Raw genomic sequence first — 129,304 nt, 5'->3', positions numbered from 1 at the left:
CATATTCAGGGAGGAGAGTGGGACTCAAGGAAATGCATGATTTTAGCAGTCCTCGCTAGGAGGAGTAAAAGGCGAAGCGGAGTTGGGAAGGGATGGGAAGCGTTCCCCCTCCCCCCGCGGGGTTCGGGGCCGCTGCCACCTCCGGCGCGGTCAGAGGGGGACAAGGAGGGAGTTTTGGGGCACGCGTGCGCGGATTCGGGGCTAAGCGAGGAGAGCGACTCTCACCCATCGAGGGGAAAAAAAAAAAATGCTGGAGCTGGAATTTAATAATTCCAGAGAAAACCGGGAGATGTTGGGAAAAGGGGGCGGCTCGGGGAGGAAAATAAGAATAAAGTGCAGGGAAAGAGCAAACCGCATTTATTTTCTACAGGCGGGTGTGCACGCCGGGCTCCCGGCCGCCCTCAAACACCAGCTCTGGGTGCTGAGCACTCGGAGGAGGAAGAGTAAATCTACTTAAAAAAAAAAAAAAAAAAAAAAAAATCAAACAAAACGCGGACCGGAGTTTCTAAAAACCCCTGCACTGGATCGGGAGCCAACCGTCTAATTTCCTACTGAATCCCACCAGATTTGGGACCCGTCGGGTGGGCTCAAAGAGTAACCGTGTTACACTGCGAACCCCACTCGCAAGAGTTAAAAAATAAAAAAAAAAAATAGGGGAAAAAAAAAAAAGGCTTTTAAAGCTGCAAAAAAAGAAAGACCTCAACTCTGGGCCTGGATTTTCCCACTGAAGATTTTCCCACAAAACTATTCTTGTGTTTCAAGTACTTGGGAAGCGGCAATGTGGGGAGCTGGAACCAGCAGCTCCCAGCGAGCTGTCCCTGCCTTTCTCCCACCCTCGGCTGCTCTTTTCAGTGGAGTATAAAAAAAAAAAAAAAAGAAACCACCCAAAACATGCCCTCCCGTGAAATTCTGCCCTCCTAAAGTGTATTTTTAGAGAAGTTTGAGTTCAAGCGTCACGACTGGAGCGGGGAGGGGGTTGCTGCGGGAGAGGCAGGAGTCGAAAAAGGAGGTTTTTTTCCCCCTTTTTTTTTTCATCCAGCACTGCCATTTTCCCCAGGCAGGGAGGGAGGGAGGGAGGGAGGGAGGGAGGGAGGAGAGCGGAGCGACGGGCAGCGCTCGCAAGGAAGTTTCTCACGGCAACTGCGGTCTGGATCGGGAACGGAGCCTTTTGTTCCCGACAAGTTCAGGGGGAGAGGAGGGAGAGTTGGAATCTGCCGAAGAGAGGGGGGGAAAAACCCAAACAGCGGAGGAATAAAATGGAGGGAAGTAGGAAGAGAGGAGGGAGAGAGAGAGAGAGCGTGCTGAGCTGAGATTAACCGCCGAAGCGGCGAGCTCGGGTGTTCTCCGCAGCACGGACTTTATTTCATTTATTTAGGAAGTTGGTGTGGGAGCCGCAAGCAGAAATTCCCTCGTTAAGGGCATGGGAATGAGGGAGAGACCCGAGGACAGGCGTTGCTGGGCAGGAAGTGGAATTTTCCGAGGGGTTCACATCCTTCGGTGCTCTTTTTGCCAAGATTTTTATCTCCCTGCTCGATGAAGGGTGCCTCCTAGAGACATCGGGAAAAAGGCCTTAAAGACAAGGCATACTCTAGCGCTGTTTAAACTAAATAATTAAAGGTAGGGGACAGATTCCCTTCAAAATTACAGCAAGGTCTGAAGACCAGATGCAACTTTGTGTACTCCCCTCTGCTTTCCTTTCTCTCCAAAAACGTGCTGAAACACTGCGCGTTATGACCATGATCTCTGATTCAGGTGAAGACAACTAAAAAGAAGGCCCCCATCCCCCAGATTTAATATATATATATTAATATATATATTAATTATATATAATAATTATATATTATATATATTAATATATATTTATACCCATATCCAATATATTCTATATTCACATAAACAACTGGTTTTGCCTCCTGGTACACACTGCTAATTCTTCACACCAAAACCACACGTGCTCTTTGCCTGTATACAGACCCAGAACACCAAACGCTATAAACTTGGTTGAATTAACCCTCAAATCGCTGTCAAAAATCACTTAAAAACAGTCATTCACGGAAGGTGGAGTAGAACTTTAATCCTCTCTTTAATTGTACACTTGGGGGTGGATTCCAAAAGCAAGAGCTTGCTGGTGATGAGAGCAAGCTTTTTCGCACAAGTTTGGCGTTTAGTTCTGTGTCCTGAAAATACCGCTTGATTAAAAAAAAAAAATGCTAATCACTTTCTGGGTGCTGAGGAGAGGCAGGAGGGAAGCGCCTTCGCCCTCTGCCAAGGCAGTGCGCGGTGTGGCTGTGACAGCAGCTCAACGGGACACCACGTGGGAAATCCCAGTGCAGGATTTAAACGTGCTTTTTCCACTCCGGCCATGAGGGACTGAGAGTGTGTGTGGGGGGAAATAATAAAATAAATAAATAAAACCTTTTTCGAGCTGCTCAGAAGCGACCTCTGTGGCTGCTCGGGGAGTGGAGTTCAGCAGCCCCGAGCAGGGAGACGCGGCGGGGTCCCGCCGGCTCCGGGAAAATCAAACATCAAGAAAAATAATAGATGGGAAGGGAAAAGAGGGGGGGGACGGGACACCCCTCAGGGAAGCGCAATTGGCTGAAAAGCGTTATTCTGGGCTTTGTAATGAAGAGTCACACCCCAGCGATCGGAACTGGCTCTGAAGCGTCTGTTTTAACGTGTGGCCAAACACAATGATCCTCGGCGGGGTACGCAATTAGAGAGTCATCTGCGCGGTCCCCAGGTGCTGGGGACATCTAGCGCCAGATTTTCAAAGGCTCCCGGGTGCCCAAAAGCTCTGAAAATATCCCAGGACCGGCGGGGGTTGGCAGGAGGATCCTCCCCCGCCCTCCCTCCCTCCCCCGCCACCGGGCTTCACCGACCTGACCAGCGGCTTCGGGCTGGTGGCATCGGGGCGGGATGGCTGGCGAGGAGGGAGCATCAGTAGTCAACGGCTGGGTCGCCACAATTGCACCTTCATGACTTTCTGCTGGAGTATTTAATAAAATCGCCTCACCATCGGGGAGCTCTAAAAGGCCTGTAAAAGTTTAATAGGGAAATGGCATAAGGCACGGCACAGGACTTTCGGTTCATCACATTTTTTTTATGGTGGCATTAACTTTTACATATTTGTGAGTAATTAATGGCGTGGCTGTTAAAAATAAGATTTAAAGACAATCCCCTCTCCCTCCTTTCTCTCCTTTTCTAAAATGGTGCAAATCCGGTTTACCCCTGACACGACACCCACCAGGACAGAGGTGAGGCGAAAAGTACAAACACCATGGTGTGCCCATGTATGCAGGAAAACACATTAAAACCTACATATTAATGAACATGGCCATTAAAATAAATAAAAATAAATATTATTTTGCTGTGGTTATTTTTGGTTGTTCTATCCTCCCCCCCCCAACTTTGTTTTACTAAAGCAGGGAAACATATACAGAAACCTTGCCTGCAGTAGATGCTTTTTTTTTTTTTTTTTTTTTTTTTTAAACGGAGCCCAGATGCTGCTCAGGATTAAGGTTACACCAAACACATTCTACATTGCCATTTTCCAAACAGAAAGAAGCAGATGGAAAAGCTGGAAGAGGACACGGCAGGAACGGAGCACCGCGGAAAACTGCAAGCCCTGCACTAAGGCTGGAGAGGAGCGAGCTCGGATGCCAGCAGAGACAGAGAGAAACCAGGCGTATCGACTCTGCGTATCGCATTCCTCACATCTAAATTAAGTATTTTTACTTAAACAGCTGTCAGGAGTCGTGCTTTAAACCTCATATTTAAAATGGGAAACAAAAATTCAGCTGCAGCCATTCACTGTAGTCTCCTTAGGGCTCAGACCTAGAAGATGCAAAAGCCACTGGCCTCAGGCCATCAGAGTACTTAAGTATATGCGTAATTTTAAACATCAGCAGTCCCGGTGATTTTAAGCATATACTCCCTTAAAGTTAACCATGTACTCAGCACTTTGCAGGGTCCACCCAGAATACTCATACCAGCTCCTAGCTCAAAAAAAAAAAAAAAAAAAAAAAAGAGTATCTGTACCTCTGATAAAACAAAGAAAATCTTCTTTTGGAAAGGGCCAAAGGATTTTTTGATTTTTAAAAGACACCGGTTCACCAGGATTGGGAACTCAGACCGCACTGAAATAAAATCTCTAGGGGAAGTTAGCTGACTCCATGCTTATTTCTAAAATACCACCACCATTTGGCAAATTCATTCTAGTATTTTAGGTGAAATTCTACAATAGCTCAGTTTACTCAGCACTGTGACTCAATCATACGATACGCTTTGAAAATCTCTTGCAAAAATTGATTTTAAGGGATTCTCTTGATATTATATAGGCACACACACAATACAGAGAAAGAACACACAAACTATTAAATATTCATGCTATGGGGAGAACACTTAGTAATGTCCCTTCATTTCAGATGTACAAAGGCAGGCACAAATAACTGCTAGAAAATTTAACAAAAGAAAACAATTGCAATATTCCACATAAACCATAAACAAGGTGTTGACCAGCTTTGAAACATTTGACCATGAAAGGGTTGGACAGAAATTCTGAGTATTCACCTTTCAACAGTCACCCATAAATGTGTATTTCAAAATCTTAATTCTGTAATCTAACCCACATGGGGAGCTTTAGGACTTTACATGCGCACAGAAGTCTGCGTGCGGGGATGTGACCGATTTTCTGCATTTAAGGCCTCCATCCTGTAATCTTGCTCAAATGTCCATGGCCTAAAAGTAAGATTCTTAACAAGTATGTGCCTCAGTGACATTTACTTGCATTAGAAACAAAAAATTTAAGCGCATTCAGACCAGCTTCGCTGGAACTTTTAGAATTCAGTACTGGAACTGTGAAACAAGGTCATTTTTATCTAACAGTTATCTCTGGCCTTAAAGAGGCCCACAGTCACACCTCAGCAGTATTACTTCTGTATAAAGACCGATACTATCACACGCACTTTCAGTAAAACAAAGGCATTGGTCAGAATTGTTCACTTTCTCTGTAAAACCGAATCCTGAGCTCCAGACATACTGAAGAATCACCAAAAGACATAGTTTTCAAATATTTATGAAAATACTGAGTATCTCTGACAAAAGAACCCCAAAACAAAAACAAAAAACACTCCTCCCAAACATTTAATGGTTGTTGCTTACATTCCTATCTTTATAAGTAGGTACCTGAGTGAAATGTGCTCAGAAAGATTCATATTCATTGTATGTATTGGTAAAGGGCGTAACTACACACATCATGAAACAAAGTATTTAAAAACATTATTTTTTCCTACCTTCGGGAAACATAGTTAATGACCTAGGTTTTCCAGTGGCACAAGTTCACGCAATCGCTGAGAGAGAGTACTGCAGCCTTCCCCATGCAGATGCACGACCTTCCTATTGTATTGGTTTACTTATTTTGTCTATTCTTAGACTGTATTTTCTTAAGGACCACCTTATACATATGTGCAGAGTAGGCAGCACACTTCACTTTCTGTTTAAACACAGGAATGATAACAATAAATAACGCCAAAGCACAAGGAACAGAACTTTTAGGTATCAGTGACAGAAGTTGCCAAGGGCTATAATGATCCACTGGTAGTTATCAACAGGATTATGGAGTCCTGCATTCAGCCATCATTAGTTAAGAAGCTTCTCATTATTATTTTTCTTAAAGGACTTTGCAATACTTCAAAATTCATTACTTTTCCCTGTATCAATAGCCATGACATAGCATCTTACTTTAAAAATACAAAAAAAACCCCCACCAAAACCAACCAACCAAACACCAAAAGAAACCACCAACAAACAAAAAATAAAGCACTGAAGTTGAGTGGTGATACAAATGAATGAATTTTTTTTCTACCAACTCTAGGGGTACAAAATAATCTAGAATTTACATCCTACTATGGGGAGAAAGAAAAAAAAAAAAACAAAACAAACCCCAAAATCAAGCCAAAGGCTTGGCAAGTAATGTCCAGACAGCCAGAGGCTAATTAGCCTGACTTCAGTGAGATGTAAAACTTAAGTTATTTGTCCCTCGGAGAGAGAAAAGATGTGGAGGAAAATAAACAGATAAAATGCAACATAGGTTTAACAAAGGCAATCATGCCAGACAGATCTGATCTCTTTCTTTGATAAGAAAGCAGATTTTTCTTGGTAAAGGAAAACACGGTTGATCTCACCCACATAAAATTCAGTAAAGCATTTGATCTGGTGCCACATATGAAAATACAAGTTCAACTGGAAAATATGAAGATTAGTGCAAGAAAAGTTTTGTGGGTAAAAAATGACTAAACACCCTGTGCTGAGTTGTGTTAAAATGGGAACTTTGAGGCTAGAAAGTGAGTGCTTCAAAAGCTCCTGCAGCATTTGTCTCAGAACTGGTGCTATTTATTGCTTGTAAGTGACATTAGCACAAGGAATTGAAAGAGTGCTAATTTAACTAGTTACTGACAAAATTAAAAGGCATCAATACAGTAGACCGGAATATCCTAAATGAAGAACTGGATGAGGTTCTGAAACAGCACAGGAATCCCGAGGAATGGACTGGTGGAATGCTGTAATAAGATTAATGCAAAGCACAAGGCGGTTCACACAGGGACTACCAGCCAAAATTCTTGTAAATTGGGAATTCATCACAGTTAACAGAGAAGGATAAAGACTCAGAAGCATTATTTAGTCACAGAAATGATGAAACATCACAAAAACAAAGATGACAAATGTGATCTAAAGATCAAGTAAGGCAAATCCAGATGTTACGGCAACAGCTCTCTTGCAGAATTGGGGGTATGGTTTATATTCAAGAATGATATGTGAAAACTACAATAGTGATAGAAAAGGCTTCCCAAGGTGGTTATAAGAGCAAAGAATCTACCATGAGAAAAGACTGAAGTTTTATTTCAGCTAACTTCATCAAAAAAAGGCTGAGATAAGATAGGATAGGGATAGTTCGTATACACAGATTACGGCTCGAACACAGGTATATAAACTACCAGGTCACGTTGGCACCAAATATATATAAAGGCCTGATTACATTCAAGATGATAGCTGGAATAGAATGTCTTATTATTAGAAAAATTAGATTTAAAAACATCCTTCTAGTGGGGCTAACAGACTCAAAGGGACTAACTGTTTTTATGCTGGAGCTTGATGTTCGTAGGGCCAAAATGAGACACGATAGCCCCAAAAGCCCAGTGTAAGGCAGGTAAGGGAGGCTCCCAGTGCCCCAAAGAGGCTAACCAGCACCAGCAGCCCCCTTCGAAAGCTCACCTGCATCCTGGTGGGTGATTTATGGAGAAGGTACTTACAATTAGTTTACCGGGGCAAGTTGGAAACTTGTTTATTGTCACTCTGGAACGTACAGTGGAGAACTTTGCTAGCTTTGCCAATAATTTCCCTGCTTTGCATCAGTGAAATGAGCGGAAAATCTCTTTGCAATATCATGAAGGTATATTTATGGTGGTTAAAAAGTATTCAGATACTATAGCGAAAAGCATAACGAAAATCCATTACAATTATTAATTCTGTATTTACCGCAGCACTTGAATTATATGCAATAAATAAAATATGTAAGCAAACATCAAATAACAAGGATAAAAGAAAAATCTGAAAAAAACATTCACTGAATGAGACAGGAGTTTGAGGAGGCAGGTTGTATGATTTGATTTATAATTAGAGACTGCATCACAGTGAGCAAAGAACTGGATTAAGACGGGCAAAAGTGTAAGAACCGCACACAGGAAAACTGAACGCTCTGCTCAGTTCCCTGTTAAATTCATCCGGGTCACAGGAGCGTAAAGAGGCATGAAATACAGTGAGTGAATAATATGTAGGCTGACCCAGCCCTGGAGTACGCACAAGCTCAGCAAATTCTCCGTGTCAGACAGTGCTTGGAGAACCGAGCGGTGATCCTTGTTGTAGTGGAGCCTCCACACACGCTGTCACCTCAGCAGTGCCACTGTCCTCCAGTTCTGCAGAGAACTGTTGGCAGAACGAGCTTTTCTAAGGGCAAAGTCTTCCAAAAAGCCAGAGCATTGCACCTTCCCAGAAGACTATAAAAGGTTCACGCCGCATTTCTAGTTTTTGCTAATGGCTTTTTGTTTCCATCACAAATAACACCACCAGTATCACCTATTTCTTTCCATTTAGGGTCTATCAATCTCTCCAGACAAAACATATCTGCTTTAGCAATACTTCTCTTTAGCAAACAAACCATGGCTGCCTTTCTTGGGATCTTCTGTTCTTAACTGTGTTGACCACTGGAGATGTTTTCCATAATTTCAAAGGCACAGTGTTCCATGCTGTCAAAGACTCCTTCCTTCTATCAGCCACCTCTTCATGTTTCTATAAACAGGAATAGGCAGGGGCATGGAGCCGAAATGCATCTCCAGTTCTGGGTTTGTTGTTTTTTTTTTTTTTTCTTTTTTCAGTGTTTTGACCAGATAACTGCATGAAAGAGCAAGAAGACACCTCACATCCATAAATTGTATCTTCATGTCATCAATGTTTTGGACAAAACCAGAATGCCATAACTTTTCTGTTGTTGTTTTCCTCTTTTTTTCAAACGCCTTTCAGATTTAATGTTGTGTTGGTTCGTTGCAACTCTAGCAACTATGTCTATGATTTTTTAAGATGTACATTAACAAAGTTATTCTGCTCATCTTGTGAAGGAAGCAGGAAAGTGAAAAAGCTTAGCAAGAAAATGACATTTGCAAGCAATCATTCCTATTCCACCTCATACTAGAGCTTTTACGAAATTAACACTTTCTGAGTAATAATAAGACAAAACATATTATAATTTCCATCCAATATGGAAAATTAACATTATCTCACAATTCCTCTTTCATTGGCAGGCTGACCCTCTTGGAGTTCACAAGAATAGTGCATAAGAAAAACCTCCTCAGATTTTTTTATCCTCCTTATTTTCAGGCATGACACTTTAGTAGAGTCTTTTGTAGCCAAGGATCCAGACATGAGCATGCACAAGGAGGGGAGTAACTGGCTGGGCAGCAGTACTGCACTAACGATGGCAGTGGTTATAATGGATCACAAACCGAATTTGCGTCAACACAATAAAGATAATACATCACAGAAATATTTAATAAGGCTGCTTTATGTAGGACGCCCATGACAATTATCTTGCTTAAGTCAGTATTGGTGAAATCTCAGCTGGAATATTGTATCCATTTTCAGGTACCACATAAAAAAAAATAAAACCAGATATAAACCAACTGGAAAGAGCATAAAGAGAGCAACAAGAATGCTGGAAGGCTGAAGAAATCTAACCCCCGAAAACAAATTGAAATACTCTATTTGCTTAATCAAAAAAAAAAAAAAAAAGAAAAGAAAAAGGAGAGCGCTTATGTCAGAACCGAGAGGGCACAAAACACCAATATTCCATCCTGTTACAGTAAAGGTCAGCAATCAAATGTTCATGTCCACTGAAGGTAGAATAGGAAATAGAGTTAATACACAGTATTATCTGGTAAAGTAACAAAAGTGACGTGTAAACAATAAAAACACTAGTCTGGGAAGTTGTAGAATGCCCTGCATTTCACATTTTTTAAGGACAGGATACACCAACATCTGTATGGGATACAGATAAGCATCTCTCATCTCAGAGTCGGGATGGGACCTAAGGACCTCCTGATGCCCCTATGATAGCTATATTTATTATTACAGCAAATACAGGAAGAAAAATACTGGTGAGAAAGGAATATTTCAATTAGAAGACACAGAAGATCAGCACCTTCTCCAGATATATACACTAAAAAAAAAATAATAATCCCATGACAATATTCCTGATGGAAAACTGGTTAGTTTTCAGTTGGAAGTCATCAGAAATTATGCCCTTCCACAGATGGCAATGGCCTTCTACATGTCATGGAAAGTCTTTGTTTTGTATTCTGCCTCTGCAGCAGCGATCTGCACAGGTTTCTAGGACTGCAATTTTGTCATCCTGATGTTTGGCTGCCACTACTGGCCACCCCAGTTCTGCACCAGTACCCTGTGCTATCAGTCACCGCTAGCTGTCTACACCCAGAAACAGCACACCATTAAGCAAACCGCTCCAGATAAATCCTGTACAGAAGTAACAGGTTGATTACACCTTACTGCTGCTCTTTGCGCACTTCTTCCATTACCAAAGTAGCAAAAGCTCCATAAAGAACTAAACCCTTCCACCTGTGCAACCTCACAGGAATACACATTGTAATGGATTTACCAGTTTCTTCTTCATGCAACCTTGCAGCATTTTGAAAAAGAAGTGGCATAGGCAAAAATCAAAGCATGCCAAGAGAAAAGGAAGAGTAATTTGTCAGGTTGACCCAAAGAATTTTCACAAATTCCTGAGAATTCCCTGTCAGTGCGCTGTGAAAGAAAACCATACAGCTGAGTAGCAGAACAGCACTCCATGGGATAACTGCCCAGAATATTTCGAGATGTAAATTAATACAAGAAAGAACCATGCACCCCATTAACAGTGAAAATACCTTAAATCAGCATAACAAAATGGGGTGAGTGTTACTTGTGCTCAGTATAGTTAAATAGCTGTAATTAGATCAAACAAAGTAGATTGATGTATCATCCCTTTGTAGACATGCCCTCCGAAGGTAGGTCAGGAGCTAAGTTCAGTAAAACAGTTTCACTACTGCAGCTTTTATCTAACAAGGCACAGCCACACACTCGCTCAAAAGTAAATACTACGTAGAAGAATTGCTGAATTCCAAAGAAAAAGAGTTTATAGAGAAGATGGCATTCTTAAATAATAGCCTTATTTTTTTTAAGTAATAAAACTCTCCTAGTTGATTTGATAATACACCTTTTGCATAAACAAAGTACAAAATTTTGGTTACAAATTCATTTGTGTCAAGGCGTTTGAAGGTCTTTTTTGAGTTGTTCCCTCATCAGTTAAGGTGTCTACACAGAAAGGGTGAATTCTAATTTGCTTTATTCTTTCAGAACCTTTTAATTAAATGTTAAGAAAATAACGTAGAACAACGTTGCATGAAATATGGTTACTAAATTTCAGAGATGAGCAAAACATAAGGTAGCAGATGGTATGAAGAGGATATACGTGAAGAAATGTAAATAGTAGGGAAGCTCACGAAATCAAAAACGTAAGGCAGAACTGAAAGCGCATGCAAGGCCCCTGGGAGAGCAGAGGAGATGAAGCAACAACTGAGCTGAAAGATATCAGACTTCCCTGACAGGAAGCTCTAATCTTGCAGAAGGAAAGACCCATCGTAACGAGGGGAGTCGAGATTGTCGTGAAGGGTCCTTAAAGTCAAGATGGAAGGAGTGGAGGAAACAAGGACAGAGTTTGCAGGTGCCAGCAAATACATTCATCAAACGCTCTTTGAATCAAAAAGAACCTCCTTAGCCCCCAACTATTCCAGAATTGTAATCAATAAGTAACCAAGGTATTATGAAAGAGCTAATAGTAGAAAATAACCTTGTATTGAAAAAAGACAAGACGAATTGTTTAAATTAGGCAGAAGACCAAACAAAGAGCAGCTTGGTAACTAATCAGAAGAGTTCTAATCATCAGGAGCAGTCACAGCGTTATTAAGGGGTTAGGAAGAGACAGCCTGCACATTGGCATCGCTTGGTACAGAACCTGCACTCCACATGAATTATTGTGGCTACAGACCACTGTCTGGTAGCCCTGTCTGTTACGATATAGCCTGACTAATTAGCGAGTAGATGATGACATATCTGCATATCATAGCAGAGTCTGGGTGAAGATCAGGAAGATCTTTCTAATCTTTGAATAAAAAAGTTATCAGTAACAGCCCAATACTGTTAAATGGAAGCTACTAAATACTGCTTTAAGGTAGAGGATATTTAAGGGTGAAGGGAGGCACGCTTGAGAAATGGGGCTTAGTTGACAACTGTAATTCAGTTGAACAGTCGGGAAATGGTAACTATCCTAAACATTTATATTTCAAAAAGTTGTTAGAAACTAGGGAAAAAAAGCAGTTGCTTCCTCTTTTGCTACAGGACTTTTTCTAGCCAGTCACAGGCCTGTGAAATACATCACTAATTTATGAATTTGTTAGAATTAATCACAGTGAATATTCTACCAAATATGGGAGGCAGGGGAAGGAGAAACTAGTGACCCGGTGTTACAAAAGCACCTAGAACCTATGTTCAGAAGTTGAAGAGCATTTTCTTTCTTTCTTTGGACCAAAAATATTTCCATCTTAAAGATGCCTTTACATGTCTCCATCTCCAACAGAAAAGCCAGAAACTGCACTAAGATGAGAGAGATACCGAAATATAGACAGGCCATGGTACAGAGTTTGGTTGATAAGTCTCAGGAACTGCAAAAAGGAATGGCTGGGCCACAGATTTTCTTAACGTCTCTGCTTACTAATCACCAAAGGTTAAACTCAGTTAATAAAACCTGGGAAGCTGAAGAGCTGCTGATTTCTAAAGCGGCCCTTCCATGCAGCTGCAGAGAACACTGCGTTGGTGTCAGGAAGTGACATACCTTGTCCTATGAAGCGAGAGAGAGCACCAAGAAGACACCAAACTCCCCAACAACCTGTCTGCAGCTAGTGAAAAATATAATTGTGTTCTGAGCATCAGAAAAGCAAAACAGAGAGAAAACGGCAGCAATGTATGCAAACGACAGCATCAAAGAACTATGGGACCACTATCTAAATACACTACATGACTCTGAGCCCACTGAAGTCACCTGATGGTGCTCCCTCCATCATGAAGATGCATTTGGTGACAGGTGGCTCTTTCTGTTTGTCTCATGCCAAGCACATCCTCATAGCAGAACGCCACAGAGCTCGTTCATTGAGTCTGAATCACAACTCTTCTCATTTTCTGTCTTCTTCTGCCCCAAGTTCAATTTGTCTAGGTGATTTACGAGGCGAACTCTGGCTACGCAAAGCTTCTCTCCTTCTGAATGGAGGAACGATTCAGATAAGAAAAAAATCTCTTGAGTTAATAGACGAAACTGGAATTAACCACATTTACGAAGGTATTTATTATACATATAGGCCAGATGATGCTTAGCACATTTAGTATACATATAAAACTGCAGATAGCTGCTAGGAAGAGCAGAAAACAAACAAAACTGATTCACAAGTTTCTTAATAATTTAAATTAAGCCACTAAAGTAACAGAAAAAGAAGAGTTGCTGGGAATAGCAACAGATATCCATCAATTGCAGCTTGCTGCTTATAGCAACACACACGAATTTAAAAGCAGTTGGATCCACATCTCCTTAGATACCCTCAGGCTGAAGGACTGCTAAATTGTAATCAATGTGACTACATAACCCCCCAACAGGCACTGCACTACTTTCATGGCTGTTGATTTCATAAATTGTCTCGAGGTTCTTTGTCATGAAAGACATTGTATAGAATTACAGAAAAAAAGAAGACTGCAACTTACGGGCCTGGACCTGTGAAAGATGCATGCTCTTTGATGACTCAGCAGTACACGGGGGACCATCGGCACTTTCTAGATGGGAACCCAATGCTAAGAGATAATTTGCAAGGAATAAATCTCTACTGTATAACTTCAGCTTATCAGTTTGGAAAAGACCATGTGCAGAATTCTTAAGATGCAATGAAATCACAGAATTAAAAATTTTAAGCATAAAACCCATTATTAAGTCATCCAAGTCCATTTACAGTTATTGATGGTAAATCCATCTACTCCAGATGGGAAGAGGTCACTCTCTCCTTTTTCCAGGGCAAGTCTATGAATAATTTGAGTGATTAAAGCTCAAAGCAGGTGTGAAAATGAAAAAGACCAGGAAAGCACAGGGGAAAGAAGCCACACTCACATGAAGGTACTTAGCTTTCATTCTGGAATCAAAAAAGGTACCCTCCATTCCCCCCAGTCCATACAGGCACAAAATACAGATGAGTTTTTTCCAAAAGAGTTGTCACTTTTAAAGGCACGTTGAAATCTTATTTTCACTTTGTAAGTCTTCCTTCCTCCATCGGAGATGACCTAAATTTTGAGCTGAAGCATTCACAGCATCCTTGCTTGGAATATAAAACAACAGCAAAAACATCAGGCTGCAAAAGAGGCAAAATAATAGGAGGGAAAATTACAGTGAAGACCTCCCTGAATAACAGGAGGTCACAAACGCTGCAGAAATAGATGCTGAAGTAGTACTACCCAGAGAGAGTGGACACAAAGTGATTGCATTTACAGAAACCTAGCAGAAGACAGGTGGGCAGGATGTGAATCTAAGCAAACGGCCACAGTTCTGGGAATACCCAACAGTTCTCAAAATTTCCCCTCACGTATCGCTGTATTCTTGGTGCAAAAAAATGTCAGACACCAAAATCCAAGAGCCTCCTGTTACAAAAAAAGTAAAACTTGAAAGCTTACTAGTAAAGTATTCAAATGGAATTAAACAGCTACAGAAAGGGGTAGAGGCTATATTTTATACGCTGAAGAGAAAAATGTATGGAAAACACATATAGGACCAGGTAATCAGTAGTATAGATGACTGAACGTTCATGCAGCTCATTATTTAAAAAAAAAACCAACAAACTGTACTTGCAGATCCATTTATTTTGTTTTATTTTGTCATCTTAAATAGTCAACAAAAACTAAGGTTATAATCTGTGCCTTTTTAAAATTCCATTCAACAGATGTTCATAAACAGACTTGAGCCAAATTTCAGTTCCCCAAAAGGATATTCAGCCAGAGAACTTTTACAAATGGATGATAAACTCCCGCTTTTCCCCTTGTAATGATTGCTTTTCTGAGACATCAAATCCTCTCTTAGCCTCATTACAAGCTCCCACCAGCATAAAACGTATTTTTCATTTCCATTTCCTATAGTATTGTTTTCCAAAAATGGCACTGACGTTCCCAGCACAAGACAACTCTCCTTCACTCCTTTTTTATGTCATCTCCTCAATACAGTATGAAGTGATTGTCTCAGTGACAAGGCTCTGTTCTTTTAAAAAGATGAAAAAAATCCAACTGGTACTAATAAATATTTACTTAATGTAAGGAAAAAGGAATTCAACAATTAAGTACGAAAATTACAGAAAAAAATATACACGTTTGGAAAGGCAAAGCTGTAAGAAGTTCAGTCCTTTTTACGAGAATGACTGCTCAATAGCTCCTTTTGGGACACAGTGAGATGACTTCTTTAAAAATATGGTCTAGAAATACCCCCAAATCATAGAAATTGTGTCACTTGAGGATTTAAGATGCAATACAAAATTAAGAAATATCAAGACACACAATGAAAATGGTGGAATGAAAACAGTGTTGCACTTACTTGTCTATGTTAAAAGGGGAAGGGGGGGCTGAAGTGAAAGGTTTTATTTTTACTTAATTACTCTCAGTGTTCACTGGGGACTCCTTCCAAAGTGTATTTTATATTTGGACCTAAATGCAAGCAGGATTCAGCCTTGATCTTATTCCTTATGACAATACGTTTCTTAAATTAGAAGTCCCACAACTAGAATGTTGGCACCACCATGAATGTTCCTCCAGCACCAGAGAGCCTCTTATGCGTTACCAATCTATTAATCCAGGAAGCAGTTAGCATAGGGGGAAAAAAAAAAAGGAGAGATTGTTTAAAATAAAAAAACAATCCAGAAAATAATACTTTGCAGGCTTCCAGCATCTTTCATCCAAGGATCTCAACATACTTTGAAATATGAAGCCTCAAAATACTTGAAAAAAAACCCCAAACCCAAACCTGCTCAACTTTAAGGTATTTTTAAAATTATATTAATTGAGTGAGCATCCACCTGCGATGCAATTACAAGAGTCTCCTACTGCAGCATTTCACACATATTCAATCCACCTTCTGGTTACAGCTTACAAGTTTGTGGTACGTAGAAGGAACAGCAGAGCTGGTTAAAGATTTTCTCTTGCTTCACATACTCTGCAAGCTTCTCATTAACTCATACATGACTTTAATCAGTGCTGAAGCACACACTTCTTCGAGCATGCATCAGGACTGATCTGGAAAAAAAACCTCATTCAATAAAATATTATAACTATGAATTAATAAAGAAAAAGGCAACCTTTTTCTAAAGTGACTGCTGATTTTCACATATAAAGGGTTAAACCGACCTTCACTGATCCAGAAGAGGAAATAAAATAGAACTTTAAGGACAAAAATGGAGCACTTCAAGAGATTATTACCAAGAGCTACATTCAAGATAGAAGACAAAACCTTAAAGCACAGATGCTTCTAAAACAAGAGATCACACGTTTTAAAAAAGCACACTACCAGCCCCTTATAATGAATAAGCAAAACGAGGGGAATCAGTTTTTTTTTTTTTTCCCTTGCAGGGCTGTGGAGCTCAGAGGAAAGGGGCATTCAGTCGATGTGCTAGCAGAGCCAGATGCATGCTTTGCACTTATGCAGGGCTGTGGAGCTGGTATTGGTTGGGGGGGTGGGGGGGAGAGAGAAAACAGAGTAAGCCTGAGAAAAACCCATCAGAGCTCCTGTCCTCCCCTTTCAGCGTTAATGGGAGGGATACGAGTCTATGGGAGCTGCAGTGGGGGATGGGGCTGGCAGAGGGGGTGGGGAGAAGCACAGCAAGGCCTTACAATCATCAGCAGCTCTTGTTCTCCTCTCCTTTCAGCGTTAGCAGGAGGATGTGAAGCTCATGTAGCTGGGAACGGGATGGGGGAAGCAGAACAGGATCATAGTTTAGCTTTTGTCCTCTCTCCACAGGGTTAATGGGAGGACATGAAGCCTGTGTAACTGGGATAGGGGGAGGGGATGGGGGGGGCGGTTTAGGGCCTTAGATCACCGTTTCTTGCCCTGCTCTCCCTCCAGGGTTAACAGGAGGATGCGAACTCTCGTCTAGGGGCGGCTTTAGGGTTTGTGGGGTCCTGTGTAAAATCAAACACCCGAGGGGGTGTGGAACGACACACATGGGGGGGACCAAGGACAAACTTCCCTAAACGTGGCGCTGCCTCTCGGCGACTCGCAGGCCCGCTCGGCCAGAAAAACGAGCCATTAAGTTGCCGGTGGCCGTCGGCGGGGTGGGGTGAGCCCAGCTCCTTATCTGTGGGGCGCAGGGAGCGCGGCCCCCCCGGGGGCCGACGGTAAGGGCCAGGTGTGCTGACAGAAACATGGGCCCTCAAGGAGGGGGGGGGGCGGGGAGGAAGCACCGACCACGGGTTAGGGGGGGAGACGGGGCAGCCCCGCGGGGCCCGTGTGGAAACTGCTCCGAGGGCGCTCACCTGCCAGGAGGAAACCGCGTCGCCTGAGGCGGGCAGGCCGAGGCGCGACCCTCAGACCCTCGCCTTTGAACCTGAAGGGGAAAAGTTTCCCCGAACTTTGCCCGCTCGCCCCACTGAGGGTAGCGGGGAGGGGGGGGTGGTCTGCCGGCCCGGCCGCCCCCTCAGCACCACCCCCGCCGCCGGGGGAGGGAGCGCTGTTCCCGGCTCCGCGCCGCGTTTTCCCGCTCACCCCCCGCCCTCGCGCACAGCTCCCCGTGTCTCCTCACTCCTCCGCGCCTCCGGACCCCTCCGCCGGAGCCGGCGCTTGGTTTTTTTCACCTCCCCTCCCCCTCCCCACACCGCTTCCTCCTGGTTTATTCTGGCCAAGGCCGCGGGGTGAGGGCGCGGGGTGAGAAACCCTTCTCTCCCCGTTCCTGTAACGGTAACCCGCTGAGGGACGGAGCCTTTTGCCGGGTTGAGAGAGGCGAGGCGGTTGGGACTACTTGGCGTTCCTGCCACGGCCTCGGCGGAAGGAGCTCGCTGTGCGAGAGGCTGCGCGGTGCTGCGGCTCTCCTCAGCGCTTCCTGGAAACTCCCGCTTAGGAGCGAAGGGGGGGGGGGCGAGCGGGAGGGAAGGAGTCCCAGGTCGGGAAGGGGGGGGGAACGGCACAGCCTCCTCCCCGCCGCCGCACCGGGGACCGGCAGGGGCAGCCTGGCCATCCCCTGAGCCCGCTGATACCCCTCGAACCGACCTCCCCCACCCGCCTTTCCTGTGCACATGGAGGACGGGGAAGTGAAGGATAAACTCCCTCATAACCGTCGTGGGGGGTGGGCACCCCGTTTTTCCCCCCGTTTTTTCCCTCTTTTTTTTTCCCCCTTCATAACCCGAAGGAGAGGGGTGGGGAACGGGAGAACGTGACTTGAGTGGCCGGGGGACGAAGAGCTCTTCATCCCGGCCTTGGCAGGGAGGGGGCGCGGGGAGAAGCAGCCTGGTTTGAGGGGGTAATAGGGGGCAGCTACCCTCCAAATCGGTTCCCTGTTGCCCCGTGTTTCCCCGCCCGGGGTGGCTCCGGCTCCCCGCCGTGGGCCTCGGTGGGAGCGGGGCTGCGGGGGCCGGGAGTTAATGGGAGCGCCCGGCGGGGGAGGGGAGGCCCGAGTTTGTAAATGGAAACACTGGTACATAAGCATTTAGCACAATCGGGCTGGAAAGCTCCAACTGCAAAGGGCTGAGAACAAAAAAAAAAAAAGAAAAAAAAAGAAAAAAAAAGTGAAAAGCCTCCCTTTGCTGCCCTCTGCCTGCCGCTGCGCTCGGCGAGGCGGCCGGGCCCTCCTGCGCAGGGCTGCTGGCTTCAGAGAGCTGAAAGAAAACTCGCCTTTTTTTGGGGGGGGGTGAAAAAATGGAGGAAATGGGGCCAGCTCTTGTACCTGTGTTGCCTTTCTTGCTCTGAATACGATCGGTTATCCTTTTTGCCTGGGTTTTCATGCACCACTCTTCTCCTCGCTTCCAAACAACAGGATTTCTTACGGGGCTAAAACTCGTTAGACTCAGCTAAAGGATATTCTCAAGTTGGGAGGGCTTTGGGGTCTACACATTAGTACTTGCTTAACGAGACAAAAGCGCATAGTGTATGCAAGCCACAAAAAAAAAAAAAAATGAAGTGGGGGGGAAAAAAACAGGAGGGAAAAGCAAGGCCACTGATAAATGCCCGTGATACACAAACAAGGACACGCGGCATCAGTAAATAGCGTATGGTTCATTAGATATGGGCTTTAGTGATTCTGCCTAACCGTCGAACTTGCTCCCACTGCCTTCTCCCGCTTGTGGCCTTTTACAAGCTGCTCTCTCCAGCTCTTTCAGGTCCCAGAGTTTGTTGCACTTTAAACGTGGTGGTGTTGATCCTCTCTGCTGTTGCAATGCAACTCTTTGACACAAAAAAACCCCTCTTCCTCCGCTGAATCCGTGAGTTTCGGGGATGCTGGGACCACTCAGGAAAAGCAGGCAACATGTAATGAAATTATGTGGAAGAGAAAGATCCATTATAGCAAGTAGATACCCGTAAATCCTGTTAGCGGCCAAGCATTTCCATAGAAATTTCCTCATCCTAGATGCCCAGCACCGCTCACACGCTTCCATTTCCTTAACACTGTTCCCTAAATCTCTTCGTGGCTTCATTTACAAACCTAAAATCCAAATGTAAATTGAGGGTGAAGGTTGTCCTCGACCTCCTGATCTCTTTGAAGTCGCCGTCTCCTTCATTGGTTTTAGCTCTAAATTACGGAGTTCAGGATCTACTGGAAAGTGCAGCCTCCAGCTCTTGAGGACAAAGAGAGAAACATCTATCGGCTTTACGCTCCTCCAGCACCAGTCAATTAAAGACGATCTGTGCTCTGTTTTAGGCCTCAGCTCCCTTTTAGTATCTTTTAGTTAGTTCCTCTCTTTGTTGCACTTTTATTATTTTGGTCTTTGTACTCCAATCAGTACAGAACGTCTTGTAAATATATGTATTTATTCTGTCAGTCTTGCGCTGCTTCCCTTCTACCATCAAAATATTAAAACACAAAAGCTCGCTGATTACTCATCAGCAGATCTGCGAATTTACACCCAGACAGCTTTCTTTGGAGCAAGTCAGCAAATTAAAAACAACGCCTCCGAAAAACTTTGGCTGAGAATCGATTGTTTCCAGATCCTTTTTTTTTTTTTTTTTTTTTCCCCCTCAATAAAAAAGGCAGGTCCCGGGGAAAGCCAATAAACAGCCGCTATTGAAAAGCCGATGGCGCACCACATTCTGATGCTGGTTGTTTCGGAGTAATTGCAATCTTGTGTTTAGATAGCAGGAGATAGGAAAATGTCACTTTGTCTACAAGTCCCATAAGAATAAATCATCCTGGATACTTCAAGGGGATAAAGTGTCTACCGACAAAGAGCTGGTTCAATAGTCTGGACTGAAAAGCTTTACGTTGCCTGGTAGATAGTTTAAATTATCATGGAAGGATTATCAAAAGCCTGGGGAAAAAAAAAAAAAAAAGAAAAACACCACATTAAAACACAGAACTCAAATTCTTCTTGTCCAACTGCAGGAAATTCGAGTGTTGGAGAGAAAAAAAGCCCACAGCTCCCTGATTTCATGAACTCTTAATTGAGGAAAAGCGGTTTATTCCTAAATGTCCTTTTAGTGTGCTCCAGTCTGAGTAAGTTATTGTTTGTCCTCTTGTTTTTATGGCAACCACTCCAGTATCGACCACTTTAATATTAACCACTTGAGCGTTTTCAGTGATTCCTGAGAGCTGTGCGAGTGATAATGTGCCTCCCGCGCCCGCAGCCCGACACGGGGATCCTCAGCACGACGGGCTAAGATGCAAAGATGCACCTTGAAAAGTTCCAGGTTCTGTAATTAAGTATAAATCAATTATTCTGGCTGAATTTTGTTCAATTAACGATGCTAATTGCCTGGCCGGCAGACAGTTTAGAATTTGAAACCGTTTCATAACTGATAGGTAAAGATTTTGCAGTTGGAAGTGATTTAACGGTATTGTTGATAATAGATCCAATGCAAATCCCTCTCCTGCTGTTACGGTGGCTCCCCAGCGCCGGGTAGAAGGGCAGTCCTGCTTGCTTAGGGGAAAAAAAAAAGATAATCTGGTTGAGAATTGTGCTTTCTTTTAAATAATTACCAGATCCAGTATAGTATTTACACCTGTATTTTTAATGTTCCAGCTGATGTTTTTTATTTTTAAAGTTACTCCAGCGAGCAGAGATCGCTCTGAATCCGGACTAGCAGAATGTAGTAAAAAAAAAAAAAAAAAGGTGTTAGTTTTATTTAGCTGCTGTTCTATCACTAAGTGCATATTAAAGAGGGAAAGCTGTGGTTATCAGACCGGAGTACTTGATACTCGGTACTCCCACATGGTACGTCTGAAGTGATGTTACTGAAATATACTGCAAGAGATTCCGCTCTTTATCTTTCGAGCCTCTTGCTAGGCCTCTGGCGGAGGATGAGGGAAGTTTACAGGAGACTCCCAAATGGGGGGAAAAAAAAAAAAAAGTCAGCTAAATGATGTATTTGTGAATCAGCAGCTGAAGAAACATTGTCATGTGAAGGGAATCCCACTATTAATGAAAGAAATGTTTTCACGCCTGCAGGTTTCAGTGAAAGCCTGTGCGCCGCCGCCGTCCAGTCACAGCCCCTAAACCAGGCAAACTCACACCGTTTCCCTGCTCCAAGCGCAGGCGGCACAAACACGGGGAGCAGAGAGAGGAGTCACCGCTTGTTTGAATGAGTGGCTGTTGGGGGTACCTGTGTTCACCTTCACGCTGGAGCCAGCGCTGCGGGTCACAGGAACTACAGTCACGAGGACAAAGAGAGGTGGAGATTAGCGAGCCAAAGCAAACACGTTAGAGAAGTCAGGCGAGTCTTTTTGGAGGAGGAAGTTTCAAGCACGCTTTTCAACCCGTCGCACGACCTGTTTGCGATCGGGCAAGGCTGCGTTAGTCCGAAGGCCGAAGAAGTAAAATGCAGGTAGAAGGTAGAGGTGTCTCCTCTCTGTGGCTGCCAAGGAGAAGTAGTGAGAAGACAGCACAAGACAGAACAAAAATTGCCAAGACAGCATGCTCATTTTTCAGAAAACACCCATTAGTGGAATTGTTTTCTTTTCTCAAATTTGACAAATCAGTTCAAGCCCACACACATCCTGCGGGATACGTTACAGGCGAGTATCTAGCCTCTCTCATTTCCCAAACAGCTCTGTCACCCTACTAGCAATCATCTGTCAAAGGCACCTCATTGCAGGTTGTAGTCCCTCAAGACAAAATAATTCAAAATATTTATACCCTTTTTTTTAATGAATGGAAGATGCTCCTATGTATAAGCTGAAGACACAGTAAACATCAACAGACGCAGCTAACTTTCACATTTTCTGGTGATGACAGGTTGCCCCCTTACAAATCTTTTTGCTGTTCTTCTGGCCTCAACAGATCTAGAAGGATAGTTCAAAGACCACTGATTATGCCATTCAGTAACTGGAAAGAGAAAAAAAGCCGTGGATGAAGTTAAGAAGAGAGAGAAAAGCAGGCTGTGCCCCAACCCCCAAATTTTCGTAATGCACATGGGCCGGTTGTGTGAACTCGACAGAGAGCTACGGGGATGTTACACTGCAGTCCTACAACTCTAATTCTTGCAGATTTAAGGCTGTATCTGATTATGCATTTCTGTATTTTCTGAGTATGTAATTGCCTAGCACGGTACGTGCGGGTTATGGAGTAAACCCAGTTGGGAGTGGTGCAGCGAGAAGGGGAGAAAAGGTCTGCATGTGGGTGGGTGGATTTGTCTGTGTTGGCGATTGCAACAATCGGCAAGTGCAGTGCGGAGAAAAGTCTTGCCTGGGAAGAAACGGAGATAAAAATCACAGCTTTGTGCTGCGAGCAGTTATTGCCTCCCTGTAGACTACAGAGCACCTGCTCAGGCATAATCCCAAACAGGTTACAGTCAAGGAAATAAAAGTTTCAGGCTCCTCAGAGTTGAGGAGTTCAAGAAATCTAAGTGTCCTTGCTGTAAATGCAAGGTAAATTATTCATTCGCTCTCCCCCCACCCTTTCCCTCCCTCCAGTTCAGTTTTTCTTTTCATGCTTTAATCGTTTTGACACCAAGCTGTACAAAAGTAATTTAAAATTAACATGACTGACACTTGGTAGATAGCGGGACCTAGCGCAGGGCTCCACCTTCTACTCGGGACTGCGGAGAGGGGCTCGGGATTGGCTGCGGGTCCTCAGGCAGCTGATGGGGACCAAGGAAAAACATGGCAAACAATTAATTTGCTAATTTAGTTTTCTGTTTAATTCGAAACCGGAAAATTGTCAGGCGCTCATCAGCCCACGAGCAAGGCTAAGTGGACTCAGGGCAGCGCTGCGCAGCAAGGAGGGGACACATTTGATCAGCCAGCAAAGCGATTTCTTCTGCTGGTGCCAATGGTATTTAATAGGCTCAATAAAGCGCTTTAGCACTGAAGTTCTGCAGCACAGGGTTTTGCGCCACCTCTCCTCGATCCGGTGCATTTTGTGCCTGCGATAACAGCCTCTTTCACTGGGAAAGGGGTAGCATGCACACGCGTGTTACAAAACAGCCGTGAAAAGTTCCCACCTTAAGCGCAGAACACGCCATAGCCCGTCATTAACCTGATACCTCCAAACGATGCCTCGGTCAACCCAGATTCTTACAGGGGTAACTCCTGCGCACGATAAACGATGGCGAGGAGCAACAAGCCTGTATCAGGACTAATGTCCTTTGATGGAAAAATAAATGCTCTAATTTGATTTCCTCCCTTCAGCTGTGAAGGAGAGCCTGTAATTTCAGATCGGCGTGGAGTGCGCCCTTTACGCTCAGTTTTGGACCTATTTTTGATTTAGTAAATTGAATTGTATCATATTTATTTCACGCGTCCAATTCAGGATTCCACTGGTGGCTCGTCAGAGCAAAATTTACTGGCACTGGGAAACCACCACAGCTCTAAATTTCGTCTGGTACGTTTGCAAGGATTTGCTGTTGTGCGTGTGAGTGGGTGTGCGAGAAGTTGCGGAGGCATTAAATCAATTAGTTGGTTACCAGCAGAGGGAGCGTGGGTCAGGGCTGGGTTCAGCGGGGAGGCAGTAGGCTAAAAATGGGACTGTCTCCTGAGGAAGCGGCACAGCACAGCGCTCTCAAAGACAGTCAGTTGTGGCATCGGCACGATTTGTTTCCTAAATCCAAATGAACCGAGAGAGAGGATCTCATTTGCAAACGTGGGACCTTGCTCGGCCTCACTCATTCACAGATTTCCTCTTCCCCTTCTAAATGATGCTCTCTGTAAGTCCAAGTCACTAGATGGTACTGTTGCTGTTTAATATTGACGCCTCTGTGGGCCAGCTATTTGGGAAACTCACATTTCTGCTGAGAGCTGAAGAAGGGCCGTGTAATTTGTCAGGGAGACGCCAGCAAGGAGCCAGGGAGAAGAAGTAGGTCAGATCTGGTTCCTGGGATTCAGTTGTCGGCGGGGGGAGCGGAGGGATGGCAAAGATCTCATCTGAGCTGGTTTGCTTCCAGGTCTGCTGCCCGAAGGGGACACAGGATCAGGCCCTCATGGAAACCTCGTGAAACCCAGGTCTTGGTCAACCTCGCTCACGGTTAAGCGCCGCTACGTGGACTCAGCCTCCTGGCAGGGAGAACTGCCAGCTTGGGCAGCAAATATCGAGCTCTACAGCACGCTAAAAGGCAACCCGAGGTGAGCCGCTGGTTGCCCAAATCCCTTAACCGCTCAGAAACACCCCCAAGCTTTCAAATGACATCATTGCCCGCGTCCCATCCCCGTTAGGAGGTCCCCGGCCTCTCCGTGGTGCATGGTAACAAACAGGTTATTGTGCTCTGCTCTGCAAACAAGCCCCAGCCCTCCCAACCGCGGGAGAGACGGGCTCCTTCCCCAGTCAGGCAGCCCACGGAGAGCTGCCTGCCCTGCCGTCGCTTGGGTTTCTATTAGAGGGGAAAGTGAGGCCAATTAAATCAGGCAGCATTGAATCTCTAATTGACATAAATGAGACAGACAGACAGCTGGGAAGACTGGGGTGGGGGGGAGGGAAAGGGGAGCAGGTGCCCTGGATGAGAAAGAGATGGAAATCCAACCTAATAGTACTGCAGCTTTTCTTTTCTGTATGTTTATATTAGCTAGCAACATCTTGAAAAGTGGCTGAGCTCCTGCTGGAGACAAATTAGAGACATAAATACAAGTTACAACCATTATGTAGTTGATTAGGAAGTTCCCCAAAACCTCCAAACAAACCCAAAGCAAAAAAACCACAAAACCAACAAACAAACCCTCAAAATGACTTTTTCACTTGTGTTGTTAAATAAAAAAAAAAAAAAATCTGTTTTTTCCCCATGCAGTCTGAACAGCTCGACAATTACAAAATAATTTAAAATCACATTCATTTAATTTTCCACTTCTGAGCAGCGCATGACTAGGTATTTCCCCCTCTCTTTTTAACCAGGGAGTGCTCTTTTTCCTCAAACAGCCCCTTCAAATATTAATTTGCACAGAAATAAGTTATTTAAATTCATATGTTTCAGAAGAACGAGGCATAAAGGGGAGGAACTTACCAAAGGCCCCGGCACCGGCACCGCAGCTGGAACCAGAATTACCAGCCCTTGGGCAGGTGCCTCCCCAGGGGAGCGAGCTGCCTCTCCCGGGGTGGTGCCTTTACGGAAACACAAACTCTTGGCAGTTTTCTCCCAACACCACCCTTCTGCTGGGCAGGTGAGCGGAGGGAACCTTGTAGGGTACAAGAGCAAGGGTGAAGCAGCAGCGGATGCAGGCAACAAGGCAGGGGAATATCAGTTTTGCTGTGCTGGTAAATCCCCCGGCGGCACAAAAAGCAGCAACTCTGGATTAGCTCTTGCAAACCAGAAGGAAAACAACCTGTATCTTATTTTTAAAACAGTGAAGATTTGCACATTGAGGTGCAAGAACACCAGAAATGTTTCTCACTTACATTTCCAGAAACTTTTGAAGTCCCTTCCCGAATATTTCAATGCATTTTCCTTCACCATTTTCCCAGCTGGGATCATTTTTTTGCCAGTACAGACAATTCTTCTTGGTATCCATGGGAATTGCCTCCATAATTAGACGTGCACCCAGTGCACAGATCAGAGCCTTCAAACCCAGCAGCTGGAACTAGGAGGCGGGTCTGATTAAATCTGCTCTGCCACAAGGAGAAAAGCCAGCTTTAATGAAACATCAGAAGCGCTCCCTACCCCTTCTTTAAACAGCGCAGGAAAAGGGACTCCAGTTTTACTTGGCGGGTCGCTGCTCATCGCGAGCTCGCAACTCGCTGAACAGAGCGCAGGCGTAGCAGCAACTCATCTGGGGCCTTGAAATTAGGGATCTGTCTCATTAAAAAGGCTCTAATTGCCAGCAATGGCATTTATTAAAGGGGACTCACAATATGCCTTCAGAATTGCAGTAAAGACTGGAAATGTTAGCAGTTGCAGACCTCGGTCGTTTAGGATAACCCTTCCTCGGTCGTTTAGGATAACCCTTCCTCGACCTTTTAGGATAACTCTTCCTTGACCTCTTAGGATAACTCTTCCTCAAGCCAGTGGATCGGGGTCAGCTCATACGTGGCTCGTAGAGAAGAACTTCTCACCTGGGTTTCCTGCCCTGACCAGAAGCGATCATTTGCATCCATCCACCAAAACAACTCTTTTTTTTTTTTTTTTTTTTCTTTCCACGGGAAGGAAACGATTTCTATTACTGCACACCCAGTCTGCGTTTAACAACCTGCTGAACAGAAAAGGGAGCTGGTGAAAGAGGCAGATGGTTGGATAGAAATTATTAATCCCATACAAGCTTTTTTACCTTTATTTGCTGCTTCCAGTTGGCGTCACAAACCCCAGCAAAACTGGGGGCTTCCCCCGGGCTGACAGTGAGCTGAGCGAGGCGGCACAGCACAAAAACCACGCTGTAAGCCCGCGTTTCTCTACCTTTTTCAAAAAATAGAGCTGGGAGTCGGAGCGGAGAAGACACGTTAAAATTACAAGTAATTTGGCGAGTGGGAAAAAAAGCGACTTTTAACAAATAATGATTTTTCCTGCAGAGGACGTGGCGGGATCAAACACGGCTCTGGTCTAGACAGAGCTGGAGTCCCCGCCTGCCTTAGAAGTTCCTACAGCACGGGCTGAGGAGAATTTAGCATATCGTTTCCCTAATATGATTAAAATGCAGCTCCCTGTCCTGGGGTACTGACAAATCCTCAAATCTGGAGGGATTCAAAACCACGTCACCGTTTCTGCTGCTGAAGGAGTCACTCGCTCGGGAGAACGCGGGCGCAGGGACAAGCGACGCTGGCAGATCCCGGCTAACGGAGGTTTCCCTACGTGAAGTTTGAACTCAGCCCTTCTCGTAATCCTGTAATTTGAATATCATTTTCACAAACCTTGCAAGATGCAGATGAATGAGAGATTCCTGGCTTCGAGTCAAACGCTGCGGTAATTAAATGTTTATAAAACACTTTAAGCATGTGAAGTGCTATTATCCCAGACAAGAAACCAACAGACTACGGCAGATTGGAGCCGGATTTTGAGGTACAGCAGCAAACACAGCTCATTTCTCCTGCTGCATCTCTCTTTTAGAGTTGCTAGCAGAGGATTATGGAGAACATTACCAGGTTCCTTTTATTATAACCAGGATACGTCAACCCAGAATTGCTTGCTTTCATGGGAACATGTGTGATTCAGAAGTTTTTCCCTCTGTAATAAATACCCAAGTAGAGGGCCAGCTTGCTGCTCATCTCGTGAAGGAACTACCCCTAGGGAAACAAGAAATTGCTGCTACTCCTGATCTCTCGCATAAAACTGAAGAGGTTCCACCTGCTACAGGTTTCTAACACCATCTGCTGTTTAAAAATAAGACAGCATTTGAGCAAGGCAGCACACGAGAGTTCGTACTCGCTTGATAAAGCAGAAGTGACACCAGCTCATCTAGAAGGTTTGTGCAATTGGCACGTTCCACTTCTGTTCTTTCAAGCCCTGAACATGTTTCGACTTGATCTTAATTATGAAGTGAACGATTTCTTCGCTGGAAGACCCCGAAACCCAGTGACAGCAGCTGAAAGCCAGGGCCGCCCCACAACACTTAAATCTTTGTCCGCAGCCACAGGACCCCAACCTCTTAGTCCTGAAGCAAATTTCAAAGCGGCGTCACTCCAATCCAAAGCCTGCCCCCCCCCCAAAGAAAAAACAACCTTCTAAAAAAGTTTAAAACTTCCTTAGGAGAGAGCCATAACCTCCACAGGGTATGAGGAACTCAAAGAAAGTTGTTCTTTCCATTAAAAATAAAAATATTTACCTTTTACTGCCGCACACTGCTGCCTGGATGACAGAATAAATACTCCAACCAAGGATTCTTTTGCTGCTTCCTAATTGGAAGTGATTCAGACTTTTGTCCCAGGAAAAACAACAGAGCCCCAGAGGTCATTACACACCTAAATCAAAGGTCTCGCCACCGATGCTTTTAGTTTTTGTTGCGTTAAAAAGCAAAGAAGTATTCTTAATAACAACACTTTTTTTTTTTTTTTTTAAAAAAAAAGTGTTTTCTCCAAACGGGTCCCTGTGGAGCCCAGCCATTCCCCCTGAGACGAGGCAGCGATTTTATTGCTGCAGGTTTAGACAAAAATGACCCCAAATTTTAAGAGTCTAATAGCAAAGAGAGGACGCGGCCACGCAATCCTTCTCCAGTCGCATCACGGCAGCCCATCTACAGCATCACCCGCCGTATTTCCCATTTAGAACCCCCTCCACACACCCAGCATTTGAAGAGTCGGGGGCTCCTTTTGTAAGCGATCAGCTTCTCACCCCGGCACTTTACACGCGCTTCTCGACAAAAGGGACCTTTTACATGTCAATTTATTTTCAGACAAGCATATCTGAAAGGGAGTTGCTCTCCAGAGCAGAATTAGTATTAATGGCAGGTGTTCCAGTGGAACACAAAGGGAGGAAGGCAGCAAGTTAGCTCGGCTTAAGTAGTAAGACAGCTTGATGTTTTAATAACCAGAGGCAAGAAAATGGAGCGGCAGCGGACCTCCAGCTTTCATAGCATGAATGAAGGTTTTATTCAGAGCCCCCTATGTACTTGCAAAAGAAGACCTTGAAATATTTTAACTGTTTTCTTCGCATTAAAAGAGGGATTAAATTGTTGAATATTACATGAAAGCGCAGCAGCCGCCCCGCATACCGTCGAACACGCTTGCGGTCACCGAGTATTTCCGAAGCCTCCCCCGTTCTCGGGAAGGCGGCACCGCGAGGAGGTGGTGGCACCCAGGAGGCCGCCGGCTGCGCAATTCACTGTCCAAAAATGCCTAAAGACGCCAGAAAAAGAATTAGCGTGACCTAACTTGAGGGTGGGGATTTGAAGAGGGCGTTGGCATTAGTTGGATGGGAAGTTCAAATGCAGATCAGTTGCTCGGTGACGTTTCACTAAGGAAAAAAAAAAAAAAAGATGATTGCTGAGAAAGTTACCAGCCTTCAGTTTTAAAGGCAGCCTAAATAGTCATGATGGGAATATTTACCAGGCCAAAATACATTTATTTACGCTCCGGTTAATTTGACAGAGGTCAGTACCACGTCGTTAAGAGGAAGGCACGACTCCTTCACACAGTGGGAAGAAGGAAAACGGCCTCTCAGCGGGGTCAACCTCTTTTACAACAGAAAAGTTGCTCTTTTACGCCCCGAAAGAGGAAAGTTTAACCTTTCTTATACAGAAGCTGTATTATATAGAGCGGTTCAACATTATTTTCAGGCTCCTTGTCTACGGATTAACATGCTATTTCCACACAGGTTAATTCCAGGTAGACTCAGCTATTTGAGGCTGGATTCCGGGATTTCTGCTCCCTTGAGCTTTCGTATAGACGTACAGGACAAGAATCTCAGAGGTCCAGTCAACTGTTAAACACCTGAAATAACACAAGCAGTTTTCCTTGTAAGGATTTCCTTATGTATGAACGTTAAATACATTTTTGTCCCTTTTCAAATCAAGACAAAGGTAAGCTGTATATCCTTTGTCCCAAATTAAAGCTGAATGACCTCAAACTCTGGTGAGGGCAGATCATTTTGGTCTTCTCTAAGACACCCAGTGGCTCCCCCCAACAGGCATTAGACACCCAACCTGCCACAGGTTTCACCTCAGAAAATGCAATTTCAGTTAATTTGACAGCGGTTGGTCCCAACTGTATTTTGGCAAAGGTTTAATACTGTCGGGACAAAACCAGAAAGGGAACGAGGGGGCCCACCTGACCCGTTACAAACACCTACAGTTCTCGTACACAGAAAGATCAACAAGTCCATTTTTATTGAGCACTGGAATTAAAAAAGTAACAGCACTTGCTTGATCTGGAACTAGAAATCAAGACTTATTATTACTTATGGAAAGATCACGCAAAACAACTTGGTTAAAAGCACCCCAGAAAGCAAGGTGCAGCCCTTCTTGTTCACTCTGTTCTCCAAAGTCATGGAGGTCCCAGAAGCTACAGCTGCACCAAACACAAAGTTCCTCTGATGGAAGACCCCAGTGAGGCAGGGGGGTTTCATGCTCCGGCTATTGGGGTTTGACGCTCCGGGTATCGGGGTTCGACGTTCCGCGTATCGTCTCACGGCCAGGCAGAGCCTGCAGCAACCGTGGGCTGCTCTCCCTGTGCCCACCGAGCTCTGCCCCTGGTTGGCCTGTGCACCTTGGAGTTGTCACTAGTTGGCTTCACACCAGCACCACTGGAGGATTAAGCAAAGGTTGTCGTGTTTTTCCTGACTGATACTTGAGAACATTTACAATTCCGTACAAACAAGCCGGCTGCCATCCAAGCGGGATGAACGTTTGGTTTAAGACCCATCCCGTACCGTTGTGAGGCTCCCAGCGAGTGGTGATCACCACCAACGCGTCCAACCCCATCCACCGTTTCAGACCCCACCCTTGAAGCACAACAGAGGAAATATTCTGAAAAACTGGCATAGTGTCTGCGTCAATCCCAACAGGATTGACTCCAGCTCCAGAAAGAAGCTGTTTATAATTATTGTATTTGTTTCAGGTACCTAAAATCCACACACCTTCTCACCGGCACGAGAGTTTCTGCACAGCTGTAGGAAACATAAGGCAGGTCCACTGGCACCAACGCAAACCTCGTGCCAGAGGAGAAAGCAAGTATTTTTAAAGAAGGCATTTTGCGTGGTGGAGTGTCCCCTCCCCAGCTATCAGCAAAACAGTAAATCCAGCTCTGCTGGGGGGCGGTGGCAAAACCAGTGAGAAGATCCCGTGTGCACGGGCACTGGCTGCCTCCTCGCAGCGGCACGGGACACTAGGGCAGTACTTGGAATAAATATAGAAAAAAATCGTGCCTATTTCAGCTTCTCACTGGCTGCTCCAGGGACTAAACCAGGACCTGCCTGGATGAGGGTAGAGGAGGAGAGAGCTGTATATCTCTGAGAAATGGTTTTTTATGGAATTCTCCACTTTAGAGTCAACTGGGACTAAGCAAAAGGGAAAAGGAAAAAAGAAATCTTCCCCTCTCCTTACATGATCAGCCACAATAGCAGAAATTCACGGGAGAACCTTTGCTGGCTTCAGTCGCATCCTTGAGCACGTGAGCGTTTGCAGTCGCCGTAGCTCTCCCGCTCCTCCCGAGAAACAGCCACCGCCGAACCGGGGAGCTCCAGCAATTCCCTGCGAGTCAGAATGGGTCGGGAATTCATTTCTAGCACAATTTGCCTCCAAGTGTTGGTTGGTTTCTATTAGCATTAAAATGTCCTGAGAGCAAGAAGTTCCCCTCCGCAGCCCGCATCCTGCCACCGTTCCTGTTGGTGACGGCCTTATTCCAGAACTGGTTCTTATTACTTCCCGCTGCAAAGTGAGGTATTGCACCTGAGAGAAGGTGGCATAATATGCAGCCCTACTGCAGTACTGCTGGTTTTCCCATCACAGGGCCAAAGGAAAAAGCTTTGCACATCTCCCCAAAAGGCAGGCAAGAATCATTATCCCCGTCCGACGTAGGGGAATGACCAGGGTCGCTAATTCTGCGGCTAAAAGTCAGCGAGTAAAAAAACCCATCAACTGAATGACACGTTTATTGTACAATTCAGAAAGAAACCCTGAGTTACCAGCTGTAGAACAAAGTTAAATTAAAAAAAAAGAGGATGGTTTGTTTCAGAGGTTCCTGCTGAAGCAAAGGAAACCCAAAAATAGTAAAAGCAGCAGCCAGAGCCAGCTTTGCCAAGGAGAAAGTTCCTTTGTCATCCCTGCCTGCGCGGGTGACAAACTCCCCAGGGAGTGATGGGGAGAACATGAAGATGGGAGGGCAGAGGGCAGGAGTGAGCCAATCCCAGCAGGTATTCTGGAGAGCTGAGCATCGCTGGGGGCGTTTGGAAAACCCGTGGTTTATTTTGTTCAGAGAACTGTCGTCTGGGCTGGGGGAGGGCAGGAGAGAGGAAGAAATGGAGTCTGAAAAATCGACCTTACGCTCTGAACTCACACGCACAAGAAGTGAAGGGGAGGGAAGTCCTTTACAAACATGACTGCTGCTGGCTAGGAGGCTGCGGGGTCGACTTTGGGAAGAGCATCCCATTTGGGAAGAGCATTGAAAGGTTCAAGGGAGGAAAAACCCTAAAGCCTAAAACCCAACTCTTCCAGCTGCAATGGCGTTGGAGAGGATCAGTTCCAAGAAATGATGTAGCTACAACAAATACCTGGCCCTACACAGGAAAGGGTGAACCAGAGCTGCTTTTTAGTGCCACTTGACATCAGTTATACATTCTAGTTCCCATATACACAGATGGATGTCTTTAAAAATTGACAATTTACACTTCAAAAAAGTTTTACAGTGAAGTTCTCTCGGCAAAGATGAGTCCACACAAGGAGGAGCCAGTCTTTCAGAAACAGAAAGGCACTTGGCCTTTTGAGAAGAAGTCCTCAAGGGAGCTCCTATGCAGGCATTGACCGCCCCATCTCCTGCCCCCCCGTCTTCAGTAGGTGTTCAAAGTCTGGTGTGCCTGCAGCGCGCCGAGCGGCCACAGACCATCCCAGCTTCACAGTGTGGTGGAAGGGAGTTTCTTCACCCGCCTCTGTGCCAGAATGGAGGATTCGATGGGCTTCAGCTGGGGGCTTGGCTTGGAGCTGTTCAGTGCAGAGTATGTGGCAGCCATCGCCCCCTTGGAGAGAAGGCATGAGAAGTCATTTACATGTAGAAGCATTTCAGACTCATGGCTTTTCAAGATGAGGGACCAGAGTAGTCAGACCCACAAACAAAGCCAGAAGCGTCTTTCTTTTTTCTTTAAATCTCCCTCCCATACCGACGTGCTGTTAAAGAACCTCCCTAGGTTTTCCTGCCAAAAAAATTGCTTGTCTTGTATTGCCTCCCCTGGCCCACAGTCTCCAACCTTCCATCCTGCTTTGCCCACACCACCGTCACCCCACCTGGACCGCTGCTTTCCAAAGAGCCCAAGGTCCATGAGGAACCAGCCCAGACTTTGTACCTTTACAAGCTGAACGTCCTGGTGGTTCAGCTGGCTCTGGGGTAAGCTGTCCTTCTGGGTTATCCATGGATGCTGCAGGACCTGCTTGGCTGTTAGACGCTGGTGAGGATCTACGTGAAGCATCTTTGATACCAGATCCTAAGGGCATCATTTGGAAAGTTAGACTTTAGAAGATTTTATACTTTAAATGCAAAAATACCACCTGTTGGCCCCCTCTGAATTTAAATTCAGAAGCCAAGTTTAAAGCCCTCAGACATCAGTCTCCTTTTGTACAAACTATGTTTTCAGTAGGCTTGGGAGGTGTAACACAGCAGCAAACCCCGCACACGTCAAGCATGAGGTTGGTGTTGCACACAAATATTCACGGCCAGAGCTAAAACAAAGCAGGGAGAAGGAAGCTGCTATGGAGGAGACGTGCATGGGGTAGAAGCTACACTGCTGGTTTTCTCTGCTCTCTTCTGCCCTTCCTCCCCAACCTGCTTTAAACTTGCCTCACAGCAACTGGCCGTGCGTCACCTCAACCCTTTAATGTAACAGAGATGAATATCAAACCCTACCTTGGCCATGTCAGAAATAGTGTCCCAATTGCCTCCACTGACGGAGAACTTCCCCCTGCCTATCCGGGTCAGGATCTCTTCCGGAGTGTCACTGGGACCATTTGCAAACGGAGTGGAGCTGAGGACAGAAGAGAGAGCATTTGATTTACTGTCCTGGGTTACAACCCAGCCAGGGAGCGCCTCCAGGTAGCAGCAGCCGACAAGGAGAGGTCCAACTGCCACCACGGAGCGTGTCTGAGAGCAAGGTGGTCAGTGGTCACAGTCCCAGCTGCTGCCTTCCAGCGATGCAGAAGCACTTACCCTGCGAGCATGGTGTACAGGAGAACTCCCAGGCTCCAGATGTCACAGCCCTCATCGTAGCCTTGGCGTTTTAGTACCTGAACAGAATAAGCAAAGGAAAAAAATATAAATGCTTGGTTCTTGTCATTGAGCTCTCTTCAGCTCTTGAAGAGCGTGCAGTCTGTATGTGAAGCTCCTAGAGCCCTACTGACGGCGAAGTCTTGGACTAAAGATCAGGATTCAAATCAAATTTTGGTTTCGTGGAACAGAGGAACCCCCCAGGCACATCAAAATGACAAGTGAGAAAGGAGCCATGTTCCAGTGCGGTGACACTGCACGTATGCTCCATCGCGTGCCTGCTCTCTTCCTTTCTTACAAACCAACACAGCTGAGTGGAAAATCATCCCACCTCTTTTACCAGGTCTGTTAATCAGGAAGAGAAGCAACCTAGAAAATCACTGGGATTTTAAAGTCTCAGTACCCTAAGCAGAGCCTCCCATCAGGGCAGCACAAGTTGGAGAACTGCACGTGAGATCCCCTATGTGTTCATTACTACAAGTGGTATTTCTGTAATTAACTATTCCAGGACAGAATACGCCAGAGCAGGCTGGAGTTCGGAATGGGGCAGACCTGCCTGTGCCGAGTGAGAGCACAGGCTGGGGGAGGGACGCGAGAGCTACCGAAGGGACTCAGGTCAGTGAGGTGCTTACCTCAGGTGCCACAAAGTTTGCCGTGTAACAGGGAGTCATGAGAAGGCCGTTCTCAGCCCTCAGCTGCTTGGCAAAGCCAAAGTCACAAATGCGAATGCTTTCGGGATTTCCTGACTCATCCACGTAGAGAATATTGCTGGGTTTCAAGTCCCTGTGAACCACCTGTGGAGCAAAGAAAGTGCCATTCTCATACCCCCAGAAGACAAAGGTCCGAAGCTGCATCAGGACAGTCAATCCCTGCCTTGGCCCCGCATCTGGCTCACCCAGACAGCAACACCAGCAAGAAATAATAGTCCTGACAGGCACAGTTACTCCCTGGAGGAGAGGGAGCACAGTGCAACGCCAGGCGGCTTCCCAGGAAAACAGGAAACTCACCCCTTGGGAATGCAGATACTCCACTGTTTTACAGATCGTGTGCAGGACTGAACTGGCTTCCCTCTCCGAGAAAAATTTCTGTTTGAGGATTTTATCCAGCAGCTCCCCTCCCCTCATCAGCTCAGTCACCAGATACACGTACTTCCCATCATCGTACACCTACCAAAGCAAACATGGAGGGGTTAACCGGAAAGTGCTTCCACAGCTTCCCTTCTGTACCTCTACCACCAAGAAGCAGACAGAGATCAGCAATGCCGAGGCCGGGGGGGGGATGCTTCCCCACCCCAGAGCCATACACGGAGCAGGGGCACTGGGTTGCCCATGCTGGAGCTGCATTGCTCCCCCCACAGACCATCTGCCCTTCCTAAACCAAACTACGGGAGAAGTCATTCCAGTCACACTCACATCTTTCAAGGTGATGATGTTTGGATGCTGCCCGTATCGCAGGAGGATTTCTATTTCCTCAGAAGGGTCTCGCTTGCTCTTGTCAATAACCTGCAAGAGCACGGACCAGCATTAGCCACAAAGGGAAGAGGGAGCAGGACAATGCAAAAAGGTGAGTGTTTGGAGCCCTGCAGAGTTCCTGCACCGTATCCATTCCCTGTCCCCTGGTCTCTTTAGCAATAAGCTCCTAGTTGTTTCATCAGTTCTGTGTCCCCAAACCCCAATGTTTTATGTCTGGCTTATTTGTTAAGAGCTGACATAGCCACAGCAAGCCTTGCAAAGAAAGGCGAGATACTGTCCTCCCTCTGAGAGGGGAACGCTGCTTCCCTGCTATTCCCAGATAAGAAAGCTTGTGCAGTTACACGCACAGCAGCACAGAAATTGTCCACTTAGGCCCTACTCAAGCAGGGAAAGCGATTTCATTCCTGGATGTTATTTTGGTCACTGTGGGGATGAACAGAAATCTACCAGGGGAGTTCAGTTCAGATGGCAAATCTCAGACCTTGACTGCGTATTCCATGTTGGTTGCTTTATGAATGCAGCGTTTGCACACTGAGTAGGAGCCGACGCCAATTGTCTCCTTCACCACGTAGCCGTCGTTGAACTGGACATTCTTGCCATGCAGCTGCTGCAAGAGGAGAGCAGAGAGTTGATGAGCTGGGAGGGTTCAGGGAAGGGTTTGTGCAACGCGATGAGTGATAACAGCAACAGAGAGGGAGCTGACAGACGGCTGTCTGCTCCATCCCACAGCTTCTCCTCCCGGCTGGGGAGAGGCAGAAGAGAACAAGGCAGATATAGGTCAGTGGGCTAACGCTATCTGCGGCTAGCGTGGTGCATTTTGGTGGCACCTACCAACCCACGGACCTCCCGCCAGCACGGGCCCACCTGGGGAGGGGAAAGCAAAGAGACTCGCGTTGCCCTGCCGGCCTTTGCACGCGACAGTCAATAGAAATTAAAGAACAACAGGAAGCAAGAATTCAAAACAGAACGACGCGGCCTCAGGCTTCCCGTGAGCTCTGCTCCAGATGGTCCCGCAGACCCACGCTGGAGCGTTACTGCAGCTTCGAACAGTTGTTCCTCTGTCCCCGCTTTTTACCTGTACCACCGAATGCAGAGGCGACTGGGCGGGTTTCACTTTGCCATCCTCCATCAATCCGGTCGCCACAAAACTGAAGCCTCGGAAGAGCTGATGGGCCCCAGCGCTTGGGGGGATGCCTGGGGAATCTGCAACAGGAGTTGAGGGATGACTTGAAGAGGGCGAGCCCTGCAGAACCAGGCACCTTCCCCGTGCTCCCCAGCAGCTGTGGCTCCTCTTTAGGTTATTCAGGACAAAAGCCACACCGCATAGCACCGAGCTTACACAGAACGCTCCACTTATCTATGGCTGGGTCACCTCCTCAGCGCTGCAAGCCTCTGGATCTGGCAGCAGGAGGCAAACCTTGCCCTCCTGGCACCGGCAAATCACCGTTTAAGCCGTACAGTGTCATTTCACACAGGAAACTTTGGCTTTGCGTGAATTCACACAAACCTTTTGGTGTGCGCGACGTAAATTCTGTGTCAAAGTAAAAGGTGTCATCTGGCTGGCCTACTGCAGGCTTGAAGGGCGGTTTGATTTCCCGGCGGTACAGCTTCTGCAAAACAAAGACAGCTCGAAAGCGCTCCGACAGGTCAGCGCTCCCGTACGCACTCAGAAGGGCGCAAAGGCTTGCTAGGAACGAGAGGCCAAGAAAAGATTTTGTGAACCTAGAAACAGCTCTGTGGCTTAGCACTGAACTGCAGCTCAGTAGTCTGAGGGAAGGCTTCTTGGCCAGTGGGGTGCTTTTGAGTCAGTTTGCGGAGAAATTCTACAAGTTCTACCTTATAATAAATCAAAGAAAAAAAAAAGTGTTCTATACGTAGCTTAGCCCCACTCCAAAAGCAGTATCCATAAAGTATTTACCTCGCCAGGCTCTTCCACCTCCTCCTAACTGCCATTAGGGCTTTGCTGACACGTATCCCCCCAGGGACAGCCAGAGGAGATGCCCTAGGAGGACATTCATCTCCCAGCACACCCACAAGCAGCCTCTCCAAATTGCTTCTTGAAGCAAAAATTTGAAATAAGCTTTACTAGCGTTGCCGGAGGTTCAGTCTGGCAGCTTGCTGGGCGCCTTGAAAGCTCTGAAAGGCTGATCTTCAAAATCCCTTACCAAGTAAGGGAAAACAGGGAAGGGACAAAATTATGTGGTAAAGTAGGGAGTTGGTCAGAAGCAATTGGGAAATGCCGGTTGAGTTATCGCCCTGCTTCTCTCTACAAAATGAGGTACTTCCTTGCCAGAAATGTTTCCCTGAGTCCTTCCCGCTTTGTGCAAGACAATCCGTGTTGTGCCAAACCCCAATTAAAACCTGCACCTTACTGCTGAGAGATGAGTAAATTCGAACCAGGGTGAGATTAGAGGCAAACTCAGGGATGAAACAGTTATTCACAGAACAAAGAGAATTTTAGTTTCGGGAAGGATTATTGGAAGAGATGGAAACCTGGACTGGTAGCTCTCCCATAGCTGCTCAAGCATCACGACTCTGCTGTTACTGCAATCAGCAGAACTGCGTTACTGGTGCTGAGTGGGGTAGAAGTTTACTTTTATATTTCTGATACTCACATTCCAGTCAATGGTGGAGTAGAAAGGATGGCGCTTGATTTCTTCTGCCCCGTCTGGTCCAGAACCTGAAAGATGCACCCGTGGAGTGCGTCGCATTAAATCAGGACCACCGACAAAGCAAAGGCTACCACCACGTACACGCAAGACAGCCAGGTATTACGGGGAACCTGGCTGTAATGAAACGAGCCCATTAACTGTGCACAAGCGTGAACATGCTGCTGACCCACGAGGATGTGAGAGGCCCCGAGACAGCGTCAGGTGTACTCAGAAACCAAAAAAAATAAATAAAAAATAATTGTCTTACCTAATCGGTTGGCTGGATTCCTTTTGAAAAGGGCTCGCAGGAGGCTCTGTGCTTCAGAGCTCAGGAACTGCGGCATGCCCAGCTTTGCTCTGGAGAGGAAGTTAAGCAATCCGTTGCAGGTTTAAAGAAGTCAACCCACAAGCCGACTGCAGCATCTCCACCCCCGAAAGTACAATCATCTGATTGGCATTTACATTGCACCCTTCAAACTAACTGTTGATCCAAAACCGCTTGCCAAATAATGCCATTAAGTTGCGAGAACCCCCAAATTGCAACACGCTCAGAGAACAAGCAGAAGTTCACCTCCTGTACATAGACGAAAGAGAAACTCCTCTTACTTGAGGATGAGGGTCATCGTCTCCTTGCGATCCTTCCCCTGGAAGGGCAGCGAGCCGGTGAGCATTTCAAACTGGGAGGGAAAGAGAAGAAGGGGAGGTCACGTCCGAGCAAGTCTGAGGGTTGCACAGATCCCACTGCACCTTCACCTGGCAGCTCGCCAAAGCTAGCGACAAGCTTGCGAGGGATCAAAAGCCTAGCTCTAAAAAAGATCGCAGACATCCTGTTTTCTCAGGAGCTTGGTTCACGAGGTTTGCAGTGGGAACATATTCAAGCCAGCACCTGCCCCTGCCCCTGTGGGAGCCCTGGGATTCAGCAACCGCCAGATGGTGGCACCAGATCTGCACAGACACCAGATCTGCACAGACACCAGCGCCCCAGCGCTGGGGTGGACGCAGACACCCCCAAGTCAGATGCCCCACGCTGCGCACCCCGCACTCACTGGGACCACAGCCTCAGGAGCTCTGTCTCCCCCAAGAAACCAGGCTGGATGCCTGGACAGCCTGTGACAGAGCCCTTCTGGGGGAGCCTGGAGAACTTCCCCAGGCCGGCACATCTGCTAGACATGCAGAGTCACGTCAAGGTGTTTCAGAGCTACCGCTGGAGCAGCTGCTGAGCCAGGTCCCCAAACCCACTGGCTGGGTACGCACCATTAACACCCCGTACGACCACCAGTCAGCACTGTGGGAATGGCCCTGGCGATTCACGACTTCTGGTGCCATATACTCCACTGTCCCGCAGAAGGAATAGGCTTTCTTCTCGTGGTCTATAGCCTCCTTGCTCAAGCCAAAATCTACACAAGAGAAAAGCGGTCAGCATGCGCCCGCGTGCTCTGAGCAATCACACAGAGCAGAGAGGCCTAAAAGCAATTCTGCATTTCAAGAACCAAGCTTGCTGGAGCACGAGGCTTTTATGGAGTCCCTTACCTGTGAGCTTGATGTGCCCTTCTTCATCCAGGAGGATGCTACAGCATGAATGAAAAAAACAAGTTGTTACTGTCTGCAATAAGGGCTGGTGAGAAGAAGCACACACAGCAGAGGCTGGTCTGAGATGCTCCCAGAATCCAGAGGAGAAAGTTATGTGTCCCTTCCCCCAGTGCTTTAAGCTCTATCACCAAGACAGGAGTGGGAGAAAGAGCAGTTCCCCTCTCTCTACACCCTCAACTTCTCATTGAACGAATGACCCACACAGGTGACACCACCTTTGATCCCCCACATCCCCCAGGTAAGAATACCCAACTCATGCAGCTGGTACGTGTCTCTGCAGAGGCCCAGCCCAGAGCCTTTTCCCTCCGAAGGCTCTCAACTGCATAAAGATGGAGCCCGGAGACTAGCCAAGGATTACTGCTCAGACATGTGGCGCACACATGCTGCCTCCGCAGTGCTTTTGGCCGTCACTGCTGATCCGAGGAGCAGGAGCCTTGTCGCTTGGCACTGCTGCCTTCCATCTGGCTGGCCTCGGGGCACCACTCAGCTTTGCCTCGGTGGAAGAAGGCTGCACCGTTTGCTGACTACAGGCTCGGGACTGAAGGACTCAGTTCCCTGCCTCAGCTGTGCCGCACGTACTTCTCTGGTTTGAGATCCCTGTATATGATTCCCAGGCTGTGCAAATGGTCGAGCCCCAGAGCCAGCTCTGCCAGGTAGAACTTCACGTCCTCCTCGGTGAACATGACCTGTGGGAAGGGAGCAGAAGCGGACAGGCGCTGGGGTTACAACGCTGGCAGTGGGACCACCTCCGCTGCAGCCATGCAAGACCTTTCACATCCGTGTTGCTCCCTCCTGCCTTTCCATACCCAAGTTCCCCAGGCTTCCCCCACCATCCTAAAGTATCAATTAAGCGGCAACACCAAAAAACCAAATGGGGTTGCTAAGCAGCAGACAGGTTTTTAAAAAATTCTTCATTTGCGTTCACCAGGTTATGTTCCTGGATGTCTTCACCTGGCACAACTTCTCGTCACCCCTCCCATTCCCTGCCCTCACCCCGTCCCAGCGAGGCGACACAATCAGCCGACACCGCAGCAGAACACGGTTCTCGCATGTCTTCGTTCTTGATGTGATGGTCAGCAGAGGTGAGACCTGCCTCCTATGCTGCTGCTTTTCTGCCAGAGGACAGGGCTCCCGAGACATCCTCTCCAGGTGCCAGCTCTGGGCTAGCAGCAGGTTGGAGGTTTTTTCCACCCCTCTCAAAGACTTTGCAAGGGTCAATCGCTTCTCCAGGCAATTAAGCCCAGATGAACCGAGAGCCTCAGCAACCCACCAAGATGCCAGAGCATACCCACCTCTTTGGAAAGCCGAGTGAAAAGGTCACCTCCTCTGAGGAAATCCAAGATGAGATACAGCTTCCCTTCTGTCTGGAATGCTGAAACACAAGCCGGAGCAGGAATCAGGCCCCTCTGCTGAGGGAAGGCTCCACGGTGTTACATTAATCACTTAAATCCTAATGGCTCCAGTTGTGCAGATGCCCTGCGTGGTTACTAGGTTAAACACAGGTAGGGCTAATTATCTGGGCTAAATGAGATAGCCTGTCCGTGATGTTGAAATGGGAGCTCACCAGCAGCACTCTGGCGCTACAGAAAATCCTCATTTTATGGGGTGTTGGTTCCCTTTCAGCCAGTGAGGCCCTGCTGAAAGCGCCGTTTTCCTGAGAGAGGCACTGGTCACTTTACAGGGAAAGAAGCTGTCCTCGCCTTCCTCAGTCAGAGCATTAATCCTGCCAAACTCTGGCTTGACTAGTTAACTCTGCTTTCTCAGTTTCTCCTGATTTAATGTTTTAATCCCAAGGATTTGATGTTTAAACCTCTTCTCCCGGTCTATGCTCTGTTCCCCATTCAACAAGCTAGAGTGGGCATGGGACCAAAGACCTTTCCAGGAAAGGATTTGTGTTAAGGGGATTGTGAAGGCTCCAGAGCAGCACAGCCATCGGGGACACAGACTGATCCGGGCCTCTTCTCCATTTCAGGTATCTCCCGAAGCCTCTTAGGAACCACGAGAGGCTCTCAGCATCCTCCAAGCAGCTCATCTACCTGCTCATGGCAGGCGTGCCTACAGTACCATCTTTCCATATTGTGCTTTAAGGCAGTCAGCGTCTGTTTAAGCCTGCAGCCCCTCTCCCAGCATCCCAACCCGCTCCACACTCACCGTAGTGGAGTTTCACCACAAAGGGATGGTTTACATCAGCCAGAATGTCCCTCTCTATCTTTGTCCTTACTCGATCGCGCACTGTGGGAAGAGAGAGGAACAGCTCAGACACTGAAGAAGGCACACAGTGCCCCGGCGTCAGCCTTGCCCCCGGCCTTAAGCTCCTTAGCACCAGGCAGCTCGAGCCAGATCTTTTCCCACCTCCATCACTGCAAAAAGGGTTTTTTATAGATAAAAAGAAAAGGAGGTTGTTTGGCTGAGATAAAGATACTTCTCTTTCACCCAGACCACCCTGGGGCCAGCAGTGACTGCTGTGACATTGCCCCAGTGCTCTTTAGGACACATCGCAGCAGGAGTCTCCTACCTTTCAATGTCGCCTTCTTGAGCACTTTCATGGCATAGAGGTGGTTGCTGTCTGGCGGCGTTATTTTTCTCACCAAGAAAACCTGAGGCAGAAGCGCACCACATTAGCCAAGCACTGAACATTAGCAGCAGGAGCTGGATGCCTCCCAAAGTGGCAAACCTCACGGTAACCCTGAGAAGCAGCTGGCCATGGGACTGGTAAGTTGTACCTCAAGCTCCCCATGGGAAACCCCATGAGGTTTTCAGGAAAGTGCTGTGTGGAGACTCCTCTCATCCCCTATCTCCAGCCATTGCGGTACTTGTGCTTTTTTAATCTTTCACTTTCCTCCTCTCCCATCTCCCACACCTCTTGCTCGCTCCTGCAGCTCTGCGGGGCTGTGCCGGACGCCTGGGAGCTGTGACTTGAAGCACTGATGCTTCAATGGACCACGAAGCCTCCTGGTGGCTTGCTGGCTTGACAGCCAGATCGACTTCTTACCATTCAGGTCCTGCATCCTCTCTGGATTCTTACCTCCTTCCCTCCCCTGATGTCCCAGGCTACCTGGTTTTAGGCAGCTTCAAAAAGGCACCACCTTTCTCGTGCACAAAGCCACTGCTGCATTTGCCCAGGCAACAGCACACAGTCCCGTACAAGCCCCCGCTGTTAGCGCTGGTAACTGATTGACGTGAAGTTGATTTAATGGGCGAGCAGATGGTCTGTAAGAGACCTGGATTATTTACGTGTTGAAACAGATAAGAGTTACAGGCTACTTCCTTCCCCCTTCACAGAAGGGAAACTGGACCGTAAGCAGGGGCCAAAACCAGATGCACACAGCATCGTTTCTGAGAAGAAAGGAACATGCCCGAGTCCTCAATTCAACTGACAGCCTGGCAGCCAGCGAGAGCTACAGAAGGTCCCTCTGCATTCACAAGCAGGATCCTTTCCTCCTGACCGTCTGAAAAAAGAATTACAGGGGAGCTTTGGACATACAGGCTGGCCCTTAGGAGAAGGCATCGCTACAAGTTGCCTTTCAAGTCAGAAGCAACCATTTGCTAAGTGGGCTCATCAGGGAGATTCTCATGATCTGACGGGAATCAGGGAAGTGGTTTCATTGGGGACGGTCCCTTTTGTCATCAAAACCATTTATCTGGCATGACACATAGGAAGAAGTGATCTCACCTTGCCGAAAGAGCCCTGTCCCAGCACCTTCAGGAGCTCAAATTGCGAAGGATCGGCTTTCTCGGAGCCTTCCTTCACATGGTGCGTGATGTTGATTTCTTTCACAACACCTTCACCCTGAAAAAGAGGGGACACGGTTGACTGGGAATATACTCCCGAACAAGGGAAAGCGAACCGTATTGCATTAAGGAACAAGGATGGCAGCTACAGACTGACAGGAACCACATCTGAGAGCGCCATGAAAGTTGGTGTTTGTCACAGGTACCTCCTGGCTTCAACATCTGGAATAAACAAGCGATCAGTAGGCTTGCACCAAGCAGCCGTGTTAAACATCCAGCGCTCTCCCCAAAGGCTCCGCTCCTCGCACCGCAGGCGTTGCGTTGCTTTGAACTGCATTTCAGAAGACTGCGTGAAAAGCACCTTCTTTTTTAAGGCACTGGTGGCAAAAACAGGAGTGTTTATGCCACTAAAAATCCCACAACACAAAAATACGGCTCTGTTGTCAAAACACGGCCAGGGCTGGCAAAAATCAGACATGTTGGAGCCCATCTGCTCAGCAATCTGAGCAACTCTGCAACATAAGTCTTAGTGCATCTTCAGCACATACAGATGATGCTTTAACAGACTCAAGCCTTCAAGAAGATTGAGGGGAAGCCAAGGTCTCTGGCACATGTTTTGTTTAAAACACATTCTTTTATTTAAAAAAAAAAAAATCACGAAGAAAAAAGAGCTTTGATCAGCAGTATCTAGAATAAACTCGCCAACGAAGCACAGGAGAACAGCCACAGACCCCGAGGTGATGCTGAAACACCTCCTCTCCCCAGCAATCCTTGTCCGTACCTCCGGTGCGTAAAGCCCGGAGTTCAGCTCAACAGAAACACCTTGTGCTGCTTTCTGTTTGTATCCCAAATTGAAAGAGACGTTTTATTCAGCTGTGCCTTTCCCTCTACTTCTCTTGATCACACCTCGTCAGTATATCTGTACTTAGGTTTCCTCTGAACTTGACCTGTTCCAGCCCCTCTTCCAGCCCCTCTGGCCAGGGGCAGAGACCACAGAGGCTGGACTCAACGTCCCGCTTCCACAGACATGAATCTTACGCCGGGCAGAAATCCCTTGTAGCTGTACGTCTTGTAAGGGCAAGTCCAGGCTTCTTAGCACTTCGGTCCCACATTATCCAGTGTTAGACATGGTCTGGTTGCTATTTGGACCTGAATTTGGACCTGAAGGCTGGCAACTATGTTCCAAAGGGCATTAAACTCGGTTGCTTTCTGACTCTAGGGCAGGTGTGGCCATCAGAGGCTGCCAGAAAGCCATTTAGTATTTCCCCTTGCAGAGTTTTTGAGGGAAAAAAGTTACGCTTTGTTTTTTTAAAACTGTTCAGACACTTGTTCTGCAACCCACTTAATCAAAGCAGCTTTTGAAAACAACAGGAACCAAGTTTCAGGCCCTGCCTCTCCCCTGTGCCCCAGCCCCACTCCCCACCCTCCCGGCACCTTCTCGGGGAGCGTGGCCTTGCCAAGCGCCCACGGATGTGGTTGCTACCTGCACCCAGCACCCTTCCCTTCCCGCTCTCACGCTTGGCTTTTCTCTAGATTAGGACGTGGCTTTGTTTCCACGTTGGTAGCTTTGCTCTCTCAAATTCCTGCATTATTCAGGATATTCAGACACTAAGAGCTAGCAGAGAAGCCCATGCTCACAGCACGTACAGCCTGAGAGGGCAAGGGGACAGCAGCTCCCTCCGTGTTTATCCTGCCTTTTGCTGGTCTCAGTGATCACAGACAAGAAAGATCTTATAATCCCTTTAACAACAAGTTTCCGTGTTCCATATGATCTCCCAGCTTAAAGCAGCCACCTCACGCTTCTGGTTTCGTTCGGAGGCTTTGGCCAACAGCTGTTGGCGTGGAACAGCTTCCCACTTCTGGCCAAGAGCCTGAGCGAGAGTCATCCAAGAGGTCTCCTCCTGCCAGTCCTTCCACGTCATTCAGCTCCCCAGGGAGAGACCCCACAGCAGGGAGAGACCCGGGGACTGGACCAGTGGAAGTTGTAGGCTCTTTCCCTCCCCCTCATCTTCATGAAAACACTAGAAACCAGGTCTACCGAGCATCAGCACTTGTTACAATCGTCCATGTTTCACCCTGTAGCATCGCACACCTAAGCAGAGAGGAACACTGAAACCAAACTCCCGTATCCACCTCCGAGGCATCTCGACCCATCCTCCTACCACAGCTCTTCAGGAGCTGCGGAGCGACGTATTTTCACAGCTGTGGGAATCCACCGCCTTGGCCAGTAGCAAGGCCCAGTGTGTTTAACTGCAAGTGGTTTCAGCAGCCCAAGCTGGCTCTCAAGGCGGGCAGGGATTTGCACGCGCCGCCTGCCAGCCAGACCACATCAGCAAACGCACACACACGCCAACTAGACCAAAAGTGGCATCAGCGGAGACACTGCTGATGGCTTTCTGAGAAAAGCCTTGAGATGTCATTTGGCATCTTGCTGACACACAAGGGAGGTTTCTTCCCATGGACTCATCCAATAACTTCCAGTTCAACAGTTAGGACTTTTGAAAACCAGGTCCTACAGCCTGTTTAGCAGCACACCAGTCTCCAGTACAAAAGCTCCTGGGTGCCACCGACCTGCAGCACAAACAGGCTTCGCTCGCACCGAGATAAGTTTCTTCCAACGGCGCCATTAAGCAAACTATCAAGCAGAAAATGAAAAGCAAACCAGACTGCTCCAAACATCCATCTGGAAGCGTCAGGATGAGCAACCAGGGACAGCAAGCGAAGCAAAGCAAGCTAGCGGCAGTACTGACCGGGCTGGCGAGCTGGCTGGGGGCAGGCAGCTGCAGGCTGCAGGGCTTGGCTCGGTGTTTCCTCTGCAGCCAGAGCGTGAGGAAGGCGCAGATGCGAGGAAGTTTAGGGTCCCTCTCCATCCTCCCATCCCCATCACCATCGCGCAGCCCCAGTAACCACCGCCCTCGCGAGCTCCCGGGGAAGCAGGGCCGGCTCCCGGGGATTGCAGGAGGCTCCCGGGGATGCGGGAGGCTCCGGCGGCGCCGCAGGGACGCCCTGCGCTTGAGGTTGCCGGATGGAGGAGATACAGGTGGTTAAAGCCCAGCTGGCAGATGCGCAATGGAGACAAGCAACTCGGTCGCACGGAGGCAGGTTCACGCTCCCACTCCCCAGCAACAGCGCTTGTGGTTGGGGCTTTTTTTTTTCTTTTTTTTTTTCTGGTTTTACTTTTTAAAAAAACCAACCAACCAAACTCGGCTTGTTCACATTTGGGCTCCTTGGTTCAGATGAGACGCTGACAGAAAACATACACGGTCTAGTTAAAGTGACTTCCACCTCGTGCCACGCGAATCTCATGTCAGGCTGTAATATTTGCGGGTATTTCCATAAGAGGGGAATATTCTGAGAAGCCGCTTACTCTTTAAAAAGGAAGAGAAAAACCTCCTGAAAGCTCACACAGAAGTCTGACACCACCTTGGAAAGCTGCACATCTCTTTGCTCTCACCCTGGCACAGGGATGATGGGTCACCCATGATGGGATTCAGGGTGCATCGATCCCATGAGCAAATCCTCTGGCATCACTAGGATTTGCATCTAGTGCTTCATTTGCTTTACGCTGCACAAGAGTCCTTGCGGTGGATGCTGGAATTATCTAAAAGCCATGCTGGGAAGTTCCACGCGAGGTGTTTTTAAGAGCATTTCTGATGCAGACAGCTGCTGAACCCACAGCTGCTCGGATTTACTGGCAGGACAGAGGAGAGGTTTTTAGATCCCATGGTTTTCCTCCTTCCCCCTCCAAGCCTGTTCCTCCTTGACCTTTCCATTGGGTCAGGACAGACAGATGTTCTCTGCAGCAAGCCCCCAGAGAGTGCAGGTAAGAAAGAAACCCCTTGAAATGAGTAAAAAGACACCCACACACCTTTGCAATTAGAAATAACCCTGTGTCAGCGTTGACTTCTGAATTTCTCCAGAGAGTGCAGAGTACGAAAAGAGGATCTTGGTTTGTACCCAGAGAAACTACTTATGACTGTCTTGCCTCCTCCGCCCCCATAACATACTCTTTTGGAACCGATAACGAAAGAAAAAAATGACTTAATACCAGCAAGGCAACTGGTCCCAGCTCCACAGAGGGAACCTCGGTAGCCGGTGAGGTCCAAAGCAAGGGAGCTGGGTGTCAGTGCAGCACAACAGCCCCGTGCAGCTGCTGAGCACGAGTCTCCAGGAGACTTGGGTCGTCCTGACACGTCCTTCACTCTGCCACGGTCCCAGTGAAGCAGAAACCGTGTCCGCGGTGTGCAGTCCAAAGATGAGCATCACCGCTTCCAAGGAAGCTTCACGCTGCTCAGCGAAGCCGTGCAGGTGCTGCAGCCAGCCACCTCGCTGCGCGTGGGCCCAGCGAGATCTGATAAATCTTGTCCCGACCGAGACAGTTTTGCATGTTGTGTCACCAGGCACTCAGCGCGGGGAGAGCAGCTTCAGAAAAGCAATCAAAAAAACCCACTGTACGTCCAATGCCACTAAAACGCTGGAGCACCCGCCCCAGCGAGCTGACAAGATCAGAAAGCCACAGGAGACATAAATGACAGCACGGAAAGGGGTTTGGTGTGGGGAGGAAGGAGGAGGAGGATGAAGTCAAGTCCAGGATGTCACATGAGCAAGTGAGTAATAGCTGTTTTCTGTATTAGCAGTCCCACCTAGCTGAGACGGGCTGGTAGGGGCGTGCTGCAGGGACGGGTTTGGTTTTCAGAAAGGTCCTTGCGAGCTCTGCTTACGCCCTCGCATACGTGGGACGACGCGCCATGGGACAAAGTGCGAATTAAATGCACGAATCTCCTCGAGGTGCACATCTGCAGCGGGCTCTTACCTTGTCTGCTGAGTCCACGAGGTCTTTCTCTATCCAAGTGATGTCCGATTTTGCCTGCGGGACAATAAAGCAGCGTCAGCACAAGAGGGGTTGTGATACTCTGCTAAAGTTTCCCCAAGAAACTTGTTTAGCAAGACCAGGCTGTTTGCAGCCAGCAGTGGTGTCCCACCACACATTGCTCCTCAGGATGCGATTCTGAGCTGCGTTGGTGGCTCCAGGAGAGCAGTAGGAGCCAGCTCCTGTTAAAGGCTTTGATAAACTCTGACGGGTGGTGGAGAAGGACACGGTGCCGGCACTTGGTTACACATGTTCCCCAAGAATCAGAGTATCAGCAGCAAGGAGAGAGAATTAATTTCTGGCAGGTTGATTAACATCTAGATCACATTTTCCTCTCAGCTACAGCTGGACAAACTCCAGAAGCATCTGTTCTGGTGGTGGCGTCCTGGGTCTGCAGGGAAGTTTGGCACCCCCATGGCAAAGAGAGGGCTTCGCTTCTCTCCAGGGGCACGCGCGGCATTTCTAAAGCAGCCAGCAGGAACACATTCAAATACCAAAACTCACCACATCCCTCGAGGGCAGGGCAGGGCCGGGCCAGCTGCTCTGACAGGTCCCTGAGCAGCCTTAGAAATGTCAGTTTACGCTGCCTCTGGGGCCAGATGCAATTCTGTCAACCCTTATGGGGAGGGATGCAGAAGCATTTCAAAGGAGCTCAGAAAAGAACTGCTTCTCTGCTGGGGTACGGCTCCCTCTCCCCCAAAAACTCAAGGGAAGAGGGAAGTTTTTGCAAGGTCAGTCCCCAAGCCTGCTGTATTTTAATGAACATACACAGATCTGTTATCACATCTAGGTGCTCTTTCACCTTTTTTTGAGAGAATGAGTTAAGTTTGATTAGAAAAATCAGCCCCCCCCACCCTGCCCCCAAATCAAATCGGATTTTTAACATTTCCTCCGAGAGGTTCAAGTCTTTGGCTGCGGATGAGAGCAAACTCATGTGACTGCAGACAGAAGGGATCTAGGAGAGACTCAAGCTGTGACTTCTCTTGTGTCTTTTCGAGCCGTTTGTCAGCACGAGGGAGCCCGCGGCGCTGGCAGGGCTCTTCGGCGCCAGCAACGTCAACCGGGTGGGCACGGCGCGAGGCAGAGCGACCTGAAAGTAGAGCAGGAGCTACAGAGAGGTGAGAGGAGAAAAAGCAAGCCTTGAGGGAAGGGAGGAGCTGCGTGAAAACAGCGAGATTAGAGTTAAGAGGTAACTGATTTTCAGCTCCGGAAGGACTGAATCAGATCGAAGGGGGCCCCTGCAGTCACCCTTTCCCTTCCTCCCCTCCATCGCTCTGCCCTTGATGTGGGAGCAGCAAAGATCTCTCTCGGTCTGGGAGAAGGTGGGTGTCCCGCTGCCGCCATGGGAAGCGGATGCCCAGGGCAGCCAGTTGACACATCCACCGAAGCCACAACTAAACCCTTTCCCCAGCGCCCAAAAGCAATCACAAAACCCTCAGCAGTCCCTCCGCAGGGATTGCACACACGGGGAAAACGGCTCCTTCACTGCTCCAGCGGGCACCAAACCCTGCCTTGGATGGGGAGGGGTTGATTTCTCTCCCACAAGCATGGATCTCCCTGCAGCACCACCCTACAAGACACTGCCCCTGCGAGCTACCAAGCCATCTTCTGACACCCACAGCCCCGGGGGAGGCCATTTTACACAGGTTCCTGCGCCACTGGGAAATGATATTTGCTGCTCCTGGAAAATAAAAGGTCGCCCCTGGCCACCAGCCAGGTCTGAGCCCAGGAAGACGCTCAAGTCAGAGCAGGAGACGACTTCTTCTGAACTTCCCACTGCCGCCGTCGAACTGCACAGATGGCTTAGTCACCCTAGACCAGGGGCTGGGGACGTACATACGGGTTGGTTGGGTTTTTTTTTTCCCAACACCAAGTTCAAAATACAAGTCCTCTTTCCTACTTTCCCCTTTTTTGAGGAAGGATTTTACAAGCCAGAAGCCAAGAGACAGGTTTGTTTTTGCTCGCGTTTTGTCACTTCGCTGGTTGAGACAGTCACATCTAAATGCAAGAAAAAAAAAAAAACACAACCCTGCAAGAGCTAGAAACAGATTACGCTTTTGGCATTTCCCTTCCTATTCATCAACAACTAACCAGAAGCTGTTTTAATTTCTGTTTCTTCAACACATGCTCTGGTCCCCAAACACTCCCAAATTCTGGCAGCACCTAGGAAAGACACTTCTTAGAAAGCAGTGTTACCATCGGAAATGCCTTTTCCAAAAGAGAAGTCATTAATTAAAACTGGATAAGGTCTGGCTCTCTAAGGTCAGGCGAGTCAGCAACGTCTCGTGTCCTGCAGAAGAGAGAGAGCACAGCACTGCACGCAGAGCAGATATTTTACCAGCTAGACACTTGCCTCCTGGATCCTTGGCTTGCTGCGAAAGAGGAGCCTCAGCATCTCCAAAGCTTTAGGCTGCTATTCTCCCATACTTTGCAAGCTGGCTTCTGAACTTAAGAGTGCTCTGCAGCACCCAGACCAGCACGAGAACCCCGAGTGTAGTAGTTACGTCACTGGGATGTATTTTGGGAGTTTTCGCTGAAAGGAAACTGTGGTTTCGTATGGGGAAACTGCATTGTGTGGCGATGGCTGCACAACGCCAGCAGCCAGATGAAAACACTGGACGGCTTTACGGGTGCTTAGGCATGGCGCTTTCCATCAGCAAATCTCGGCAGGATTTTCAAGAGGTTCAGTATAAAGTCTCCCATGTCACAGACAGGAAAACAGGCACAGAAAGAGCAATTTCAGTCCCTACGTGAGGCAGCAACGAGCAACTGAGAGTCTGTGTAGTTTTCTTCCCCAAAGTTACACTGTCCCTGCTCCGAGCAGCACAAATGCTGATTGCAGCACAAACGCTCTCCCTGGGGGATCAGCTCAACCGCGGGTCTCCAGGGAAGGGGACAGGAGGTGGCAGCTCCCACAGCCGTCCCTGGTTTGTCCCTGCCCCGTGTCGGAGTTGCTGCTTCATAGGTCGTCGGGACGCTGCTGCGAGGCCACTCGTGAGGTTTGCACGCTGGCATCTTTTATGGGAGGGTTGCACAATCCTGCCCACTTGCTCAGGGGTCCTGCACCGTGACACTGCTCTGCGCCCCGCTCGTACGCATCCAGGGATGCCCCAACAGGGCCGGAGCGGGAAGGAGACGGGAACCGGCCAAGTTGGGCAGCACCGACATGGGGAGCAGAGAGGGAAGAGGGGCTTCAGCCCTATGGCTCCGAATCAGTCCTCCCCCAAGTTCTATGTTTGCAAGGAAAAGAGTGAGCCACGTGCTGACCCCCGGTTCCCGTCAAGAGACCATCTGCATTTCATCTATGCAAAAGAGATGCCCTAGATGGTTTCAAAAGTTACCCAGCTGTTTCACCAGTGTCACTGCGAGGTCCTTTGCTGTTTTACAGAATCCCTTTAGCTGTCCCCACTCTGTACCTTAAAGCAGTTGCAGTTCCTGCCAAACTTCTTTCCGCATCCATGCAACTTTTGCAGCTCTTTAGCTGCTTAGTGCTGCCCTGGACTGCTGCGTTCAGGTTTTCCAGGGGAGATCACTCCCTCCACAGTGGCAGGAGGCACAAGAGATCTCAAAATAATTCTGCAGCAGAGAAACACAGAAGCTGGAGCTTACGTTTGGGCAGGTACAGGTTGTGCAAGGAATCAAAGCAGCTGCGGAAGGCAGGCTTGCTTCAGTGCGAGATGGGACAATGCAGTACCCTGGGTCGTGGCCTGGCCTCTCTTCTGACCGTTTTTCTGACCTGTGTGTTAATACAGACACAAAGAATTGCATCCGCGCCCCGTCCTGCCTTGCCAGAGGCCTGGCTCAGCCTGCCTGCCTGCCCCTTTTCTCACCTAGAAACAGCGCTTCGAATTCCTGAAGTTTTTCACAAGGAAGAGTCCCATCCCGAAGCCCCTCTGCTAAACCTAGAGACCATAAACCAGTCTTGGTCAGAAGCAGAAACCATTAGCTCTGTGCTTCGGGTGCAGTTCACAGCCACGGAGGGACCGGCTGCTGCTAGAGTGCAAACCGCCATTGCTTCGCTCTCTCTGCTCCCAGGAGAAGGGACCAGAACCAACCAAACACGTAACAATCCCAATATAATGTGATCAATCTAAAGCAAGAAGCATAAACCCAGGGAAGCTGTGGTGCAGGCAGCTGTATGCGAACAGGCAGGTTGTGGGTCTAAGGGCAAGAGACACGTGGGCTGGGCCAAGAGCCTTCCTCCATCACACTTCCAAATGACCTTACACATCCCGGCTGAGTTTGACACTCTTAGGGCAGAATTAAGTCGCTCCTAGGCCTTATTCCGTATTTTCTGAAGAGGGAAAAGCCGGTGACAGAAGTGGGTTTACCGGTTCTGTTCGTTCTGTTCCTATACCCATGGATGCTGGGAGACATGAGATGCTGCCGAGCGGCGGGCGGCCAGACGCTGGTACCGAAGTGCCAAGACCCCGCTGTAAACTCTGCGTGAACCCGCTGTCATTGGCATACCAGTTCTAGGAAAGACGACCCCCAAATCCAGCGGTGCCAGGTACAAATGGTTCCCAGCACACGGTTTCGAGACGCTGTAATCCAACTCTGTGTCAGCAGACAAGACCGTAGGGCTGAGCTCCAGCAAGTCCCAACATCGGCTCCATAAAACAGGACACTCGCTAGCCCTATAGATTTAAATCAGAATAACCAGGGAACTGCCTTCGCCTCCTGCCAGGACGCAGTTGCACCCCACCGAGCACTGGGAACAGCGTCGGGGAGGGAAGGAGCAGGGTTTCATAAACAGGAAGGCGATGGTGTGAAGAACCGCTGCGAGACAGCTGCTGTCACATCAATACGTTTCAGAGGTGGGACTGGTGGCCCTGTGCGAGACCAAAGGGATGTCTCAGCAGAGGTCTCAGCTGTTGGCCAGGAAGCACTGGATGAAGAAGACATGGCTCATGGAGAACCCTCCGGCGCACACCGCTCCTGGGTGCCGGCCCCAGGAGTGGGAGCTTCACACTCCTGAACTTTTAAGGACGTTAAGTTATTTTATGCAATCTACTCCAGAGCAATAACCTCCCTGCAGGGCAGCAATCCCTGCACTGGAGGGAGCTTGAAATAAATGGGAAGCAAGAGATGCTGCAGCTTTGCAGAGGAAGCGAGTCTGTTTTTTGCTGTTGTGAAGAGCAGAGAGGCAAAGGCTGCTCTGTCTGGAGCTTTTTTTTTTTTTTTTAAGTGGTGGTTCTCAAAAAGGGGAACAAAGAAAGCAAAGCAACCTCCCCAGCCACTGCCTGCCCTCCTGCAAAGGCCTTATTTGGGCAAGGCTGACGGTTGGTCTCATTTGCAACCAAAGAACTGGCCAGAACCCTGTACTTTTGTCTGTACTTCTTTGGTGGATCCCCCCGCCCAGTGCTCCTGGGAGCCCCCCAGACTAAGAAATCCTGTGGGATGCTTGTCCCTGAGCAGCACCGGTCTTCCTTGAGCAGAGACACCCTCGCAAAGCGAAGGGCTTCAGCTTGTGGTACCTGCGTCGGAACGGTCCCACCAGCCAGCACAGAGGATGGACTGGACCCGTTTGGAGAGACGGGATGGGGAGAAGGGAGCTGTGCCTCGAGGCAGAGCCATTTTGACACGAGAGGAAACGCTGCCCACAGCGACGAGATGGTCGTATCAGCAGCTGCAGATTTTAACTCGCTTTGTTGCCATCCACCGACTTCCAGGAAAGCAGGGCAGGCAATGCTCACTACCCCCACAGGAAACCTGCCCTCCGACTGATGCCTCTCGAGATGCCTGCAACTGCTCCGGCACCTCTCGGGAGCTGAGAAATGTCACCCTGTACCTGTGGGACACGCACGTCCTGCACATCGGCAGGGTCACCACGTCAGCCCACCGCCGCTGCTGGGGCTTTGCTGGGAGGAGAGAGCAAGAGCTGGGTCAGAGTAAGCAGATGCTGCTGCCCCGTGTTTATCAGGAAAGGAGACGTTTCCTGGCCTGCCACTCACTACGGCTTACAAGAGAAGTTGAAAACAGAAGTCCAGCCAAGCAGAACATTCTGTGAGATCGTACCGATTTCATTCGATTGCTGAAGTTAAAAAAAAAAACAACAACAAAACAACACCTGGGAGAATTCAAGAGTTTCACTCTATCTAATTAAGCGGGCATTGCAGTATCATGGTTGTATTCAAAGATTAAACACCAAAGCCATCTCTCGCCCGCTTACACATACCACACATGCAATTAAAGAAAAAAAAAAATAGTAATTTGAAACCTCAAGCAGATTTTAAAACCTCTCTGCCCAAGAGGAGACTCTGTCCTGTTCTCCCGCACATGTTCCAACGGGTTTAATCCCAGCCCACGCTCCCTCGGCCCCACAGCTGCCCTCCCTTCCAGGTATGAAACCTTCTGGGCTCTGTTTTTCCCACTCCAGCATCATCCCCAACATCACGACCCAGCGCCGCTGCAGGGCTGCCTGCTCAAAGTGAAGGTCCGAGCACCGTTTTATTGCATTTTATAAAGACAGGGCGACTTTTGCTTCGTACATGCATCCCCACATCTGCAAAAAGGTCGGGGAGAAAAGACACGAGACCTCTCACTTGAGCTCCTCAGCCACTTCCAACCACGCTCGGAGCAGGAAAAGCTGCAGAAGAATTCAGTCCTGGAGGTTTTATAAAAGCAGGCAGCAGATGGAGGGAAGAGTGTGCCCATGCCCCTGTGAGACGTCAGAGAATCAGCAACAGCTTTTGCAGGACGAGGGAGAAACAGGAGAGTGTAAATGCTTGGGGTCATGGAAAAGCTTAAAAGAAGAGGGAGATTCTTAGAGCAATGCAAGAGGATCTGCAAGGAAAGAGACGGCTTCGTTAGTCCTTTAAACTAAACTCACACTGAACAAGGGCATTTGCTGTTTTGACAGACAAAAGCCTCGGGAGGCAGCCGGAGCCGGGGGGAGGCAGGGCCCACCGCAGGGTGGCTTTGAACATGTAAGTCTTGGACAAAGTCACTTCTACAAACACAGCTAAGGAGCAACGGAGACTTCGGCAACTGGAACTTCCCGATAAGTGGATAAGGATGGGGGCGGATTCCTGGCAGGAGCTTTGCTGCTAGAGGTTTGCAGGAAGGGCTACTGAGAGGGAACAGCGATGCGGGGGGAAACAGGCACGTTTCACCCTACACCATCTCCGAGGACTGTTTTATTGGTCTTCCGAAAAACAAAACAAACGAAAAAAACAGGGAGGGAGAAGGGAAGAAACCCAGGACACGCAGTCAGACCCCTGCACAGCGAGGCACACCGCTGTCTTCCTCGGGGCAATTCCTCTCTGCTCAGACAGGCAGCCAAACGCTCAGTGTAAAATTAATTTGGTCACCCTTGGGAAGGGGTTTGCTGCCACTCCGAGCAGCAATCTTGGCTCCCCGCAATGGGGGTTACAAGCAAATCCCTAAAAAGGGAAAACTCAGAGCAAGGCAGCACGCTTTTACCCTGTTTGGTGTTTAGATGGAGCAGTTCCACCCTTTTTTGTTGGCCCCTTCTCTCACCAGCAAGTTCACTTCTCTCGTATGTCAGAAAGTGACCCCCACCACCTTCCGTGGAGGTGGACAGAGCTGTCACAGGGAGGAAATACTGTGAAATCCTGGAGGCCACAAGCAGATGCCATCACGCTCTGGCAACGGGCAGGACAGCAGCACTAACAGGGCATGGAACTTGCCGGCAGAGCATGGTGGGACAGCGGTGACAGGTACCGGCATCTGCAGCCACAGGGCAAGGCTGTGTCACCCCCAAAGAGGCTGAGAGCCCCAGGGAACCCTGCCAGGCTGGCTGCCCGGCCACCGCTCCCCCTTGAGCACGCTCCAGCAGGTGGCACTCGGAGCATTTTTAATGTCCAAACCACGTTTCTGTTCTGAAAGAGGAGGGTGAGAGCCAAAAGGACCCACTTCATCAACACCCATTTCATAAACACCTCAGTGGGAAGATTCAGCACCCCTAAAAGAGGGGGGATCCAGGAACTGATTAAGGGATGAGATGTTTTCTCCAGCAAAGCCTGAGGCTGGAGAAGGGAGAAGGCAGAAGGTGGCCTCACGCAGCAGAGCTGCCACGGCAAGGCAAATCCGTCTGCTTCATAACATCTTTTTTGCTCTGTTGTTACCCGACTCATTTGACCAGGAGCACCAAAGTATCTGCTTTACGCCAGAGAGGGGATGGAGAGAGCAGGGAGGCTCAGGCACAGGCATCCCCCTTGCGCTCCCTGGTCTCCTCCCTTCTCCTGGCTCTCTCCAGGGGCATTCTGGCACCAGATCCTACAAAGTTTCTTTAAAAATAATAATAATAATAAAAATATCTCCACCCTTTCCAGGCACTACAAGCCACAGCTGGCCAGGATCAGCTGACAATGAGCAGTTTGGGCTCAAGATACAAGCTCGGGCAAAAGATCTTCCCAAACCCCACCGAGACTTTCCGAGAGCTCTCCGATGCCAGCGCAGCCTGCCGTGGAGCTGCGGGAGAAGCACTCACAGCCGGCAGGACTTTGCTCCCAGTGAAATGAGATGCCGGAAAGGAAAACACCTTTAATTGCCAGGAGATAAGGAACTACTTAATTATGCATCTTCTACAGAACAAATTAGTCTCCATTTAGAGAGTGCAAGGGATACTGCCTCCCCTTCCCGCAGCCCTACGCACATTTCCCAGCAAGGAGGAAGGGTCCGCTCTCAGCAAATTCAGCTTCGATGGTGGTAAAACCAGGATACTGCAGCCCAGGCTTTTCTAAATAAAGAATATCACTCTTAGGAACCAGCATCAAAACACAACCCCCCCCATCTAGGAACGACACAGGTTTGCTACTTCCAGTACAGAAGATAAAAACTCCTTATAACTGAAGGATAAAACGTAACACTGGTTTCACAACGAGAACTGAGAAGTGTTTGCTGCCCCTGGAGTTATCGTGGGATGTGGAAACTATTCTCTATCACAGGAATGCAGGAATTCCATACTCCTCCCACAGCACACATGCTGCCGGCGGTTTTCTTGTTGCAAGACACACAAAAAGCGGTCTTAGGACTCGGTAAAGCCTTTGCTTGGTATCTACCAGGTTTCCATATGTGGAATAACCCAGCTCTCTCCCACCCTCCGGGAACAACACGTGTGCGAGACACACCGAGAGAAAAGCAATCGTCACATTTCCATGGTGTCTCTGAACTTTATCAGTGCTAAAAGAAAAAAAACCAAAACATGTCGAAAACACACCCTGAGCCGTGTGTTCCCAACGCCGTGCGTGTACAGGGCGAGCACCTACTGTAGCAAAGCACGATTTTTCATTTAACGCTTGTAAAAAATACACTGGCAGCCGCCCCCTCTGTGGCTCAGCCACGACCCAGGCACATGCCTGCCCTGCATGCCGGGGACGGGGCCGTAACGCAAAGATCACCGGCCCCCCCCTTCCCAAACATCACAGCACGGGGATTAGTCACCCTGAACACTGGGAATAACATGTTTTGTCCTGTTCCCCTTAGATATGAAAAATGCTATTTTAAGGGGCTTTCTTCACCCCCGCTCTGTCCATGCGGAGACCCTGGGGCTCCCCTCCCACTGCACAAATGGAGTGTGACCCCCCCCCAAACGCCACCGCTGCCCCCAGCCCCGGTGAGGGTGCAGAGCCATCGCCTCCCCTGCTCTGTAAGCAGACACCGCGTATTCCCAATCTGTAACCAGGCCAGCCCGCGCCGTCCGGTTAAATACACCTCTCCGACGGCGAGGAAATCAATACCGCCATGTCTGAGAGTGCTTACGGGAGCACAAAAAAATTGTGTTCGCAGTCCGTTCGGTGTCCCCAGAGCCACGTCAGAAGCTTTGCTGAGACCAAGGTTTCAAGTACAAAGGAGGGATAAATGCCCTCGTTTTCCGTAAGGGTGACATTTCCCGGCTGTGCGTTCCAGGGCTGGCGAGAGAAGGACCCAGATTTCATGCTGCAGTTGGGAAACTCTGTTTGCCTTAGAGCATCGTTGCAATGAGATCAGCTGGAGTTCTTGGGAGGATGCCTCTGCCCTCCTCGCCATGGAGGCAGCCCCAGTGAGTGGCTTTTCCTAAAGTGAAGGAGAAATGCTCCAGGGCAGGCAGGATTCCTTACAGGATAGCTGGACTGTCATCCTCCCTGGACGGTCCCCAGCCCCGTGGCAGCCCCTGGCAGGCAGCACAGTGCAATCGAGGGGGGGGGGAATGTTATCACAGCTTCCCCTGGAGCTAGAGAAGGAATTTACTGCTCATGTCAAAACTAGGCTTCGGCTTCCAAATAAAGCTGAGACTTGTAAAGCTCCAGGAGATTCAGGGAGACGGTTTGTATGTGGAGGGAGAGTCCTGACTTGGGATCTGAGCCAGCCATGGAGCCAGTGACCCCCCAACAAACCCAGTCAAGGGGACTCAAAGCTCCCAGATGCCAGGGTGGCATCCTCCAGAGACACAAGCCCACTCTGACCCCTTCAAAAATCAAATGGGAATAAGTTCTTCAGTTCGAGCTCTTGAGAGTCCTCTTTGGTGCCAGCTCTCTGCTGCTGTCCCTGGCACAGAGGGAGCTGCCACCACCTCGGCCGGTCTCCATCTACCTTTCCCCTGGTCAGAGAGGAGCCCGTGGCTCCTCCATCCCTCTGGGGAAGAGCCAGCAGAGCTCTGGCCTTGCCCACCCTCCTCCTGGGTCCCCAAAGAACGTGACTTCAGCAATTCCCTGCCCTCTGTTCCCAGACAGCCGGGGGAAGCCTGGCTGAGGAGGGCTGGCAGGAGGGTCCCTCAGTTTGCTGTGGGATCAAGAACTCCTTTAACTCTGATGGAGAGATAGATTACACATGTTTCCTCCAGGTACAGCACACAGTAAAAGATTATAACTATTATTACCCCCCCCCCCCAGTAATAGAGGCTTTCTGGAGACAGAGCTTGAGGCAGTTTCTATTAACCCAGGAGGGGGGTGGAAATGGAAGAGAAGAACCCGGAGCAGTTTTGATGGGTCGGCGTGCCGTGCGCGAGGGCTGCTGGAGCGCTGCTCGCCAGCGCTGCAGACTCTGCTGCATTCCTCATGTGCAAGTCCTGTAAACTGACCCCTCTTCAATTATTCATTAGAGTCTGCAGCTCATCAGAGACTCTGCTCCTCAAACAGGCATTTATTTGTGTTTTTTTTTTTTTTTTTTAAGAGCTCAGAAGCTTGCTGTTAACCATAGCCCGGCCTTGCCAAGGACGAAGAGCAAACACTCTGGCAGGAACCAGCCAGGCAGATGTCAGGTATTACATTAAAAACAAACCCACTTGATTACTTCAAGTGACAAGACGGAGCAGCCAGTTTAAACTAAGAGCTTTACCCCAACAGGCTGAAAAAGCCAAACGTTGAGAGAGTGGCAATAGCTGCAGCCCGGTCCCTGAGGTGCAGAGGGGAAGGTGGATTTCCAGGCAGCACCACGCCATGCTGGAGGTGTTCTGCTCCCACCAGGTTATCCCAGCTCCTGGGGGACCAGACCGGCCGGAGCACTCTTGGCCGAGCAGCTGGAAGCAACAGAAGAGGGGCATTGGGCAGAGAAGGGATGTGCTGAGGTACCTGGCTCTTCCCATGTTCGATAGCTTTCCAGTTCTTGGAGAAAACAGCAGCAGCAGCTGTGCAAACACGCCAGGCCTGTTTCAAAGCAGAGCGTTTCACTTGTTTGTTTTAAAACCTTTCATGTTAAGAGGCCGCGATTAGAGCAGTGTCCAGTAGTGATGAGGATTGCACCACTGGACGTGTCTTCTGTCAACACGGTCTGCACCCAGCCTGGAGCAACGCTGGCAGCCTACGCAACGAGAGCCTTCCATCACCCGGACACTAGGTGGGCACACAGGACTTGCCCTTTGGTGGCCAGCAGGTCTCAGATGACTCTTTCTTCCTCTCCCACTGCGAAGAGAAGGCGCTTCAAGTTTCCCCTCTGCTCACCCACTCGGTGATGCAGCTCCAGAGAAGACAGGACAACTGGCAATGGATGCTCTGCCCGTCAGCGAAGCCCACAGCAAGGGGCAGAGCCCAAAGTCTGGGTGAAGGGGAGAGATGTACTGATGGAAAGCAGGGCTGTGAGCAAGCACTGATGCAGTGTGCCACAATGGAGCAGCACAAAGCCTTCCTCTCTTACAGCTCACTGGAGGAGCACGAAGAATTCCCAGTTCATGACTAGAGGTCCGAGCAGGATTCCTCACCAGCCGTGAAGTCCAGCCTGCAGGAAAGCTGCTCCATCCATCCAGTTTGCAGGCAGGAGTGGAGAGCTGGGCTCAAGTACCTCGGCAGGTGCAGGAGGAGCGTACCAAAACCAAGAACCAGCCATAAGAAATGTTATAAATACTAGAAATAATTCTAACAGCAGGTGACTGCTATTGAACCACACCGAGGACCGGCACAGAGCTATTGCAGGTAGATGGCTACAACCCTGTTTCCTCCAACTCGTCCCAAAGAATTACACTTCAGAGCTGCAACTGCCACTGCACGTTGTCACCGCTTGAGCATTATAGCAGGGCGTTTCACCCAGAACAACAAAAAACTGATGTTAACGCTGGCGATGCAGGTATTTCTCTGGCCAGAAGTGTCCAGACCCAGGGTTCCTGTCTATAACTTCCCTTGCTGAAGGTGCTGCAGGGGAGGACCTTTCTGGTCAGGACACAAGGATAAATCAGTAGGAGCTGTATGGATCTGTGAAAGAGCCATGTCTTCCCCTTTGCTGCATTCCCACTACAGTTTTTGCTGCCCAACAGGCTCAGCCTGCACAGGTGGGGCACCTCACGCCTGGTGCATGCAGCAGAGCAAAGCCCTCGCTCTGGTCTCAAAGGTCTCCTTGATGGTGCAAAGCAGAGCTGGAAGAGGTTACTCATTCACTTCCCCGGTTTTCATTGCGCACTGTGATTATCACCCAAGAACAAGCTGATCAGCACTCCCAGCCTGCGCCAGCGTTACCTCCAGAGAGAGAGTGGGTACACTCAGCACTGCAAATCCACTCCTCTGCTCTTCATTATGAAGTGATTTCGCTAATTGGTTGTTGTACTTTCATGCATAATTCCTCACACTTGGCACCTTCAGGGAGCACAAGCTCACCCCTCAGCCAAGCTGGCTGCAGAGCAGGCTGTAAAACCCCAATTATGAGAGGTTCCATTTTCCCACTGAATTCAAGCTCTCCGTTGCCGTTCCCCAGCTGAACAAGGACCAATCTTCAGCCTACCTGACAATTAAAATCTAAAGAACGTAGGACAGAACAAGGTTCAGTACCTAGGGACCAATGCTCGGCGCTGCTGATTAGCCCCTGGGGCAGAGCAGCTTTTGAGAGCAGGGCGAGACACCTCCTGTTTTGCTCCCAACCTGCACGGAGACGCAGCTGAGGTTAATCCAAGGCTGTTGCATGAGATGCTTCTCTTGGTGTCAGCCCAGGCTGAGTCAAAGGAAACAGAACAGGAATAAAGCAAGCCCTGAGCCCTGAAACGCAAAGGATATGAGGATAGCAGTCCTGCTCCGTTACCATCGCTCCTGCCCCTCTACCACCAATACGAACGTGGAAGAGCAGCTCTCCTCTTCAGCAGCCCACAGACGTCGCACTGAAACCTTGCACAAGCCACGCTGCTGCTATCCGAAAGCCAACATCAAATTTAAACAGGGCCAAACGCCACCACCAAAGAGGAGAGGAAAACAAAAAAGCCATCCTCGTACCTATCTTTGCCAAAGGCTCCCGTTCAATGCAGCGTCGGATGGGCAGCTTGGTTTTAGGGATGTGGCCAGGATTGCCTGGCAGATTGCAAACTCTTACAGTAGGGACACACTGGGAACATGCAGATAAGCAAGGACTCAGGCACGAGCAATCTAGGATTGTGCTCGCTGTCAGGAGAGGGTTTGGCTTGGAATTCCTTATGCTTACAGAGCTGGAATGATGTTGGGATGGCCCTGACAGCAGACCCAGGCCCCTTTCCCTGTGACCATGCAAAGGGAGGCAGACGCTCCAAGACAGCTCTCTGCCCAACCTGTAGGATCTTGCAGGCATTTCCAAGATACTCAGATAAACACACCGAGGTACGATGCTTGCAGGGACTTGCGTATCACAATTGTTCTTGAAAGGTGGGAATCCACACAGGAATAAAAGCCACAAGAAGTTGTGAAATGCACCAGCTGTCCTTGGTAGGAAGCTGAGTTGAAGCTACAAATGCAACCAGAAAATACCAGATCACAGCCAGCCTGGCCCAAAATATCCCCTCGCTACCTCTGCAGTGACCATTTCATTGTTTTTTATGCCCAAAATCCCTAATGTGCAACAACAGCAGGTGAGATGATGACAGAGGCATTAGACTGCATCAGTCTCACGCTACCAGCTGCGAAGTTCCCAACTCTTTTGAGGAACTCTTGGATTTCCTCCTTTGCAAAGTGTCTTCGGTTATTGCCCAGGCAAATAACGATTGTACTTCTGGCAGCATCCTACTTACGGGGACAGGGGGAGGGACGGCACTTCTGCGTGGGTGTTGAGTAATCGCCACTGTCACAGCTTCGGGCTATTTTTAGAAGAGATCACAGAATTAGCCGCAAAAGGATAGCAAGTACAAACCTAGAATAAAGGTGCCTCTTCCCCTTACAGCTCTCCACACGCAGCTAGAACAGAAGGGCATGGGAGGGATCCTGAGCAACCTTCAACTTGAGAATAGCAGATGTTTACTGCCGCCTACTTCTCCTTCCTCAGTCCTTGTTGTAGGTAGAGCCAGTGCCAGAAGCTGCTGCTGACATCTACCCCCAAAAAGAACAGAAAAATACATAGGTATCTTGATTCTATGAATCTATGATAATCAGCGCGCTGCCTGCTTCCCCCGTCTGCAGCACCGCAGCTGGTGCAGAGCGCCAGAGAGTTTGCCCTGAAGTTGAAGGTATGTGTTTATAGGAGGGATTTCATTTGTCTGTGCTGGTAGCAAACGTACCTTGTACAAACTTGGAAAACGCCACCGAGGTTATTTCAGGAGCACGTAGCAGGGCTTCATGTGTTCAAAAGTTACCGAAAATGGGATTGTCTGACACCGCTCACAGGCATTTTGGCCACGGCGCCTCGGAAAAGTGCAAAGCAGGACACCTGCACGCAGCACAGGGCTCTTGTGGTTTTCCTGCTGCGGGATGCGGGACAACTTGCCCGCTGCTCTGCGCCTGCTCCCCAGCTGCAATGGGGACTTCACCTCCCTGTCCCACAGCGGGACAGACACACAGCAGCAAGGAGAACCCCAAGTGCTTTTTGGCCTCTATCGCCTCATATTTCTGTGGGGCTGCATCTACAGATGGAATCAGCCAGGGTTTGTCCCAGTGATGTCCTTCAGACAGAAAAAAAATCTTCAATTATTTTTAAAGCAACATCCTTCAGCTGCTTTTATGGGAGGGCAGTTTAGCCAAGTGTTTGAAGATGAAAGAGGCAAAGTCTCAAGTCTTAGAAGCCCAGCTGGAAACCAACCAGAAGAGACAGATTTATTTTTTTTTCCCATGCCAGAGATGCAGGCACAGTGAAGAACCGTAAAACCACTATTCTCAGGGGAGGGAAGTGCACAGTCTCATTGACCTGAGTTCATCTGACCCACGCCAGATTTCTGTGCAGGCCGCTGGAAAAGTGCCAGTCCAGCAACTGGGACAGAAATGCAGAACACGTAGGTGAGATGCAACAGCAATGCTAGAAGTCTCGCATAAGTTCCTGGCAAAGAACTACCTGAAAAGCAGCCGATTGGTTTTTAGATTTAAATTTCTTTTACTAAAAATGCGACAGTAACCAACTGGAAAAACAATACAATAAACCCCCATGGCCTTTAGCACAGATGGTAATTCAGAGTGAAACTGCTACAGGGTACTCGTTGAGGGTAAGGTGCAGGACAAGCTCTTTACAACCCGTTCAGCAAGGTCTCCCAAGCCAAATCAAACACGTTGTGTCACTCTTCACGGTTATAGCATGTACGTATCAGAAAAGGAAATCCTGAAAGGATTTCAAGGTACTGATATGGCTCTTATACGCTGCACAGTGTCTTGCAGGACAGAGAAGTATGGGCACAATTAGGAAATACCCACACTAACAACATCAGCCCTCAGTCTTATACTTGGAGAGGGCTCCCATCAGGGAAATCAAGACCTTCAACGTCACGCTGCTCACGTGTGGAACAGGGAGAGCTTTAGGTGTCTGAAGAAGGTCTAGCAGATTAAGACCCTTGCCCGAAACATGCAAAACAGCAGCTCAGTTCCCTCTACCATTCCCTGCCGATGTAACCGCGGACGCAGAGGGCAACCTGACAGAAGTGGCGCCTCTCCCAGCCCCACCAAGCTGAGAGAACAAACAGATACCAAGCACTCAGCAAGGGCAGCTGTGCCAAAACCATCAAATACTCTTGCATTTCTCATCCCGTCTGGCAAGATCACAACATAGAGAAAGGTGTAAACACAGCGCTGAAACACCCCAGGGACTCTCGCTTCTAGCCTTCTGCTGCGGCCTCCAGTCCATCTCCTGGGTGACGGACTGAGGAGGCCCTTTGGGAAACTTTCCAGATATATTTGGGTGACCAAAGGGACAGGAAGAAAGAGGGTTTATCTTTTCTCTTCCCCTACTCCAGCCCCTTACACTCCCACATGCACTCATCCAGATTACAAAGCAGCAGCTTACAGGATTTAAAAATAGCCGTCCCCAACCCATTCCCCAAGTCAGCTCACACCCCCTACGCAGTTCAGAGGGATGATTTAAGGACGTAACCCCGGAGCATTTTTACCTTGGATGGAGGATTTCCGCCTTCTTCTGGAGCAACCTGCCCATTCTGCAAAGGAAGAGAACTGACATTAGCACACGCCAGGCATGGGACCGTTCCTTACACCCCCTTAGAAAGGCTGTTGGCCTTGAGAGCCCTTCATGCAGGATAAAAGGGGAGGATGACACTTTCAGACATGGTTGGACACTCCCCATACACCGAGGGGACGCTTTCTGCCAAGGAAAAAACACTTGTCCAGAGTTTCTTGTCCAGAGAGTTTCTCCACATTTCCCCCAAATGAAATTAGGGCTGTTTTTATACCGCCCATTGCTCGTGGGGCGAAGCGCACCTCTGCACTCCTCAGGCGTGGGTCCCCGAGGCGGGGGGTACAGGACCCCCACCCTCAACAGCACAGACGGCAGGAACTGCCCGAGAGACACAGCCCCGCGGTCGCAGCGTCCCACCTCCCACACCCTCGCTGAGGATACCCCCCTCCACCGCTTCTCCGGGACGGCCGGGAGGAGCAAGGAGGGGAGATCAGGTGAAGTCGGGAAAGCAGCGCTAGAGTGCAACTGACAGCCATTTTGCCGTGACTTTGGCTTTAATACAAACATTTATCAGTTATTTATTACCCTATCGCAGCTGATAGGGCCGCAGGAAATCCGCACCACTTGCTTGGCTCTAGGCCTGAAAGTCCAGCTCCTGCTGCTGGAGCCACGCACAAAGTCACAGCCGGTGACCTGAACCGCCTGGAGTGGCATCGAGCCGGTCACACTCGGCGCTGGCCCAAAGGCGTATCAGGTTCAGCACAGCACCGTGCCTGGAGAAGCCAGCGGGAGCAGATTTGGGTAGGATTTACTCAGACAGAGACACTCAGAGCAGGATAAGCACGTACAAAAAGTTTTCTGCAGACTACGCTAAAAAACAAGGGCAGGAAGATTTTGCTGTGACATCTATTTGCACTACAGTCTCAGGCTCCAAAAATTCGTGGAAGTCCTCTCTACCCTTGAAAGAACAAGGCAAATGTATACACTTCTCTTTCAATGTTACAGTCCAAGAGAAAAGGTGTGCAACTGTATTTCAACCTCAGATTCTTAGTGAATGGGTTTTAGAGCCTTTCAGGAATCGAACAGAAACAAAGCTAGCTCCTTCCCTGGAGAAGCAAGAGGACACGAACCTGACATCCATTTTAGGACTACACTATCCCCTTCTCCCCCTTGGGCCGCATTTAACTCACTTCCTTTTAATACAAAGCAAAACTTGCAGTTGTTGATCTTGAGAGCTTTGGGGCCACCAAGAAAACCTCCCTCTAACGCTGCGCTCGCTTTCTACAACATTCAGTGGGTGCTTCCAGCTTCACACTCTTCTGCTTTATAGGAGGTCATCGCTGCTGTTTTCAACCTGCTTGGGTACCTGCTTGCTCACAAGAACAGGTGTAACACTAAAGAACTGAATTTAAGCACAAGTTTAGTTTTCAGATACTTCAAATCCACAGACAATAGTCCAGAGTCTCCAGATATCTTCATAGACAGCACCTCACAGAACAGCTTGGTCCTACCACAGCGTGGAGTACCACCACATCAGCTGGGGAGCAGACCACCAGCCGCTTGGCCCTGCAATATTTACATTTATACGGATCCACTCTGAGCTCCGTAACTCACCTTAGCACCGACTTAACCTAGGTTATGTTCCTAAGTATTTTCCAGCCGATGACTGAAAAAAGCAACAGCACTGCCACGCAAGCCAAGTTCTTCCAGAAGAACGTTGCTCTGATGTTTACACGGAGCTCTTGGTGCCATTAGCACAAATAGCTAAGAAGTGAAGTAAGATTTTGTGTTTATGTGTAGCCTCCCCAAAGAGAGGGGAAGACACCGTGCTCAAGATAACCAGGCTTGGAAACACACTTATGTTTACTGGCTCTGCTGTCACTGATCAACAAATCATAACTCGCTGCTAATCCAAACCATAGCTCGGGGAGGGCTGTTTATGTCTAAAACAGCTTAAGAAGTGGAATTTCCGTGTCGGACAGAGGGAAGTAGTGCCTGGCTCATGGTCTGGAGAACAGATCTATAAGACACGCATCAGGAGAGAGGCGAGTTGATGCATGGGACAAGGTCTTTTATTCCCTTGGGAAGACCAGCACGTGGCAAGCAAGCACAGGGTCTGTCCAACACTTTGCCTTCAAGGATAAGCTAGGAGACGCGGGTGCTACCTCCGGACCTTTTGAGTGCTGCATTTCATCAGCTCCCTACCCTGAGGAACGCTTGTCCTATACCCTGCTGTTGAAAGAAATCCATCCTACATGGGGATGGAAGGGATGTGGAAAGAAACAGAGCAGCATCCATCCCTGGGAGATCTCCTGGGCATGTAGGTCCATGGCATGAAGCTCCTGAGAAACAGTCACTTTTCTCAAGCTGACATAAGGCAGATGCGTAAGGAGAGAATCGCAGTATTTAGAGCCAAGTGCTTTCCTTCCTACCCCAGAGCAAAACCAGTCCTTATTGCCTCATATGGAATTCAAGAGCCATTTGTAAGCATCCAAGATGGAAACGCACTCAGTTACAGACTCATCACCTCCCAAGATAAAATACAGCCATTCACCACGTCGTAAGAAGAGCTGAAATAGTTTGTGGGTCTCTTGGTTTGACGTTTGTCCCTTTAAAATGCTTTATTTCTGCACTCCCCCTGCATACCACGCGCAGCGCGTTAGCGAGTGCCTCCGTGCCAGATACCCCCTCACAGCACATTGTTCTCGGGGCTGGAAAGGAGCCTCGTGAACGTCCTACTCTGAAAGCCCCCCCGAAGATCTCCCAGCAGGCAGTAACCAGGCAGGAGGGAGGCACAGCTCCTTCCCTTGGGTGCCCAGGGCAGTAAGGAGATGATCTGATAGTGACAGAGCAGGGCTTGGGCTACCAAGAAGGCAGTAGCACGAGCCTCACCGGGGCCAGCAGCCTATCCCTGCAACTTTCCATCCATCCCTGCTCTGGGGCGAGCGTAAAGGGGGATTACAGAGCTAATCTGATGGGCACATGGAGCGGCAGCCTGGCAGCGAGGGCACCTCTGGGCGAGCGACAGCTAAAACTGCCCGAGAGGTAACGCAAAAGCCCTTCTGCACACACGCCGCTCTAATAAGTTTTCTTAATAGCACGCAGAAAAGTATACTGGAAAACCAAGTGCATTCGGTTACACAACTGCTAGCCTGGCTGAACTTGGGAGATATTTATCTTAGGACATCTTGCATTTTAAATCCTTTTAATTCCACATAATCCGCAGCACAGGGAGCAATTTACAGAACAGGCCAGTGCTGCTCTGATCTGAAAGCAGGATAAGTGGCACCCCTGGCAGGACCGTGAGAGAGCGTGTCCACTCCTGCTGCCATCAAGGGCTGCGCTCTATAGTTAGCACCATCAGCACAAGTCATCCCAGATTATCAACAGCTCTGCTTCGAAAAGCAGCCTCCTGTTATTTCTGGACCTCTAGGTTTTGACTAGTCACTTTTGAGGTGCCCATACACAATACAACAAGGGTACCAGGTACCCAGAGATGCTCTTTCACCCAACTTTGATGAACCGTGAAGCATTCAAGCAGGTATGAGTGGGGGAAGAAAAAACCCTTCACCCCAGAGCTTCTGCCAGTTTGACACAAGAATAAGCCATTTTATTATTACGTGGAATTTATGGATCTTGCCTATTGCAATTCAGAGAAAGGAAACGATTCTGCAAAAATAAAGATCTCCAAAAGAACTCACGTAGCCTAAACAGACCGAGGAGTCTATGCACAAGGCATATCGGAGACGACAGTCGCTCGGCTTCCTCCTCTATCTTTTGATCATTGTTTTATGCATTGTTCAGCTAAGATGCTTGAAAAGGATAGTTATTCATGAATAGCTCCTGCTCAATAAAGGATGATACACATACACAGGGAAAAATAATTAGCTTGAAGTGGTTGGGTTTGGCGTAATCCCACGTCAGTTGTGTTGCTGTGTGTTTGTGTAACAAGACAAGAGTTTAAAGAAAAGCATAGCCCTGATGACAGCATCCATCGCTATGGTGATGAAGTCATTCAACTCCACTCTCTATCGCTTGTACTCTGCCCCAGCCAGGTTTTTCTACTACGTAAGCAATATTCTGAATAACATAAGCAGCAGAGAGAACAGGGGGAAAGAGGAAAAAAAGGAAAAAGTATTACGAAGCCAGCTCAGTCCCCAGGACAGAGGGACTTCTCTCCTGCAAGGGATCAATTCAAGCTCCCACTGCCACCCACTCCCATGCGTTTTCCTGGCACAGCTCCAGGCTGAGCTCCAGTGGGCCGGGACACGGGGGACCTGCCAGGACCCGACCCCAGCAGCAGACAACCAACACTCCTGGAACGCAGTGGAAAAACCCCAAATCTCTTAACAATAGGACTGATGCCTGCACCAGCGCGGTGACAGCACCTCTGCTCCATGACTCAGAAAGCAAAGGTTGGAGGAAGCCAGTTTCTAACCTGGATGGCAGCGATCCCAGGGCAATTTACGTAACTGGCGTTCCAGAAAAGTCTCCTCAGTTTCTCAGTGGTGCCACCTTGCCCAGGAGTGGTGAAAACTTTCCCTTTGGGCCCCTGCCCTTGGTGATTTTAACCTCAAGGTGCAAAACTCCCCCCCGAGCCCAGGTCCCCCTCCACTGTTCGCAGACACGCTGCTGGCTCTAAGGGAACCCTCTGAAGTCTGGCCCAGGTGATGGCAGCCCGGTTTAGAGGTGAAGAACAACCGTATTGGAGTCAACTGCATGTACCTGCTCGCCTTAACACACAGGGAGGTAAATAGCCAATGTCCCACTTGTGATCCCGAGATGTAAAAAGACAGCTCTGCAGAAATACCACCTGCACGCGGCTCCAGACCCTGACCTAGAGCTCTGGCCAAGGTGAGATGGGGGAAGGGGACAGCTCGAAGCTGAAGCCGTAGGCAGGCCCTCCAGTTTCAGTTTACAGTTAACACACCCGTTACTAATGCAATGGGGAAAACAGTCCTCGTTGCTGCCATGATCTTCACAGCTGAAAAACAGACCGGACTCCCCCGGCCGTTTCCTCTCAGGAGAGATCCCCTGATGCTGACACAGCGCCTGCCTGGCACCTGTGAGACCTGGGATTAAGGAGTAAACGAATCTCGCCCATGGCACTCACCACCCTGGGCACCGGCATTAGTTTCCTCCCATTATGAGCCTACTTGTGTTTTCACCTTTTCAGGCTATCTTCCTACTTAAAAGGGAGAAACCACAAATAAAAAGCCCCGTCTCCCAGCAGTAACCTACACCCCAGCTCTGGGCGCATGATGTGGTTTCAGGAATCATGATCAAGTCGCCGCAGGACTTCCCTCCTCTCCCACCTGGGAGCACAAGCCCATCCTCATGGCTCAAGCGATGCTGCAGAGCAGACGCGCTCAGCCCACTGCAGGGTCTCCCCACACCTTTGCAGCCCCAGCAGGGGCAGACCCTCGGCAGAGCACCCACCCGCACAGGGGGGTCTCTAGGAGAAGCCCTGCCATACGGGGCCGCTGAAAATTAAGTAACCTCACCTCCGATCGCCAGCAGCAGCGGTGAAACGCTGCCTCCACTCAAAGCAGAGCTCTCTTAAGAGGCAATTTTAAACAGGAACGAGCAAAAACCATTCTATGATTCTAAATCAGACCAATTCACCATCGTGACATCTGACATCCGTAAGAGTGACAGAAGAGCGCGACAACACAGAATCCAGCCAAAATGATGGGAATGCACCAAGGTCTGCGCAGACACCTGGGATAAACCCCCCCACCATCCCACTGGTTTCTCCAGGAAAGCTGCTAGTTCCAATTCGGATGAGAAGATGTTTAACTAAAGAGTGCCAGAACACAGTGCCTCAGCTGGCTGCTCTGCGACGGGTGAAAACTGCTACGAGCTGTCCCTTTCTTCTGAAATGGCTGTGATGTGAGCCTGCAGATGGGGACAGATGCTGTGCACCGTCCTCCACATCTGGCTCAGAGGTTTTTATTAGAAGGAAAAGAGCAAAGCAGGAGGGAAGAGCGGATACCCAGCAAAGTGACACAGGACCGTGACCAGAGTTTGAAACACAGGCCCGGCGAGAGCAGATGGGGAGGCAGACAGCGAGGAAGCCTGGTGGAGAAATACCCAAAATCTGAGATATTTATTCCCTGAGCCTTCAGCGGGGACAGTTTTCCTCTCTATCTGGGAGGAGATTTAGGAGCACGCTGCTCACGCTCCCCGAATAATCAAAGCCCGGAGGGGCAGCAGCGGAGCCAAGCAGCCCCCGCTGCCCCAGCCCCGCCGTGCACACCCCGACCCCCGGCGCAACCGGCGGTAGCCGCCCCCCCCCCCCCCCCCCGCCTCCGGCCGGCTGCGACCCCCCCCGGTGCCGCCAAACCCCCCTTTCCTCCCCGGGGAAGCGCAGGGGACGGGGCGGGGGGGGGCGACCGCAGCCGGGAGGGTCCCGCCGGACCGGGAGCTCCTTTGTTCGGCGGAGACCCCCGGGGCGGGGGTGGGGGGAGCGCGGCAGGGCCGGGGGAGGGGGGGCGCTCCGCGCCACCGGGAAGGGCCGTTGCCCCGCTCACCTCCGTGTCCAGATGCACCAGCTCCATGTTGGGCCAGGGTTCGGCCAGCTGGGCGAGCGGCATGCTGCCGGTGGGGGGGAGCGGCGGCGGCGCGGGGGGGTTTGCCCCGCGGGGCTCGGAGCTGCTCGGGAACGGCGGCCCGGCGCTGGGCACCGGTTACCCGGGCCGGGCCGGGAGCGGCGGGGCGGGGCGGGGCGGAGCGGGGCGGCTCCGCCCGCCGCAGGGACGGGGGGGCCCGGGGGAAGCCGGGGCGGTGCTGGAGGAGGGGGGGATACCTCCAGCCAACAGCCATCACCCCCCCCCCGCGGCGGGCTGGGGAAGGGACAAAGATGAGGAGCCGCGCATGGATGGCACATGGGAGCGGCGAGGGTGGCGAGGGGTGACCCGATCCCCACCAGCCTCACCGTTCCCCGGTCAATTTGGGATGAAAACGGAGCTTAAAGCTGCGGGGAGGGTCCCGCTCGCTCCTCGCAAGGTGAGGGGGGCACTCACTGCCTGCCCATGTCTAGCAAGGGAATGCTCAAGGCACCAAGAACACCTGAACACCAAATATCTACTGAAAAATACACAGCGCCGAGGGTCCCCCGCTGTTCTGTGCCCTGGAAAGATTATTTTTTCTCCTCTAGGAGCGTCCAGCTGGCTCTCTGTACGCACAATGGTGCACAGCATCAGCAGAAGAAGAGGTGGCGAGGATAAACTCAGTGACACAATTCAGATCGCTGCTTAAAGCAGGAAACTGCTCTGGGAAATCCGGATTCCAAGTTTGAGATGCGCAATGAGTCACCGCTCACCGCCGCCTGCAGTGTCCCCCCCCCCCCCGCCACGTTCCCTACAACAAAACATGGGTAAAACACACATCCACCTCTCTGTGGTGCTTGGAGATACTCAGAGTAAAGGTACCTTAAGCACAAGTGTTCATAAGTCATGGCTGTTCTCACCTGCTAGGTTTCTCAAATAGGAAAAAGTTTTCTTCTACTCACATTTCGCCAAACCCCAAAGCACCATGTTTCATTATAAAATTGTTTAAAAAAAATGAAATATCTTTTTAAAAGGGTGCATTGCTAAGGGTTGACTTCATCAAGGTGTGGCTGGAAATATTTAATGAGCGTAAGTGAAAGCACATACAGCCGGGGTTTTGCATTCTGAGGGCAGCGGTCCCAGGAAGCTGGGGCTGTACAGCCCTTAACCTGTTCAGGGAGCACCGCGAACTCTGAAAAAAACGAATTAAGACACAGCCCAGGGCTTAGAAAAATTCCAGTTAATCTTCACAGCCCTTGAAACTAATCTGTAAATCATCACCAGGACCTGCTTGCAATTTAAGGCTAGAGCCGTCATCTTTTTTGCACGTGGGGGAATCGAGTGTAGAAAATTCCCACGGTGACAGTACATGTTTGAGCCAAGGCTGGGAACTGCCGTCTCCTGGTCCTGTGCTCGCAGCCCCCCTCTGTGCCATAAGTGTTGGAGCCTCAGATGAAGGCATTAAATAACACAAATCCACCCGACTGGTACTAAGTGAGGTCCTGTTATAGCCAATTAAACTCATGTCACTTACGGTTGGAGCAAGCTGAAGCAGATCTTGTGGTGAGTTATTCATTCAGCTCCAAAGCTGTCCATAATTTCCCCTTATTGCCTGGTACACGGCGTGCCGTCTGGTTACAGCCGTCCTCCAGCTGCTGCAACCTGCTTTAAATGGCATCAGTAACACAATGATGTCAATACCGGCATCCCATTTACCTTCTCCATTTGTTTACAAAACCCACCTCCCTTTCCTGCTGCTCCATGTGCACATCAGACATGTCCGGGGTCAGAAAGCAGAGGGAAGGCGAGTGTAGGACAGTGTTCTCTGCATCCTTTCTGCAAGGAGGAAAAAAAATGAGACACTGCTCCATGACCTGCCGTGCTTTAATGCCAGACCCCATGAATTTGACCTTTGGATGTCACATCCCGGTGCACTTGGTGCTTCCCACCTGGGTGACATGCCCACAGGAGGTATTTAAGCCATAATGCCATGCATTTCCCATCAGGCGACCCACCGAATCCCTCCCAACTTCCAAGGAGGGTTCTCCATGGAAGTCCGGTAGGATCAGGTGCTGAGCAGTTATCTGCAGAAGCTGAGGGGGTAATCCCAGCCCAGCTGGTCAATATTAACTCCTGGGAAATTTCTCACTCCAAGGTCATGATTGTTATTATAAACAGTAAAAAAAAAAAAAAAATGTTCAAAATAAAATAAATGGCTTTTGAAGTGTTGAACAGTTACAGGGTACAGTAACCAGTAGAAAAGCAAGCCTTCGTTTTCAAGGTCATGGTGAAAAGTTAATGGGCAATATCCAGAGGAGCCAAGGCCTATTGCAATTCGGAGAGAGAAGGGAGACAGGAACCCGCTGCTGCTTCCCCCCCCCCGGTAGGTCTATTGAGATGCAGAAAGTCCATCATATTTCACAGCAGAAAGACAGGCAGTCTGACCGTCAACTTGACAAAAGACAGGAATCACAAAGCTTTATGGAGCAATGACTTCTTTAGGCTGGAAGAAAAAGATGGCTCTAAACCCATGGGTACCACTGCACCTAAATAAAACTACCAAATTATCCTGCCCAGTTCTTTTAATAAAACAGCAAATTAAAGATGGGGAGACTACGAACGATTTGTGCATGATTATTCCCTCCATCTCTGCAGCTACTTTTGTTAAAGGCTAGGAGAGGATTTTGCTGAGGTAGCTCTACAGCATCCTCAAAATTATACTAACACCCCCCCAAAAAAAGGCTAGGTAATACCACAGCAATTCAGCAGCAGTGCTGGGCAGACAAGCTAAGGTCTCTCAACCCCCACCTGCAGGACTCAAAGAGAAGCAATCTATCTGCTGATGGAAGCTACCTGTTATCAGCCTGACCTTCTCCCGATTCCCACACCAGATAATGCTGAATCGTAGTTGATGAACAGAACATGAAACGTGCCACGGCAGATTGCTGGTTAGCCCAGGGCAGGATGTCGGGGTAAGAGAAATGAGGTACTGGTCTCCTCCGGGGTTTATTTCCTCATCAAAGAACAGCTATAAAAAGCGGTCCCTATCCTGAAAGCAGGGTACAAAAAGGGTTCTTTGGAGTCGAACAGCAGAGCCTGCTGTTTGGGTGAGTGTCACGGCTAAATACAGTGATTAAAACATATATACTGGCATTTTTCTGAGACAGCTGCAGGCTGGGGAGAGCTGCTGCTATGGTAAACAGAGACTCCAGATCAGCTGGATGACCCTTCTGTCAGTATTGCTTTTGCTGAAAATTCAAAATGCTGCGGTTTTAGGTCGATTTTAATCAAATCCTCCTCAAATACAATTGTAGATATTATTGCCTCTGCAGCTGGCTGGCTTTTGGTTTGTAACATTTTCCTTTTCAGGGAGGTTGACAACATTTGTTAAGCCAGTTATCCCCAAAGAAGCACTTCCAAAGCAGACGTATCAAGACTGGTCCTTATCCACATTACCAGATCCAATTTTTCCTCCTTATTCCAAAAGCTGTCCAAGTGATTTTCCACCTAACCATAGAGTAACCCAGTGCTTCCATGGCTCACCATATCCATTCTTTTTACGGAAGCCAGGGAGCATCTCTTGTTAACTGCCTGCTTCATGCTACGCTGCTTTTACACATATAAGGAAATGCGAAAGGCTTGCGGGCAGGAGAACTTGCACGGCTGAGTCCCAAATGCCTGCTACAATTTATAGACTCGTGTAATCTGCTTTGTGTTTACACTAAGAGAGTAGTTTAATTAGAGCGCACAGCAACCCTCTTTGTATTTTTAAGATTGACTAATTAGTTCCATAGTTCATTGTCACCCCCACTGTACTAATAGGGAAACTGAGTCACGTTTTCAATAGGTTGTCAGGGTAGAATGCGAACTCCGCATCCTGTCTTCTAAGCCCTAGCTCTCAATTCACAATCTCATTTCCTCGCCTCTTCTGCTTTGTTTTTGCACTATGAAAGAAGAGGTGATAGATCACCTTGTTTTGATCCCAGGGACACATTTTTCCTTAGCGTGGTACAAACATCACATTGAAGATATAAAGCAGGGGCCCCGTAAATGAGAAAACTTTGGCTGTGTTTAACAGCAGAATAACTTTTTGCTTTTCTGACAGATTTCTTTACGTTCCTTAGCACCATGCACGACTGCAGCTGCCTCAAATGCCAGCGTTTTCCAAGGCAGGTCCAGGCAGCGGTCGGAATGCAGGAACTACACCACAGTGGGATGAAGAGCTCCTCGGGGAGCACAGCCCAGGCAGCTCTCATCCCCCTGGATGGGGTTTGCGCAGGCTGAAGAGCAAAACACCTTTAACCTCTGCTGATACTTCCCGCAAAGGTGAGCATAGTGCTACCTTGCTCAGCTCACGTGCATTTCAGAAGGTGTCTAGCATATCTGAAACCCTTTCTTTTGCAGAATATATTGCATTTTGCCTGCTGGTTCTGCAAACCGACTATCAGTCTGCTAAGCCCATCCTGCTTCTAAGTGGTATTGCTGTAAACCATGTCGTTCCTCCATGGACCAGGTCTCCTGAAGCATCTCCCGGGGTGCCCCTGGCTGAAGCACATGCAGCTCAAGCCAGGGAAGAGTTTTGCTAGTGGAATTGATTAAGCCGTTGGCTTAATTTGTGAATTTTGCACCTATCTCTCAGGAACCACTGAACTGCAGCCAAGAGGTGCCTTGAGGAGAGGGACCTGTCGGAGCCGGGATGTGCCCTAGGAAGGCAGGGGAGGCGATGGGGAATGAGCTGCGAGGCAGCGAGGCCATATCTGCTGGTTGTCATGGATACAATCGCTGCCGGTCTCCTGTATCAGTTACCTTCCCTTTCCTGGATGCAAATAACCAAGTGGTGGTTTGCTCCTCTTCCTATGCTGGCCACAACCCTCTACACCCAAACAAAAGGAGAAAATAATCTGTTTCAAACCTAGACATCCCTTCTTAACATCATCTGAGGGGAGAGTGGGAGGTGACTTGCTTTTTCGGTATTCCAGCTATGTGAGTCTGATAATGCTCTGCCCAATTCCATGTGGTTCTGTCCTAACCTTTGGTTATTTCCGAGGACCTCAGAGGAGCTGTTTTCACAGTCCATTCAGCCTTCACTCTCGCTCAGCCTTTTGGATTCATGACAAGCTGTAGGGACTTGGGCTCTGCTGGCTGCACGCGCGTGCTGCTGCCTTTGCGCGCACACACACACACACACCCAGGCACAATTCTGCAGGCTCCAGTGACTTCAGCTCCCTGTTCCAAAGGAAAAACGAGAGGTCAAGTGTGGCTCTAACTACACCTAAAACCAGCTTTTACAAAACCCCATATAAAACACAAGCAATTGCTTGCTTTATTTTTTTTTTTTAATTTTTAAAGCAGGTTTGCAGCCCAGGTGGTAAGTTATTTAGAGCGAGTTATCCAGCAAATTTTGTTTTTAATTAGCATACAGATACGCTTGTAGTTTATTTCAGTGTAGCACTATGCAAGGGAGTGATAACATGAAAGAGAAAACTATTAGAAACTGTAAACAGAAGTAAAACTGCCAGGCCTGTTTTCACTGTCCCCTAGCCAGGGAGAAAGCTGAGTAAACAACAGTGCTCTAAGTACAGTCAGTTTTTACGGTTCTTTTAGGTTTAAGAACTTGTAAACAACTGATGAGGCTTTTAAGGAGATACAAATAGATGCCCTCAGTTTTTTGCTACTTACAGAGCATACAGGTCCCAGTTTCTCCAGACAGGGCAGGGGAAAACAAAAGCACATTTCAACAGAAACCGGGCTCCAGCGAGAGGAAAATGTCATTCCAGTGTTTGCGGTCTCAAGCCTACATCATGCAACTGAACAAGTCTCATCCTGCTTAACAGAGGGCACACACAAATACCCATTCCTAATTACCCCATTCCACAGTTTGGGACGCCATCACGCAAAGTAAAAAACAAAACAAAACAAAAAACCACAGTGAATTTCAGAAATCCTGATGAGAAGCCTAAAGATCCCAGTAAACTATTTTCCTTAGAGAGAAAAAACAAACTTTATTTCTGATTTGTTCAAGACTGATACACTCACGACTGGCAGCATTTTACTTCTCAGTCCTCTTACAAAACAGAGACTGTTGCACACATCCAGCCTTGAAAAGCCACATCCCCCAAAAAACCAGAGAAATAAACTTCCAAAATATGAGAAATTATCCTGACTGGGAATATTTTGGCCTAATGACCAATTGTATTACACAGGAAGACACAACACAAGCAAGATTTTCTAGAGGTGTGGGAAAGAGGTGCCTCCACCGTTCAAGGAGAGAGAAGCAGGTCTCCAATTTTTCTTCTAGTAACACTTGTTTTCTGTATTTTAAAAACTGATTAAGAGAGCGCAGCAGCACCGCTATGACTCAGCTGGCTTGGTCAGGTAGCAGATACATCTACACGCTGCTCAATGGTTTCCTTGTTGGGGAGTGAACAAAAGGCACAACAGGTTCAGGGATGTCAGAAACTTGGCAAAAGAAAATCTATCCATCCCTCATCAGCATTACAAAAAAAAAAAAAAAAAAAAAGATTCTGGAGTTAGTGAGGCTCTTAGATATTTCACAGCGTTGCATGTCCATGTCTCACAGCACACCGTAAAATGGTGCAGAAATACAAGGCTGGTACTTTGCTGCTCGGCTATTTCAGAATATTCCCTCTTTGCTCCCCCGGGGACATGATCAATACCTGACAGCAGAAGAGAATTTGCTAACGATGGGGGAACTTTTTGTTTCTGCTTTTTAAATTGCTCTTTTCCTCCTCTCACCTTCATGATGAGTAAAGGAAGGGAGCCTGGAGACTGCTCCTTTCCAAAAAGCGGCGCTTGTGGTTTATATTAGCAATGTAAGCACTGCCCAGCTGGGCCTTTTCTGGCTCTCAGAGGAGAGACTTGGTGCATTTCTGGGTGAGTTTACCTACAGTACTTACATCTCTGCTGATGAGGGAGGAACCACTTGATCCTTAACTAGAAAAATCCCCTTTCAGAATTATTCTCTAGGGACTATACAGGCATTCAAAGTTCAGCCCAAAGGGTTTTCTGTTAGCAGGCTAAAAATCCCCCTGCCTGATTCTTGTGTGCTGGTCGCATTTCATTGTCATACTCCCAAATTGCTCAGAAAAGATAATTTCTGTGATCAAAAGCAAGAAGCTTACTTTTATCTTTCGTCTGCTAAACTTTGTGGGCACCCACGTGATCAAAAGCCACCTCCTTGTTACGCTGCGGCTGTGTCTGTCACTGTAAAGAGGGGAGGGTAGTGTTGCTCAGACAGTAAAGTTTTACCACTGGGGACTAAATATCTTTTATAGAGAAATGCCTCGCAACAGTCATATTCAAGAATTCATAAAATAAGCACATAAAAACCCCCCAAATAATCAAAGACTGCTCAGTGCACAGAAAAGCCTCCAGCACCCAGAGTGCTCAAGGGACACGTCACCGTTGGTGGGACCTGCCGTCTCACTCGCCCCTGCTTTGCTCAAACCTGCGTCTCCAGCCACTGAGCAGCTTCAGAGACAGGTATTTTGTCACCCAATGGACAGATAAAAGCTTCAGCGGCCACTGCGTCGTATCAATAAAGGTTTTGCCAGCGGCAGTGAGGATTTTAAAAGGTTCCAACTGTGGAACATGGTTTAAGTTTTGCCACTGACTTCAGAGACAGCAAAAACGAGACTTGCATGGTAGGTAACGACTCCTTTCACCCTTTTGCTGTGGGAAATCAGATGTTCACTCACAGCCTGGTTTCAGAAAGTCCTGGCCAGACCTGCTGCCTTATTTGTCTATTTAAAGTCCGCACAGAATCGTTTTCCCCTTAACCCAAGAAGCCACTAACATAATGTTGGAGATAAATGTCCTGTGTCCTGTGGCAGCAGCCCAGCATAAGATACGATTGAAACAGGGTCAGTGCGTTGGAAATGGATAATAAATAACATCTAATGTAACGTCATTTAAACCAAAATCTTCTCTCAAATATAAGGGGTATGCTACAGTCCTTAAAATAGTAGAAGAAACACAGTGCTATTAGCTGCTAACACTCAGTAACACCGTATACTTGTTGAAAGGTAATATTGATCAGAGATGGAAAACAGTTTTTTGGCAGCTGTTTGCCAGCTCCATGGAAATTAATATGGGAGTCAATTACCAACGGACAAATGTCCCTTCTACAAGATCACCAGCTCACTTCTGGCACAAGCTCGCCTGCTGCCAGAAGCGTTTTGGAAGAGGAAGATACAGACAGAAACAGATGGTTTTAAATATCCCTATGGCCTTAGAAATTAATTGTTCAGTAAAGTGAAAGGGTTATGTCAGAAAGCAAACCAGTCTGGATGAAGAACAGGGTAAAGTATCGGTTAGTTGCCCCTTATGGTCCTGCAGTTCTTAGCACCAGTCACGGGGAAAATTGAGCTATTTGCCTCCCAGTATAAGATGGGGACTGTGTCTGAAATGCAAAAAATCTGCAGAAGCCGAGTGTGGGTGAGGTGGCGATGCTGGAAGAATCCCTCTTGCGAGGAAAGCCGGGTATTGCACGGAGATTTACATGACAACTGTGCATGGGAACCGCTGCTGGGTGAGCTGCACACAAGTGCAAAGAAGCCACAGTTCTGTCTTCACCTACATCAGGTTGTGCAGCAAGCGATCTGCTCAGACGTTATTTCTTCACACCGGGCAGGAACCCAACGCCTTTGAGTTCAAAAAATAAATCATTGCACTTCTCACCGCTCTGGTGCACAAAGGCAGCGAGCGCACAAACCCAGTGCTGAGCACACAGCATGCGAGAAGGACCTTGGGATGACATTGGGGTCTTTTATCTTAAACAATCTGTTTACTCATGTGTGCAAGCCAGGCACTGCATAGAATATAACCGAGCTGGGGCCACTGCACTGCAGCCCACACTTCAGTGTGCTCGCTCGGGCGGCTGTGGGGCTGCCAGCCCCACCAGCTCCGTGAATGACAGGAGGAAAGAGTCTACCAGCATCCCCAATGCCAGGCTGTTTTCCTCCCCCGAAAAAACCCCTGAACTCAACTTAAGGCTGGCTCATCCTTGCTTTGCTGATAGAAATTTTTCGTTTACCGAGTTAATCAATAAACCAAACTCCCAAAGCATTGCCATGCAAACGGATAAGAACCCGGGTCTGCTCATTTTGCTAATCGCTGAACAATCACTGTAGGTTTGTTATCTAGAAATTAGCGGGGCATGGTGACAGGGCCTGTTTAATGGAGATGTGTGAATAAAATCTACGCCGTATTTTTCAGTAGAGTGCACACTGAGATGTCCCTGAAACATTTAGTTTCAATGTTTGGTACAACTTCATGCCACAGCATTTATACTTGTCAGTGACTGGAAATCTCTGCCTTTTCCCTAGAATTCTGGGCGGTGTTTTTCCCGCTTCACCCAATAAATGCATAAATTCCCGCCCCAAGCAGGCACTGCAAACTGAAGAACAGGAATGAGTTTGGCTTACCAGGAGCTCATCTTTCAGTTTTGCACCCACTTCAAGGAAGTATCATGAAGGTGTCAAGTGCTCCACATGCAATCTTGCCAACTCTGGGAAGCAGCCACTTCCTTTCCAGCTTCACAGGCTGCTCCTTGGCAAAGGTAAACATGGAAAGCATGTGTTAGGAGGAGATAACCCAATGACTAAGGTATTTCATAATGTAAAAGGTGAAGGAAAAACAACTCTCTGCAATTGACAGCATTGCTTCAGCCCCATCCACCTTATAGGACGGCATTCTGTGAGAATTAACACCGGTAAAAGCTGCTGGCTAGCAAACTGAGCACAGAGTTTTACAGCATCAGAAAAGTCATGCTACTTAGACTTTAAGGAGCATAGTGAATTAGCACAAATATCACAATTCGATTTCCTAGATTTAGCTCGTAGAGAAAAAGCACACACACTCAAAACACGGGCACACAAAACCAAAAGGAGACACAACAAAAAATGCAGGAAGCTTTTCCATAAAGTATTATTTCCTTGGACAATACAGTTTATTCTGTAATCTCAGATTGAAGATTCAGCAAATCTGATAAAAGTAGTTTGTACCAACATGCCTAAAAGTGACCAGACTTATATGATGCCTATTTAAATCCGTGATTAATATAAAGTATCCCTTCCCCAGTTGAGGACAGATGAGCTGGATAGTAGCAGCTCTAGTTTAGGCTTAAACTTCCAGGACATGTGCCACAGCAGCTGCAATAACTGCCTGAGGAAGAGAAGGAATGGTCCAGTGATTCTTAAAATAGAATTTGGGAAGCCTAAGGTCAAAGGCTGCCTATACTGTGGATAGGCTCCTGTGAGATGTCAGCTATGCCTGTAAACTAACAATGAATTGAGCACTCTGTCTGGATTTCAAGCAAAAACATAACAAAAACTGGAAAGCGCTCCCATACTGTGATGTATAGATACATCAGCGAGGCTCAGAGGAGACTCACCCTGCTCAGGTGATTATCGTTTGTCTAACGCTGATCCTCTGAAGGTGGCAGATGAGCAGGGGGATGGAGGTTGCTGCGGGAGTGCTTCTCCCACTTTCTAAAAGCAAGTAACACACATTAGATTGGTATAAATCAGGATAAACCAGGCTTCAGTCTCCCAAGTTTACTACCAGGTGGCTTGTGCTGCATTTGGACGCTGCCTGCCGTTTATTGCCTTCCGAGCACCGATTCTGTGTTTCCTGGTACCACCGTGTGGTGAAGGGAAGGAACAGGCTGTTAATCAAAGCGGTAGTTAATGAGATAAACAGCACCACACAAATCCCCGAGTCCACTGGGCTGTGGCAGGGAGGTACCGTGAGGCTGCCAAACCCAGCCTGCCCCCCTGCCAGCACGCCTCAGATCCAGGATACTTTTGAAACCATGCAAGAGAAATTAATCGAGTATCAATGGAATTCTCCTTCCTTGATTTCTGCAGGGCTTGCCAAGAAGGAAGCTAATTTGGTCAAGGTACGGCAGGGAAACCTGGGCATCTCGAACCAGGCTGCAGTCCAACAAAACCTATTCACCCAACACCCACAGCATAGTAACAATCTCTGGTATTATCTCCAGTAAGAAGGAAATGACAAGAAAAAAGAATTTAATTGCCTAAGTTTACAATCAGTCCTCAGGTTAGACCGAGAACCCCTAATACTACATACAGTTCTTATCTAACACTTGTTTCGATCAACAATAAGCACCAAGATACCACTTTGTTAGAATAAAGGCACACAAAATCTCCTGTCTGGGCAATGCTAAAACAGTAATCTAGTGTAACTAGATTAATAGTAATCTAATAGTAACTCCTCTCTCGCTTTGTGATTGCAGTATGCACAGCAACCAACAAGCCTGAGAGCGGGGGAGGGCTGTTGCCCGGAGGGAAATTTGTTAAAAGATCCAAAAGTAAACTCGGTGGGATAATTGAGTAAGATAAAATGAAATCCACGATCGAATCTGTTTAGAAGGGGAAACCTAGAAAGTTTGGGGTTTAAGCATCCAGTAGCAAAATGCAAAGTCTTCCAGTAGCTGCAGGTGCTTCGGGAGGCGGAGCGATGAGATGTTACACACCCGGGTCATCTGCAGCCTCTGTAGGACCATTCCTTCTGTGTCGTCTTAGTATCTTCTCCAGGCTGGCGTTACGCACCGAAGGTGATGAGATGTTCTTGTTTGGAGGTTTTAATGCATTTTAATAGATCTCACATTTAGCAAGTTTTCCCTTATGTTTTCTGTTGCTAACTCATAGATTTACTGGCACCTGAAAAATTCCCTTTGCAAGGAGATGGTTAAAAACCAAAATTGTTAAAATAGTTTAAAACAAACAAACAAAAAAGCCCAGCCTTTCACGCAGAAGTCTTCCTAATGTCAATTTACCAAAGCTCTTTATTAGTCGGTATCTCCTCCTCATTAGCCTTAATCGAACTTTACTCAGCACCAGCTTCCCCTGTGCCATCTCCTTCCCATCCCTTGCCAACACGGACGGCCTCGCCTTGTAAATTGTGAGTTTAACTATAGCTCCATTTCATCCCTATGAGCTGCAGGATAAGGACCCATTTCTCAGAAATTACAGTCAGCAGTATTAGTCCCTGGGTACGGTATTACCATATCTGGGATGATTTAGGGACAATGAAATCCCTGTGCCATCAAGCTCGGCGATTCTTCAGGCACAAATGATCCTGCAACTCAATATTCACCGGGCGTGCTCACTGAAATTTAGTACGCTTTCCTTCCCTGCTCCTTTTCATACCCATCCATGGCAGGGCTCGGCCAACACGAGGAGTATACTGTCACTTTTTCCAAATATAATTGAGCTCCGCGAGTGCAAGATGAAAACCACTGAAGGAGGGAATTATCCTGAAACTCAAAACTGTTAATCCAAGTGCACTGCATTAGGAGGAGGGGGGACAGGAGTTTGTCATTCCCGGGGAGTCTTCATTTGTTCATGTGCCTTTTTTAGCCCAAAATAAAACCACAGTTGGGGTAAAGATGGTTCTGTAGGATTACCATAACTAGCTCACGTTAACTTCTGCTCAGTTTTAATTGTCACTTAGAACACTGCTTTTGGGGGGTCCAGAGACTTTGCTCTATCGTTTCTCAGTAATCTAAAAGTTCTTAAGACCCCAGCAAAAATCTGAAGTATTAGGAAAACCAGAATCATCCACAGACTCTGCTGGAAGCCTGCCAAAGGTCTCAGCACCATTAAGAACTCGGCAATCTTGCCTATTAAGAGGCAAATAAATGAAAACAGCAGCTTGTGTCTATTTCCCAGACAATTTGTGCTGAAATTAATAAACTGAGAAACAATTTAGTGACACAGCCACTAATTTCACGTAGATTTAAACCACGCTGGTACGCAGCTACTTCTTCAAGGCTTGATAAGGAACACGGAACGTACTCATTCGCCTTTCTATTGCCACCGGTGATTTTCTGGATCCTGCACGTGGCTGTTCCCCTTTGCATATGAGCAGCTGGATTCCTCCAGCATATCGCAACAGGCTTCTGGTTCATCGTCTGTCTCTTCCGCAAGTTTTTCTGCAAGAGGACAGATAAAATGAAGGAGGGAAAGGTATCAGACAGCAGAGCAAGAAAAATTATCATGTAAATTGACAGCGAATGTTAGAACTGGGGTAATTGGCAGAAAGACAAAAAGCTTTTGTGTCTTAGTACAGGTCACATCCGTCGTACCCCGCGCTGCCCAACAGCCCAGCCCAGCTTTCAAGACATGCAGTAACCACCAAAGACGAAGCTGTTTGAACATCACCAGGATCCCAGTGCACTTTTACCCTTCCAAAATTTCATTGCCGGTCCTCAAAATATCAATATTTGAGAAGTATTGAAGGCTAGTGGTCAAAAAAACAGAGGATGATGTCTTCCACAAGAGACCAATTCCTCGATAAGATACTCCAGCAGAGCCCAAGAATGCAACCGAGCTCTGACTGTCTCTACACCTCGTACTTGTATTTTTTTCCTAAAGTTAGTGCAATCCATGGTCTTTCCTATTCATCAGCTGCAAGCGGGAACTGTCGTGCATACCCAGGTTTGTCAAAGCTCAGATCCTCAGTTTGATTTAAAATAGGACGTTCTCTGTCTTTTAAGTTAGAAAATAATTGCACGTTACTGCGTAGCACCGCTACCCTTCAACAGGGTGGTTTTTAGTGTTAGCGTTGTTTCCATCAAGCCCCGGTGGTCTCCAGTCATTTTTTTTTATAAACTCAAACAAATAGGACAAAACACATGCTAATGCAAAGACCACCTGACAGGCCAGCTTTTTAAATGCACCCGGCAGCATAAATCACATTCCCAGACAATACACAGAGACAATTTTCCATGTAAAATGATTACGATTTAACAGAAAAACTTATTTTTAGCTTAAGGCGTTCTGGCAGCTGGGGATGCAGATTTGTGGCTGTTCTAACCACTAAACAAGCACGGATTGCAGCACAGCATTGCCTGCTCTTTAGCTTTTAATTTACAGAACTAATTAGTTGGATTTACTGTGTTTAGCATCCCTTACCCTGTATTTGCTTCAGGAGAAAAAGATGAGCCTTGCGTGTCAAGTCAAGCCCAATAAGCCAATAACTCCAGCACAAGGGCACGTCCAGTGGGAAATACCTCGGATGTAGCACGAGGTGGGTATCTCGCAGCACCGAATATACGCAGCACTTCATGTAGAACCCTCGCCTCGCCACGGCACAGATCATCCTGGCAGGTTGAAACTTCTCCAGCAAGCTTTACAGGTAGGGAGGAGAGGGGACATTCTGATCAGCAAGTAGATTCCAGACCAGGATAAAGGAAAATACAGGAGTTTTGTAGCAAAAAATGAAAGCATCAACACTTTCCAAACCGTATTACAGGATCAGCATGAAGTAACATGTGTGGCAGAGACATTAAGGCAGTCGATTCGGTACACGCGAGATGTAGTGAGGTTTGGGAGTTCACCGGTTGCAGTAAGACAGCACGGCTGAGGAGCTACAGAGAAACTTAGGTGGCAATTACCACATGAAATAATAATTTTCCTCCTCGGCTGGGGAAGATGCCCTGCACAGTAACACACAGGACAGCAACACACAGCTTAGACTTCTAGGTATTGAAAAGATTAAGTAATAGTTAAGTAGTAAGTTCTTCAACAACAACAAAAGACACCTGCAATTACACTTCATTAGCAGTATTTTATTGAATGACTAGGGGCTGAAGAGACCTTCCAACCACAAAGACGTTCGCAGAGAACACCGGAGCATTCCAGCTGGCAACCGGGCCAGCAGCAACCCGTTCAAAAGCCGCTTCATTTAGAACTGCTCATTCTCTTTGTAGAAGCCCAACACCACAAGGCTCTACAAAAGCAAGGTAGGCCATTTCAGAAGTTCTGATTTAAAAACATTTAATTAGAGTATTGTTTTAATGTAATCATTTCATTATTATTGGATGAAATTCTGATTTCACCGCCCAGAAAGTGCTTACAGTGTCACCCAGACCAAGTCTCGGACGGTTCCACAGCCTCAAGGCTCATCTCCCTCTTGTACTTGAGACTTCAGAGTCATGGGGAAACCCAGAGTTCAAACCCTGCAACGAGTCTCTTCCGCAGGACGAGGCAGAGCAGACCAGAGCCATGTCACAACACCCTAACAGCCTTTTTCTCATAAATCTGAAAACTCACTTTCTGCTTTTCTCTCATCATCTCAACCACAGTTTCTCACAAGCTGGTTCTCTTGGAGAAGGCCCTCGACAGTTCAGGCCTCTTCTCCCTCTTTCCGTTACTGTGACATCCTACCCCTTGGTTGCTCAAGTAATTGTCAGTATTTTTGTCGGTCGTTTCTAAGCTACTGCTTTCTGGGTGGGGTACACACATGGTTATTAAACATTATTTTTCTTACATTTGCTAAGGCAAATTAAGACATAGCAGCTGTGATAATGCAGGAAAAAAAAAAATTCCATTGGTACATTTCTAACTGGCTGTTTTCTGTATGTCCAGCCATTCTGGAGTATTTCTAGCACTCTACACACACCAAAGATTTCTGGATGTGGAGCTCCACCCTGTCCGTTTTCATTGGATTCCCTCTGAAAACAGCACGGGAACGGACACTGAAGCCCCAGAAAAGGCCAAGCAGAGGTGGAAAAAATATTCCATCTGAGAAAGTTACCAAAGGGGACATTCACACATTAGGGTTTTTGGTTTGGCTCTGCTCTACAGTGTAAAGTAGCAACTATAAAAATGGTGCATTTTTACTCAACAAATCTTGTTTCCTGCTTAGTCACTACCACTGCAAAGTCTGTATTTGATTAGCAGAAGCAACAATATTCAAGCTTAAGTGCAGAAATGTAACACATAGTCAGTTTTATGGAGCTAGTTCTGGTTTCACTACCAAGAAAACCTCACCAAAATTTATTTTTCTACACAGCGACTGCAAGATTGCTATATTCTTCCCCTTTTTGTATAGTACTGCTTTTTAGACAATAATGAAGATAATTTATCTCAGTAGATTCACTTACATGCTCCATTTTGGGACACCTAAATAAGCCAAGAGTTTCAAAACACCCTGCAGCGATCTAGCTTTTAGGTAAGGAAATACCGCTTTTTCCTTGTGAATTAAGACTGAATTAATTATCTGAATTAAGATGCTTAAAACAAATCCTTGGCCATTAGCAAAACATCGCCTCAATACAAACGCATACATGTACACAGCAAGTATTCTTCTGCCACTAACCACATGAGAGATGAAATAAAGGCAAGAGAAATTAGAAAGGCATTAAGAACAGTCCAAGCCAAACCGTATCCAGCTTTATTAAAGGTACTTTTCATAAACAATCATGGTAATTTAGGCAGGACATGGGCTACAATCTGCAACATTTTACAACAACCGTCAAACTCCCCTCCCTTTATGGACTACCAAAACATAAAAGTTGCTATAAAACCGAAGAAATCGTCATTTCATACTTGTAGAGGGAAAAGTTTAGAGTGAGGGTGGACACTTTCACATTTAGCATGTTGTTTAACAACTCTTCACAAACCTACCCTGACTTTTAGAGGAAAAAAAAAATTAAAATGAAGGTTTTCTTAGTCTGAAGATCCACAATATAAAAGAGGAAGTACAGCTCCTTTTAGAGCTGTTTTATCCCATTAGACACCAGAAGTCTGGGTCACCTGACAATGCATTTGGAGTAGTAAGTCCCAAAATGCCGGTTTTGCCGTATTTTGGAGTGATAGGCTCTAGGCAAACAACGAGGATGCGAAAGGAAATACAGAGGACATTACAAACTGCGGTTTTCAAGTTGGCAAAAGGCATCTTGGGAGCTCCGATGTTCACTCGGATGCACTTCACAGAACTAAGCGGACGTGCAGCACGGAGGAATCCCTTCCTCCTCTATTCAGGAAGAGCCCTGCTTCCAAAACCCAGGGGACAGGGAAAGCTTTTCTGATTAAAATTTAGGTTCCGAGAAATAGACTAAGTGACATTTGTTCCCACTGCCCCGCCCCGCCCCCCCCCCCAAACACAACATCGAAGCGGTCTGTGTGCTAACAACATAGCTTAAAAAAAAGTAAACCAAAATTCTGCATTGTTATAAAACTTGATAAAAAATAGTATTTCAAACTGTACAGTCACCAGAAGTACACAGTTATCAAAAATTCACACATTTTACTTGGCTTCACCAGCACCTTCGGCTTTCTGTGCCTAAAAGAAAAAGGGGAACCAGTCAATATAGAGCACGCACTTGCGCCAACAACCGATAATTCATTTTTCTAAATAAGATTTCTTCTGTTCAGAGAACTGCTCTTTGGCCTGCACCATAGTAATTTTTAACAAAATGAAATCTAACATTCGAGGAACCATAAAACTCAAGCTGAAGTTGCTTTATTAGGTGCAAACTTTATGCACTTTCAGATCAGTAACTTTCGTGTGGCAATTTCAACTGGCAAACAGACAACTTTAACTCTTCACCAACCAAGCAACACCCCCCTCCCTATCTGTTGATGTGTTGTTTGTGTCATAAGCAACAGGTCTAAACGATCAAGCAGTAATTCCTCGTCATTAGCGCAAGCCTAGACCTGTCTATGTTTGATACAGAACAAAATAATAGTCTGGCACGAGACAAGCTGCCAGACCCATTGTTATACCTGATCTGTTTTGGCATCTCCGTTTTCTGCAGGGTTGTTTCCCTCCTTGCCAGCATCAGCTTTCCCCTTCTTTCCCTTGGGCAACTTCTCGCTCTTCTGTAAACATAAGATGACATACACCATTACAATTACCAACATCCACTTATTAAGCCACAAGAATCCAAAAACTAGAATGGTAAAAAAAAAAAAAAAAAATCAATACTGGATGTTGGCCCAAGAAGAATGCAAACACACAAATGTTTCCATGTTTAAGAGATTGACAACAACAGTGAAGAGTCTTCACTTTGGCATTTTTTATTCAAGCTTTGTAAAATTCAAAAGTTTTCAGTGCAACTTTACAGAAGTGACGATGCAGCTCGATTTCATCACTACATATGCTGTAATTCAAAGTTTTATTAGTTATTACCAGACAAATCTAAACCTCGTAACCCATTTATCTCTCAGTAACAGCACTGACACAACAGCTCACCTTTGGAGCTGCCTTTTTAGGTTTAGGCTCTGGCTTCGGAGGAGCAGGCTTCTGCAAGTGAGGAAAAAAACCTTGTGTTATTCAAATTAAAAATTTTAAGAGACACATACTACTTCTTTAAAAAAAAACATTCAACAGGAGCAGTTTAGTTGTAGGAAAGCAAATACAAACATTTGAAATTGAAATACTTACTTGATTTGTCAATTATTCTACCACTCCCATAACACCACACAATGGGGCAGTTCGTTAAGCCAGTCACTCTCTTTCAACTGAACAATGTGTCTCTCCAGAATACCTACAGCTCTCACAGATGCAGTACCTCATAACTCTGCCTAGAACTACCAGGTGTTGTGACATCTCTGCTCAACAAGAGAATACTCACAGCGGATAACCTCGCCGACCTCCGCTGTGGCTGTTAAAAAAGGAAAATGATTGACTTCAACATGTCAAAGTATAAACTCCCAAAGTCATAAACAAACTCCCATTTCAAAGTAGTAAAATCCCATAACTAATGTTTAAGGTTTTATTTAACTTTTTCCCCATTCTCAAGAAATATGGAACTATCCCAGTTTATATCACTGCTAACAGTATTAAGTTAGCAGTTCAGGAGATTTTTCATGGTTAAGGTTAACAGTAAGTACTTTGAAAAGTCAAGAATCAACTGAGACCAACCCTCCACCCCCCTCCCCAATTCTTCTATTTTGATGAAGTTAAACCTCATCTTCCAACGCAAACACTTTATGATCCAACTTTCTCAAAATACTGAACTTCTTACCTCATCCTTAACTTTGGCCTTATCGCCCTTGGTATCTCCTTCAGCCTAGGACGGGAAACACAAGTCGTACCGGGGAGTTACGGGGAGGCTTCCTCAGCACCCCCATCCCCGCAACAGCCGTTATTTTTACACACACACCCCCCCCAATCCGCAAAGGGAACATTTCCAAACGGCAGCGGGAGGGTGCCAGGCCTTCACCGCGCCCCGGAGGCCGCGACGATTCGGGGAGGGGCCGGAGGCCGCGGCGGGAGCGATGGGGCGGCCGAGCCCCCCCTCCCCGGGGGCGGGATGGGGGGGGATGAAGCGGCACTGCCCCTTCAGGGCGGCCCCACTCCCGCCCACGGCTGCCCTCCCCTCGGTGGGGGCGGCGGTTTTGGCGGCAAAGCGGCCCTGCCGCTTCCCGCCCTTTCCCGCCCCACCGGCGCTCCCCTCCCCCCGCCGCCCTCTCCTCACACCGACCTCCCGCCAAAACCAACCGGATCGCACCGGCGCCGCCGCTCGGCGCGCGCCCCTCCCCCGCGGCCGTTAACCGCGCGCGCCCGTTAACGGTCCCCGCGCCGCCCCGCCCCCTCCCCCCCCCCACCGCGGCCGCACAACCGTTACCGCCCCGGAGCTGGGGGGGTTGGGAACCATAGTCCCGCCCCCCCCCCCCCCCCCCTTCACCGTTCCTCAGGGAAGCCGAGGGGGGGTGGGGGTGGGCCGCGAGACGGTAGGCCCCGAGGGGCCCGGCGGGCGCCACGTACCTTTCTCTTCGGCATGGCTCCGCGCGGGCGCGTTGTGCGTGAGGGAAAAGGGAGTGGGGGGGTGGTGGGGGGGGAAAGAGAGAGGGAGCGCTGTCGGCGTGAGGGGGTGGAGAGGGTGAGGGACGCCCTCGGTGCGGCGAGAAGCTGAGGGGAGGGGAGGGGGGGGGAGAAGGGGAAGGGGAAGGGGGGGGGAAGAAGAAGGGCTGGGAGCGGCGGTACGGCGCGGTTCGGTGCGGGGCGGGCTCCCTCCCTGCCGGCTGCGCTGTGCTGGCCGCCCGACCCCCCACTACATTCGAATCGGGTGTTTATAAAGTTTTATATAGAGCCGGACGCGGCCCAACCGGTTCCAGCCGGATCCCCACCGCCCCGCCCGCCCATTGGACGGCGGGGGTCACGTGGGGTGGGGCCAGTCGGGGATGGGGGGGGGGACGCGCTGAGGAGGTGGCGCGCGCGCAGCGGGGCCTCGCGCCCCCTCCCCCCCCCCCCCATATTCCGCCGGCGGGAAACACCCCGGGGGGTAGAAGGCAAAAATAAGGGGGAAAAGAGAAAAAACGGGACTGACAGGGGATATCCCCCCCCCACACACACACCGGGGAGCCGCAAACGCTCCGGCGCGGAGGGGAGCGGAGCTGTTCGTTCAGCACTGACCCCCCCCCGCCCTCCTCGTACACCCCCCCCCCAATTCCCAGGGACGGGGGACGCGGGGTTACCGTGATTTTCCTGTTAAAAAAAAAAAAAAAAAAAAAAAAGAAAGGGAGATGGGGAGCGTTAATGGACAGAGAGTAAGGGAGAGGAGGAGGCGGTGCTAAAATAGAAAAAAAAAATATCAAAATGTAAGAAAAGTGACACCAAATTCACCTGTGGCGAGGGACTCAGGAAGCCCCTTCCAAAACGGGCCATTTCCCCCACGCGGATGCAGGCACAGCCCCTCCACCACAAATCCAGCCATTAAAGAACACCCTTCCTCATGCCCACAATTTTTAAGCTTCTAATTGAACCTCATCCAGAAGAGGAGCTTCTCCCTCCTTCCCCTCCCCGGGTAATCTCAGGCTTTTCCAGACCAGAAGAGCTACATTTTTCCCCCCACACACAGTTGTGCTGATTTTTCTGCATCTTCACCACATAAACAGGAATTGGGGAAGTCGAAAGGCAGCCTGTAGCTCTGCTTCCACCAGTGCGGCTGAAAGACGCGCTCCTGAAACTGGGAGTTTGCCTGCGTAACTTACACTCAGCCTCTAACGAAGGGAGGCTTAGAGGGAAAACTGGTATTTTGCTAGAATAACTAACGCAGGCGGAATAAACAAACTGCCAGGTAACACAAGCCTTTTTCCACTGCCTGAAGGCCTGACTTTTTTCTCCTCCCCTACTACAACAATGGCTTTTATAAAAGGGATTAAAACTTTCCCTACCAGCCTTTTGTAAACCAAATCCTTCAATTACCACACTTGCAACAGTACCTCTACTTTGTGGAAAACCACCACTGTGGTTTTGGTCACCTGTATCATCATAACACAACTGAAAACCTGGTGTTTTTTAAGGCAAAAAACGCATTCTCAGGTAGAAGACAGTCTCCCCATCAGCCTGGCAAAGCAGAGCAGAGAGTGCTCTGTCTCATGGAGAGCAAACTATTTCCACAGACAACTTCCTGAAACGTGAAGACGGAGAAAATAAAACAGGGCAAAAGAAGTTTTAAAAATCGACAGCTCCCATCATCTCGGCATGCGTTCATCCAACCTGCTCTTTGGTACTTACGCGAGAGGAGGTTTGTGCGCAGAGCTTCATTCGGCCGAGCCCTGGGGTATCAGCAAATTGCTCATGCTAGACTGTAAAAAGAACACAGCCTTCAAATAATTTCCAGTTTAACAGCAATCAGGTGAGGAGTCTGCCACAGGTTAAACAATATTATATTAGACCTGGATGCCAACTTCATTACACCTTCAAATAAGCTCTACGTACTTCTAGATGTTCGGCTTTTTTTTTTTTTAAAGTAAGTTTGGTATGAATACGCTTTATTCACGATTTGACAATGGTAGTTCTCCTCTTCACAATCACATTCAGAGTGCTGAGTTTGCAGCACTTACAAGTCTTTTAAATCTGTGTTTTCTAGTTTTCACCTGGAGGTAAAAAGGAACACTTTAAAAACCAGCAATAGTAACTGCTGCACCCGCACGCGCACCAGAAACAAAAATCAAGACATTTTCTGTTATTTTGACCATGGGGACGGAATCCAGGAGAAATCAGAGACGGAAACAATCCTGGAAATTAGGTGGTCCATCTCCCTGCCGATGGAAAACTGAGAACAAACACTCCACAGCTGCTCCAGCCACTCCCATTAAAATCAGCTAAACAGCCCTTCTAAACCATTTTGGCTGGGGGCAGAGGTTGGTTTTGGCTCCTGTATTCCTGAACTAAGCCCACCCTCATTCCCTGGAAACGGGATGTTAAGTCATAGCTCTGCAGAGGTCTTCGAGGGATTTAGCATACTGCGTCCATCACCTGGTTTTAGGCACCTTCTTTTCCTTTTTTAAGCCACGAAGTCAATTCCCAACCAATGTTTTTTCCTTGCCTGCTCGGAGCCTTTCCTAAGTCAGTCTGTTCCAATATCAGTGTCTTCGGCACTTGGGTTTTCCCCACACACACTGCTCAGAAGGGATCACAGGACGCGATGAAGCTTTTTTTGCCTTCACAGCAAGGCTGACACCGCCTCGCTTTAGCTCTTTGGAAGCCAAGAGCAGATACATCAAAATGAGGACAGTAAGGTGGGGAAAAGACAAGATGCTCTTGGGAAGCAGGCAGCAGGGACTACCTCTGCCACCGCTTGGCACAGGGCTCCCTTCTACACCAGGAATAATCCTCTCCCTACAGAAAGCAAGGCTCCCCTTATGGGACAGCAGAGGAGATCTCAACAGAAGATTCACTACTGCGAAGCCACGGAAAAAAACTCAAGTCCAGACTGATTTAACAGGACTGAATTGGTTTGCCTGGGCCAACTCACAAGGAGTCAAACAGAACTGGAGGCTCATTTTAGCTAACTTCTTGTCACTGTAAAGTATCAAGCAGCAGAGATATGGTGGGGTGCCTGTATTCTCCATCATCGGGGCAGGGAGGCGAGACAGAAGGACGGCATTACCTTCCTCAGCAGCATTCACAGAACTAGAAAGGTTCACAGTACTCTGTCCCTGCCCTCGGACAGGACCAGCGGGGACGTAAAGTCCTACAGCAGCCCCGCATCCGTGATGCAGAACCACACCGAGTGAATTCCTCTGGGCAGCAGCTGTTCCCTCTAACGCGGTTAAAAATTATCTTCCCAAGAACAGCCCAGCACCTATGTCATGCAGACACAGTGCACAATCTTTCAAAGAAGTCCGCTCTCTTGTGCTCTAGTGCCTGTAGAAAGCCCTGGATTCTCTCTTCCCGCATGGCGGTGCATTTCTGCAACAGTGTCCGTCGACGCCGAGAGTCTCCATGGGACGCGAACCCCTCCTGCTGCAGCTTCTTTGTCACATAAGCCTGATCGCTTTCCATCTGTTGTCGCCTCCTTTCCTCCATGTAGGAGTCTCGGGCCTTCTAGAGTGAAAAGCAGCAGAGCGTTAGCACTTTATCAGGCCTTTCAGCTCATCTGTGGTACAGACGCAAGGCACATAGGTTATGGAAGAGATAGCCTCTGCTTGGCCATCAATCTGCAGGTTAAATGAAGGGTGGCTCTCTGCGCACCTCCTCCGCTTTGAGGAAGCCTGCTAGATTGGTTATTTAAAAAAAAATATAAAAATACAGGGATATCCTTCTGGACCTTCTCCCTAAGACATAAGTCAGCTCACAGCATTAACTCCTAGTTAAAATAGGTAAAGGTCACGACAGATTGTGGAAAAACCCTCAGATACCGGAATCAGAGAGGAACAGCATACAAGAGGACTTTCAAACCACAGATGCGCACACAAGCTCTCCTCGCCAGTGTCTTTGATGCTATTCACATGGCAGCTGAAAGATTTTCAAGGATTCAGAATAATGATTTATGGGGCAATTCTCTGAGCTGATGATCAGGTATTGAGCTAATCAGCTTCAGTAAAAAGGCAAAAGTGGGCTCAGCATTCCCAAATGCCTGTGATCTCATAACATACCAGCTCAAGACACAGCAGGATGGGCAGGAGAAAGGTAAAGGCAGTAGCTATCCTTGCCTACCCTTCAAATATTTGAAATATTTTTGCAGAACATCGCTTTTGGATTTTTTCTTATTGCACATATCCTAGCCTGCAGCCTCCAACTGCAGGCTGCTAAAAACACATCTTCATGCAGGAATATTAAGCTTTTGTTTTCAAAAAGAATAAAACTGGTCACTGTGACATAACCTGACATGCACACACTGAGAGAGGGCTTGGCATTTCAAACGAGCAAAAAGAAATAATTATTCTAATGAGAGCCTGACTCACTCTTCATTACACTTTCCCTGCACCCAAGTCAGTAGTCTATGCTCTGGCACTATAAATTAGCTTTTGTTGCGCTGGGAATGAGAGTAGAAACATGCCTAGCTACAGAAAACTCACTGAATTGGGAGCACTCCACTCCTGTAGCTCTGCTTATTTGAAATGCAAAGATCGTCAGCTTGTTCAGCATAAGACTTCCACCCTTGGACAAAGTGAAATTCTGTCTATTCACCAGAAAAGAGCCAGTGTGACCACTTCCGTAGGGCAGGCTTGCCAGCCAACATCTGCATTCTCTCTAGGTCTACCATGCACTACCAGCAGGTTAAACCTGATCCTGGGCCTAAGGGGTGAGCAACAACCAGCCAGTAGCCTCCCTTGAGCAACAGGTTAATGGGAAAATGAAGATGGCCATTAAAAGTGATGCTGTTTGAGTTGATGGAAGGAGCATATCTTTTGTGAAATGCCTCCAAATCAAGTTTTTTTTCTGTACCTTGTCAAACCTTCCATCCAGCTGCCAATCCACACCGTAACCGCCTCCAGTGTCCAGAACACAGCAGCACTCTCCCACGTCAGACGCAGCTGCTGTCATATATTCTGTCTTCTCAGCAAGTCAACCCCCTAGCCCCACCATTCCCACTGACGTACATCCCTTCCAGCAAGGTAATTTGTTTCAAGAGCTCCAGATACTTTTGGCTTTCAAGATCACGTATTTCAAATGTGTGTGTGTTGCGGGAGGTGGGGGGAAGCTTCTTAATCTCAGCAGTTCCTTTGAGTGAGAAGTTCTCCCTTCTGCACAACTGGGCTGCACCCTTAAAACAAGGGCAGCCTCATACACTGCGGACAAAGCAGGTTTCACAGCAAGAAAACTAACCAAGGAACAAATCTGGCCGATAAGAAACCTTAATAATAGCGTAGCATGAACACACATAGAGCCACAAACAGGAATTAAGAAAGACGAGACTAGCTAGGAACAGAAGAAGCATTTGTTACCCATCAGAAATTAGCACTAGGAACAAATCAGAACAGTGACCTTACTGTTCAAGACAGAGGCCAAGCTAATGTCAATGACAAACACTACTGCCTTTTTTTCTTTCCTCTTCGTGCAGAAGGTGAATTGCCATTAGTTGTATTAATACAATGAATTGCTAGTAGGAAAAGGGCAGACTTGGGGCAGAAATAGGAATAAAAGAGGTAAAGGACTCGAAGAATTTGGGTATTTCCAAACTGAATGGACCTGATTAAATACACCCAGAAGCGCAACCATCTATAATCTCTTTGACAACTCTCAGAGGTCAGCAAAGTCCCTGAAGGTAGAAAAGGGCAATATCATGCATGTCTTTAAAAACAGAGGACCCAAATAGTTAAGGGACACGCTCAGCAATCAGATGTGGTGGAGGTAAGAGTAGCCACTCTGAGTTCCTCCTCCTGCCAGTTACAGCTGTCTCTGCGCCACAAGCTGTCCCCCCCAGATTTCCCCATCAAGCACTCCAGCTCCCAAATTTGTTTTGCTTAAAAATAGCCAAATTACTAAATTGCTACTAAATTGGCCAGATTTATCCGAACCAGGCCAGGGAGAGCTCATAACAACAGATCTAAGAGGGGAGGAACAATGACAACCAGCAATAAGATCAGTCTCTTCAGTAGGCACATCTGGACCCAGAAGAGGACGCTTGTCCAGTGTCTCACAGCCCAGGCAGCCTCACTTCAGCTCCCAGAGAGGAAACTCTAAACCCACTTCTTAAAACCCTAAAAACAATAGCAGAGTTAGAGGAAGGGCATGCAAACTCTCCCTGCTCATTCTAGAGTAAACTCAGCAATCTTTGCTTAAACCACTGATGAAATGGTTTGAGTTAAACTGGCTGATTTTGCCCTGTAGCAAATCAGGAGTGCTTGTTCTGTCCTGACAGCTGAGGACAGATACTTCCAGCTGGTGGAACAAACAATGAGTAACAGACACAGTGGTGACTTCAGATACCTTAGATATTCCCAAAAGCAGAGGAGTCTGTCCACACGCTAAGATGCTGTAACAAGCCATATGGGTACAGGAGAAGCAACACATGTGGCATTAGCTGCTAATGAAACAAGATCTTAACTAACCACAGTAAACGAACAATTCCTTTGTTCCCATTTCACACACTCTCACCTGATCTCCAGCTCATCGCTGTGCGGATAATGTGCTGTGTTGAGCTTTCCATCTCCCTAAGGCTCCCTTACCTGTAAAGCATTGTAGTTCATCTGGAACCGAAGGATAGCCTCACACAAATTCCAAAAGGAATATTCTGGCCACAAGACTGACTGAAACACCAGGCATGAATGGGATGTCTGCAGAAAACGAGATCACCAACAATTCAATCATCTCACAAGGGAAAAGACATCAAGATGCAGCTCTGCTGGTCAAACAATGCCAGTTTCCCCCACAAAGATTTTACCTAGGCCGTGTTATCCACTTAAAGTGAAATAAATGCCAGCCAGGAGAGTTTGAAATTTCACAATGTAGAGTTTTTCTAATTAGTTTTTAATGCTGGGACACTAGTCATCCATTCCTGCAGAGATACCAGCAGAATTCTTTCTAATGCTATGTTCGTCTTCACAGAGGTATTTTTAATAGCTTAAGCATCATGGACATATAACAAAACCAAAATAGCAACATTGGACTACCAAAGGCTGAGTTAAGGGAATAACAGATGAACTGAGGATCAGGACATGACATTTAAGCCATTCATCAAATGACATCTCATGATATTCTTTGCTGCCCACTCACGGCATTTAAAGTGCTTAATGAATCTAAGCGTTGCAGTGCACTGAAAAGATGCAAGATTTCAAGTTAAAACCTATTTTTGCCATCAAGTCCCTCACAGTTCCAGGTAAATGTGTTCCTATGACCATTACTACAAAATCTAACACTTAAAAGGACTCTGCATGATTCAAAGTTGTAATGATATAGAAAATCTTAGTGTCAATTCTATAATACAAAAAACAGCGTAAGGACATTTTCTTTGACAGCAGAGAATCATCCTGAATAGCACAATGTTCTACTTTGGGGCGGTCAGGATCACCCACGTGATTGTTAACAAAGGGAAATTTGCACTAACGCTCTGGTGTGTGAGCTGTCAGAGTGGGAGCACAAGCACACCTTCTCCTCTACTGCTTCTGCTGTAATTCACGGCACGGGAGAGAGGCATCACACCAGCCAGACTCACAGAGCACTGACTCCCTCAGGAACGCTTCACTAGTTACAAGCTCAGCCTCCGACTACCTCCGCCAGGACGACCACCAAAAGGAGCAAGCAAAATGTTAGCTCGCAGCATTGACGCCCAAAAATACAGGGAGGAGAGGGAGATGCCTTGGTAGGCAACCACCACTCAAGCCAGACAACTTCTGTGAACTTGCCAGTTACATAAGTCAGAACAGGAACATTTGATGTGGGTGCTCAAAGGCAACTGGGTTTTGGCTCCACATTATACATGTAAAACAAGATGTTAGCTTTAAGTAAAGCAGCTTGACTCAAATGCTATCCTGCAAAGTTTGGCTTACAAACAAGTCAGTATTGCCTAGCACAGGAGAAAGAGAAATGGAAGCAGCTTTGGATACTGTAACTTCAAAAACATCAATTTTTTATGCGTTAAGAACTTATTATGTTTTAGCTTAGCAGCCTAGTCAGGCTGATTTGACTCTGCCATCCTTAGAACCTGTCTTGCAGGGTCTTGTTTCACTATGAAAGTCAAATAACACTTCTGAAACTGTGACAAGCCAGGCACGTACGTTACGTGTACATTATAGGGTTACACCTCCAATACCTACAGCTGACAGGCAACAAACACCTCTCCCAGGAATCTAGAAATCCTTCCCGGGATTTCCTCATCCCAGGAAGAATATTGCCAGGTTAAATTAATCAAACCTGGGAATTTACCAATCAAATGAGGAATTACCTAAATGTAAGAAAAGGAGCAAAAGGATGAGCGATTCATGATTTCCTTGACTGCTGTCAGCTAGACTAATTTGTGATTTCTTATGAAGTGTTTTCAGGAGGACACAATTTCAGTGCCACAAGGTATTTTAGGCAATCACAGAACCACAATAAACAGACTCCTCAGAGGTGCCCCAGTACTCAGTCCATCCAAGAAGTTACCCAACCCCTTGCAGAGAGAGTTTAAGAGCCCTCAGGTCAGCTCACGCCTGGAGTCAGTAGAACACTCTGTGAAGCAAAAATGGAATATTTCAAGGAGAAAACAAAGACTTTACCTGCCAGAGCAAGAAATCACTCAACCGAACCTCTCCAGAGGTTCGAATCAGGAGGTCTGGATCAGGGGAGTTGTTGGTGTACAGACACTTATCAAGCAACGATTCAGACACATCACTAAGAAAGACAGATGCATCTTATTAAGATCACTTTCCTGTCCCGATGGAGGTGGCACTACTAGATCAGAATTACTGAGGGTTTTTTTTAAAAACACAGCACTGCAGATTAAAACTGGGTGGTGGAGCTGCACCACAGCCAGTCACCAGCTTGCTTCTGATGGACACTGCTGTCTGCTCCACAGGCTATTTCAAATGCTCTTTCATCCCCCACAGCATCCGCCCCGTGCTCTTTGAAACATAATACAGTGGTGGAACCAGACTGTGAGGACTTCCATCTGGAGCAGAGAGCAGAGTGCTAACTACTCCATCTCCTCCAGGGTGGAGGAACAGTTCAGTACTCGTGATTCATCTGTTGTTTGACCTCATAGCTAAGACTGCCAGCCAAGCAGCCAATTGTTGTGGCATAAAATCTGCCTTCACATTTAAACTAACTTAAGACACAGACCTAATTTCTCTTCTGTCTTGGTTGTGTATCTTATCACCATGGTAACCGAAATAATAAAAACCAAACATTGCATAGTAACTTTAAGTCATTTGTTCCAGTCATACTGGTTTAATGAGATCTCTTTAAAAGCCATTGGGCTTCTGAGAGGTTTATTAATAAAGTGTAGGAGGTAAGACAGGCAGTCGTCATCTGTGAAACCTCACACCAAAAGACAAGAGTTACCTGGGTTCGAGCAGTCCTTGTTCCACCCCCCATGCCATCTCCCTGACAGCATTGCTGATTTCATGTCTCGAGGTGTATGCAAAGCAGACATTTAAAAAGCACCTGAAAAGAGGAGAAAGATGTTAAGACTAACCTAGGGAAGGTCAGTAGATGACAGAGAGAAGAATATCTACAACAGTTATGTGTGCTTGTAGGACAAAGAGAAAAAAAACCAAAAAACCAAAAAACCAACACTGTGTAGCATGTCTGCCAAGTCTCAGCCTTTGGGTAGAAGAGGAAGGCGTGAGGTATCAGCTGCTTTAAACTGTGTGTTACTTACTTGTTGTAGTTCCTAGTTGCCAGCACAGCTTGGGCAATCAGCTCCTGAATATCCAAGGGCAGAAGTGGCAAGTCCCCAAGGACACGGATACACACACCGTGCTTCTTCAAGCTCTCCCTACACCCAACAACAAGAGTGAGGACTACAGAAAACAGACCAGTTTCTACTGCACAAGTGCCACATTTGCCTTGTGTAACACCCACCAAATTAAAACATGAGCCATGTAGCGGGCATAGCTTCAGCAAAACTGAGAACCAGAAAAAGGCAAAATCACCAAATGTTTTTCAGGTGTTGAGAGCTGGCTTAGACTAGATCATCCCAAACCATTCCACAAAGGGAAACTGATCATTCCCCATAGAAGTTCCTAAGATACACACAAGAGCAATGGACTATAAAATGATCACAGATTAGGCATTCCTACCTGAAGTTATGAAAATCCATATGAAAAACTTAGAATACAATCATAGACTCTGTGCATCTATAGCCAATTAAAAATTAAGATGACTAATGGTCACCCACAGAGTAGCACAACTACTTTCTGGAACAGAAAGGTTAAGGAAAGATTAATGTATCAATGAGGGCGTGATGGGGGTGGTGGAGGGAATGTCACATGAGGTAGGAAACCATCCATGCCTGCTATAGCATTATTCCGAGCCAACAGGACATCCTATGGGATCTTTTAGGTTCCTGCTGTCTGTCCGGTGTTACAAACTCCCTGACAAAGGGCCACATTGGGTAGAAATCAGGGAAATGGCCTCTTTGACCCTGATCTTCCCAACTTCTACTAGTGCGCATACGCTATCCTCTCCCTCCCATTCTTCCAGCTGCGCTCCCTCACTGCCTTTCAAATTTACTTTAGCCAGATTAGCACCCCTTCCACGCACCACTCTTCGCGCCAGTCAGGTGTGGGGAAACAAACATATCCACTGAGCAACAGGACACTGTAACACCACTTTCTGCTCGCTCAGATCCATGCTAGTTGCGTGTACGTACAATAAATGAACTAGTTCTCCAACTCCAGCAAGTGACTTAACACACCATGTGCCCACATGTAGAAATCTCAAGTTATCGCAAAGCAAGTTGCTGAGCTAAACTCTGATCTCCCAAGAATACTGTGACAGAATTTAAGAGGAGGTTTTGATACCTCATGAAAACAAGGCGTCTAGCACACTAGCGTTAAGGAGGAATTTCTAATTGTGTTGTGCTTATCTGAAAGCTGTACCGTCCCAACTGATTGGATGGGATTGTTGCACACTAAGCCATATGATATGGACACAGACCTGGTGTGCTTGAGGACTGTGCGTGCTGAGGAGCTGTACATCCCGTCCAGGTAGGGAGGGCCCCTCAACACAAATCTTTAGCTGGAGGTGGAGAATAGCTTCATTTAATCCATTTTCACAACTTGTAACATCCCCATAAACACCTCTTAATCGTGTTCTGCTTTAGTTCCACCCTGTGGGATAGAGGCATGAGAGTGAGAGAGCAATTCTTACTGTTCTTCCAGTAGGCGGCTAAATTTCTGTCTTGCCAGGTCCATTAGTCCATCCACCTCCTCCTTGGAGCGTTTAAAGTTCTCAATACTAAAGGCATAAACAGTGACCTCCTGAATGCCCAGATTTAAGCACCACCGTAGCGTCTGCAAGAAGACAAAATATAACGGAAAACATAAGTCAGATAAGCAGACTCAGACAATCAAGACAGGTCAGCAAGACCCAGCTTCTCCACTGCTAAAACCTTCCTGTCATTTCCCACTATGCTAAGACTAGATCAAAAGAAACAATCACCAAGAGCTGACAATGAAATCCACTTGATGAGAACTGCAGATTCATCTTCAAGAACAAGATGTGAATCCATAATGGATGGGATTAATCCACCCAGAGAAAGCACTTCTTGTAGATAACACTGTAAGTTATACAATATCGTACTTTTCAAAACCTGTTCAAAGAAATTCAACCTGCTTCACAGAATTAAAAGCTTCAAGATCTGTAAGGCAGATATTTTAATTGAGGGGAAAAAATAGACGAATAGAATGACTCTGCAGGATAACAGGAAGAGAGAGAGAGGAGCTTGAGCTGGGAACCCTGATGACTAACGTCAGCTGCAAGCGCAGGCCTGACTCCAGCAAAGAAAAGGAACACAATACACCAGTCGAGCAGTAAACACAGTCAGCTGGTGAACACAGCTCAAACTTTCAACACGCGACATAAAGGCAGCAAACATCCTTCCCACCTGTGCCAGCTTATCAAAGCCTTGCGAATGCCCCTGCTGTCTCTCCACGTGGCACTTTTGAGCATAACGGCGATTGCCATCCATGATGAAGGCAACATGCTTGGGCATTGGACCTGCCTAGAAAATAAGGAGAAGTACAACAGACCAGAAAGCGAACAGCCAAGCTGTCACGTTGCATCACAGAGAGTTTAGTCCCACTGCTCCTGGCAGCACCACCTATTTGTAGGAGTGCAATGCATACCTCCCAGCTTCAAGTCTGGAGCTGGAAAGAGTAAGATGCTAATTACCTCTTTGCTAATCCCAGTTCAGGCTATCTAAAAAGCATATCAGTACTGACAATTGCCTAAACTGAAAAGCAATTTTGCCCTCCCTGTTTCTATCACACAACAGAGAACTGTAGTACTCCCGAGAGAACAGCACTGCCACAGCTACCACTCTGCAGGCATGGGGGAGGATGCACAGTTTTATGCTGCGATAATTGTAAGCATTTGTTATTTCAGAGTTCAAGGGCATTTTCACAGATACAATTAACTTTAGAGAAAACAAAACGAGCCATGAGATTTTGCCCCCACTGAAGAGGAGTGTTCCTTTCCACTGACTTCATTAGGTCTGCACAGATCCTTTTGCAGGAAGGACAGCATCACCAGTCTCAAGACTCTGCTGAGTAAGGACAGAATTTTCCTAGAACTGGTGAGTTATTCTAATCAAGAGAAACTCAGTTTAATTTCTTAAGACTCATAATCTGACAATCTTGCGTCTCTCCCTCCTTCCATCAGCAAGGGCAAAAAACATGGAAGTCTGTGAGGGTAAGCTCATTATTGGCACGGACTTCCTACAACCTTGTTCATTTGCAAGACTAAGCTTAAGTAATTTTCCATTCCCGGATGCTGTTCAGGGATGTACATCCAGTGCCAGCATTAATATGCACCCTTGCTAGCAATACTATCTTTCTAGAGCAGAGCAGTCATAGAGACAGTTCCACGCTGAACCCTGATGAACCCACCAATTCTTTACCGCAGGTAACCAAATTCCTTCCTTACCTTAATGATGTTGGCACAAAATCTCTCTATGATGGTCAGCTCGCCTTCTCTGATCCACGACATGTCTTACCAAGAGCTCCTTTTCTTTTTCAATGGGAAGATGAAAATAAAGGGATTAGAGGTACAGAAGATTCTGTTTGAGCCCAAAGCAACTCTACAAACCATCACCTTGGAAAAATAAGCTTTAAGTAGGTGCTTTGGGGCCCTTTTTATCATCTGTACAAGTACTTCAATAAGCAAACAATGAAGAAGCTCAGAAACGAGCTCTGGAGTTTTCCAGCTGTATGTCATGAGAGTGGATTTTCCACTAGCTGGTAGCAAGAAAAAGAAAAACACATTACTGTGTCTTCCAGCAGAAGTAGCTGGTGAGCAAGCACAGACCCACAATTGGGGCTACTGCCAGGCGAGTCACAGGGTGGCAGCAGTACCAACTGACCTTCAATGCTTTTGCATGGGAATTGCTGGAAAACCTTCAAATGAAGCAACCGTCTGCATCACCAACTACCCTGCACTTGTGTCACCACTGATATTTCTTTTCCTTCACAAGTAGAGAACTTTAGCCCCTGGAGCTGTAAAAATGTTGTATTTTTTGCCACTTTATCTGCACATCAAATACTAAGATCTGGTTTGAGCTAATAAGATTTTGCTGAACTTCCATGTTAATCTTCAATTCTCCCAGCTAGAAACCTTGAGAGATGTGGGCAAAGCATCTATGAAGAGAGAGCTGTGGGGGCAACAGTCCAGATCCAACCACCTGGTATCCATCTAGGCACTGAGGCAGATTCAAATTACACTTGATTGCATTAATTTGCTGTATGGGCCTTCTCTGTCTCTTCCCTCCGGAGGGGACACCTAGCCACAGATATAGCCACAAAACATTAAGGCAAGGAACCGCTGAACCTCAGGCTCTGCTACTAAAGCTCTTAATGCTCCTTTTGAATAGCTCAGCCTGAAAACACCCTCTTCCAACACCACCTTTGGCTGTTAACAGCAAGGACAGAATCACAGAATTGTCTAAGTTGAAAGGGGCCTTTAAGATCATCGAGTCCAACCGTCAACCCACCACTGACAAAACCCACCACTGACAAAACCCACCACTAACCCATGTACCTCAGCCCCATGTCTACCTGTTTTTTAAATACCTCCAGGGATGGTGACTCCACCACTCTCCTGAGCAGCCTGTTCCAATGCTTGATAACCGATCTTTTATATATGGTTTCACACAGTCATCTTAAAAAATAACCCTCGCGAAGAAGCCCCTTGTCCTTAAGGCATAAACACAGCACCAGAAAGGCCGTGACTGGGGCGGGTACAGCCAGAGGAGCACTTACACCCCGCCCCCCGCCGCTCTCTCTGCGGCAGGCAGCTCTCCCCACCGACAGCGAGCGGAGAAGGGAGAGGGGGGGGAAGGACACCGGGCCCACTCCCTCAGGGTGAGGCAGGCCCGAGGGAAGCTCTCCGGGGACGGGGCGTCCCTCAGGCCTCCCCCCGGCCCCGTGAGCGGCGACCGAGCGGGACTGGCGGCAGAGACCCGGTGGAAGGAAAGACACCCCCCACACCGCACCGCACCCCCGAGGGGCTGCCCGGCTGCCCCGCTGCCGAAGGCGCGCCCGGTCGCCCGCCCGTTACCTCGCCCGCCGGCGCCGCCTCAGCCTCCACCGGAGGGTGACGTGCCCTTCCGCCTGCGTCACCCGCCCGCGCCCAGGGCGGGAAGCGCGCGCAGGCGCCGCGCCGCGCCGCGCCACGGGGCGGGGCTTGCGCGCGTGCGCCGTGAGGCGGCGGGGAGGGCCGCAATGGCGGGTTGAGGGCGGGGGGCTGGCGGGGCCGCGGCCGGCGCAAGTCGGGGGTTCGCGGGTGACGAGGAGCGGGGCGGGGGGGGTAGGTGGGGCGTGGGGAGAGGCTGGGTACGGGGGGCTGGAGGCTGGCAGCGCGAACAGGCTGGGTATCGGCTGTAGGCCGAGGGAGCCATGGCCTGTTGGCTGTGGGGTGCGTTGGCTATGGGAGATCTGGGGTGTTGGCTGTGGGGTGCATTAGCTGAGGGAGACATGGGGTGCATTGGTTGAGGGAGCTGTGGGGTGTTCACTGCGGGGTGCATTGGTTGAGGGAGATGTGGGACACGTAGGGTGCATTAGCTGAGGGAGCTGTGGGGTGCAGTGGTTGAGGGAGCTGTGGGGTGTTGTCCGTGGGACATGTGGGGTACGTCGGCTGAGGGAGCTGTGGGGTGTTGGCGGGGGGGGGGTGCATTGACTGCAAGAGCTGTGGGATTTGGGCTGGGGGAGCCATGGGGTGTTGGCTGTGGGGGACGCGTTGGCCGTGGGAGCTGTGGGTTTTGGCCGGGGGAGCCGTGGGGTGTGTTGGCTGTGGGGGTACCCCAGTTCCCAGCGCTCCCTCCCCACCACGCAGCACGCTGTTTGGGTCTGGGCTTCTCCAACCCCAAGGAAGGAAAAAAAAAAGAGTAACCGCACAGAGAACATCACCAGCAGCCATTGCCCATGGTCTTTATTTAATTTTATTTTTCCAGAAAAGAAAAAAGAACAACCACATTTTACATAGTTGGTACAAAAACAAATTTAAAAAAAAAAAAATAATAACAAGGGAGGGAGGGAAAACCTGCAGCGACAGGAATTGGGGATCGCGCTGCAGGGGGTTCTCCAGCAGGAAAATCTCTTTGGTCACCCCCGAGCCGCACACAGCCACCCCCATTCCTGCCTCCCTCCCTCCCACCCGCTTCATAAAAACTCACGAGTTTTGACACAAACAAGCTTTGGTTGCTAGCAGTAAACATGGATTACATTCTTCCGTCTCCCTCGTAGGCAAATCTTGCGACTCGAGGCTTTGGCACCAGGGCGGACACCCCCTCGCCAGGGACAGCTTTCTCTCCTACATTCAAACGCCCCCGAGTTCCAGCAGGACCCCGAGCGATTCACTCGGGTAATGCATAGCGCCCAGCACGGGCAGGGTGGGTGGCGATGCAGCAATTTTAGTTAATTATTGTCAAGATACGGGAAGAACCACGAGGGCAAATGCAACGAGAAGATGCAAATCAATCCCACCTTCTCCAACGTGGCTTCCCCTTTACAGATAAAAAAAAAAATAAAATAAAAATCCCTGTTTTCTTGGATCCCGGTACCACGCTGGGCCCGGGGGAAACCTGAGTGATTCTCTAAGCCATTTGCGATTTGCTCCAGCCTAGGACAGGGATGGTCACAGAGCTCATATCCCCACACAGAGTTGCAAGGCAGAGTACACAGAGAAGATCCTGTCTCCCTGGTCCGTAACCTATTTAGATGCTTTGGCTATTTATTCTTTTTTTTTCCTTTTTCTTTTTTTTTTTTTGTCCTCTTACTTTTGTAAACAATAATCAAGGAGAATACTGAGAGAAAAACGGAAAGATTTACAGAGGTATTTACACACACTAGACATCTAGCAGAAAAATCACCAAACCGTTAAACTGGGGGCGAGGGGGGAAAGGTCCTACATGATTTTAAGACAGATAGAAGAATTAGGGGGGGGCAGCAGTTTCCCCGGCACAACCGAGGGGCCGGGGGAAGGCCAACAGCCCCTCCCGCAATGCGGCGGCGGGACCGAGGCCCAGGCTTAGACACGCAGCCCAGCGCTCTATTGCATTTACCCCGTTCGGACAAAAAGCCGTTTTCCTGAAGTAGTTTTTGGATAGATCCCGTTGCTAGTCCAGAACTAAAAAGTCCTTCCCCCCCCCACCCTCCCAAGAAGAGACCACCACCTCACCATAAAAACTACTGGAGCAGAGCAGGCAAGTGGCTGGGGAACCGCTCTCCATCCCTCACGTGCCGGGACGTGGAGAATTTGGATCCTTCGGACTGCGCCTGATTAAATTCACCCAGAAACACGACCGCCTGTAATGTTTTGACAACTCTCAGAGGTGAGCAAGGTCCCTGAAGGTAGAAAAGGGCAACGTCATGCCCGTCTTTAAAAACAGAAGATCCAAATAATTAAGGGACACACTCAGCAATCGGATACAGCGGAGGCAAGAGTCACCACACCGAGTTCCTCCTCCTGCCTGGGCTCCAGCATCCTTGGCAAATCCCCTCCGGTGACGCCCAGCTGGCAGGGATGGAGTAGGTGCTCCCTGTCTGCTCCAGCCCTGCTCTTACATCTAAACCTATCGCTACCTAAAAACCAGCAGAAATCGCGCCCACGTCCTGACACGCCATCACGGCGAGATGCCCTCCCTGGGAAGGCTCCAGCCAGCCTCCGGGCTGCAAAGTGGAGTGTTAATGCCCCAAAACCAGGGATCCAGAGTTTCCCCTCAAACCCAGGGAGTTTTCCCCGGCCATCCTGAGTCAGCGTTTGGGGGAAGCCAGGAAGGGAGGAGAAAGATGGAGCAGTTGCACCTCCCTTGGACTCGGGTCCACCTTGGCACCAGGTCCCTGGTCCCAGGAGGTCCCAGGCAGCCAGCCAGCCCTTTGCTGCTGGACGAGAGGATTGAGGATAACCCTCAGTCTCCCGACAACCTCCCCAGCCGCTCTCTGCTCTTGCCGTGTCCCCCTGAATGGGCTGGGACCACCTCAATGGACTGGGACCCCCATCCTGACTTTCCGACCCCCATCCTGACTTTCCAACCCCCAGCCACACGCCACCAGCCTGCTGGGAGCCTGTGTGACATCCCAGCCCGTGGACAACGGGAGGACTCAGGAACAGGGCGGACCAGAGCATTCCCATCGGGAAGGCGGGGAGGGGACGTGTGAGCGCAAACAGGAGAGAGAAATGGAGGACAGTTCTCAATAGCCACCAGGCTGGGAGAAAATCTGGAGTTGGGGAGCCGACATGGGCTCTAGCAGCTGTTCCCTGCCCCATGGCTTCTCCATCCCCGCGCACGGATCTACAGACCCAAATTCCTCCTCAGTCCATGGGGAAGGGAAAGAGACTCTAGTAAAATACAGTTAAAAAGAAAACAAATCCCAAACATAGCAAAAAACACAACCGAAAAGCTCGACAAGACGTCAGTCCACCTAGCGAACATCCAGTGAGGTAGATCTACGCTTCCAATACAAACCTCGTCACGTCTTTGTGCTGTTAGAAAAAACCCTCCTCTCTGTCCAGCACTGGGCTACAGAGGCATTTTATCCCTGAGATTGCTCGAATACCTGAGAATAAGTTGCAGGAATTATGTCCTTTCTCTCTCTCTTTTTTTTTTTTTTCTCTTTCTTTTCTTAAAGATTAAAATATACAAAAATACAAAAACGGAATATTTATATTAAAAAGAAAAAACAAACCCAAACCAAAAAAAAAAAAAACAAAAAACAAAACCAAACCAAAAACAAAACCCAAAACAAAGATGACAAACAAACCCAAAGATACGTCATTCACGCACGTCCTAGTGCAGGTTTCACTTGGCGTTGGCTTCGGCACGGCCCAGGGAGGGGGGCTGCCCTGGGAGAGAAGGGCTGTCCACCGGGGCCAATAAATAAAGGCAAGACTTGGGGGAGCTGGCGGGGAGGGAGGACGGCAGCTGCTAACGACCTGGGGCACCCTTTTTCTCTGCCCTCAAGGAGGCTCAAGCCCGGGAGCCATCGGTTTTTGGAGCGTGGGATGGGCAGGAGGAGCAGAGGTGTAGTTTTGTCCTGCCTGGGTTGGATCCACAGCCCGTGGGAAGACCCCGGTGGCCTGGATCAAGCCCTGGCTGGACCTGTGCGAGCCCCAGGTGGGCTACGTACGCAGCCTCCGAGGGAAACCCCGCCAGCAACATCCTCGGGCGCCAGCTCTGCCCTGTGCCTGGTGCCCAAGGCTTAACAAAGAGCAGCATTTCTGCTCCATGGAGTCCTCCTGCTCCCCAGCTCCGCATTTTGGAGGCAGGGAAAAGCCTTAGAGGGGAAGAGCTGGCTGCATAAAACACCTCGTGCTATCCAGGCTGGCACTTGGGAAGGCCTGGGGGGGGGAGGGGGCGGAAAGTGGTTTTATTTTTTTCTTTTGACTTGATCTGCCCCAAGCCACAGCTCGCAGCCCAGGAGCACGCAACAAGCATCAGCCCAGCCCCGAGAGATGCCCCATTTCCTTCCAGACTGAGCCCAAATCCGGGCTCTGCTGGTTTCAGCGATGGGGCGACCATGGAAAAACGGCAAATCCTCGCACCGACCTGCAAGTGAGAAGCCGGGAGGAGCAGAGGGACCCGCGGGGCCGGCCCACGGGCATCTCCCTGGTGCTTTGCAGCCAGCCTTCCCTGCTTGACCTCCCTTCCTTGGAGCAGAAAGGGATGGGGTAGGTGCAGGAGCTGGTCCCCCACGGCTGGTCCAGGCTGTGCTGGACCCTGATTGAAGCTCAGGAGAGCAAGGAGCCATGAGCTCCTCTTCAAGGTGTTGCTTCTCTGCTCCTCCGCCCAGAGACACCACTGCCTGGCTTCGTTTAGGAAAAGAATAAAGGTGAATCAAATATGTTGGGTTTTTTTAGCTGGAAGAGGTATGTTGGGTGCTGCCTCCCCCTGTTTTTGAAACGAGCCATTCTGATTAAAGCCAGGCTTCCCCCGGGCTGGGAAAAGGGGGAAAAAAAATCTGTGCAGTGACACCAGGTCCCCGCCATTAGCGCTGCCGTCTTCCCTCCCCAGTCCTTCACCCTGCCCTCCCTCCTCTGAGCCCCCGCAGCTGCCCGTTGCCTTGCCAAAGCCTTTTCATGCTGGTGGAAGCCCCCCCCTCCCCGCCACCCACCATCATTCCCGGGTTTCGGGGAGGAGGGCTGAGCTGTGCATGTCCTCCTCCTCTCGGAAGTAGGCAGGTTTTCCCTGGGAGCTGGGGGACTGCTGTGCTTTCGCGGGGCAGTTGGCGACCATGTGGCTGATGCTCTGGCAGAAGTGGCATTTCTTGGGCTGCGGCGGGAGCTTGCACTCTTTGGCATGGTGGTCCAGCCCGCCGCAGTTGTAGCATCTGCCGGGAGGAGGCGAGGGGTGAGGGGGGAAAGGAAAGAGATTCGAGGAGGAGAAACAAAATAAGGCGGGATGCTGAAGTGGCCAAGCCTGGGACCCACCTGTTTTTGCAGCCAGAGTTGGGCTTAAAATGGCCCGGCCACTGCGGGGATGTGGGGTCAGATATTTGGGGGCGGATGGTGGCCCTGGGTTTGGTCCCTGCAAAGCTCCAGCTCCAGCACGGCCAGTTTGGAACTGGCTCAGTGCTGCTGCTGGTACCCAGGAGATGGCAGCAAACCCCCGCACCGAAACCAAGGGACAAAAATGGGGGATGTCAGGGGGCTTCTGCCCCTCTGGCTCCATCATGGTGCTGCTGGCTCCTGTGTCTACAGTCCCTGCACCAAGGATGGCACGTTACGGACCAAGAGCCTGCGGTAGAGCAGGAACAGGCCATTGGATGACTGACAGCCCCAGCCAGGAGAACGGTTGTAGGGACTGTGGCCATCGGTGTGGGGATGTGGCTTCTCGCATGGCTGTATACCCTTGTGGTGCTCGTCCCTCAGGTGCCACCTTCGCACCAGAGCAGTGTGGGCAGAGGGAGCTGCCTTGTGTCCATTTTAAATCCTGCATCTGTCTAGGATGGCTGCAACCCTTTCCCCTTTCTTTTTACTTCCCAATTCCTTTCCGACTAATTTTAAAACCCGCTTGTGAGAGCGGCTGGGTGGGGAGGGCAGCATCTGCTGGGAAAGCTGGGACGAGGCATCCCCGGGCAGTCGGGAGGGAGAGGATGAGAGAGGAGAGGGGGGATGAAGAGCTGGCCAGAAACTCGCCCTGGGGCTCCCAGCCTCACCGTGGGAGACGCTGCCAGGACGTCCGGCCATTTTCTTCCCACAAGGAAGGGTTTCTCTTCGAGAAAATTACCCCTGCCCAGCGCGGCTCCCCCAGACGAGGGGAGCGGCCGCCCGGGGTGTCCCTGACCTCTGCCCTTTCGCTGCTGCTTTGCTGCCCTTTCCCCACCAAGCTGCATCTGCCACTCATTAACCGCCCAAGGAAGCCGCTTTCCCAAAGGAAGGGTCGCTGCCCGCCCCGCCGGATCCGAGCCTGTCCCCACGCTGTGAGCAGGGTGCCAGGCAGCTCCTGGTGCCCATAGAGTCCCTTACCGGTCTCCTTTCGATCTGCGTTTCTGGAGGCTCTTGCCTTTGGGTCTCCTCTCGCTGCCGATGCAGAAGACACCCCCCGGGCCGGTCACCCGGATGGACTCCAAACCTTTGGAAGATTTCTTGAAGGTGAACTCGACAGCTTCGCCCTCCTTCAGACTGCGGAAACCCTCCATGTGGAGCTTGCTCTGGGGGGGGCACAGGGAAAGGTGGGGGTCAGCTCGGAGCTGGGGTGTCCGCCAGGCACATGACAAGCCCAGCAAACACCTCCTGTGGCAAGAGAGCTGCAACCATGCCCCCGTGCCTGCCCCTTGTGAGGGGATGGATATCGGGGACCGAGCTCAACCAGGCACCTTCATCTGCCTAAAATCCCTGGAGCAGAGCCTTCAGTGAGCTGAGACACCCGGTCAAGTAGGGCTCACTGATTTGGCAAGCAAGGGCCAGCAGAGCCAGCTCTAACCCAAATTTCAACAGTACTTGCTGCAAAACGCTGTCTCTCAGCTCTGCAAAACAGCCCCTTTCTCCCACCGACACCCCGGGCTGGGGAGCAAGAGCTCCCACACCTCCCAACACCCCGGGCTGGGGATGCTCATGATGAGATCCAAGAATGTCATTTTTAAAAGACAAAAGGATCTCATGGCTTTGCACAGGCACGTGCAATCCCACTCGCTTCCCTGCAGAGGAGCAGGACCCATGGGACACGGGCCAAACCCCTGGCACTCGCGGCAAGTCCAGGAGGTTGGGGGCTGGCACTGCCAGCCCAGAGTCTTGCCAGCCCCCTCATGTCGGTTCAAGCCCTTTAATTGCCTCCAATAATTAATTAAGTAGCCGTTTGGCCCTGGATCATCACTGCTGGGACCATCTGCCGTCCCTCACAGGATTGCCACATCGGTCATCCCCATGCAATCAAATTCAGGAGTTCAGAAAGGCCCAGGCTGGGGAGGGGCGTTGCGAGATGACAGAAAAATCCACTCCACTTTCATGAACTCTGTCCATTTTAGCAGAACAAACCGCTAAGGAGCTGAGACAGGCGACGCAGCCGACATCTCTTGCCCCCCCTGTGCCAGCAAGCGCTGCTGTGAGCATCGCTGCCTGCTCTGCCGGAGGACCACTGCATCCCGGCCAGTGATTTGAGCAGGGCTTTCGCTCGGCTTCGTTAGTAGAGCCCAAACGAGCGTGAGCAAAGAGTTAAGGCGGATTTGCTGGCAGAGGGAGGAGCAGCCCCAGCAAACAGGGGATTCCCGGCAGAGCCGGCGCCAACGCCTGCGCGGCTGCAGCAGGACCCTGCATTTATGAATGGAGCATCTCCCCCATTCATGGCCCGGCGAGTTCCCGTCACGTGGGCCGCGGCCACCCATTCTTCCCGCACCGAGCCTCCCGGCGCACGCTGCCCAGGGACAGCCAGGCACGGTCGGTTTCCCTCTTCCACCCCAAATCTCGCCAGGACCCACGTGGAAACACCCCACATAAAGTAGGGAGGGAAAAAATGGAATTGTTGAGTTTTAGGAGTGAATGTTTTTCGGCGGGGTCTTGCAGGGGGTGTATGTATCCATAGGCACACGAGGGAAGTGGGAACGCCGCAGAGCTTGAGGAACAATCCTTGAGGCCCCTTTTTCTGCTGCTTTTCCTCCCCCTTCTGTGTCCCAGATCCAGGTGGGACAGACCCCATGGCCTGGGCCAAATCACCCACATCCACCCAGTCACCCACATCCACCCAGTCCCTTGCCTGCTGGGATGGAGTCCAGGATGGGCCAGATGGGATCCTCAGAAACCTTTGCTCTCTGACCCACTCCTGCTCCCAAAAGGGAGAGCCACACCGTGAGCTATGAGGTCCCAGATGACAACAAGGATGTGACAGGGTCTCACAGCAACCTCTGCCCATCGGGGGCTGGTCTGGGCAGTCCCATCACCACCTACCACTAGCAAACACCCTGTCACGCTCAGCGCAACGGCCAGACACCGCTCCCCGACCCCAGCTCGGCTTTCCCCTCGTGCTGACCACCACGAGGAGGATGCTGAGCATCGCCCAAGCAGGAGCAATGTGTCTGAAACAGCTCGAAGCACAACACAGGAGTGCCTGGCTCAGCCTTGGCACCTCAGAGTTGGCCGCCAACCCTGCCCCATCCCCAACGTGACACCCCACTGGCATTTTTTGCCCCACTCCAGCACCAGCCGTGGCATTTCGGGGGTGAGGAGGAGCTGAGCATCACTCCGCGGAGAGCATCACTCCACAGCGCAGGAGGCAGCTCCGGAGGCTGGGGGACGAGAGCCAGAGATCCTTCTCGGGGTGTTTACAGCCCCAGCCGATCCAGCTGTGTTTATATTGCGGAGATGAAAACTCGCAGGCTCCAAGCTTCAGGACAAAGCCGAGCCGTGGCAAGGGACACACCAGCACACACTCTTGCCCCCCCCCCCCGCCCAAGCTCAGCCCAGACCTTGAGCACCATCACCCGTGGGCAGCCAAACCGCTAAATACATCTCGGGGGGTCCAGCTCCTTCCCCCTGTGAGCCATCCGTTACCTCGTTTCGAGGAAGAGGAGGGCTGGGGCAGAAGCTGCTGCAACAGGACGGGGGAGGGAAACGATTTATTTTCCAGGAGCGGGTGAGAATGACAACCACCACCACCACCCCCCGGCCCCCTCCACCAAAAGGCCAAAGGAAACGCCCTCTCCCCGGGGAAGGAGGTGGGGGGGCAGCGGCCGGGGAGCCCCAGCTCTCCCCCCCTCTCTCCACCGCTGCAGCCTTTTGATGTGAGCTGCAGAGTAGCTGGTGGTCCCTGCGCATCCCCCCTGCCCCCTTCCCAAAACACACACATTGCTGGCATTCCTCTGTTATCAGATAGGTAATCAAACTGCAGCCCATTGAATTAGCTGCATACCTCCTGCATCTGAAAGGAAGGGGCCCAGAGCCCCTGTCCCACACCACACACAAAGCCGGAGCCTTCCCAGGCCTCCACACACACACACACACACACACACACCCCAAAAAAATAAAGAGAGGAAGGGGGGGATTGGAGCGAGCCGGGGATGCTGGGGATGAGGGGGAGCGCAGGGGAGGGCCAGGGCCGGGAGCCACCGGCCAGCGAGAACAAAGGGCCGGCGGCGGCCGCGCTCCCGCTGCCCAAATTCCAGGAGTTCCAGGCCACGGTGGGGGGAGGAAGGGTGGCCGGCATGGCCGCGGCACCTCTGACCCCCCGCAGCCCCTCCGCGCATCAGCCCTGTGCCCAGCTTACCCACTGCGGGAGAGCCGGGTCTCAGTCCCACGAGGGGTCGGTCCGGGGCAGGGCGGGGGGGGCAGAATTGTTTTGGTACAGGGGGGGTGTAGGGTGACCCTGGGGTCCCTCTGGGCTTGGGATCACAAAGCATTGCCATCCTCATAATAAAACTGTTTTAAAGCATATCCTGACGCAAGGATTTATCTTGTCATCATTAGGGTCCAGAGTTAACCAGTGGGACAAGGAGCAGAAGCAGAGCCGGCACCACTTCTCCCGAGTTTCCTGCGGCCCCCCAGGCACCCCCTCGCCAGGAGACACCAGGGGCACCTCTCCGCTTTTCCACCCATCCCGCACACCAGCAGCTCCATGGTTATTTACAGCAGACAAAGACGCAGCACATGAGCAGCCGAGCGCTGCCCACCTTCCCTCGGCTCTGGGTGTCCCCCACCCTCACCCCTTCCCCTCCGGCATGTGGGTGCCTTCATCCCTCCTCTTCCTCCCACCCAGCAAATCTCCCATCACAGATCCCAGCGTTAGACCCGATTCCCCTCCTGGAGGGGTGACACCGTGGAGCATCCCAAAATCCAGCCACTTCTCCCCAAACTGCTGGGTTCTGGTTCACCCCCACCCGGCTCCGGAGGGGCTCGGCCAGCCCCGGGGTCACCATTGTCCCTGCGGCCTCCCCAGCGCGACACAAGGGGACGTTTATTCCCAGTCAGCCTTGGCCACTCAATCAAACCATCTTTGTGTCCGGAGGGGCCTGGGGCGGAGCGGCCGCTGCACCTCGCCTCTTCCCAGTGCGGGAGCGTTGCAGCCGTTTAAACTTAAATCCCTCGGAAAACAAGCCGGGTTGGGAAGCCAGGTTACGAGCGGTTGCGGGAACACACGTGGCAACACTGAGCTGTGCCAGGGTACGGCTGGACCATGCTCAGGGTGTTTCGGGCAGCCCAACCCCACTGCAGGCAGTGCCCGTGCCTCAGTTTCCCCCACCCTGTGGAGCCCAGGCACCCATGGGGGCCAGGGAAGATGGACCCTCCCCGGCAGGTCCTAGAATTAGGCACAGGGAATGCTGAGCCCCCAGGGGGTCTGTGCCCCCATCACTGCACCCCACCTTCTGCAAGCTGGGGGTACCCCGGCTGTGGTCCCCTCTGCTCAGCCTGCACCCACAGCAGTGCCCAGGGCACCCCAGTCACCGTGCTGCCCCGTTCACCGCTGCACCCCTCTGTCCCCCCGAGCCGCAGCGTCCCCGTCCCCCCAGATCCCTTGTTTTGTGCCAGCCAGCCCCAAACACCAGGTGGCCTGGCTGGGATGCAGGGCAGCCCGCAGAGCCCTGGGTGTCCCGGCCACCTTCGCACCACCACGACCCCCAAGGACCCATCCCAAGGGGGGATGCATGTCCCGGGGGGAGCAGCCCCAGCCCTCAGCCACCCCTGGCCCCCTGAGGCTCAGGGTGGGCACAGCCGGTGCAGAGCAGCCCCCTCCTCGGCTCCCGCACTAAGAATAAACCAGTGGCTGATGCTCGCCCAGTTTTTTTGGGCAGGGCTCCGTTTGCCATCGGGCGATGCCATCGCCATCCCACTGGGACGCGGCAGCCTCAGCCCAGCGCTGAGCCCTGTTCCAGCAGAGCAGGTCTCCTCGTGCAAACAGCCCCCAAAGCAGATTTCGGCAGGGTCAGGCTCCGCCAACACGGAGCAGTGGCCCAAGCCCCCGCGCCGCAGCGGGGCCAGCTCAGCTCCCCACCGCCAGCCACGAGGCAGCAGGGAAACGTCCCTTTGCGCCTGGATCCGTCCCCGCGGAAAGCCCTTCCCTTTCCCCAAATCACACAGTAAATCTTTTCCCGCTGCTGGCAGTTCAAGCGCCGGGGACCGCGCTGCTGCTATTTTCGGGCTCGTGCGCGTTCGGCTCGGAGCAGGAATTGCCCCGTGGTCCCCTCCTGCGGCTCGGCCCCCGAGCAGGCGGCTGTCGGATGCTGCTCGGGGAAGACGGTCCTCCCTCAGCACCAGGGGCTTGGCGCAGAGATAAAGGGGGTGCTGACTGCGGGAGCCCCTCGGGGAGAGCACGGGGAGTCTAACGAAACATTGCCAGAGCTTTCCAGTGTCTCCCTGCTGTCATCCGCAGCAATACCCCCAAGGATTTTTTCCCCCCAATTCAAGCAAAACCAAAATAAAGCCCCTTTCCTGCCAAAGTAACTCTGCCTGCTCTACATTTTCCACCATAAGCCAGCAAAATTAAACGCTAGGTACTAATTCTGGGGGAAAAAAGCATCCAGCAGCGAGTTTAACCAATCCATCAGCTACCTGCCCTAAACCCACAACTTCATCTCCTTCAGTTATATTTTTTTTCCCCACTCTGAGCGCGCCAAACCCTCCCGCGCACCCCAGGGGGCAGCTAATTAGGATTAGCTGCCACATATTAATTTCATACTCCCATATTAAAGCACGGGCCTGGCCGGGAGCAGCAGCGCACCCTCCATCGGTGATTTCAGCTTCATCCCACTTATTCTCAGGACCAAGTAAACAGGGAAAAGGAAACACCGGAGCTGGGGGCAGCAGGGGAAAGGGGGGTCGACAAGCTCCATCTCAGCCCTTCCCGGCTCCAACAGGAGCAATCCCATTCATTTGGGCCATTTTATCTGGGAGACCATTTAAGGGTGTTTTCTCTCCCTGCCCCTGGCCCTGGGGCTGAGAGGGGGAGCTGGGGGAAGGGATGTGCCTGCAGCCATCAGTTAATCTTTAGACAGAGACAGGAGGCTTTTTTTGTGTGTGAGTCTTGAGGGAGTTTCAGGGGTGGAATAAAGCCGCTCTCTTTCACTATTTGCCACCAGGACATGGCGCACAAGCAGCGCGATACAATTTTATTCCAGTGGTCATTATAAAAAACCCAACGCGCGCACACACACGAAAAAAAACCAAACAACCCAACAAAGAAATTGCTCCTACCTCTCTCCCCCCAAAAGCAGAGATGCCGACCTGCGTTTCCAACCCAGGGTATCCCTTCCCCAAGGGACAAGCGTAACCCTGGTGCTCCCAGGTCCTGCAGCTACCGCACCCCTGGGTGCCCACCCAGCGCTGTGGGGTGACCCTGGTCCCAGAGAGCAAACACAGGAGCGATGCACATGAGAAAACAGGAAAAAGTGAGATACTAAATGTGTCCCGTGCCTCTACGAGTATCATGGGTCCAACGCACTGACTAACGGGTTCCCCCTTCCCCTCGCCGCCACCCCAGCTCCGCACAAACCAAATCCCCCCGGCCGGATCCTGCCCTGCACCCCAGCCTGGGAGGGGAAAGACAGCAGGGGACCCCCACGTGCAGGCTGGGCTCTGCTCCCCGATAGAGGAATCCTCCCTTGTGCTCTCCTGCACGCTCAGGGATGGAGCTGCCTCCAAACACGTGCTGTCTTTTTGGTATTTTATTTTTTTTTTTAAGACCTCACGTCATGCTCGTGTCTTGCCTCCGCACAGGCACGAGCGCAGGTCAGCAGCAGTCCAGGTTGGCTCAGCCAAAACCCACGGCCGAATGGCAGCCGTCATCCCCCTCCACCCCAACCCCTGCCTGGCCGAGAGGGGATGGAGCCCCTCCACGAACCACGACCCCCGTGAGGCTCCCGGTGACAGCAGCACCCAGGGGACCGTGGGGGGACTGACCCAGGGGACACTCAGACAGTGCCACATCCCAGCTCCAGCGGGTCTAACCATCGGCACAGCCTTATGTCCCCACAAGGACACATGGGGCCCACCTCACCGAGATGCCACCGACCGCCCTGCAGCCACCGTGGCCGCGGGGTCCCAGCGGTGCCCAGAAGCTCTCCTTGCCAAAAATCACCAGAAGGAACAAAAACCCGCCAACTAACATTGCCTTTATCAAGGGTTTAGACCTGTTGGTTTGGAGAAACGCTTGGAGACATAGAGCCGAGCGGTGTGGAGCAGCAGTTCCCAGGGCATGGGCAGCCCCTTCCCCTCCACTCTCAGTCAGGGACACCGGGACCAGTTTTGGGGATGGGCCGCAAACCCCAGCCCTGCTGGGCTGCGCTCACTCCTCCTGCTCCAGGCCAGCGGTAGAGCCTTGGGGGCACGGGGGGCCCCAATTTGCTCCTCTCCCTTTTCCCACGTTGCCTTCCTTGGCAGCCCCACATCCCTGTAAGTGATGCCCAGAGCCGCAGTGCGAGCCTGGGAGCCGCATGCCCAGGGGACCACCGCAGCTTTGGGGTCTTCCCCGGCACCAGCCTGATTTCCGCCGCCTCGAGACCCCCCACCCTTTGACGGGTGCTGCTCAGCCCTTCGCCTCCCCGGGGACGACCTGCTCCGCTCCTCCGTCCTTCATCCCCCCTGTCTCCTCACAGCCCCCAAATGAATCCATCTCCAGTGTCCAGGGGAGGCATTTGAACCCAAATGCCTCATTTTTAGCTCACAATGCGAGGGAAAGGCAGCCCCGAGGAGCCCTGTTAGTCTCCTGTCCTGCGGAGATTTTAATCTCTTTGTGATCAGATAAAGGGAGAGGGAGATGGAGACGCGCTCCCTGCAGAGAAGGGCCATTCAGACCTGGTTCCTGTAATAAAGTGATTTAATAGATCTAAAGAGGCCAATTCCCTTCTTTCTCCCACAATTACTTCCTGTGGGTCATCATTCACATATGTAAATGAAGTGGGGAAGGAGCGGGTTATGGGGGGCTCTGGGGTGTTAAACCCCAATGGCCGGGTTGGGGCACGGCGTGTGGTGCGGGCGGTGGGTGCTGGGCACAGGACCCCCAGCCCTGTGTGTCGTCCCCCCCGCGATCGTGCTGGCTTTTGCCCTCCCAGGCCTGACTCTCTCCCCGGGGAGCGGAGCCAGCACTGGCTCTCGGGAAGCGTCTGGATGCTGGGATGGGGAGAGCATGGGTAGAAAAGCCCTTTTCCCTGCGAACCACCCAAAAGCAGTGAGGCCAGGGTGGGAGCGTGAGTTTGGTCCCTCTCCGAGGAGGGGCCGGGATGCTCTGCAGTGGGAGAGCATCAGCCCGGCTGTTTCGCTGCAGGCGACAGTGACATTGTGCCACCGGCGAGCAGGGCAGGAGGCAAAGCCCGGCCTGGGGGAGAAAAACTCAGCATCAGCCCAAAGCCACCCTGATTCTGCCAGTAAAACCCTGGCGCCGGGAGCACCCTGCCTTTGGCTGCAGTAAGGAACGACAAACACACACACGCTGCCCCTCTGCTACCCCAAATAACCCGCTTTTACCCAGCGCTCACTATATTTCCTGAATACAACAAACCCTGTGCACCCCACGGCCGCTCCAGCAAATGCGGGGCGCCGGGAAGCTTCACCTCTCCCGGGGCAGTGGGATGCTCCCGGCAGAGACACCCCGGCTAGTTCTCTTTTCCTGCAGGAATGTGAGCAAAAGCAATCAGGAAACCAGACTGTCTGGGGGCAATAAACCCCGGGGAGAAGGGAGGCAGGGCGGGAGGCTTCCCCCCATGGGCACTGGGTCCCGCTGTGCTACATTGAGATGCAAAAACCCATTTGCTCTCTCCGAGCACCAGGATTTCAGTTTTCCCCAGCTGATAGGGAGCCCTTGCCTCCAAACCCAGCTGTGTTTCTGGCTCTGGCCCAGGACAGAAGCTCCTTCCAAGGCGCTTTCACCATGCTGCAGCCGAAGGAGAAGCGATTTGCTTCTCCCCCGGTCATCATTCCCTGGACAAACCGCCGTAGCCCTGCACGGAGCAGCCGCTGCCTCGTTGGCAGGGGGTGAGAGACCACCAGGAGCCCCCGCTCCCAGGAGCACAGCCCAGGGGCTCAGTCCTGCACCTCCAGCCTGTCAGCAGACTGCAGGACGCACCATAATTTGGGGGAATTTTGGGCTGATGAAGAGCAGCAGCCACCAAAGCCGGCTGGTCCGGGGGCTCCCTGGAGCCAGCACCATCATGCTGCCTTGGCCCCAACCCCCTGCAGCTGCTCCCAGCCATACCCACAAACCCACTCGTGTTTGCTCCAGACGCCCGAGCCCCTTCACTCGTACTCCCCGGCCCCAAGGGCCGCTGCTTTCCCAGGGCGAAGGGGCACGGCCCATGCTCATCACACAGACCCCTTTCCACGCAAGCCAACGCTGAGCCCCACATCCCCCTCCCAGCGCTGGCCCCGGTTTGGCCACTATCTCCACATCCATTCCCCCAGCCCCTAAATGGGGTCCCCCGGCAGATCCTCCCCCGCCAGCTGAGGGGGTTCAAGCAGCCACAGCCCCAAATTCACGACTTCCCTCGGTGCAGGATCAGCAACACGCGTGGGGCTTCTCCCTCAGCAAGGTGCGTGTAGGTCAAATCCGGACGCAAGACTGTCACTATTGTACAGGATCCATAGGGGCACATACACAACCCTGCACGCCTTTGTGCCAGCCACAGCTGAAACAAGGGGCCCAGGCAGAGATACCCCCACATAGGGATGAGCCACCAGCTGGGAAAAGCCCAATCCTGCATCCCTACCTGGCTCAGGGCTCCCCGAACCCTGTCCCCGGGGAAAAACCGGCTCTTCCCCCAGTCCCACCATGGGGTGAGCAGCATCCCGGCTCCGGCACATCCCGCTCAGCCCCGCGGGCACCTGCTCCCCTGGATCCGGCCCCGAGGGGCTCCCCAGGGAACCACAATGGGAAAATGAAATCGTCGGGGGATCAGCTTACAGGGCTGGTCCCCAGAGAGGAGCCCCGGGCTGCAGCAGGGCAAGCGGCTCTGCCTGCCCTTTGCCACCCGCCGTGCTCCAGGGAAACAAACCCGGGGGACCCCCGGCACGCCGGGCTGGGATGGGGAAAAGCCATGGCCTCGCGTGGAGGCAGCGCGGGGGTCCCCATCCCACCTCACATCCTGCTGGGGGGTGCCAGGGGCTGCACCCCATTCCCTCCCGAGGGCCCCACGCGGGATCCCGGCCACGTACCTGGTGCACGAAGACATCGACGGGCGAGTCCAGCGTCGCGCCGCCCTTGGCGGTCATGGAGAGGAAGCCGAAGCCCATGCGGACATTGAACCACTTACAGATACCGGAGCCGTGCAGCGGTTGGGGCTCGTTCTCGGCCTTGGGTGAGTCTCCGGCCGGCTCCTCGCCCGGCTTCGCACCTGGGGAGAGACCCACCGAGCCGCTGAGCCGAGGGGCTGGGGGACCCGCGGGGTCCCCTCCCTGGCCCAGCCGCCCCACACCCAGCTGGGCAACCCACAGCAGGAGCCCCAAATCCTGCTCGGGTTCTCCGGGCCGGAAAATCTAAAATAAATAAAAAGCAAAAATCCAACAACGCCCCCCCGCCCAAACAGAGCAGTCAGCTCTGCCTCCACGTGTGCGTGGGGATCGCCCCAGGAACGGGGGGAAACGAAGGCAGCTCCTGCCGGCACGACCCGGGTGGTGCGTGGGCTAGGGGGAGCCTAAATCCATTCTCCCCTCAAAAACGTTAATAATAATAATAATTAGAAAAAAACCAAACCACCAAAAAAACCACACCACAAACAAACAAACTAAAAATGAAAAAAATACAAAACATACAAAAAAGGGGAAAACTCCCTCAAAATACCAACCCGAAATCCCCCTGCCCCCAGTAAGCCACGCTGGAGAAAGTCTCTCCCCTGCCGTCAGCATCCCCCCGCTGCACGGGGACCCCCCCGCTCCCAAACAACCCCAGCAGCCACCACCGGCCCCAAACTTCTGGGCTCATCCTTGGGCTTGGGGGGGGGTGGGGGGGAGTTGTGTGGAAAAATAAATAAAAAAAAAAATCCCCCCCTTTTGAACTCCCCTAGAGCTGCAGCGGGGGAGCGAGCCCACGCCGGGCCCGGCCTCGCTGCTGGGGTGCAGCAGGGCTGGGTGGGCCGGGGTCGGGGTGGGTCCCTGCGCCCCCCGGCCGGGCTCTGCCGCCGTTATTAATAATCGCGGAGCCGAGGCGGGCTGCGACAATAATATAACTTAACCTGCAAACTGCTGGTTGGAAACAGACCCCATCCCGACACTCGCTTGCAAATTCCGAGTTGTGGCTGTTACCGCCTCCTCCCTCCTCCTCCTCGGCCAGCTTTGAGGGTATCAGCCCAGCCAAAAAAAAAAAAAAAAAAAAAAAAAAAAAAGGAAAAAGGGAAAAAAAAAAAAAAACCACCAAAAAAAAAACCTCAACAAAAAACCCCAGCTTAGATCCCGCCGGGAGGGAGCCGGGAGAGGTTTGACTCCATCTTCACTCCAACAATAGGGGTGGGAGGGAGCGGGAGGGTTTTTTCAAAGGCTCCCAAATTCTCGCAGACAATAGCGGCCCCCGCCGCCCCCGCCCCCCCCCCCCCCCGGACCCACCCGCGGGGCCGAGGGGCGCCGGGCCCCGCTCCGCCATCCCGCCCCCACGTGATCCTAATTAACCCCCCTCCCGGTAATAGCGACACATTCCGGGAGGGATTTGGGGGGGGGGGGTGGATGGGTTGACACACACCCCCTCCCCATTTAGGGGCGAGGCCACCTGTCAGGGGAAGACGTGACCCCCGGGGGGATGAGGAGGTGGGACCCCCGAAGACTGGGGGAGTTTCCACGTCGTTTCTCCTCACACCTCCCTCAGCTGCCCCCACGAGCGGAGCCACCTGCGATCCACGGGACACGGCGGGGCGGGGCGGGGGAACCGGGACCGGGCCGGGCTGAGGCACCGCCTGAGGGGGGGGGGGCGGCGAGGATCCGTTTTACGGGACACCGGGGTTCACCGGGGTTTTCCTGCGCCACCAGCCCCATTACGCGTCCCGCGAGTGGGGCGTGCACCCCCGGGGCCGTGCAACCCCCCGGGGCCGTGCAAACCCCGTGGCCGTGTCTCCCCACCGTGCCGTGCCCCCTCCCCGGCCTGGCCCGGCGGCACAGGCTGCCCTCCCGCCGGCGAGTGAGCGGTGCCGAGCTAGGGGGAAGGCGAGGGGGGAGGCAGCGGGGGCGGGGGCCGGTCGCCCCCCGGGCCGGGCGGGGACAAAGGGCGAGTGACCAGCGGCTCCATTTCCGGCGGGCGGACAATGCCCCGCTGCCGCCCCGGCCCGTGGGGGCACAGCGCCGCCCGCCGCCCCTCCCGGGCGGTGTGTGGGGGTCTCTCCACCGGCCCCAAATCGGGGTGAGCCGGTAGCGACCCCACCCCATCCCCGGCCTCAGGGAGAGTTGCGGGGGGTTGGGGAGTTTGAGCTGACGGCGGCCGCCCCACGCAGGACTCGCTCCGCGTGGTACCATCGAGCGGGGCAGGAGGGCAGCGTGAGGCGGCTGGGGGCGCCGAGGACCGCGGTGCCACCCGCGGGGGCCCGCTCCCCCGGGGCCGGCCCGGTGCTGCCGGTAAAATCCCGCGTGGGGAAGCCCCGCGCGAAGCCGCCGCCGCCCTCGGGGCCACCGCTGGCCATGGTGCTGAACGGTGCCGCTGTCCAGGGTGCTGGGCGGCTGCCTTCCTCCTCCTGCCCTTCCTCCTCCTCCTCCTGCCCCGCACACCCCTCACCCAGGCTACCCGCACCCGGGGGGTCTGCGTTGCCCCTTCTCCGCAGAGCCGAGCAGCCCCGCCGGACTCCCACCCGCGGGTCTGGGGTGACGGCGGAGGAGGAGGAGGAGGATGGTTTTTCTCTGCGTGGGCACTCCGAGGGCAGGGAGACGGGTCAGCCTTCGGGAGGAGGCTGCCCCCGAACCTGTGCCCCCAGCCCGGCCGAGCTCCCGCAGTGCAGGTGAACCAGGGTCCCACGGAGCACGGGTGGAGCAGGGGGTGCCCGTGACCCGCACACAGCAGCATTAACAATTCCATGATGCTCACAGGGTGTCACCTCATCTTTACGCTGGTTTTAACGGGGACAGATGGGGCGGGGGGAGGAAACTCCAGTAGTTTCTTGTTCACATCAGTCTTGACTCAAGTCCCCAAAGCCAAGGAGCAGCCCCTTGTCTGCGACATCAGGAGAGCAGAGTCCAGCCGGGTGCTCCCCGGTCACAGACCGGGATCACCGCTCCCACTCGCGACCAGGCTCCAGCAGCCTCCAGAGCTCCCTGCCCGGGGACGGGGCTGGCAGAAGGGGAAGCCGCGCTGGGACAGTCTTGGACAGAGGGAAACAACGGTGTGTGTTCACATTTTCTCCCCTTCACGCTCCCTCTCTCCCTGCCGACACCCACGGCTGTCCCGGGTGGGGATCTGCTGCGGGACCGTCCCGGCGGCTGCGGGAGCCGGGGAGCATCTGGCACCCTCTCCTGGCCGGCGAGGGCCAGGTCCGCGGGTTGCGTTTATTCTCGTTCTTTTTGCAGAATAATTGGAGCGAGAGGAGGGAAGTCGGGGGCGGGGGGGGGGAACAAAAGCTTGCGGGAGACCCCTCCGTGTGGCTCCGTTCCTCTCGGCTCATGCCTTCTTCCAGTCCATCTCCTTCCCTGCTTCCTCCCTTTTGCCTGGAATTTGGGGAACACACAGCCAGCTGCCTGCGCGTTTCACTCCTGTGCTGCTGTAAAAAAAGCCCACAAGCAACACCAGCCCACTCCTGGGGGATAAGGGGCACCTGAACACAACCCTGGGCTGGGGCCGAGGTTTGCAGAGCAGACCTGAGAAATGTCTCTGTTTCTTCTGCCCCCAGAGGGGACACCCCGATGCGAGCACCCACAGAACCTGGGGACGGTGTCCCCAGGGCAGACAGGACACCCTGCCGTGGGGTGGGACCCCAATGTGAGCGCCCACACAACCTGGGGATGGTGTCCCCAGGGCAGACAGGACACCCTGCAGCGGGGTGGGAGGTGGGCAGAGGTGTGGGGATAGGATGTGGTGAGGAATAAGCCCTTGCTTTCTCCAAAATGAATCCTTCAGAAAATAATCCATCACCGTGCACCAGGTTCCTCCCCCCCAGCCCCTTCCTGATCAAGAGAGGGACCAGCAGCTCCCAGAGATGCTTTCCTGTAACTCTCTTTAAACTCAGCAGCAAGTTCCTCAGCATCCCCCAATTTCTGCCCGTCCTCAGTGACTTCCCATCCAAGTGACGCAGCCACATCCCCGAGAATGGCACTTCCAAGCAGCTTCCCTTTACGTCTCAACCTCATCTCCCCCAGCCCTGGTGACACAGCCCCACAGTGGCGACAGCCCCGCATCATATTTCTGTGTGTGGTGTATTTGTTTTTGGGGCCTGTTGAATGGCAAATGCGAAAGGGAAGGGGACTCCTTCCTGTTCTTTCAGAGCCGGTCGCTGTGCCCTGCTTGGCTTCAAGGGAATAGCCGGCAAAGCGGCCGCTTTCACAAATAATGGCTTCATTAGATTGAAAGAAGTGGACAGTGACCTCTCTGAAATGGACTTTCTGACCCCTGCTGACCTCTGGCCCTGGCTCTGACAGCCTGTAAATCTTCCCCCTCGCGGCATGGCCGGGGCGAGGCAGGCAGTGCTCTGCCGGAGCCCAGCACCGGCGCTGCTGCCCATGGTCCGGCATCGTGGACCCCCGCACAGGCAGCACTGGGGGCTGTCTGGCTCTGGCCAGGCCCTGAGCACAGCAGGATGAGACCCCGGGTGTGTGCAAAGCCCTGGCATGTGGGGCACAGCTTTGGCAGAGGTGGGGACTGGTGTCCTCAATGTGCTGCAAACCCCATCAGGGGCTGGTCCTGGGGAGCTGAAGGGCCCTGGGAAATTGTGTTATTAGGGCTGTGGCTCCGGTGCCATCTCCCAGCACAGTCGCCATCATCACCTGCCCATCGGGGAGGCACAGACCAGATCAAAAGCGCTCTCTGAGCCCTTGCCAGAGAAAACAGAGCCCTCTCCCTGCCCATCCCACAGGCACAACCCCCCTGGCTGCACAAAGACACGAACAAACCTCCTCCAAACCCCACTGAGCCCACCTCCACCTCCCTCCCGTGGGCACAGACCCTTCCCTGCAGCCCCCAGCGCCTCCTTCCCCACCTGCACAGCCCAGGGTGCTGTGACCACCGCGTAGCCCCACCACCCGATCTGCTGGTGGAGAAACTGAGGCACGATGGGGCTACGTGGCCAGTGGGTGCCTGTGCAATGGGAATCCATGCCAGGCTCTCCACACCAGCTCGGTGCCCTTGCACTCTCCAAGGCTGGCACTTGCCCCCCCAGGGCACAACCCCGGTGCCGGCAGTGAGCCCCTTGCATCCAGCGCCACCCGCATCCCTCCTCCCCATCCTTGCGCGCTTGCCGCTGACCTTTGGCTATGAAGCAATCAATAATGGAGGCCATGGTGCTGCTCCTCCCCCTCGCTGGCCCCCCGCGCCCTCCGCTCGTCCGATGCCTCTAACGAGCCCGGCCGGGATTCAGGGATGCTCCAGTACCTCTCAGCACCGGGGACACGGGGCTGGGGGTGCATTGACCTACCAGAGACACAGGTGTGCTCCCAAATATGCCCTAACCAGGCACTCCCTTCCCAACACCCCAAAAATGCTCCCCTGGGGCTGCTTTCCAGCTCTGGGGATGCCCCACACCTCTGGGTTTGGAGCTCTGGGGTCCCCCCGGTGGGGATGGGCCATGGTCATCCTGCTGCCATCAGAAATGGGGCTCCCCAGGGCATCGGCACTTGACAAGGGAAGGGCGAGGAGTGTGCCTGCCGGGTGATCCGCCGGGATGCTGCCCGGTGCCAGGCTTCCCCATGGCTTCACTGCCTTTCGGATAAGGCAGGTTGGGGGTAAAGGCGGGTAGAGACAAGCCTGGCCTGGAGCAATGGCTTGTGCCCAAATTCAGCAGCTCCTCTTTGCATCCCCAGCTCCCTTTGATAAAAGCCCTTGGGCAGCAACTGATCGATCAGCTGCAGAGCGGGGATTGATCAGGATTTCAGGCCCATACATATTCCTGCTCTCTGATAAAGGGAAATCAATAGTTGGAAGAGATATTCCTCTGAGGCAGCAGCCTCCAGCAGACCAGGGCTCACAAGCTTTCCCTCGCCCCCTAAATCCCCCCACCTTGGTTCAAGCCTTGCTCTCCCTAAGAGCAAACCCAGGCAGCAGGCAAGAAAATTGCTTTGAGGGACCCAGACTTGGGGGAACGTGGCAGGACACTGGGGAGAGGAGGCAGAGCCTCTCCTCCCACAGTTGAATCTCACCTCCCAAAGCATCGGCCCATTCTGCAGCTTCCTTCTCTCACCAGTGGTCTGGCAAAGAGGGTTCTCTCCTTCTCAGGGTGCTAGAGACCCCCACACACACAAAGGCTGGCACATCCACAGCCCATCACCTCCAAATGCCAGCAGCTGCAGCCGACACCGCCCTGCCCTCAGCCCCTTCCCCAGTGCTGAGACACAGAAACTCGTTGCAGGTGTGGCTGGAGCAGCACCCTCCAGGTGCCTGTCCCATGGCGACAGGGTGGGGGCACCCAGTGTTCACCCTGGGGGGGAGCCCTGCCTGCAGGCGATACAGCCCTGTATGCCCATGGGTGCAAATGGGCACAGGGTTCAACCCTCCCACCCAAAATACAGCCTGGGGAGGTGACGTGGGTCTGGGTCAGCCCAGACGGACCTGTCTCATGTCCCTGCTCCTGCTGTGCCTCAGTTTCCCTACTCATAAAATGGGCTTCACGCCCAGGAGCTTTCGGGTGCTTTGAGACCACCCATAGAGAGACGCGCCACACCAGCCCCCTTCTTAGGGATGGTCCCCAGCTCAGTGTAACCTGGGGGAGCCCAGGGACTGGGGTGGCTCTGTCCCTGCCACCGCGGGTGCCCCGAGAGCCCTGGGCATACGGGCAAAGGCCTCTCCCTGGAGCATCCCCATCCCCGCGTGCCACTGCAGAGACCTGATGCACTCAGTGCACCTCGGCAAGCCCCCGCTCTCCCCGCTGGATGCCAGCTGGGCGGCCAGTCCCAAAGCTGTTTCTTGTCAACGCCCCGGGGTTGTTTTAA

The 129,304-nt window shown here is 50.2% G+C and overlaps 4 protein-coding genes across 12 annotated transcripts; all 4 read right to left on the bottom strand.

Moving 5' to 3' along the window:
- Nucleotides 1-31,789: 31,789 nt before the first annotated feature.
- RPS6KA1 (ribosomal protein S6 kinase A1) lies at nucleotides 31,790-87,766 on the bottom strand. 6 transcript variants are annotated; one of them, XM_063355931.1, is made up of 29 exons: nucleotides 85,663-87,766; nucleotides 84,544-84,680; nucleotides 82,116-82,212; nucleotides 81,148-81,271; nucleotides 76,732-76,927; nucleotides 73,444-73,537; nucleotides 73,236-73,366; nucleotides 65,128-65,172; nucleotides 48,384-48,437; nucleotides 43,512-43,628; nucleotides 42,354-42,435; nucleotides 41,990-42,070; nucleotides 41,131-41,210; nucleotides 40,418-40,524; nucleotides 39,779-39,816; nucleotides 39,503-39,645; nucleotides 38,855-38,925; nucleotides 38,517-38,605; nucleotides 38,213-38,277; nucleotides 37,105-37,207; nucleotides 36,673-36,800; nucleotides 36,079-36,204; nucleotides 35,538-35,627; nucleotides 35,133-35,291; nucleotides 34,758-34,919; nucleotides 34,069-34,145; nucleotides 33,769-33,886; nucleotides 33,212-33,349; nucleotides 31,790-32,887 (listed from the first exon to the last, which is right to left on the bottom strand). In XM_063355931.1, exons 7-29 carry the CDS (start codon nucleotides 73,275-73,277, stop codon nucleotides 32,765-32,767), a joined length of 2,238 nt encoding a protein of 745 aa, XP_063212001.1. In that variant the 5' UTR covers nucleotides 73,278-73,366; nucleotides 73,444-73,537; nucleotides 76,732-76,927; nucleotides 81,148-81,271; nucleotides 82,116-82,212; nucleotides 84,544-84,680; nucleotides 85,663-87,766; the 3' UTR covers nucleotides 31,790-32,764. The 6 variants fall into 6 exon arrangements, with proteins under 6 accessions (XP_063212001.1, XP_063212000.1, XP_063212002.1 ...); XM_063355930.1 differs by having other exon boundaries at nucleotides 73,236-73,363; XM_063355932.1 differs by lacking the exon at nucleotides 76,732-76,927 and having other exon boundaries at nucleotides 73,236-73,363.
- Nucleotides 87,767-87,897: 131 nt separating this feature from the next.
- On the bottom strand, nucleotides 87,898-91,855 carry HMGN2 (high mobility group nucleosomal binding domain 2). Its single transcript, XM_063355943.1, has 6 exons — nucleotides 91,247-91,855; nucleotides 90,504-90,548; nucleotides 90,111-90,140; nucleotides 89,729-89,779; nucleotides 89,260-89,355; nucleotides 87,898-88,816 (listed from the first exon to the last, which is right to left on the bottom strand). Exons 1-6 carry the CDS (start codon nucleotides 91,259-91,261, stop codon nucleotides 88,781-88,783), a joined length of 273 nt encoding a protein of 90 aa, XP_063212013.1. The 5' UTR covers nucleotides 91,262-91,855; the 3' UTR covers nucleotides 87,898-88,780.
- Nucleotides 91,856-93,133: 1,278 nt separating this feature from the next.
- Nucleotides 93,134-106,027, bottom strand: DHDDS (dehydrodolichyl diphosphate synthase subunit). Of its 4 annotated transcripts, none has more exons than XM_063355936.1 (9): nucleotides 105,911-106,027; nucleotides 104,282-104,365; nucleotides 103,242-103,358; nucleotides 102,506-102,648; nucleotides 101,013-101,129; nucleotides 100,694-100,795; nucleotides 99,910-100,024; nucleotides 97,882-97,989; nucleotides 93,134-94,813 (listed from the first exon to the last, which is right to left on the bottom strand). In XM_063355936.1, exons 2-9 carry the CDS (start codon nucleotides 104,342-104,344, stop codon nucleotides 94,577-94,579), a joined length of 1,002 nt encoding a protein of 333 aa, XP_063212006.1. In that variant the 5' UTR covers nucleotides 104,345-104,365; nucleotides 105,911-106,027; the 3' UTR covers nucleotides 93,134-94,576. The 4 variants fall into 4 exon arrangements, with proteins under 4 accessions (XP_063212006.1, XP_063212007.1, XP_063212010.1 ...); XM_063355937.1 differs by having other exon boundaries at nucleotides 104,282-104,360; nucleotides 105,911-105,982; XM_063355940.1 differs by lacking the exon at nucleotides 105,911-106,027 and adding an exon at nucleotides 105,851-105,868.
- A 4,936-nt stretch (nucleotides 106,028-110,963) lies between these two features.
- Nucleotides 110,964-123,463, bottom strand: LIN28A (lin-28 homolog A). Its single transcript, XM_063355942.1, has 4 exons — nucleotides 123,433-123,463; nucleotides 122,417-122,595; nucleotides 112,316-112,500; nucleotides 110,964-111,177 (listed from the first exon to the last, which is right to left on the bottom strand). The coding sequence occupies exons 1-4, from the start codon at nucleotides 123,461-123,463 to the stop codon at nucleotides 110,964-110,966; spliced, it is 609 nt and encodes a 202-aa protein (XP_063212012.1).
- Nucleotides 123,464-129,304: the final 5,841 nt, after the last annotated feature.

Source organism: Chroicocephalus ridibundus, chromosome 19, assembly GCF_963924245.1.
Source record: "Chroicocephalus ridibundus chromosome 19, bChrRid1.1, whole genome shotgun sequence".
NCBI lineage: Eukaryota > Metazoa > Chordata > Aves > Charadriiformes > Laridae > Chroicocephalus > Chroicocephalus ridibundus.
This window is presented reverse-complemented; position numbering and strand designations above follow the sequence as displayed.

Coding starts and splice junctions, on each gene's coding strand:
- RPS6KA1 (XM_063355929.1), bottom strand. CDS start 71,746: ATGCCGCTCGCCCAGCTGGCCGAACCCTGGCCCAACATGGAGCTGGTG. Junction 38,278..38,516: donor GAATCCAGCCAACCGATTAG/GTAAGACAATTA, acceptor TGCATCTTTCAG/GTTCTGGACCAGACGGGGCA. Junction 34,920..35,132: donor AGTATCTGCATTCCCAAGGG/GTGAGTTTCCTG, acceptor TTTGCTCCACAG/GTGGTTCACAGGGACTTGAA.
- HMGN2 (XM_063355943.1), bottom strand. Junction 90,141..90,503: donor AGGCCAAAGTTAAGGATGAG/GTAAGAAGTTCA, acceptor CTTTTTTAACAG/CCACAGCGGAGGTCGGCGAG. Junction 88,817..89,259: donor GAGATGCCAAAACAGATCAG/GTATAACAATGG, acceptor TTTTTCTTTTAG/GCACAGAAAGCCGAAGGTGC.
- DHDDS (XM_063355936.1), bottom strand. CDS start 104,344: ATGTCGTGGATCAGAGAAGGCGAGCTGACCATCATAGAGAGATTTTGT. Junction 103,359..104,281: donor TTTGTGCCAACATCATTAAG/GTAAGGAAGGAA, acceptor CTTATTTTCTAG/GCAGGTCCAATGCCCAAGCA. Junction 94,814..97,881: donor TGAACTACAATGCTTTACAG/GTAAGGGAGCCT, acceptor TTTTCACTCTAG/AAGGCCCGAGACTCCTACAT.
- LIN28A (XM_063355942.1), bottom strand. CDS start 123,463: ATGGGGTCTGTTTCCAACCAGCAGTTTGCAG. Junction 112,501..122,416: donor TCGATGTCTTCGTGCACCAG/GTACGTGGCCGG, acceptor TGCCCCCCCCAG/AGCAAGCTCCACATGGAGGG. Junction 111,178..112,315: donor CGCAGATCGAAAGGAGACCG/GTAAGGGACTCT, acceptor TCCTCCCGGCAG/ATGCTACAACTGCGGCGGGC.